This window comes from Typopeltis vanoorti, chromosome 10 (genome assembly GCF_054136105.1).
Source record: "Typopeltis vanoorti isolate ZY-2024b chromosome 10, IOZ_Tvanoo_1.0, whole genome shotgun sequence".
Taxonomy (NCBI): Eukaryota; Metazoa; Arthropoda; class Arachnida; order Uropygi; family Thelyphonidae; genus Typopeltis; species Typopeltis vanoorti.
The window spans coordinates 1,647,843-1,792,021 of NC_143558.1; the positions used below are offsets into that span (position 1 = coordinate 1,647,843).

Sequence of the window (144,179 nt, forward strand, 5' to 3'; positions counted from 1 at the left end):
GACTTCACCAGTCCAAATGTTTGACCTCCAAACTCCCCAGACCTTAACCCCATGGATTATTTTGTATGGGGCGCAGTTGAAAAAGACACCAATCGCACTTCCAGTAATACAAAAGCCCAGTTAATGGATAAAATTAAAACAGTTTTTGCGGCCCTTCCCAGGGAGACTGTAGCATCAGCTTGTTCGAGGTTCCGAAGCAGAATTGAAGCTGTGATCGATGCCAATGGTGGTTATTTTGAGTAAATCTTGTTGATAGTATTGTAATTAACTCTGGCTGTAATGTTTTTTTGTCAATTCATTAAATTTAATAGACACAAAGAAGATTTTCTTTTTCCTTACGAAACTGTCAAATTTATCCCGAACACCCTGTAGTTCGCTAGGTATTATCTGGAGTTTTCTTTGCAGATAGTCAGCATCATCAATATTCTTCCAGTTCAGATGAGCATTGAATTGAAGTCCGAAGACACAAAAGACTAGCCCTTTTTTGATAAGACGATCCTCGAAATTTCAAAATAGCGCAAAACGAACTTAAACATGGCACGAAGAGAAGCATTTGAGTTGCTCCCATATTGGTAGATAATAAAATCATTAGAGGTATTTCTAATAGTCCCCTAACGTATTTGTATTCCCTATAGGGAGTTCAGCCTAACACTGAGTGCAAAGTTCATTCGCCACTGGTAGCCAATCAGAGATAGCCCCACCCAAACTATCACTAATTATAAACTGCAACCGGTGAAGCCATGGCAGACATCTCGTGGTCCATAGCCCTAACACGAAATATTTATTCTATGAAATGGTTTGGGTGCAACGGTCGCTTTTTTCATAAGTTCAAAGAAAGAAAATCCCGAATTTCTGCGCGAAAGAAACTACTTTACAGTGTCGGAGATCAACTAACTCGGGAACCGATCGAACGGTTGAAGAAAGGGTTAGAAAAAAGTTCCTTTAGTCGACATTTGAACTGAGAAAGGCTTTCTTCAGACGGCCTGGCGCTATCGCTATGGGTGCAAACGTCATTTCCACAGGGCTTAGCAAAAACACATGCTCGTTTCCGGTCATCACTGCTATGAAAACAACTTTAATAGTCAATAATGAACACATGCTAGCATTAGATGAGAACTGTTCTATAGAGATTCCTTGTCCTACTATATTACTGAAGAAGACACAACTTGGACATGAAATTTTTCTAATGATAATATTAGAGTTTTCCATCTGTTGTATGTGGATGACTTGAAATTATTCAGCGCATCCAAATGGAATATGGTTGCGATAGATGTGCACTTCTATCTGTTAAACGAGGAAAAATTAGAAGTAGTGATATTCCTCACCTGAGAATGAAATAAAAAATAGCAGCTGAATACATCAAAGTATCAACAATATTTTGAATGGAAAACTTAATGGATTTAACAAGTGCAAGCAATGAACTGTTTGAGTGTACCAGCTATATGATACATAGTAGATTGGAGAAAAGAACTGGACGAACTGGACCATAAATTCCAATGTCGATGATCATATGGCATGCATGTTATCCACCAAGTGATATTGACTGACTGTAGAAGACTTGGTAGTCAGGGTCTGTTGAAAGAAAGACAAACTGTTGAAGGAAAATAAGAAATTGGTTGTAAAAATTGCATCAACAATAGACTGAGAAATTTCTCCAAGATATTTCACAAGAAGGCCTTTTAAAAGCAAGAAGAAATACATTCATTCAAGAAAGAGAAGCAAAGTAATCTATTTGAGCACTTGCATGGAATGTTTGCGAGACAGAAGAAGGAATTCACGAGCTGAAAACGTGTCGATGGTTACAGTATTGGATATATATCAAGAAAGAAACAGAAAGGATTCAATCTAGCGGTTCAAGAACAGGTTCTACATACTAATGCAATCAAAGGAAAAATTGAGAACATCACTCATTACAGCAAATGCAGATTATGCGATCAGATAGATGAATCCGAAGCACTGATCAGATGTTTTACAGTTTCATCCTTCATGATCAAGTGGCCACGGTAATTCATTGATGCAAGACATATTTATGCTTTTCTTACCTCTGATTCCTGGTGGCACAGCATAAAACCGAGATAGGACTGAAAAACAAAACCGTAAAATTTCTCTGGAACTTTAGAATATAAACTGATCTGCTTTTAGACCACAAGAGACCTCACATCTCAATCATTGAACATCCAGGAGATTGAATTGTCGTCATCGCAGTATGTTGTTGTCATCTCAGTAACAATAAGACCAACAGGTTTTCTTCTTCTTCTTCTTCTTCATGTAGCTTCCTCAGTGAGAGGGTGCCGCACCATGTCCTTCCAGTTCATTCTCTATTGGTGGCTTTCCTTTTTGTTTCTACATAGCCATGTGATCCTGTGCATGATCTTGTATCTTCAAACCATGTCCTTCGTTTTTTGCCTCTTGATCCTTTTCCCATAATTTTTCCTTCTAAAACTGTTAATATCCTCTGTCTTGCTGAACCTCTCTGTAGTACATGTCCTGCCAATCTCATCTTTCTCTGGATCATTTCCTGTAATAAAGATCTCTGTGTTCTCATTCTCTGTAGGACATCTGTATTTGTCACATGTTCTGTCCATGAGATTTTCAGAGTTCTCCTTTAGCACCACATTCCAAAGGCCATTATCTGTTGCCTTACTGACTTCTTGAATATCCAGGTCTCACTTCCATATGTGAAAATTGGCCACACTAATGCTCTTATCATTCTTTTCTTTGTCTCGATACTCACAGAACTTTTGAGCAGATCTTTATTTTTCCAGAATGCATCTTTAGCTATGGCTGTTCTTATTTTTATTTCTTTATCTTGCTTTCCATCTGCAGTAAAGTAGGTGCCTGAATATTTGAATTCTGTTGTATGTTCGATTTTCATATCGTTTATGAAGATATCTGGCTTGGATCTGTTTTCTTTTGAGATTTTCATAAATTTGGTCTTTTTGGCATTAATATCTAATCCAAATTCTTTACCTTCTTCGATTAGTAGCTGCAGTTATTTGATTGATTTGTTTCTGTTTTCTGCTATTAGAATGGTATCATCAGCATATCTAAGATTGTTGTATTTTATACCATTGATACCAATTCCTGTTTTTTGTTTTTCAATCTTTTTCACTGTCTCACTATAGATATTAAATAGATTTGGTGAAAGGAGGATACAACCTTCCTAACTCCTCTTTTTATTTTCACTGCAGAAGTCTCAGAGTTAAACAGCTGCATTTTCTGTTCTGATGTTAATCATTTTTATAATCTTAAGTACATGATCTTCTATGTCTAATTTATCTAATATATTGAACATTTTATTATGTTTTACCCGGTCAAAGGCCTTCTGAAAGTCTATGAAGCATATGTAAATGTTCCAATTTCTTTCAAGTGATCTTTCTATTAGTATTGTTAGTTCCAGGATAGCATTAATGGTTCCCATTCCTCTTCTGAAGACTTTCTGTTGTTCACTCAATTCACCAATTAAGGCTCTTTCAATTTCTTTGTTAATAATGATTAAAATAATTTTAGATGCATGAGATATTAGACTCACAGTTCTGTAATCCTCGCAATTTTTGTATTATTTTTCTTGGAATTGGTATGTATGCAGATAGATGTTGAAAAAACTTCAGGTAATTCTATTGTTTTATAGATGTCCTGAATGGATTCCATTAAATAGTTGTTATTACCCAGTCAAAGCTTTCAACAGCTCAGCCGGAATATTATCACACATTTATTATTAGGAAGATTCTTAATTATATATTCTACCTCCTTTCTTGTGGGTAGAGTGGTATCTGTTGTTACGTTTAACTTAAGGTGGCGTGAATCATCTAACATGTTACCATTATCATCATAGTAGAGATCTGATAAGTACTCCACACATCTTCCATTTATCTTTTCCTTATCAATGAGTATGTTTCCATCTTTGTCCTTGATGTTATTAGACTGTGTACGTTTTGTTTTTCCATTAAGTTCTTTCACTTTCAGGAATGCTTCTCTGGTTTTGTTCCAATTTTGTAATTCTTCTATCTCGTTGCACTGCCTATTTATCCAGTTTTCTTTCAATCTTATGCACAACTGTTTGATTCTTTTATCCAATGTTTTTTATCTTAATCTTTTTTCCTCATTTGCTCATCTTTTCCATGTTCTTCTTTCATCGATAAGATTGATTACTTCTTGTCCATGGTTTTGGCAATCGGAATTGACTGGTTTTGGCTCAAACAGATTAAGATCGCCGAAAATACTGTTGTTGGTGATGACAGGCGGTAGATGGTGTTGATATTATTAGTGGTTTCGTTATGTAGTAGGGGAGACGGTGAGATAGGTGTAGCGGAGTTGAGTAGAGTGCCCTCCCACGATGAGTCCTTGGACTCCCTGAAGGTGTTACGTAATAATAAAATAAAAGTTTTGGTGTAGCTTCAAAGAACTATGTATCTGTTTTTGAAAAACTACCGTATTTACAAGAATTCAACATGGGCGATTTAAACAGACATGAGTTGAAAAAAACAACATTACTTTGAATAGCCCATATTTTATGATTGTGCCCAAGAGACGATTCTTCGATTCTTGGGCATATTCTGAATTGAACTGTAAGAAGACCAGTCAATCTGCTTGGATTTATATCCGTTGTTTCGGCTGTTTCAAAAAATAATCATACAAGTTAGATGTGTAGAGAGATTTTTTTTAAAAGCAAATTATTCTGTTATATATATGTATGTGTGTGTGCGTGTGTGTTTATTTGACCAACATAATGTGGCAGAATCTTATCGCACTGTAAAAATCAGCAGTCCGTCCATTTGCGACAGCTTCGCAAGTTCATCTCCATTATGTGTGACTCCTCTTTGGGGTTTTTGGTTCCTTCGTAAAAACATTAAACAGCTAGAGAAGAGTAAAACTATGAGGGGTTAAATATTTGATTTTTGTACTGTTTTCGAATTAGTGTAAATATGTTGAAATGTTTTGATCAGTAATTAAATTTACGAGTAAATAATTATTGAAGGTGTAGCAGAGCTGGAAATTTGATGCTGGCGTAGCTCATTTAAACGAAGAAGCTTTACATGAATAACACTGATATGTTATTCCTGTAAAAAAAAAAAAAAAAAAAAATGATTATATCGCCGTTTCTCAATTTTGCATGTCACCCACGAAGACAGATGATGGTACTCGAGTCTCTTTCTCGAACAACTGAGAGAGATCTCACGTGCTGGATAAGTCCATCACACTCTTAAACACAGTCCTCGCTTTCACCGAACAGAAATATGATGCACGAGAGATAGAAAAACTTATTAACTGTTTAAATAATTATTCACATGTTCTACGGCATTCGTTCCATTTCCCCCACTTTCAGCTTGTATGCAGCATTCACGGCACTGGAAATGGGACCTCAGAGAACCCACAGTTGCTTTGACATTCCTCGCAATCTGTGCAAAAGTGTCACGTTTGCATTCCTTTTCTAAACCGGAACAGTTTAATTATGTCGCTGCTCACGTCCCTGGAGAATGGCTTCCTATTTCCATCTGAAAAACGACTTAAGATTAAAATGTTCCCTTCAGATCCACCTATTTCATGTTTCCGTACGCGTGATTCAGGGTTAATCATAGGGTTAATCACAGGCGAAGATTATTTACACAGGCACACGCACGCAAGAGTCCCTCCAAGTCAATCGTGAACGCACCAAAGGAATCCCTTACGAGTCCTTCTGACGATATCAGCGAGTATATTCTTGCTGCAAAAGCATGTTGGAGGTCTGGGTTGGCTGATGATTACTTTCAGATCTCATATGCGGAACTCCACGTCCTACACGAGTGATACCCTCTGAGGATGATGCTAAACATAGAGATTCAGAACTTTATCCAATCGAGGAAAAAAGAAGTTCCACAGATGGGTGCTAAATAACAGATTGCACACAAGAGGCACTCACTAATCAACTAGCAGAGATAATTCTTCTCATGTTTTCTGCGAACTGTGTGACATGCGTCTTAAATTGTCGAAGCAGCATTGCGGCAAAGAGACCTGGCGTTGTTTTATGGGCACCGTTTCTAAGCGTCTATTCTCCTCCCATTGCATGTCCTTAATCCAAGGTCACCATGGAAAAAGAAATAATAATTATTGTGTCATTATCATCAGTGGTTCCAACAAGCATTTCAGTGCCCACAATTTTCCAAGTATCCTTGGATCTCGTAACCCTAATTCGAGGATAAGGTGATGCCTATAAGTATTCTTTTATCTTAAACTGGTAAACCAGACAGTGGAACCACTCGTGAGTTTCGTGGAGGAAAATTCTGTCACAGCCATATGACACAGGCGAACTTACATTCAATTGAAAACCAGAGATTCTTCACTTCCTATTCTTCATTGTCACTCTACAAAAAATAAAAATTAGATCAAATATATACATTACAGAGGCATGGAAAGTTTTCCGTCTTTAGTAGGACGAAGCCAATTAAAGAAAAACAAAGAACGTGACTTATGAAACATCAGCAATCTAAGAAAATGTAAGGCCTTGTATTGACACCTGTAATTCCATACCTTCTTTAGAGCCATCAAAACATCCTGTGGAATCTACTCGTGGTTTCAGTTCCATATGGGGAAAGAATGGATGAACCCAATTTTAAATTGTTACTGATGAATTTCTCAATCAGCTTCCCCAATTAGAGGTGATCGAAGTTCTCCTCTTTTCGGCGAGCTCGAATATGAGACGAAGAACTTGAAACTCAAATGCGAGAACTCTGATGATATTCCCGCTGAGATTTTCAATGAAAGAGTTGCGGACTTCAAGCACCAGCTTCTCTCTCTCTCGTATTTGTAATACAGAAGATATTTGTATGACTAATTGAAATCATCTTCTAAAAAAAGTGTGCCTGTCAGAGATGCCCTGATAATGGCTAGTCTGACAGGCACACTTTTTTAGAAGATGATTTCAATCAGGTGAGTACACATAAATTAAGCAGGTCAAGATCTTTTCATCAGCAGGTTCCTCTAATCGAAAAGAACCACAGAGTCTCAGTGCGGTTTCAGCCATCCTGTAGGGTAGATTGTGGAATCTTCATTGCATTTCAAATCTAAGACAAATGTTGCAACCTTACATGATTCCGATTTACGAGTACATTTCTAGAAGCCCATTATGCTGAAGAAGAGGTCGTTTTTCTCAATCCGAAATCGAACTCGGATTCTTGTTTGGTATTTCAAAAAATAATTTGCTCTTAAACATGGAAAAGAGAGAAGTGCTTCTTCACCCGAGTAACATCGGAAAAGTGACCTCCCCCCTCTTTCCTTATGTTGGCAGTCATCTCTCGGCATTTTTTAAAAATGTGAAACCCACTCAAGGGGTGGGTTTCGCATTTTAAAAATTCCTGTAGTAGGCCAGTGTTAGTACCCAGGGGAGGCTAAGGGTTGAATATTTCGGAAACTCTGCACGAGAACACAAACATGGAAGTAAACAGAGTGGTTCTTTCACAGAACGGTGCTGATGAGGAAATTCGGTGTCGTTTGAAATACGGCAGTGTAGTACCTTTTGGAAGGATTAAAAAAGAAGAGTCTTTGACGAACGGGACAACCACCCTTCAACCGAGCTCTTCGTTTATAGGACTTGTCGTTCGAAATTACAGGCCCAAGCAGCTGACGCTATGAAAACAGGTCTCCGCTGATTCTTCTGGTGGATTTGTCGGTGTGAGGGGTGAAAAAACTCCGTTTTATTCTGCAGAAAACCCTCCACCTCCGTACGGATGAAAAGTTCTTCAGAAGGTTCTTAGCATCCTTGATGGGACTCAAACGCAGGGCTTCCCAATTAAACGGCGACTGAGCCACGAGGAATGGGAACTCTCAGGTGGGCTATGACGCACGTGAAAAACCTCGAAAATTTACTGCGAACGCTGACTTTGAAGAATCCCGAGGATTCGGTGGAAAGACAGACGACCGTCATTAGTGTTTTCACTGCACGAGCGTGGATATAACGATTATCCAGCATTGGCTGAGCTGGATTGGTGACGTCATTCGTGTCACTGATCCCGCCTTCGAGCAGACTCTCAAAACTGAAGAGGGAGGCCGGAAGAACAAAAGAAATGTTCGAAGATACCTCAACGGAGAATATAAATAAGCGGGCATTTTTGGCTGTCGAAACAAAGAAAGGCCGTGTTCACGAAGTCACCTAAAAGCGTGCGGAGTGTGTTACGGATAGCAAGAAGATAAGCTCACATGCGTGGATCGCACGTGAGCCATCTTATCAGCCATTTCGGAGAGCAGACCGGCAGTTCTCGGAAGGCAACAACCTTATTGAAGGGATTGAAATACGACGAAATTTCATTTCAACTGTTTCGAGTTGCTTTTCATAAATTTATTGAAAACAAATGATTTCGGACGAAAATTTTTTATTTTATTCTTCACTTTGCAGCCAATTCAAACACATCTTAGACCTTCCTGCCTGAGTTCAATCAAGAGGTTTAGTCGCACTTCGCTAAGAAGACGGGGATTCTGCAGCGAGAGCAGATGAAAGGGGAAAGTTCCAAAGCGTTGCTTCGGTTCCGTCTTTCATGTTCTTCTGAGCAGCGCTCACCTTCGTCCTCTTCTTCGGTGATTTCTTCTCTCCATCTTTTGCCAAAAGCCTCAACAAAATCGCGTTTCTTTCCTTTCGAGATGCCACGTGACTTGCTCACATTAGCGCCCCACTGGAGTCACAGCAACGCCCCCTGCAATCGAGCACCCCTCCGCTCTGCTTTCGGGTGCTCGATTTCAGCAGCTCTGCTGAGTTTCGCTGCTGCGCAACCTTCGTTTAATGGAGGCGACCAAAGAGACGAAGTCTCCCGGTGTCTCACTGCCGCATGGGGTAACGGCAGTGTGGACCGGGACAGCAGCGCTGCAGGTCAGAGCGGAATTATAGGACGGTCCACGAAACAGGCACGTCGCAAATTCAACGCTCGAGTCGACACGCGGAGATTTTGCCGTCGGCGGCAACTATTTTCCTCTCCCCCCACCACCTCCTTCCTCCGAGCAAAACAAGAGCGCCAGTCAGGGACGCAGCGAATGACCGGACCGAGAAAAGCCGGAGGCGAACACTAAAAGAGGCTACGACAGCCGAAGGAAACGTTTCGGAACATCCGAACACCAGACGGAGCCACCTGTTCCGTGGAAGGACGATTTCCTAAGGGCAACAAAGTATTTGCGAGAGACACGCGCGCTTCCAACGCACCTTAACTTCGGATGTCTCCAGGATAAGACGCTACATGCGAACACCTGCGAATGTGCTCGTCGCATTGAGGATACCTGTGCGTGAGTGTGTGTGTGTGTGCGCGCGCGTACGTACGTGTGCGTGTGGTGTTTCCGTCCGCAGAATGCTCCATCTGTAGGCCTCATCGAACTTCCATACGATGTTCGCCCACGTGTCCGTACGGCCTGCTCGCCTGTTCGGTGCAGCCGTGGCGGTCGCATTAGCTCAGGTATGCGCGGGACAGTCGTGCTACAGTTCGGGAGGAGTGGCGGGAATTGTTATTGGTACCATCTTGGCGACAGTGGTGCTGATCGGACTGGGTCTCGCCGCCGCGTGGTACCTGTGGAGGAAACGCAGAGGAGGTAAGCTTACAAAAAAGTTTAATATTTTGCGTGGCGTTTACGTGCACACGTAAGAAAAAAAAAAATCCTTCCTAGCAAAATATTAGCAGGCGATAAATGTTTTTAAGACGAATGCAGCATCTTGAAAATCATGCAAAGCCGAACTCAATCAAATCACCACCGAATCACAGGCGTTCGTCTCAACGTGTTGTCACCGAATGGTAAACAGGCTTCTACACCTACCGATGTTGCAGACGTTAGAAACTTCCTATTCATTACATTATACAAAGTGACGTAATAAACTCTGAACGCCTCTGCACGACGGCAGGTTTGTAATCAACGCAACATCGGTATTGCAAATACACGTTTAATTGTCATCACATGTTGTGCCGAATATTTTAAATATTTTCATCGCAAAATGCTGTTCGGATGCACGATTTAGATTTCTAATCTTCTATAAGGAATATTTCTATATTTATGCGAACTGCATTCATTTTGCAAAGTTGAATAATTATGTATGTAATAATAAAGTAGTATAGTTAATGATAAGATATTGTTAACATAAATAGTTACTGTTAATTTTAAGACGAAATCCACGCCCTCAAGATAAAAATGGATACTTTTAAAAATGCATGTTTTCGACTGCTGTTATGCAATCTACAACAACACGATTAATGACGGTTTGACTAAACATTCGCACATAATTCCGAATACAGTTTTCCTAAAAAAAAAAAAAAATCAAATTAACAAACTTATAGAAAAAGTCTTGCTGTAATTTTTTTTAAATATCCACTATAATCATTGGTAACTGATTATCAAACCTATAATGAAATGTCGATAGGAATACCAATTACTGAATTGGAAATTTTAACATTTAAGAAGCGGCGGGGAACAAGATTTCACCAAATCATGCATCACGTGTTTGATTCCAGATGATTCATATTATAATCAACTGGGACAAACATACTGTCACTGAATGTTGAACGATATCAAATTTCTGTCCATCATAAAAATAATGTTTACTATTAGCTAAAGATTAACATGGATTAATGCTTCCATAGCAACGTGTTTTCTTAAGGACGGTCTCAAGAACGAAGCACATCAGCTGTGGCAAAGATGGCTTCCATGTGTAAAACTGCAATCGTCTGCAACTGAAAATATTCCAAAAGTGGAAGTGATTTGAGTGGAGGAGAGCGGAGGAAAGAGCACCGTCGAATATACTCGACACTGTTTACTCCCCAAAGGGAGTGGGCGGAACTCTTTTAGCCGAAATCACTTTCCGAAATTGCTCGTCAGATCGTCACCGATAGCAGAGTTCGTAGCCCTCGATGATTTTGACGATTCAGTGAGCGAGAGTACGGCAGACATACTGCCACCTCGTGTTCCTAAACTGGTATCGCTGTCGGAAACAGTTCGAGTTCCACAGTAGATTTTGGTGATTTGCAAAGTTATAAACCGAAATTCTGAGCGAGCCCCCTGCTTATTTGGGCCATCGAACCAGAAACGGTAAAAAAAAAAAGTAGTCTGTAACTTCTTTCTTTTGACAGTCGAACATTATGGAACTCGGTGGAAACTTTAGGTGGAAGATGAATTTCGTCGTCCAGTGTGAGACCCTTCTTATTGGAGGATTGAATTGGCAGAAAGAGTTCCATGTTTGGTCTCTAGAATAGAGTTTCGGGACTACGTAAAAATCAGAACAAGGTATTAGCATAAAACTCCATCATTTTTGTGAATTTCGGTATGTTTATTTCAAGCTAATAACAACAACATAAGATCTTTGAGACATTCCACCGAATCCATCTCATGTACGCTTGTCCGACCATAGCTGAGTTTCCGAATTTGATGTGATTGATACTCCGATGTATTCTTCTTCTATATGTTCTTCAATGACATTTTCTATCTGTCCGTAATATGGGACACTGAAAGCTCACTAAAGTGGTAAACACTCTGCTGCCTCACGGGCCATCTTTTGGCTTCACAGATTGAAGCAAGGATCGCAGTTTTTGGCAAGAGGTGAGAATGGCTTCTGGTTCGGTCATTAAACACTGCAACAGTGACAGGCCGCTGAGAGTTACACGTTACGAAAAGATGAAGAAAAGGAAATGTTTTTACTTAGTGGTAACGAGGCTGGGGTTTCCCATTGTAATTGGTTTCAGAGTGTCCTTGTGGATTTCTGTTTGTGTTTTCTGGTTGCATCGAATAATTTTAGCTTCACCAGAGACGGAGAGAGATATCAAGAAAGGAACGAAAGCATTTCTTTTTTAATTTCACTGTTGAACTTGATTGGAGGATGTTCGGATGATTTAATTACATATTTGTCTCATTAATTAACTTATTCCTGAGTTCAGTTCTTTCTTCAAGGCATTAACTTCCCAAATGAAATGAGTTAGCCCGTTCTCATATCAGAGACTTTCTCCTTCAAACTCGGAGCTGGGGGGGTGGGGGGTGGATTCCTTTCATCGCCCGAAATAATCAGAAGGAAGAGGGTTCTCGTTGCCAGGAGGATCGAGTTTGTTTTTTGGATATGCTCCTATGCATATAAAGTACTAAACTGAATTTGCACGAAGGGTTTCAGGAGTGACACAATTTTCGTAGAGAATGTCTCTTTTATTGTGGTTATCGCTTCTGGGTGAATGTTCCTAAACAAGAGGGCGATATCATCAGAGACTCGCAGTGATCTCCTTTTTCCAGAAGAATGGAGCTCGTCAGGGATGAGCTCCTTTTATCTGGGAAATATTCAGTATTTTTGATACATAAAGAAGTCGATTCGGGTCTTTTACTTTGGCTGAATATTCAGAGAACCTGTAAATGGACGAGTCTATACTTTCGACAAGTGGCCTCACTTGTTTTCTTTCTGGATTTTTGGCATTCATCACATCACCAGGAGGGCATTGGTGGATGAAGAAACCTGATGGCTACTCTGTTCTTTCTCTCGTGAATTCCAATGCTATCTTGAGTGGACTGCTGATACCGTTTTGCAGTTCTGGCATAAGATCTCATTTCGCGTTTGGAATAAATATTGGTCGGAAATACCTGCTTCATTTTATAGTCATAATCTTCGCAGATAACAGCAATCCCACGTCCAGAATAGTTATGTTCGCATTTTCTTGACTTCTCGTTGCTTTCCTTTCAGGGATAATGGCGTGTCTTTCAGTGGTTTTGTTCAGAGTGTTTGTTATGAAGGCAGAGTTAACACGCGCTAGGCACTAGAGTAGCCTATTGAAGGTTAGGAAGTTGGCCGCTAATCTTACAACGCTCTTGTTTTGTGTATCGCACACCCTTAGACTGCGTATTTACGTCTTCATCGGCGTGTGCTAGTTTATGGAAGGAAATACATTCTACGAAACCTGCCTCTTTCATTCGAACGACATTTTCCAAACGAAGGATAAGCGACGAACCTCCCACTGTACCATAAACGCGTCGTTGTATTTCTCAAAAAATGTTTCATTTAAACTTAAAAGTATTTAAAAATGCATTAAGAAAGAGAGAAAATATTTATTCTTATTGATCCCAGTGTTAAAAGAAAGGCAAAAAAAAAAAACATTGCTTTGTTAATGAGGGCAGGAAAGGACTTCGATGCTCTTGATTTTGTAAACCTTGACCCCCGGATCTTTATTACATTTATTATATATTTATGTATACAGTAAATACGGCAGTAAATACGAAAGTTAATTTGGCAGTAAATACGAAACGTATTTACTGCCAAATTAACTCACGAGTTATATTTCCAAAGCTAGAGAATATCCAGTTGGGTGTTCACTTTCGGTAAACAACAAGCAGCTCAACTGCTGACGTGTTCCGACACCGCATTCGTATACCTCTTAACACATGCTTGACATCTGTCACGAGCAATATTTTTAAGCCGTTGCAGACTTTTGGTAACAGCGAAAGGGATTCGACAGCCGCCTTGCTTGTCAAACTCCGAGACATGCATTGCGACTAAAACACGGCCGTACTAAGTTAGATTACGCGAGGCACACGAAACACGTCTCAACCCCATCGTTACTTTGTCACGCCAGTGCGTCTTGTGTTAGACGCAGCGCACGAAGTTGCTATTTATTAAATGCGATACGAACGCTGGATTTCGCTACGGGTTACTTGCGTCGCATTATTTGCTGAAATGCAAACCATTACTAATTACCCAATAACGGCAATTGTTATTAATGCGGAGACCAAATATATTTACCTGCTCGCACTCATTAAGAAAACCTCTTAGAACGAGGCTTCCTAAAAGTCGTTAAATGGAACGTAGCAACTTTTATAATTCCAAGTATCGCCGCCAGGTACAGCGAACTGACTTTTGTCAATAAAAATCGGGCGTGATATTAATATTACAGTGGATTATTTTTATACTGGTATCGAAATGTGGTAATTGCTATTTATAAATAATAATAAATTCGTTATTGGTAAATTGTTATAATTTACATCATATAAGAAATTCTTTAATTATTACACGGACAGATACAATTACGAGTAATTGTATCTGTTATTATAATTTTACATATTTCATTCCTTTTTTTTCCCTGTGATTTACGGCATTTTTACTTCGATCTTCACTTGAATTCGGATGGCGGGGAAGCAGCAGAAGTTGTTGCTGTTTCCACGCTTAGTACGTGCAGCAAACAGGTAATATCTCAGTAACGTATTTTAGAGTTATTATATCCGCCAGGACAGTCTGGGAACTCTTTGCCAAGAATGCCGCTGTTGAGTTTTTTGATCCACGGACATACTCGCTAAAGCGTACAGTGCAAAGTACCTCGTGGAGGTCAACAAATCTCGCCGAAGGAAGGAAATACGTTACAGGAAAATAGGTCTGTGTCACGATTATAACTCTGCTGTGCGAAACATGTATCCTCGACCCAAGTACCCCTTATAGGGAGGTCTAATTGTATTTTGCTGTCCGATAACCCGATGCAACTTACGCTTCCACGAAAAGTTATCTGTTTTATTTCTTAAGGCGAAATTCGCAATATGGACGTTGCTGATTTCCGTGGTTTCGTAATATTGCGAAAGTTGACGACCTATAGAATTGGCTCTAATAAAACGGGAAAATGAAATAAAGAGAATGAACGCTATGTTTACGATTTCTACTTCTTTACAGCAACAAACTTTCGTTGAGCCCCTCCTTAGCTTGGATTTCCAGAAGGAACAAAATTGGCTCGCGAATATTTTAACGCATTATTTGTCTAAAGTAGAATATTTAAATACTTTCGTATATGATTATATAAGACAGTATTTAAATAATCATCGTGGAGACTTTGGCCTAACGAGGTCAACTATTTTCTCCCTCGTATTTCTACTTTTTGAGTGGGACATAACGTATAAAGAGATTTCCAAATTTTATTTTACTAAACAAACATTTACTGCTTATAACTTGGAAAGTTCGTTTGAGAAAAAACTAAGCCACAAAATCACCAGGCAGAGTTGGAATGGCGAGCAAATGATGAAGTCATGGACATGAAAATTTTGCTATTTGTTTTGTTAGTCTCGAATCAGGTCCAAGACGCACGAGTTCATTACAGATGATGCAAATGAGGGACGGGGAACATTTCGAGATGCGACGGGAGCAACAGCAGTAGGGATGTGTTTTCACACAACTTCTGAGAGGACTTTGGAAAGGCAGAAAAGGAAAAAAAAAAAACTCGCAGGATGAGAGAAAGAAAGAAGCAGTTAAGCTAAAAAATAAAGCTTCATAAAAACTGCACGTGATAATGGAATTACATAATCAGAGAAACAGCTATCAATGCTTGAATGTTTGCGATTGTCATTAGATGGGAGATGAATTTCATCGTCCGGTGTGAGACCACTTCCCAGCTTATTGGAGGCCTGAAGTGACTTGAAAAAGTTTCGTGTTTAGTCTCTAGAGCACAGTTTCTGGATTACGTAAATAAAAATGAAACATAATATATATATATATATATATAAACGCAATCAATAGAAATACTTAGTCCACCATGGTGCTATTGGTTCACAGCTTGTTGCAGGTGGATTCGTATTAAAGAAAAATGAATATAAAGATGAGGAAGATAAGAGAGTAATAGATCTGAGAGAAGTTGAAGCATTAAAGAATACGCAAAAAAGGAAAATGGCTTTGTTTAGAACTGGTTACAGCTTCTGGTAGTTTAGAACTAAAATTGTTTGACATCTTTAGACCGAGTTGGAAAAAATTCAATCATCTGGTGATCGTAACAGATGATTGAACCAAGGCGGAATATTCCTCCAATATATAAAGGAAGCGCAAGAAAGAATGGAGCAAGTGTAGAGGAAGAACATTATGAGCAAGATTTCTGAAAACATATTTGGTAACAAGAATAGAGGAAAAATAAGAGATGAGCAGTCTGGTTTTGGAAAAAAGGGCGATCAACTCTTGATTTTATTTGTGCAGACTTTAAGGGAAATGATGGGGGATTTGAAAAAGCTTATTTATTAAAAAAAAAAAAAAAGCTTTTCATTGAGGTCAGTGGGGAAATGTCTGAAAGGAAAAATGCTATCATTAAGAAAAAATCCACTAAACGACTTTTATTCCCAAAGGAAGTTGGTGAGGCTGTTTATCCCCACATTCGGAGGGAAAGGAACCATGTTTAGCCAATCACCGATAGATTGCCCAATGCCATCAATGATTTTCATAGGCATCGAGAGAGAGAGAGAGAGAGTGCATGGCAGACAACAGTGGCCATCTCGTGTCCCAACCATAAATCTGCATATCATTGTCTGGAATCGTGTCAGCTCTGTAGGACATTTTTTTTTTTCAGTTATACGATTAAACCACTCAGTTTCCAGTCGAAAACCCCATCTGCCCTTGCCAGAGATCGACTAACTCGACAACCAGTCGAAGAAAGGCTTTGAGAAGTTCCTCTAGTCGGCGACTAGAGTCCAACTCAGAACATCTTTCTTCAGAGAACCTTTAGATGCAAATACTATTTTGATCTGGATGAAGAATAAATTTGATAATTTAGAGTGGTTTACGCTCAATGTGATAAGGAAGTGTCTTTATCTCCATGGCTGTTCGCTGTGGTGACGAATAGCGTCCTAGACACGCTTAATAACTAGAAAGGAGAAACAGCTGTGTGTGCTCGTGTGTATTCAGATCATGTGCTGAATTAATAGCTAGATGAATGCGGGGATGTTTTAAGTCACCGAGAAACGTGCACGTTAATTGTGTTAGATAGAATGGGCAAGCAGTCGCAACTTCAAATATTTTGCAAATGGACTTTCTGGCGATGTCCAAAAAGTTTCAATTCAGTTTCAATCAGAAGATATCGAGGGGGATTTCAGCGGGCCAATATTTTGAAGTGTAAGCTTTAATAATGGACTTGAGACATGAAGACAGGAACGTATCTCTGTTTGTATCTTTGACCTAACGTGAATTCCACTCAATATCTTTAGGAAAGACAAGTCAGGTGCTCTTTGGCTATTCATTACTTCGGAGATGCTGCCTTGTCTTTACATGCGTTTGGAGACTCTTACGTGGACTCAATGCCACGGACAATTTCGGTCTTATTTAAAACCAGAAGTGTTACATTATGTGAACTTGTGGATGGCTTTGAGGTATCGTTTAGGAAATAAAAATCTGGATAAGGCTCGCCATTGGAATTAGAAGATTTGAATTAGAAAACGCTGGCTTTCAATATATTCCTGAAGATTTGTAAATAAACGTACTTATGATACGTAGCGCAAAAACTTGCTCAATTTCAAATTGCACCTTCCTTCCGTCACAAGTGGTTTGCATTCATTACCCGCTGAGGACCCTTCGTGCGAAGAGTTTCTTCGTCTATTGCCACCAGGGGAACCTGTTTGCGTAACATGGAGAATTTGAATAGAAAGAAGAAACACGCACACAATACCTGATCGCTGCTGCTAAAATATGTTCATAGGCGGCCTTCAAGGTATTTTCCTGGCCTAGAACCTGGCGGTGACCCGACAAGGAACGCCAACTTGCTTGCACCTGTTTAATTGGGACAGTGAGGTCGGAGCTGCTCGCGGTATTTACTTCTGTTTGAGCTCATTCAAGGAACAAAATGTCGGAAGCGTCACGCCTTCGATGCGTTGCCGTGGTAACTTGAGAAATATACGTCGAAATTTGGCCACGAACATCGACTGGGATTCTTTCGTTAGACTACTTTTCTCTCTCCCAGAGTGCACGTGAAAACTGAGCATGTTTGGCTTCTGTTGCTGGGTGAGACGCGATCTGTTTATTTATTTATTTTATTTTATTTTTATTTTTTGGTGCTCAGTAGTTTTAAATTAGAGATGGCAAAAGTTGAATGGGATCTGGCAACCAAAATTCGTCTTCCTTAAGAGTATAATAAAATTGGAAATAAACGGGCTTATTCACTTACAATTTCGCATTCATGCCTTTTGGAAAAAAAATTGAGAGAAAGTAAAGAAAAACAGTTTTCTAAATTAATTTTTTCCTGTTTATTCTGCTGCACAGTTCTTAAGATGGAGCTATTTATGTACTCATTAGCTCTTGACCTTCGCTCTTTCCGGGTTCTCAACATACCAATCTCCTGCCCCCCCCCCCTTCCTCCCCCCTCATCAAACCTTCTTTCCTCATCGTTCATACATCACATGAGATGTGTTTAAAATGTGTTCCCCGAACTGGTGAATAAGGGACTTTTTTTTTCCCTGTCCCCTTCAAAATGCGTGCTTTATACATCATTCAGAAATACGAAAAATCATTTTTGCTTTTGTGCTTAGCTTCTTCATGCTCATCTGAGTCTCCCTTTAGTTCTATCCTTAATGCCGGAAATAAAAAAAAAAGAATGGACACATTGTGGCAGCACCATACGTATAAGTGTGCGAGCATTTGCGATGTAGATGAAACCAGAGGCGTAGCTAGGGAAAGGCGGTGGGGGCGGTCCATCCCGGATGGCATTTTGAACTTTTGCAGTTAATTCTAAAATACAGTCCCGAGAAATCATTTCCAAATATTGTAATACAACTGCGAATTTTCCTCATAATTGCTGTAAGTGTTGCTAGTTGTGAGAGAAGTTTTTCTAAATAAAATTGATTAAGAATTACTTACAATACTATGAAATAGACTTCGCCACGACGATTTTGCTGACAGAAAAGCAAGAAAAATAATATTTTAGAATGTTGAAATTAAAGTTTTACTTCAAAAATAAACATAGCGTTTTAATTTATTTCCCTGCACGTCGTTTTGACTTTTTGTAGTATTTTTGGTGTGTATTGAGAGGGGCGGCAAACTCAGGGATCACTACGGGCGGCAAAAGCTCTAGCTACACCACTGGATGAAACCATTTCTGTGGTTTCAGATCGTATTGAAGACACACCAAGGCTTACCACCAGTAACAAGCTAACTTTAAAAATGAACCTAAAGGGATATATTTGAACACGTTGAACATATATTCAAAAGAACTTGCGAAAGAACCGGCATGGCGGAAGTTATTATGAAATAATTATCATCGCAGAAGTACGGAGCATGAATGCCCATATCAAGGAAATAATAACTTTTTCGAAGCAGAATCAGAAATGCGATTCCGATCATAATGAGCGATTGTCTTTCGCACTCCATAACGAGATGGGATGTTTTCACTAGGGTGGTGTAGGGCGAGTTTTTTGACATTACGGCGGTTATATACCCAGTGGAATTGCTTATGTTCTTCTGGCCGGTTCACTTTCAATTGAAAAGTCGTTAAAGTGTCGTGTCACACTCGAGACTGCGCTGCTGAGTTGGCTGCTGTCACTAATATGAATCGATATCATTCTGGGTCGAAAGTGGTGGTAGCGTGTCTGAAGTATTCAATTACACTGTGGAGAAAGTCACGACAGACAGATTAAAGGAAAATATGGATTAAAAAGAAACGGTTAAGAAGATCAAAGAAATAGAAGGCAGAATATTTCACCTCTCGAATTCTGAAGTAGACTCGCACGCGAGAAGAAACATTTTTGGAAAAAAGTTAAAATTTGTAAAAAGGAGGTGGAAGTTTGATAATTATATTCGCTGTGGTAAACTATGTTTACGTCGAGGGAAAAGACCCTTCCGGATTAATACTTAAAAAAAATTAGAACTCAAATTACCGGCAAAATAGGATCTTAGCATATGGGACTCGTTGAAAGTAAGAATGTCTCGACAGCACATTCGTAACAAGAAAAATCGGAGCGAATTAAAAGTGAGGCTCTCTTGAAGATTGCTTTATTTGGGTCGAATGCTATTACGTGGTTTGGCACAAATCTCTTTTTTTTTTTCTGGCAAAAGATTCTAATGTAATCATAATTATGAAATTAGTATCTGTTTTTATTTATTCCCTTGGGTGGAACACGTGCATCAAAAGCAGAGTTTCCAACACCCAACCATCCCTGGTGAATTCCCAACTCACACGGTAGGTCCATTTTCGCATTTCAGTTTCTGCTTATGCAAATGAATTGCGATCAAAAGAATGACTTAATACCGCGTTAAAATGACGAACAGTTTAGCGGGGAATTGTAGCGGCGCAATTTTCTGATTCAACCAGCTAAAAACAGCAGGAACTGTTGGATTACTTGTCGATAATTTCAAACCTCAATAAAATCGGTTCTGTTTCCACTTTCACGCGTCTTCAGGAATATCCCAATCGCCTTTTCATCCGCTGGGTATACGTCGCGTTTCAGTGGACGTTCCTTTATTTGGACAACTGGGTAGGATCCACGATCTCCTTCGGTTGGAAAGACTTGGGTTCGAATTCCTTCTAGGACGAGAAGAATCCTTTTTAGGATTCACCAGCTAATTCACCTGAAAGTGAATTAGAGACAGTCAAACTGGCTAGGGGAATACCCGCAACTTATACACAGGAATCCACCCAGTGGGCATAAGAAAGATCTTCTTCTCCTAATGGATTCAGAGCAAGAACATTTACCCTGTCCATGGGTCATCAAGTACCATGACTCAGTTACCAAAATGCTGTTTGAAATGAAGCTTATTTGCAGTCCCATTTGATCGAATTCCTTGATGTTTATACAAACTGGTCATCCGCAACGAATAACGAAGGGGTTGTGGAATTCCGAATGGGATGCATTTCCCAATTCGGTTTCATGATTATGGAAATGTTTTAAACAGTGTAGGTGAAATTCAACATCCCTGTTTTAAGCCATTTTGCAAATGTCGCCACTGATGTGGCAGCCGAATCACTTTTTCCTCGTTTGATCGAACAGGTTGACGTTTATAAGTACCTTCGATTCTAACATAAGCATTTTAATTCAAAACTGCGTGCCACTCAGTTGCAAATATTAAGTGAACGCTCCTCCCCCCCCGTCCCTTTTTTTTCCAGATATCGCGGTATTGTGTAGTAGGTGGCAAACTAGAACAACCAAGGATAAACCAAAGGGAGTTTCATAAATATTGGGAAATGGGATGCGATGTGCAGTTAACTTTTAGCTATCAGATTGCAACGCATTTGGAACATTTCAGATTTATTTATTCGTATGATGATATATCGGCCGTGAGGCCCCTTTTACAGGGAAGTACGGCACCATCTCATTCCCCGAAATTTTATCCGGACTCGGGACCGGCATAGCTGACGAATCAGGCCTATAGCTGGGTATTAAGTATTCCTGACTGTAATCCGTGTGTTCACGGGGGGGGGGTTGCTTCTTGCGGGAGGAAAACCCCACATGGTGAGAGAAAAATTGATGTCCACCCACAAGACCGGCTAACTTGCCTATGGCTGAGGAAGATCCTTAAGCTCCTCGCGTAATCGATGGGAATCGAACCCAGGACACTCATTTGCCAGGCATATGGTTGCGAAGCGCAAAGTCACTCGGCTAACCGCGCGGACACATTTGAGATTAACTGTTGCTAAAGACAAAAGATGGACACGGGATGGTTCAAGAGGAGGGGAAGGGGAAAAGAGTCATGTAAATGTCACATAACTGACGGGTGTCGATATGGTGGTTTATAATTTAAAATGGTGGTTTAAAATGAACTCCGGACGCTTTGTAAGAGGTTCCGTATAGTTCTGTGTTGCCAACGCTCCACCCATTCTCTAGAAGCAATCAAGTATAAACATGTTAATGCATCTCATCATGCTGGAGGTGCCGTGTCGACATGGTTTGAGAAGTGGAGGGACCTTTGGGAAGGAGTAAAAGAACGTCGGTTTCTCAACCGATCAACAAGTCCGTCATCGCTTTGGGAACTGATTGGAGTTTCGGCGATGGAATGGACCCAAATAAGCGTGGTTTCCTTATAATAAACACAGCGAAAAGCCCGTGCAGGAGAGGGACACACATGTGATCGCAATAAAGTGTAGGCAGAGCGTGTTGTCTTGTTTCGGGGTTCATGAAACAAACTCGACTTTCTGAATGATTTTTGCCAGCACAGCGTGCAGCTTCACTCAGTGAACAAAGTCTGAGACATTCCCGGGTGCCAAATAGAATCGATGGAGTAAGAAGCGACCGACACTTTCGCTTATAAACATGCTGTAAATTACTTCCAGAAGTAGGTTGCTCTTTCATGTGCGTGTGATAATGGACAAACGTCGTGATCTAAACTCCAACGGAGGATGATTAGGTGAAGCCAGATGAACCAGAAACGCTGTATGGGCAACGATTCCGTTTCTAGGCTGACCACACGAGAGCGGTTTGATAAATAAACATCTCGTGTCAAAGTCGAGTGTGTGGAATGTGAGAAATGAAGCATCGTAAAGTTCAGTAGACGGGTTATAATTAGTCATGTGACTCCGGTGCAATCAGGGTTGCAAGGCAGTCATTTTAATTCTCAGCGAGACGAATATTGAGGCTGTTCATAGAGCTCGTGGTGCACACTATCGCTAATGCACGGGTCACAGTGCATTTCTTGCTTTAGTGGATCGTACTGAAAATTGGTGACTGACAATCCCATTTTCGTGCAATGGTTGCTGTGGTTTCAGGAATCATCATTCTTAGATTCACGATCATTTCTAGTTTCTGCGAAGATAAACTGAACAGAAATATTTGCTGTGAAAGGATGAAACCGTGGCTGAATACCCCTCATCCACTAATACTACATTGCATGTTGGGGGGGATTTATTCAGAAATTCTGTCCTGAATATTCTTCTTGTTCTTATTGCAAAGAGTGTGTTTGACTTTGCTCCGGAAAGTTTCTGAGCTTCAACTGAGCGCATAAAAGCGTCGATAAGTAAAGGGAGAAGAACAGAAAGAAAGAATTCGCGAAACACCTTTCTCCGAATGTGTCAAATGTTGTCAGACGCCTCGCACAGCAATGCCGAGAATGGGAAATATTTTTCTCGTGCAGGTTAACGCCCCGCAGCTGGTTCACATGACCTGATAAGAAAAGTTCTGTCACCATTTTTCTCATCAGTCGGAAAGATAAGCACATCCTGGAGAATTGCTTTGTAGGAAGTGAAGGTCACTTCCCTAAAAACATTCTCGGCGAACTCATCTTCATTAGCGTTCTTTGAATCGAGGCTGTCTCGTAAAAGTGCTGCGGAATTTCGAAAAAGAAAAAAGAAAAGCTCTCAGTAATTTATTTCATCGAAGAATGGAAAAAAAAAAGTGGTTCTTACGAAGGTGAGATTATCGTAATTTGTGAGTTAGGCGTAATGAGATCTTTTCGCAACAATCAAAGTCAACCTTTTATCGCTTGTAATAAATGGTGAAGAGAATCACTTGGAATACTTTCGCAATAAAAAAGGAATTCAAATCGGTCGAGGTTTTGATCGCAAACGAAACGCATAAATAAATGGTGGGTTTCGCAAAATTCAAGTACCAATAACTGTCTGTCCACACGCAAGTGAATGGGTGTTCTCGCTGGACAGCTTTCTGCTCATAGTTGGCATCTTCGTTCCATCGCACCTTTTGCAAAGGCACAAAAAAAGTCGAAATTATGTATATTGGAACAAATTCTTTTTGACTCAACAGAATGCGTTAAACTTTAGGACTTGTGAAAATGGATACTTTTTCCTTTCAAGAAGATCAGTTTGGTTTAGTTTTCCTTTCAACTGTCTTTTTTTTTTTTTTTTTTGAGGGGCGGGGGATTCTAACTTGGGAAAAATGTTTCATTGCCCGGGTAGAATTTTTGAAGTTAGATCTCCAGAAGAAACACCTTTTCAGATTCAATCGCCGATTAGAGGAACTTCTTCCTCTAGCCCTTCCCTCTTTTTCAAACGTTTTGGTGTCAGGACCCTTTTATATTCTGAAAAATTATTGAGGGCCCAAAGGGCATTTTATAATGATGTCAACTTGATATAAGATGACATGATAAGACATGACATCAACGGTACGGATGAATTTCAAATACTTACGCTTATTCACCTCTATCGCAACCACAGTGGAGTGAGTTGAGGATTTAAATAGTGAATTTGTGTAAAATCCATCCAGCCAGAGCCAGGGAAATCTCGTCACGCATTCACTGAAATGCTCTTTAAAATGAGCGAGTTGTCTTCAGATATTCGACGGTACAAAACGTTTTCCTGACGAAACTCTTAAAACCGAAATGGTTCTTGTATTTATCGTACGCGAGAGAGAGAGAGAGAGAGAGAGAGAGAGAGAGAGAGAGAGAGAGAGAGAGAGAGAGACTGGGTATTAAACACCATTCATGCACCGAAGAAATCCTTCCTTTTCTTGTAATTCTTAAGTATCATTCCATTTTCTCCTTTGTCGTTAAATCAGCTCAGAAATTTCTTCACTTCCAGCAGTTTCAAACATGTGCAGCGGACACTTCACTTGACAACTTGTCTCTCTCTCTGTACGGAGAATTCTTTACTGTTCGGCACAACTTCCTGTTCCTTGGCAGAAGCAAAGAAAATTAACAGCCGTTTTGAATTCAGCCCACGATGCTAAATATTATACAAATTCATAAGAGGTTATACTTATCGATATGGAAACTACTACAGTGTCAAAGTCTCAACTATGAAGACAGTTTTAGTAATCTTCCTGATGCCCCCTACCGTAAAATAAGTGACGGTCTGATTGTATCACGAATGAGCGCATTTGAAGTACATGTTTTTCCCCCCATCTTCGCATTTTGAAATGGTTGTGTTGAAGGCACAACGTGTAGCCTTCGATTTCTGCTACGAAGTTTGCCACACGATCTTCGAATCCTCAAGCGAAACAAACGCAAGAAAGCGAGATGAGTCAGATCAAACATGAAGGCAATGCTGACAGAGAATGTCTGATGTCAGACCACGAACCCCGTCATGTCCACTGAATCATTCTCCACCTCCTTCCAATCTGTTGGGCACATACTCTTGGAAATCGGTAGGTACAACGTCCCCACCTTCACCATCGTGGAAGTCAAGTGCATTACCTTTTTTATTTTAGGTAAAAGGTGACTAATCATGACCAATAACTTGTCAGCAAGTCTTTTCTTCGCCACACACGTGATGATATGAGAATGATGGATCCTTAAGCACGAGTAAGTACGCCATATCAGTAACTGCCTCTTCAAAACAGTTCAGTTCCCACCACACAGGACTGTAACTCTTCGTTACTTCATTGCCTTTTAGAAATAATATTCTGATTTTTGTGCTTGCTGTTGATTGGAGTTATGGTGAAGGCTACTAGCTCCGTTGCAGCACACTCCTGTAAACTGAGTGGGTTCTTCTACCCCTCTTTCTCTGTTTTCTGGAATGACCATTTTGAGTTTCCGGGAGGAAAATAACTTCTACCTCCGTTTGAGACAGGCTAACTCTCCTTCAGATGAAATAATCCTTCTCCTTCAGATGGATCCTTAAGCACGAGTAAGTACGCCATATCAGTAACTGCCTCTTCAAAACAGTTCAGTTCCCACCACACAGGACTGTAACTCTTCGTTACTTCATTGCCTTTTAGAAATAATATTCTGATTTTTGTGCTTGCTGTTGATTGGAGTTATGGTGAAGGCTACTAGCTCCGTTGCAGCACACTCCTGTAAACTGAGTGGGTTCTTCTACCCCTCTTTCTCTGTTTTCTGGAATGACCATTTTGAGTTTCCGGGAGGAAAATAACTTCTACCTCCGTTTGAGACAGGCTAACTCTCCTTCAGATGAAATAATCCTTATGAAGCTTCTTCTAGATGGGACTCGAACTCAGGACTTTCCAACTAAAGACTGAGTTACGCAAGCATCACTTTGGGCCTCCAGTAAACAGAGCGAGGTCTCGCAGCGATGAAATTGAACTGTGTGCCACTTAAATTGAATTTACTATTGAGGTCGATCGTTGACTCATCAAGGCAGTCAGTCGTGTTGGCTGTTTGCCACCATCCACTAACAGTTCCATTTGCGTTTCAAGGGTGTACTTCTTGCTTTTCTGATTCCATTCTGACAAACGTCTGTTACGCCTTAAAGATTTTGCGAATTACTGCAACTGATACACAAACGGTTTCCTCGGCGTCAGTGAGTAGGGTGTTCTAGATCAGGGATCGGAAAACTACGAGAGGCCAGCAGGCCAGATCCGACCCACAGCCTATTATTATACGGCCCGCGAGCTAAAGATCGTTTGTTTTTTGGAAATGAATTTCGTACACGAACTTTGAGCCGTCCAATATGCGTAATCACGTCTCATAAAAACTTTCATACTTGTCACTAATTCCTCAAAATTCTGTATTTTGTTTTAGAATTAATTGTGCGAGTTTGCTTCTGTCCCTAAATGATATCTCTATTTTACCTCTCGGCCGGCGAAGCGTAAAATATTTCTCGTCCTGCCCTTCTCAGAAAAAGTTTGCCGTCGCCTGTCCTAATTCGTTTCATGCACACCTCTTGCAACACCCTTCGTCTCAGATTTATGAAGAATTGCTCTTCCTAATCGTGTTTCCTTTGAAGATTCACATCCCGCTGTTTTTACTGTTCACATACATTTTCAATTTTCCAATGCTGCTTCAAAACTGCTTTGCGGTGTTCGAACATCACGTATTTTACATGTTGTATTATAATTTTGCTTTTTGTCTTTGGGGCTGCTCGGTATCTGCCGCAGAAATTAGAAGTGCGTTAAAATTGTACCCAGAACTTCAAGGACGTGATAGAAATTCACAGTCATTTAAATGATCGTATTGAACTTTCCTAGTTTTCAGAGATATTCTTATTGTTGGGTAAGTGTTTTACTACGCACAATGTCGCAACTACCTTCATTTAAGTTATAATTTCATTAGGGGAACCTGTTCAGTTTTTTTCAATGTTTTATTTAATGGAGTCACTACTGACCTCTAGTGCAGACTAACTCCACTGAAAATACGGTCTGATTAACATGGTTGCTTTCATCGTAAAATTAACAACATTTTGCCTGCTTATCAAGCAGTCAAACTGCTATTATATCGCGCGGCATTCTGACAGCCTTGTGATCAACTTGTCCCTTTACCTGATAATCTCTCTGTCAGTACAATAAAGAATGCTTCTCTTCCTGAAGAAGAAGACAACACCATTAGCGACGATGTACGCTTTTATTGAGATCACGCTCCACTTGACTCGGGATGGTTTCCTAGCAGGCCCGATGCTGCTACGGCAGGTTTATGTATGTAAGTGTTTCACCTATCCTAGCACCCGCGGTTTGATGTCCTACATTGGTGCATTTCCCGCTGCGTCTCTTTGCTACGGAGGTATTTACACTTGGTTTGCTTCTTTGCTCTGGGAAACAAGAAGAAACTGCGAGAAGTGCAAATCATACGGTACCTCCCCGCCATTTGAATATAAGCTATTCACCTCCCTCTACACACACACTTCCTACACGATGACAGAGCAAAGCTGAAAACCCTGATCAAGTGGAAAATCTCAGTGCGATTGTTTCCTTTTTTTTTTTTTTGCTGCCAGCTTGTAATTCTTCATATTTCCTTTTCGTCTCGCACAATCAAAGCCATTTCCAGGTCTGCATTGGGTCTCGTCTATAGATGTTCCCCGAATGATGTTCTACGATGACATCTGCTAAACCCACTGTAAAATATCCGCCCATTTACACGCACATTAACATCCATTTACAGTTGAACTGCTGAACCCTCTCATTCACCTTTGGTTCTGCGAAGAGCCACGGAGCATTCTCCCGAGGCCGCTGCTTCTGTTTCTTCGGGAAGATATCGGAAGGCTACTTTTTGTGCAGCCTCATCTGTGTGAGGAATACAGGTCTTGAGAAATTATGCAGAATCCTACTCGCTAAGCCAAAAATTGACTCCTCCACGACGACCCCAATTTTTTGATGATGTGTTCCAATATATCAAATTAGGAGTTCCACAAAAAAAATTGTTTGTACTGAACTTGGTTGGAGAAATTTTTATTAAAAATTCTACTTTATCCAGCCTGTTGCTACTCGCCAGCTAGAAAAATCCAGTGGCCACGGGCGAGCGCATTTATTGAGCCTAGTGAACCTGCTCCCCCATCCTGGAATTTTGAGGATTCCATACGAGGCAAGAAGTACCTTTTACAAAGTTGATCATTTCGTTCAATTTCCGTCGAGGTCTGCATTTATTGTGGCGACATAAATGGCTTTGTTAATACTTTTCGGAAATGATGTTATGCATAACCTCAAATGGCCTTGAAGAAGCCACGCTTTCTACGTATCAGGCTCGTGTGTGTGTGTGTGTGTGTGTGTGTGTGTGTGTGTGTGTGTGTGTGTGTGTGTGTGGAAAACATTTTAAACATTATTGAAAAGGACTTGAAACTGAAACGAGCCCGGCCTACAAACGTCATTTGATAACGAATTTCTTCACCAGAATACCTTAAAAGTAGTCGAAAATTCCTCCAGCTTGTGATTGTGATGCAGCCCACAGTTTTGACGAAAGAGAGAAAGAGAGAGAGAGAGAGAGAGAGAGAGAGTCGAAATGCAAATGCTCGTGACTCATTTCGTTAGTCATTAGGTGGAGCCACCTCCCTCGTGCCAGTATGGGAGAGGCTGCTAATGTTATCTAACGAGCGTCTGTTACGAAACCGACGAGTTGATGCAATGGCAGCAGTTCGACGATTCTCTCATTGGCGTCGCTGATTGGTGGAATGAGCCGAGATGGGGGGGGGATATATTTAATTCCTGTACATGCAGTCTGCTGAGCATAAAGTCATTTGGAAAATTCCAAGCTCTACTTTCCTGAAGTAAGAAGTGCTTCCCTTTGATCTTTCGTTCGAGGCCCTTCTTTCAGCAATTACTCGCTCTGTTCAAACCCCGAATCAAAATGACGTCTCTAAGAGTGTGCGAGCATTAAGACGCACTTGACAAATTCTCAGCTCTTCAGACCGTTCAATCATCGTCCCACGACAATCATCCGCTACGAGTTTTGCAAGCATTCGTGTGTGGTCGATGTAATTAACGATAATAAACAAAGCCGTCGACCGATTTGGCTCTTCTATATCGATGTAAGAAATACAAACACACCCGGCGATGTCCACGCAATTTTGTATCGCAAACAATTACAAGCTTCAAGATCTAATTACTCGGCTTCTTTATTAACGAACTTCGTTCTCTCAACGCGCACAAACACGGTGAATAAATGGAAAGACATCCATCAAAACAAATTCTCATAAATATGTTCGCACATGTGTGCGCAGTTGGATTCCGAAACTTCGCTTTAATAGGAAGAGCTGTTAATCCGATTACCTTTCAGAATGTCTCCATAAGCAACTTGTGTTCTGGGTGGCTTAAAGAAAATGTGTACTTCCGAAACATAAGAGTGGCTAATTTACCTTGAAAAGCCCACGTAAACGTCTTCGTGTTTTGGATGAGATTCGAACTTCTGTCTTTTGTAACGAAAGAAATTCGATACTTTCTGAGCTACGGGAGGTGTCAAGTTCTTTAATTAATTTAAAAATTTGTGGATATATATGACAACGTTTAAAAATAAAACAACTTTAACCGCCCTGCTCACCGGAGATCTAAATTGGCACGCAGATGACCATGTTTGGTCTCGCCTGAGCTTCCAGCTTATTTGCATGCTTCGCAATATTTAATTCAAAAGACAAAATGAGTGAGCATTTTCCAACAAAGGGAAAAATTACAAAATAATAATGATGAAAAAATTATGGTAATAATACATGACGTTGCACACATGCAAGAAGAGTGATTAATCCGTCGTGGGTTCAAAGAAATTAAGCTAAAATAACTTGGGATCGAAATGAATGATAATAAAATAAAACATAATGAAGAGTATTAAGGAAAAGAAGTTCCCAAAACCGAAAAGGTTTACTTAAGGAGTCATTTCTGTTGAATTCAATTGATGATTAAGAGCTTCACAACTTCCTCGATGACGAATCTCCCTGCACGAGTTTTCTTTTTTGTGTACTGAAGATTTCAGACTCGCATCAAGCCTTCTTGGGACAAGAAAAGGTTATTTTTATCTCTGATTGTAGCTTGTTGGGTGAACCACTCGGCCAGCCAAATACGCTAACCACTCGGCCTGGCTGGCCGAGCGGTTAGCGTATCCGCTCTCCAGCCCAAAGGCTGCGGGTTCGCATCCCGCCGTGGGCATGGATGTTTTTGTTTGTCTGTGGAAATACTGTTAGCGGTAGATGGCGTTGCTATAGTTGCGGTCAGTTGGTAGATTGAATGGTTGAGACAGAGTTGTAGAGCAGGTGCCCTTCCTCGATGAGTCTTTGGACTCTCTGGAGGTGTCAAATAATAATAATAATAAAATGTAGCATCAGGAAGAATTCCAAACTGCAAAGATGTCATCAACATAAAGGAAGGCTTCGATGAGAAGGCGGCCGAAGAACGGGCCACTCGTGTGGTTGTTGTGTTGCGTGCAGCGATTTGCTAAGGTGGGAGGGAAGTGACATCAAAACCACACACTTTCTTCGCTTGGCTTGTGGAGTTTACTTCAGCAGAATGAAGAAGATGCGTTTACAGCAAAGTCAAAATTTGTGGGAAATTCTTTGGAACCGTTTTTCGTATCAGCCACTGGAATATTTGTAGAGAGAGAGAGAGAGAGAGAGAGATTACATTTCAGCTGACGGAATCAGTTGGCAATAAAATGATACCGGAAATGTTGTTAAGAAATATACGGAGTGTTTAATATAAGATGAAGAATTGCCAATAACTAAAGACAGAGAGAGAGAGAGAATTAACAGCTAGCTGGTGAGTTCGACCGCCAAGGAATCTCCCCACATGTCCTAAGGAAAGAAAGAGTTCCTGCGCAATGAAAACTAATCTTTATTATTGTTTGTCCGTCCCATCATTAAAAAAAAAAAAAAAAACTTAAAGCGTTTGTTCATTTGTGATTGGGTTGAGCATCTGCAGAAGCTGTTATGTGGAAGGATCACTTAATTAAATCGCCCACTTTCCTCAAATGCTCATTTTTATCCATGAATTACAACGATTCTTTTAACGAGGGCTGATAAATGTTTTATTTTATTTTAATTTTATTTTTTTAAACTCTAAATGACGTTGGACATCGAATTATTCTTTTATACGTAACACCACACATTCTTCCATGCGCTTATTACACTTTTTAATTCTTTTTTGTTTAACTGATTGAGTATTGAATCTTATAATTTTATTCAGCTTTGTTCATTCCGCAGTCCATCTGCACTAAAAATGTACCAAAATAGCCGAAATATTTTCCTCTCTGTGAGGATCTCCATTCAGAATGCAGTTGATGCGTTTAATGTTTCTGCCCATGGTCGCAGTTTTGGTCTTTTTATTGCTGATTTTCATGCCGAGGCTATTTCTTAAAATTAAAATCTTGGAGAAAGAACAAAACTCGCAGTGGGATCAAAATAAAATGAGGATGAATAAATAAAGACATTTAAAGAAAGCGTAAACCCGCAATCGCAAAAGAACTTCATAAATACAGTAGAGAGAGAGACACCAGCTTCTGCTGATGTGAAAACAACGAAATCATCCAAAGGTGTCGCGCAGAAGAGCATTCAAAGCAGGAAAAACAAGTGCCAAACGCAGACGGCTTTTAACTCCAAGATCCTTGGACTTAAAACCTCTGACACCTTTTCGGCGGTGTGCTTGAACGCAAATATAAACGTCCAGAAGTAATTCACCAAACAAATCCGACACTAAGGAAGACCGATCACCGCGGTATTTAATTAGCGAGGCAGAAATTGTTCGTCGCAAGCCGCAGTTAATGCAAAATCGTCAAGGAACTCGTAGCGCGGGTCCGCCCGTAAGCGCTTAAGTTTAATGACGCTCGTTGCATCACCTGACATTGCCCGGACAGTTAAATGTGAGCGAACATGACACCATGATCGATGGAGGAGACGCTGATAAGGCATTATTAGAGTGACGTCACTACTGGAGTGACATTAGACGAGCCAGTCACACGAGTCTGCTGAGAAGCACTTTCTGAGGTCCAGCGAAAGATCATTTGAGGTAATCTGCGAAGAATTCGCTTTCGTCATTCAAGTTTACCAACCCCACCTCTCTCTCTCTCTCTCTCTCTCTCTCTCTCTCTAACATGTGCCATAGAGATACGTGTCTGTCGACGGCCCTCAACAGACTACTTTGTTTCGTTTGATGTTCGCAAATCCCACTTAGATGCCGAAGGGGGATTTCTGCAGCAATCCATTTAGACATACACTGCTTGGAAAGACGTCAACGGACACCACAGTAGGAGGAACAAACAGCCACGGTTCCCGCCTTAATAAGATTTAGGAACTTTTCGCTGCAATCACTACAGCAATATTATGGGACATACTTCCCACAACAGTTCGGTCAATGGGATTTTAGGCCATTCTTCCTGCAGACATCTAATGAGATCCTAGACTGTTGTGGGGAGGACGCCCCTTGATCTCACCCAATGCTCCAGTTACCCCACAGATGTTCAGTAGAGAGCTGAGATCAGGGCTCTGTGGAGGAGAGTCAAGTCTGGTGGCATTCATGTCCACAAATCACGCAGTGACAACAGCCTTATGACAGGGCACATTGTCTTGCTCAAAGAGACAATGGTCAGTTCCGTAGAAACGCCACAAAGTAGGAAGCATTGCATTGTCCAGAATGTTCGAAGTTCGATGTTCGTGGCACCCCAAACAGAGATCCGGGGCAAAGTCAGGAAAAACAGGACCATATCATCACACCGCCACCTCCAAAATTTCATAGTTGGGAGTGACTTTTACCGGATATCCGCCGAACCCACACTCGTCAATCTACTCGATAGAGGTGTGGCGTGATTCGTCTCTCCATAACACAGCTCCTATGCGTTTCGCTGCACACCCTCTTTGCACCACTGAGGACGACGCCGTATGATGATTCAGGTAATGCGAGACTTGCATATTGGGGTCCTACCATGGAAATCCACGTGGCGAGCGTCGGTTCTGAATGTTTTGGTGCAGATTCGTGTTCCAATCGATGCCTGGAATTCCGCGTGTCAGCCGACGAATAGCTGTTTTTCAATATCATCCTTCGTAGCATCTTACGGCCACGGTGAGTGTGGTGGGTCGTCCACTGTGGGTAGCACTTGCAGTTGACTCCCTGCCCTTCCATCTCATGTATGGTATCACTGATGTTTGACCTGGGTTGGTCCCATTTGGCAACAATTTGCCGAACAAATAGGCTTGCAACATGCAATTCTATCACAACGCCTTTTTTCGAAATCAGTCAGTTTCCTTCTCGCAGCCATTTCACCCAGGCGCATTTGCACTGACTTGGGAGCACCACGTTCCTGCAATTTAAGCCAGCTACAAACACGTGACTCGTTACGTGGCTCGCTGCACCTCGCTCATGGGAGTGTCTGCTGCCTTCTTTCCAAGTAGTGTATACGGCGATTGCGTCAGGTTAGATCATCGCGCGTCTTTCTCAAAGAGGACCACAGAGCCAAAATAACAATTTTTACAAGCGCTTCTGTGCTAACGAGACCACCCAGAGATTGGGAATGGATGGATCGATGCAAAGGTCCAGCGACATTCAAAATGAATTTGGCCGATAGCAAGGCGCACTTTCATCGACTGCGTGCCCCTCAGCTACGCACACGGATTGCAAAGAATGAGAGCAACACCAGTGACGGAGAAGTCACCTAAATTACTCTAAGCACTCTGGGAATTTCTTCCCAGCAGTCTTTTTGGGACTTTTCAAAGTGCGTTAACACCTATTTAGATTCGCTTCGTTTGCTTAATTATAAACGCACAATAAGTCCGCTTTGCGACGGAGTGGATTCGAATTGGGATTTTGAGTTTTGCTGAAATTTGTCGGTTGTGTTTCAATTTTCCTTTAAATCAATTTAAGAGGTTCACAAAGTGAAGTGTGTTCACTTTGTGAGCCGTGCCTAAACGCTAGTTTAGGCAGCTGCTATAGTAAGATGACCGATCGCCGCTATGAAAGAAATGTACTACAGCTAGCATTTCAAAGCCCGTCAGAAGGATGACTTGGCTCTCTCGTCCTGTAAGGAATCAACACGTGCGGTTGGACTTGCTTTCAGGAGAACAAGGAAAGTTGGTAAAACGATCCAGAAACGAGCACCTGATGGAGGCTTCCGTAATATATTTCGGAAAATGTGAATTGCAAGCCCAGGAGGAGGAGATGGGATTATGATTGAGACGTACATATTGGCGAGAGGCGTACGCACGGTCCATCAAGATAGCGAGGTCATCGCTGGAAGGGGCGAGGAAGTAAGGAGGAGATATTTTACCCGAAGGATAAGTGGAGTGTGTTTCCCGAGGGTGTGGCGAATGCGAAGTCTGTGAATGAATCTGCGGGATGATATCATCTGTAAAGCGGAAGTGGGGACGACTAAATCGTATTTTGCTAAGAAGGTCGTCTGTCACAATATGTCACCTGCTATTCCGTTTTTAATAATAACGTTTGTTTGATCGCAAATCCAGGCTTTTGTTAAAAAGCATCTTTTTAATTAAAAAGAATAAAATTAAGGTTAAATTCTTATATAAGAATTTATTTTATATGTAATAACAAAAATAGTAATAAATAAAATATTATATTAATAATATTACAATATAATTTTATATCAAAATCAATTCTAATCTCAGAAGACTTTTTAAATCCTTTTCCCTTCTCTAGTATCATTTTATACTTAAGTCAGCACAGGTTTATTCTTATTTTATCGTAAATTGCCTTTTACAAATTACCCAAGATACGGAGTTGCTTCCAGGACACTACAGGTAACCACACTCCTCGCGAAAGATGCACAAAACAGCTCGCAGTTTAGTTCGTGCATCTGAAGTTCCTCCAAACAAGTCCGCTGTGCGTGCATTATTAGTCGATGAAAAATCATAAAATTAAATCCACCAAAGATTATGCAAGAATTGTGGGTTGGTTACCGAATCAGGCGTGTGCACTTAATAAACGCAGACAAGTGGGTGACCGTTTGCAGATCCCCTGGGGCCGTGTTACGTGTAACCAGTCCTTTACGACCGCGACACGCATGTAACGAGACGTCCCAATGTACCGATGTGTTCAGCTGGAATTTCTTTTTAATCTTTCGCAATGTCAGCAGCGCAGATAAATATTTTCTCAGCGGTGGAGATTATAATAAGAATTCCTGGCAGTCGATTAGTTTAACTCTCCATAAAGGAACCTTCAAAAATAGCGCAAACAATATTCGTCCCTTGGCTTTGGGATTTATTTGCTAGTTTTCAGGTTTCACGAGACTCCACTACATTTTCTAAATTTATTATTATTCCAGTATCGAAAAAATATATTTAATAACTTTTAAGGGGCGCTGGGTCACTTTTTATTCGGAAATCTGTGCCGCAGTCTCGGTGATAAAAGGCAGCACTGCACCAACTACCCAAAGCGTTCTTTGCTGTAAAACCAAGCAAGAAGATTATTGTTGTGTGTGGGAACTTCTATAATCCTCTGCCATTATTTTCAATTAAAGAACATGTTTATTTGCAATATTCCAATGAAGTTCCCTGTGAGCAAGTTGGACTCGAGTTCTGACCTTGATCAAGAGGCATTTTTTGAAGCCACTTCAGGCCTCCAGTAAGCTGATTGGTGGACCCGGCGATGAAATTCATCATCCATCTACAAATAATCACAAAAGTCCACGCCCATTTGGGGATCGAACCCGCAGCCTGTTCGTCAAAGAAAGGATACACTCGGCCGACCATCGTTAATCGATCAACGTTCAGAAGGAGACAACCGAAGGGCAGTCCGACTGACAGTTGATGGACTTCACGATCTCGTTCTTGTTATTAGCTCGCGATCTGATGGGACACATTTTCTGATTTTAGGTGAGTCTCCTTAAGATTAGTTGGATAGATTATGAGTGATTTTTGGATTATATTTGCAGGGAGATTGTCAAAAAAAAAAAAAAAAAGAGGGGATGTCACCTTGAAATATAGTTTGAAAAATTTAGAAACCGGTTGAGAATAAAGCGAGCTGCTCCGTAAGTGATTAGTTCATGTTTTACTTTCACGTGTTATCAGAAATTTGTGATAAGCGGATTATTATAATAGTATGACGTAGTAGCCTCCCGTTTTTCTCCCTGGTTAAGGTATAACGCAACGAAAGGGGCGCGTGGATATCCCAACAAACTACTAAGAGCCTCTGCTTTGGTTAGCAAAACGTACTTCTTGGCGACTTCATTGAGCTGCTGAAAGTGCTTGGGTTCGCCATTTGCTCGAAGCTTTCAAGAGGTGCGTAGCGTGACTTTTTAATTGAAGGCTTTTCTCCCATACACGACCTTGAAGTGACCGAAACTCTCTCTGCATCACGGAATGCAGAGAGTTTTTTTTTTTTTTTTTCTTCCTTCCAGTCACAGAATTCAACAAAAGAGCCAGTAATTAAGATACATGGGAATTTCTTATTTGGCCTGTGAAAGAATTTATCGTAGTGTTGTTCAACAAAAGGGCTTAGAGAAGCAAATTCCTTCAAGAATTTCAGTTCCTAGCGTTTAAATAACTTAAAAATAGCATTTCCACGCACGCGTTTCTGGCTTTGTCGAAAAGGAATCCGTGGGTGGATATTTTGTATTCATCCTGCAGGAAGACAACTAATGCAATTCGTGTCTTCATAGAATTGCTGCAGAACAACCCCAGGGGTCTTCCGTGTGATGGGATCATCTTCAACTAACCACCGCTCTTTCGTAAGTCAGCCACGCGCCTCTGAAATGCAAACAGTAGAAACTGGGCAGAACTACGCAGATCCTTCGATACACTTCATCCTCGGGTAAACGGAATGCTTAATTTAAAATTAACTCGCATTAAACACGAATATTGCAGTGGCGTAGCAAATCTTCATTTATTTGCCGGCATGGAGTCGCGTGATTCGAAACAGAAACAGATTTATTTAAAAAAAAAAAAATGAAATACTCTTTCATCCCTGATGATACAAGCCGACGACTTACGAAACTTGTCAAGTTATATTATTTCTTTTAATAAATCTGTTTCTGTTTAGAAATAAGAAATAAGTATTGAAAAGTGAACAGAGAGGACCGTGGTCAACAACGAGCGAAGAACAAAGGACGTCGCCATCTTTACAATCACGCCATAGCTGTCTGAGGGAAGAAAGGTGAGTCACGAAGTGTATCAAATGCCTGGAGGATTTATCGTCCGGCGGAAATAATATAACTTGTACGAAATGCAGTAGGATTCTACACTTAGAATGTGCCGGCTTTTCAGAAACAACCGGGCAACATAAATATAAATCCGTAAGACGCGAGGAATGGAAGTGCGTACTCTGTAGGAAGAACAAATAAACGCACCTAAAAGCTACCTACGACGCAGCCAATTATACCGAAGGCAAAATCAGACGACGAACTGAACAGATAAAAAAATGCAGGTGAGTCCTATAATTTCAACTCTTTAAATATACTAATAGGAAACAGTCTAGAGACCATAAAAGCCAGCTTAGTAGACCTTGTGCAAGAACTCTTTAAGAAACAGAACGAACAAATAACAAAAAAATCTAGTGAATATGAAGATTTGGTAAAACATAATAATTTAGCAGTAACAGAAGTGTCGCAAACGGTAAAAGACATTAAAATGAGCATTAACGCACTAAAAGACAGGCAACACAATTTGATGAAAGAGACATCCGAACTCAGTCAAGAACTTCATTCTCTAAAACTACAATACGGACGTTTAAATCAGCAACAACATAAAAAAGATCTTGTCATAAACGGTCTTCCTGAAACTGCACCTACAGAAAACCTCAGAGACGTGGTTTTAAAATTAGGCCATATAATTGACATCCCCCTACAGCTTAACGACATTCAGACCGTAAATCGGATTCCTAGGAAGAGCAAAAACCAAAGCTTGCCACGACCTGCACCAGTCATAATTCGTCTTAAGAGCAAGTCCACCAGAGACAATCTCATAAAAGCCAGCAGGCAGAAAAAAACAGTTGCCAAGGACTTGAACGCACAGCAAGACAATACACCAATCTTCCTATCCGAATATTTAACACCATTCAACCAGAATCTGTTGTACCAAACAAGAAAAGCAAAAATGGAAAAAAATTACCAATTTTTGTGGACCAGAGATGCCAAGATATTCATAACGAAGTCACAAACTACAAAGCCGATACAATTAAAAGCTCAGAAGACATAGAAAGGCTGCCACAGTGAAAAAAAAAACTCTCCTAATTAGCTCAAAAAGAAGCCCACAATAAAAAAGAATGCAAACCATCAAGACAGATGCAATAACTCAGGATATATCGGCAATTTCACTTTGATCAGACCTTTCAGATCATTCAATTGACCTCCCAAACACCTGCCTACTTCCAAAACAGCAACCAAATCCATAATATATATATATATATATATATATATATATATATATATATATATATATATATATATATATATATATAACCAGTGTCACCCTCAGATAAGCTAATTACAAAGCTTCGAGGATGCAGTTGAGACATTACATCCCAGTGGTAGTATTTATCTAACATTATTTACTTAACATTCTGTAATGAATACTTGTATTAAACTGAAAATGTGATAGTAATACTTCAGTTATATATTTGTAAATAATTTGTGATGAGAATAATAAACTTTGCGAAATTATTGTTACCTTGAAGCCTCTTTAAGCTATAAGAAGATGCTTTTGCGTCCGTGGAATGTGAAGTAATTTTGAAAGCATTCCTTCATATTGAAAGAAATTGAACAGATTGTCGCAGTCTTCGCTCTAAACACGGTTTGAATTCCTGATTGAAAAATACATTGGAATGGGAAATGAAGGGGAAAGTTTATCATTTGTCAAAACTCATTCTGTTCGTGCTAATGGTGAGAAAATACTGAAAACTATTTTTTTTGTAATTCGTCACGTTTGTTTATAAAAGAGCTCAGAGTTCCACAGTGACAACTAAGCGTGACTCTTTAGCGAAACCGAATTCAATCAATATACACAGGAAAGGATCATTTTTTCAGAAACAATAAACTACATTTCCAGCGAATATTTTTTTTTAAGAAATAAGTCCACATAGCGATATGAACTAAAATGCACTTATATGACATTCTAGCACTTTTATGTAAAATATTTTATGCCACTAGAGGTCTCTGAATTATAGCAGTGGCAATGGAATAATGCAAGCGACATCAGTTGGCTAATAAATGGAATAATGCTGGAAAAATCACCTCCTGATGCCACTACGTGAATTCAAAGAAGGAATTGAAAGAATCTCTTCTGACATGTCTGCTCCAACCCCGTAAGTGGTCTCTCACCAAAGAATGAACATCCGCACAATTTCATCAGCTGTTCTTTGATTGCACGGTATGATCCAGATTTGGCTTCATCTGATGACCATCTTTTCTCCGGTCTAAAAGGTCATTCGAGAAGTTCTTCACAGCGCTAAAGAAGTGGATCTACTTGGACCAATGAAAGGGTGTGGACGGCCCATCTGGTTATATTGAGAAATAATTACGCAACAAGGTAGACTCCAAAAAACTCCCACTGGCAAGAAAAAGTGGCGAAGTACAATTACTCTGACCACATTCAAGGCATGCTGCTGTATAGGAAAGAAAAACAGAACTTTATTATTAATTTTTAGAGGAATGACAACATAGATTTGAAGAAGCACAGAATTAGACAGAAATTGAAATTAAAATGATTCAGAGAGAGAAACTCTTTAAGACATTCTGAGAAGTGTGATTTGTTTCAGACAGAATTGTTTAGAAAGAAGGACAAATGATAAGACAGAAAACATCCCCGAAGAATCGCATAGCACGGTTCAACGAACATCAACATTCCATTATATTAAAGTATTTATTTAAAACACGCTGAAAACCCGGTTTTGTGTGAAACACAGCCAAAATTCCTGGATCGCAAACTGGTTGTCCTTGAAGTTATTCACACCTCTTTCTATCTGTCTGCGTATTTTCAAAGTTGTTTAAGAGAAAAGCCTGTTTATCCCTCTCATTGATACTGAGATTAAAGTGTTGATTGAGGTCGACAGAATTCTTCTAGAATTTTTTTTTTTTTTGAAATTCTTTGTACACATACACAACGTGCCTTAGCAAACATATGGTTCTTCACATTAACATTATTTCTCCCCTTATTTTGAGTGTAAGGGCTTGAATCCTAGAAGAAAATCGCACCTCTCTCACAAATCAGCCAACCAATTCATCTAATGTGCGCAATGGTGTATCCGTCTTCCATTGCCGCCAACTATCTCCACTTAAACATCCCTTGAAGGGCAAAACTGTGCTGCTCACTTCGTTCCAGGAAGGGCACAAAAGAAGATGTACCTTTATCGAGCAGCTCCAGTACATTTTCGAGTTGGATTATCTCTGGAGAGATTCCTCTCGACGTATTGTGTATTATCTGTGCGCGTGCTTTCATTACGCTCGCTGATCTCCAAATGCTTGCTCACCTGGGGACTGCCTCAATAATGGCATTCTTAGAACAGCCACGTCGCGGGCCAAGTTGTCTTTATTTTGCTCTATTCCCAGAGGTACATAATCGAGCTGTAAATCCCCTCGTTTTTCCCACCCCTTTCGCAAGGTCAGATTACCGCCCAAAGCTCTCCCTGTCAAACTGGAAAGGCAGGCCAAAGCGTCGTTAGAGAGCTGGGAGGGAAATGCGGTCGGTTCTTTAGGAGTGGGGATTTGTGGGATTCCACGTCTTTTGCGACATTAGTGTTTTGGAACGATTCCGCTAAGCAGAGGTCGGTTAATTAGAGCATAATACGCTTTAATTAGTCCGACCTCTGCATATATTACATGACCTTTACTTCCAACGCAAGAGCGTAATCGGAACGACAACACACACACACTCACGCACGCGCATTTAAAATAATATCCTTCCCTAAAGAATATTTAAAAAGTTAATTTCTAAAATTAATTGTTTAGAAATCAATTTCCGGTTTTCTTCGCACATTTCAAGAAAAATGTTTTCTACTTGCAGTGAATTAAATACTGATCTATAATTGAATCAATTGACCTACACTTGAATTAACGAGGCTCGTATCTCAGGTGACATCGCTTTCCTCCGGGATACTGAAAATTTTCATCTAATTAAAGAGGCAAACTCACGCAGTTTAGCCAACGTACTACACTCGCTTATGTGAGTCGCCCGTCTAAATACAGCACCTTGTAACGCATGCGCAGAAAATTAGTTTTCAAATGTTTTTGGATTATCTCTTAGGGGAGTTCAATACGCCGATATGGAAAATGCGGAGTTGTGTGTGTGTGTTGGTGGGGGGGGATACTGATTGGATTTATATTCAACTCGATAAAGTCGTTCATACACAGAATACGAGTACGCAACGAATGCTGGGATACCACTTTGTGGTATCCCAGCATTCGTTACGTTTTCATTGATTACAAAAAGTATGACAGTAAAGATCGATCCACCAACAGGTGAAACCAAAGACAAAACTCGTTTAGAAAGAGAGATAATAATTAGATTACTTGTAAATGGATAAACCTAATAATAACAGCCTACGCACTGAGCTGCTGCAATTACTCTCGTTCCAATGCTTCTTCAATATGTACAATATTTTGCCTCGACACAACTCCTGCTATCGCTAAGCACGTTTTATGAAATTCAAATACAAAACAAGATATTTGAAAGGGAGGGCCCCTAAGCTGCCTAACATGGATAAGACTTATTCTAACATTAAATATCAATCCTGTATTTTTTTTTAACAGAGTGCAGTTTTCTTTCTTATTTGGTATCGAATTTTACAGCTCCGCCCTTTACAATTCTCTGTACGTGCATTGAATTCATTTTAATAAAGAATTCGCGTCCCGAAGAGCAGTCAGGAACGTTCTCGCCCGACCACGTGTGGTCTTTGGGTGCTGCGGCGTAGAGACGAGTCAAGTGTTCCAGTTTTGAGCGATAGTGGGAGAACTGGATTATGTGAGCCTGCGTCAAAGTAACATAGTAACGAAGTGTCTGTTCTTTACTTGAAAATGAAAAAAAAAAAAAGAAACCATGCAGCACGAAACAGAAAATGAAATCGAAAATAGCGATTATTTGTAATATAAATTGCGGAGGCTGTGCTTGTTAACAGTTAAAAATTCCAAAATGTCATTTACCCAATCTACCTTGCGTTTGGACATCTCAGTCCAAATCCCTCCATACGCTTTTTTCCATTAGACTCATTTAACACAAGAAAAACAGCAGATTGACGAAGCCACACAATTTTCATATATATCTGGAGGGCGTCGGTTACTGCAATCTTGTGTTTACATCAATCCTACGGGATTTCACTACTAATGGTGCACTTCCCAAAGAGCATTATCACGACGCAGCCTGCAACTGCCTCTGGTGGAACTCGAGAAAGAAGATTTTTGGTCTTCCACCAAGTGTGTGTGTGTTGATCTCTTTTAAATTAATTGCAATTACATCCAGGGAAGTCCCCGCAGAGAAATCATTTAGGGAACTTATTTAGAGAAATCATAAGTAAATCGTCTCTCAGAATCTTCAAATAAGTCCAGCGATTTCCTAATCGCATTCTCCTTACACGTTCAGCTTTCTTTTAGCCGGAATCATTGAAGCGAGATAGTTCCAAGACCATTGATCCCCTTTGTTGTTGCAAATATGAATGCCACTACAGAATTCAGATAACCAGTTTGACAGGGCAGCATCCCCCCCCCCCCCCCCAGTGCTTTGTTGGCCACGTGCAGACCGAATGTCGCCATCACAACTGGTAGAATGACAGCGTGCTGTATTGGCCGTTGAAGTCTTCATTATGAGCCACACCAGAAACATCCATTGAGCCAAAAGAATCGCCGATTGTGGAAGTATTTTCGTTCTTTCAGTCTCCGCATAGTGATAGCATAACTATGGTTATAGACATGCGGGTGTAATAACTGTGTAATAGAAAAGTTCACCTCGTAGTGAAAGGGGTTAGCATACTTGGATTTGTCTACTGAACGAGAAATCGCACTGCTTTAACCACCCCCCCCCCCCTTGATACTTGGCTTCAAGCTATTGTCGGAATAAAAGAAATAAAAGTTCCTTTCCGCAGGATATTTTGAGTAAAATGTTGAGGAAGCTTGAAGCGGTTTGGATTTTGTCATAATAATTGACTTTTCATAAACCTGTAACAGATTACTACCTTGAATGGCCTCAGATTATACGAATCCCGGAGAATCTCTAGAGAAAACCTACTACACTTCTAGCCTGGAATAAGTTAGTGGTAGTGAAAGTTTCGTGTCAAAATCATAATAGAAGAGCTACTAAATTAAATAATTAATTACATTTATTTTTTTTTAAATGTCGGTGTTTTTTTTTAAAAAAAACGGGTAATATTTAGAAATAACCAACTCAGTGTAAAGTTTAAAAAAGCGACATCTATATGCTTTATTCTATTTCATTTTTATTTATTTATTTATTTTTTTGTTAATGCAGTTTTCAAGTAGAATTATTTAGCTCTCGGTCATATTATATTTAGTAATGCGGGCATTAATTTACCAGAAAATTTTCGATGACTGAGTGAGGAGTTCCAGTTGGCTTCGGCGTCCACTATGATTGAACGCAGGGTTTGCGTTTTTCATCGCCTTCACCCCAGTTCACTGCTTGTTCTGTTTAGCAATTGTGCTTCAGCTGTTTCTGTTTGCAAAAATGTAGACAGCAATATAATGTTTGTTGTTTGAAAACATTATACGAAGAAACAGTTATAAGGGACCCGAACGAGCAATTGAATCACGAGATTGGGGAAAGTGAAGGAAGATAGATTAAACGACTATGAGCTGCAGAATTTTTCAAGCAGGCGGAGAAGCATGGCCATTAAAGACACGTTGGTGTCGAGGTGGAGGACTCACGGAATTGACGACCAGAGGATTTGTCAATAGATGATGGGGGAGAGTGAACGGGAAGTTGATCGTACAAGTCGAAGAGCAGTTCGAGCAACAGGGGAGTGAGAGAGAAGCCGGAATTTCTTATTGAAGGATATTTTGCCTCAGGAGAGAGGTGAGTGCAGCATCAATGAATGAGTTTAAGGCATCTTAAATGCCGTTTAAGTGTACGACAGCCATTGAGTGAGCTAGCTAGATCAGACCTGAAAGTTGTCGCTGCCACTTGAAGCACGAAGTGCAAATAACTGATTCTGACATAAATGGATGATCATATGTTAAGGACCTCTCGCGACAGGCTTTGACTCCATCGAAGTACCAAAGAAACAACAACAAAAACAATAATAATCGTAATAGTTTGACATGTCATCATGAACTCATCTTTGAACGTGGCTTCTTAATAACTACTCCAAGTTCAAGGGTTTTACTATGACACGTAAAAGTTCATAAAAATCCTATAATACGAATTCCTAATGACCGAAAAACTATCACACAAACACACACATACAAAGACTGATACACAGAGTAATGCTCGGACGTGCTTGAGATCGCTTCTCTTTTTATATAGATAGATAGATAGATATAATTGTAAATATATGTAAATATGAATGGTAACGTGCACATAGAAATGTAAATATGAATATTGATACAAAATTGGATGTTAATCAGTACTTGGAAGCTGCATGTAATATAAGCATTGTATGCAATGGAGCATGGAGGAATAAATTACCTCCTGGTAGGGTTACACTGGGAGGGAAAAAAGAAAGATTTCCTTGACAGATGTTTGAATCTTAAATTCATATCTCGTGTGATATTTTCCGTTTTCACTTGACTTGTTTTATTCTGGTCCATGCTAAGTTAAATAATCAAAAAAGGACACGAATCAGTTTTTTAAATCGATTATACTTTTTAAACGATTATTTATTATTTTCCAGATCAAATCGTTAGACAAATTTTATTATAAAAAAAAACAAAAAAAACTTAATTTTCGATTGGCTTAAACCAGAAGTCTCTGACGAAATAACAAGATGAGATGCGATGCCGGCTGAGGCAGCTTGCGGTTAAGCGAGGCTGTCTTCGAGAATCAAGGTGAACAATAAAAAGTCAGTTACTGAAGCAAAGCGCAGATCACCACGAGCAGAATTCAATACGCCATCAGTGTAATATAAGCAGAAAAGAAGTGAAACTAGCAGAAGAATTGAGAAGTATTGGTGTAAACATCAGACACATCGAAACGTGTTGCGAACATCTGGAGAAAAGAGCCGAAGTGATAATAATAATATTAATTACGTACCTGATGAATTTTTCAGAACATGGACAAGTAGTACTAACATCGTGTTCCAACGTACAGATGTGCACAGACTCGCACGCTGGGAGAGCACGAAAGAAAGAAGGTGAGATCCGTTGAGAACGATATCTACAGGTTCAGGACACACGAGTATGGAGAGAATTTAAAATTGGAAGCGAGCATCGTTTTGCTTTGAGCAGGATATCGTATTGAAAAGAAAAGAAGGTAAGAAACTTTTTAAAAGAATTAAACTCGAGCTTTCCAACTTTTAAAGTTGAAAAATGCACTAAAATATTACATAAAATAAGTTTAAAAGAAAAAAAAAAAGAACCAATCCTCTGAGAGTCAGCGATAGACAGACGAAAACATTCCCTGATTCAGCTAGAGAGGAATCTGCAAGACATAAAAAAGGAAATGCGGAATAAAAGGGAGTGTAAAGTCCTGGAAGTCCACGTGTGCTCTGAGAGGGCAGAGAGAAAATTGCGAGGAGGCGAAGTGCTGTGTATAACTGGCTAAACTAAAGTCACGAGAAGCCTGGTAAGAATACAGAAAATAAATGTTAGGAATTTGGAAAAATGATCTGGCGAATATTGAAAAAAAAAAAAAACTTAGCGGTGGCGTTGCTAAGAATATTGTAAAAGAAATCTGGGATAATAAAGGTGACATTAAAATGGAAGATAAAAAGATGTCTGGAGCGAGATATCTTTGAAAAATCTGTTAAATGAAACAAGCAGCGACCCAGAAGAGGGCGAAACATTCAAATAATACAATCGGAAGTACAAATTAATAATTCAGGTATAAAATGCTACCAAACTCCTGAAATATGGAAAGGCACCTGGAGTACATGACATTCGACCAGAAATGCTGAAGTATGGGGGGGGGGATATTAAAGGGTTACGGTGGCTACGCTGCATACTTCAGACACATCAGTCAAAGGATCGAATCGAAGTAGGGCTCTCTCCTATTAAAAAAAGGGAAATAAAACTGAATGTGAGAATTACAGAGGGATTTTTCTGCTAAGTGACCCAGGTAAGATTTGTGCAAATTGTAATAAGAAAATCTTGGGGAGGAACAAGGTAGAGGTTGTTAGGATAAAATTTCCATTTGAAGACAAACAGTTAAGAAATCATGAGATTTTGTAAGTTTTGCAGATATGGAAAAGGTGTATCTTAGCAATGTGTCAAGTGAAGTGCTGTTTATATTTGAGTTGTAAGTCAGCAGTTACAATTGAAGGAGGTACAGGAAGATGGTTGGATGTTAGATCAGGTGTGAGAGAAGGATATGTAGATAATCATATAGATAAATAATATAATACAGATAGAGATAATTGGATACATAGATAATATGTTATAGAAATTAGTTATAATTAATTTATTTTAATTATAACTAATTAATTTATAATTAATTAGTTATAATCACACTCATTTCATACACCTGCCAGGAATGACTTCTCGTTCTCTACCTCCCTGCCCCCTCCCGTCTCCAGATATTCGATGAAAAATCTCATCAATACTAATCTGGTAATTACCCATCACCAACTTATACGTCTTGATCATGTCTCCCCTCTTCTTTCTATCCACTAGGTTCTGTAATTTGCATTCTCTCAATCTGTCCTCATATTCCTCATTCCGGAGACCAGAAACCAACTTAGTCGATCATCTCAGGCGCTGTCTGACATCCTTTTGAAAACCTGGCGACCAAATCAGTAATCCATATGCGGCCTCATCAGCCTTCTACAATGTAACCAAACCATCATCCTTACTTCTACACGTCGGTGTTCTCCACATCATTCCCATAATCCACTGTGTTGTCCTTACAATTTTAGCAAAATGCCCACGAAATTTCAAGTCCCTACCACCATCACCCCCCTAGATCTTTCATCTCCTCCACCTTCTCTAAACTATTCCCACCAATCCTATAGTCTGCATTCCAATTTTGCTTCCTAAATTTTAAAATCTTACATTTTGTTACATTAAACTGACTCAGACTTACCTATTCAGACAGTTTATTCACGTCCTCTTGCAAAGCTACAACATCTGATCCACTTCTCATAACTGTCCCTACCTTTGCATCATCTGCAAACAACTGTATACCACCATTCAAGCCCTTTCCAATGTCATTTACATACAAAGTAAACAACAGTGGTCCCAAAACAAACCCCTAATGCACTCCACTAGTGACTTTCCCCGCTGTCATATCACTCCCCCATACACAACTTGCTGATACCTATCAGATAACCAATCTCAATCCAAACGCACTAATCAACTATCCAACCCTATCTTTTCCAATTTAACTGCTAGTTTGTCATGTGGCAATCCATCGAAAGCCTTTGCAAAATCTAAATATACTACTGTATATGCATCTCCCTTGTCCGATGTATTTGTCACCTTGTTATAATAAGTAAGCAGATTGCTAAAACATGATCTTCCTTTAGCAAACCCATACTTTCCATTAAAGAGAATTCTACTGCTGTCCACCCAATTCTGAATCCCTGTCCCCACTGGCTTCTCCAGTATCTTGACCTCAACTCCAGACAAGCAGATCTTCCTTAGTGTTTATCATTCTCCCATTAATACTGATTCCTACTTCATCCTCCCATAAACACTCTTTCTTCTGGTAGTCATATATCGAAAAAAACTTCGTTGGATTTCTTTTAGCATCATTTTCTGACTGCTGCTCCTTTGCTAAGCGAGTCACCTTCTTTGTTTTCTCTTTGTACTCCTCATGTAATCGATTAACTCCACTCATCCTGTGCCACCTCTACAATGCCATTTTCAGCTTCACCTCTTCAGTCATCCATTTGACACCTACTTATTCAATTTTATAGTTCACATATATAACTCTTTCTCATAAAAAAATCCTGCTATGGCTGGTATACTGGTTAGATGGATTGGTGATTGGCTCTCTGAACAATGGCAGCAAGTGTGTGTGTGTGTGTGTGTGTGTGTGTGTGTGTGTGTGTGTGTGTGTGTGTGTGTGTGTGTGTGTGTGTGTGTGTGTGTGTGTGTGTGTGTGACGGAGCAGTGTTTCAAAACAGGAGGGTAACTTGTAGCGAACCTCAGGGTTCTGTTCTTGGAACCCTGCTGTTTAACCTGCCTGTAAATGATATATCATGTGAATTAATTACTGACTGAGGAGCTTCAGTTGTTTGTCGATGATGCAAAGTTTGGCAGAGTTATAAGTAGCACTGATGAAGTTAATTCCCTTCAGGAAGATTTGAATAGACTTTTCACAAGGACAAAAGAGTGGGTTGTAGTTTTAATATCAATAAGTGGAAGGTGTTGCATTTTGGAGAGTAGAAATATGAGGAAGTGGACGAGATTGGAGATTTGGGAGTGATGGTTGACAGTGGGCTGAAGAAGTTTAGAGGGCATATTGCTAGTGTTGCAAAGACCACATCATTGTACTCCAGCATGTAGGGATAAAGAGGTCTACTTTATAAAGCACCGGGCAGACCACACCTGGGCCACTGCACCCAGACCCGACCACCCGGTCCTCAATGCGATGCAGACACATTTTAGAGGGGTCCAAAGACGAGTGACCAATACAATATCGGGATCATGGAATGCTGGCTATGGAGAGAGAGAGAGAGAGAGAGAGAGAGAGAGAGGTGAAGAAATGTGGATCTCAGAGCCTGGTGGACAGGAAGAGAAGAGGTGATATGGTAGAAAGATTTAAGTTAGTGAGAGGATTATAAAAAGTGTAGGGGAAGAGCCAGGGGGCATCTCTGGAAGTAATGTAAGAATGCGGTTAAGAGGGGTGTGTGGAGAATTACTAAGAAATTCTAACTGCATTGCTCTTGATATGCTAAAAACGGAATTTGTTAAAATGAAATTAAAGCAGTTTATTAAACACATTTTTCAGATAATATAAGTGGAAACAATATTGCAATATTATATCAATTAATTAATCAATATTATAATGTTAATTAACTGGTCTAATTAATTCAATTACGATTTTTGCGATCTATTTTTATATCTTACAGTACTTATTTCATAATTATGCGAAGCCAACCGTGTACCATCGCACTCCATTCACATTTATATTCAAGTTCGCTTTCTCTCCACACTTTTTCCTTTCAAAATTGAACATTACATATCTGCACATTACAAATTTCGCTCAAATCTTAATTTAATATTTAAACAATGAGATCGAAGCGCCATCTAATTAAATTTCACGTGGCCTAAATGATATCAAATTATATATTTTATTATGGAATAAGTATTTCGTAAAATAATTATATCTAATGAAATATCACGAGAGATGATATGAATTGCAGAATAATTGATAAACTGAAAATATATTTTAATTATTGTAAAACGCATTTACTGATAATATTTCTTTTGTTATTCGTTTAAGACACGAGAGCCGTAGAAGAAGTGAAAGTATCGGAGCCAGAGAAAAAGCCTGCCGGAAACGAAGCGAAATATGCGTTTGACAATCCATATTTCCGGGATGATGAAGTTGACGGAGCAACGCCCGACGCTGCGGAGAAAGGTAATTGTGTTGTATTGACCAAGGAGGGTTTTTTATTTCCTTTCATGAACGCTAGCAAATCGGTTCACGGCTGCGAAAAGTTACTCCACGCGATTAACTTTTGTACTTTTCTACTCCGCCCATCGGGACGTCTGGTGGATTGATCGCCTCAGTCAAAGAACGGAGGAAATTTCTGGGAGGGACAGCGACCGAGGTACGAGACGAGTGCAAGGTTTTATGAAGTCGCTTTCATGAAACTTGTTTTTCATCGAAGCCGCTTCAGTATCTCCAGTCGGGCCGAATCGAAAATGGAAATAAAATTCTAAACAAGCAACGAAATAAAAATAATTTATTTTTAGCATTACGAAGAATAGTTTGATTTAACACTGGAAATGCAATTGACACTTTTCGGAAAGAAAAACGACATTAATATGGAGCTGTAGTTTAATGACGTGCTTGAAGGGAGGGGGGAGTTGTGTTGCACCTGTTAATAGAAAAGCAACAGCAGTCGAAAAACATGCTTTTCCTCTTTATTCCATCTACTTCCGTCCTCGGGTACCGCAAGAAGTACTTCCAAGCAACTCCACCCTGCCACCTACAAATATTGGCTGATAACTAACACTTTCTTCATGCGGTTATAGTTCTGCTACTGGGAAACGTATCAAGTTCCCATCTGTTCCTTTTGACTACGTTCTCCAGACTCTCTTCCGTTGAGCATTTGCAAGGAATTTTCATTTTGAATGCCATTTTTACTTCTGTTGGAGAGATCTTGGTTCGAGTTTCGTCTAAGACAGGAGGGATATTTTCAGGATGTTTATAAAGAAAAGGATTCCTGAGTTCATCAGGAACTGCCATACGCATAATCCTTAACTCTACTATTCCACTTTCTTTTAAAGCTTTTAGCATTTCTGAATAAATTCGTGTTGATTGATCCGTGCCTTTCCTGTCATTATTTTCTCCAGTCAGCCATTAATATCAAAATAGCGTTTAGTGTTTTAATATTGCAGTTCGAGATTGTTAAACTCTGGTCTAATTTTCCTCAACTTATCTCTGAAAATATTTGAATGTATTCAACGCATCTCTTCTTAATTTCTTCAGTTCTAAACATTTTGCCATCCTTCTCTCGATTGAAAAGTGCCTTGAAGAATTCATTTTCTTGTTCGTCATTTCTTTTATTTTTTGGTATGCCTGTCGAATTCGCTGAGCCATGTTTTTTTGGCCTCTTCACCATTTCCTCATTATTTTCTTTAAAGATTTATATTCTGGTTTAATTTTTATTTTTTGCTTTTTTATACTGAGCAGATTTAATATTCTTTCTTTCACCTTTTCCATTTCCGTCTTTTGGGTGTCTCCTTGAAACTTTTCCATTATTATTCTATCTTTACTTTATCATTACTTTCAATTTTACGCTGTAAACGAAGCTTTCTAAAGTGTTCGAAACAGCCTTTAATGTTTGAAACCGAGTCATTCTTCAAGTAACTGAATTTTGGACGAGGTTATCATGTACTCCTTCAGCACTTGAGCTCTGTGAGTAGTGGCATTGTCATGCATGAATAGAAAAGCTGGATCTACAAAGTCCATATAGAAAGTTCTGAACATATAAAGTTCGAGGATCTCTTCTTGCCGCTTTTATTTGAAGATCCCTATTCCTACGGTATTCTGTCCCAAACGAGAACACTGCCTGCACCAGAGGTATCCCTTTATCTAATATGGGAAGGATGGTATTGCATTCTTCTTTCTCTCCAGATCAAACAACGTCTAGAATCCGTTTGTTGAATAAAATGTGACTCATCAGAGAATAGAAATGTATCCTATTTGTCATTTTTCACGGCATCAATTTCGACGAGCTCTCCCGTGAGTTGTGGTTAATGGGATCCAAACGATTGGCTTCCTTGCGCAGAGTCCACTTGAATTGATTCTTCTTACTGTTCCGTCTTGCTGTTAAAGCCAGGCAGCGATCTGTTTTAGTTGATGTAGCCATCGGGCAACCTTGGTCATCTCTTGTGATAGTTAATATTCCCCGAAAGTGCACCCATAGTGGCCGTCGCTAGATTAGATCGCACCCTGAGGCTAACAATTAAATATCGCCCGTGATGGATTTTAAGAGAAAAATATAAGAAAATCTCCAATGCTATTTTGTTTTTATTACAAGAGAAACATTAATGCAAAACAATTGCATAATAATATTAATTAAATGCTTGCTCTACGGGATATCGCACATGAAACTGTTTATAAGCTATTCTAAATTTAAATTATAAGCGATGTCCGCCTCTATCGATGTAGTTGCTAGACCAACCAATCCCTCTTGGGTCATTGCTGTTCGCAAATAATTTTTAATCAGTTTAAGCTTGGAAAAATTTCTTTCCGCACTTGCTACGCTGTTAACACAAATTGTTCGCGTAGTGACGGCGCCTGCCGCAATATGGCTGAACGTGCGCCCTTATTAAGCTGCTCCGTGAGGCAGGCTGCCTATATGTTACACCCTGTCGACGGTACTGTGCCGAGACGACACTTCGTGACTCATTAAGACAAAATGCCATCTTCGTTTGCGCCCGTCCAGCTTCAAGCCGCCCAACAGCCCGCCAATTCCAGAAATCACCTAAACGATGATGACTTACGATGCTGAGCGTAGTGAATTTAGCTAACTCACCGAGCAATCCACAGGAAAGAAGTGACGTGATCGGAATTTTTTTATTGGCACGAGTAATTTGCGTTGTGTGCGGACCTGCTGAATGGTACATGAATTTCTGTTAGTAAAGGTTAGCAAAACAAATGTCATTTGACAGAAAAAGACCCGGAGGAAGTCCAAGGTCCAGATTGAATTGATACAGTAAAAAGTGCCTTTGAAGACAGAAATATAAGATAACATTGGATCTTGACAGGTAACAGACTGATTTGGAGGAAAACTGTTGATACGAAGTTAGTAATGATGTAACTTTTTCCTGCAGTACTATTATAATACCCTCTAAAGGTCCTGTGGGTGCATGTCAGGAATTTAATGACGATGATTAAAAAGATAGTTAAAAAGACATACGTGGTTGTGTATTTTTAATAGGTAGGGAAGACAAGAGGTTTGGAACCAAACTTGATGAGCCAAAATATACCATAAGAGAAATGTGCTGCGATCAGTTATGTCCACTTATATTTGTGTATCGGTTTCGGCTCATCATGTTTGGTTCGAAACCTCTTGTCTTCCCTACCTATTAAAAATACACAACCACGTTTGTCTTTTTAACTACTTCTATTTTTAATAAATTAAAATTTTGCATTAGTTAGATCTAATTTAGCCTTTAGTTGGGGATCGATGTCTCTCCGTCACCAAATAAGCTTCGCTATGTTTTTTTAATTTTTATTGTTATTATTATTATTTTTTTAAATTTAGGAGCGACAAAGTGTTTCAGGAAATTGAAATGTTTTTAATATTATATTATAATGCGATTGCAATTTTAATGCGATAGCCTGTTGTACCGGATGTTTAATGTATCCATTGTCCAGCCAATAGGCTGCACCGCGGGCATGGCCGTTTGTGATTGCCTCTGTAGGTAGGGGAGAATTTCATCACCCGGGGTGAGAACAGCGCCCCTCTTGAAGTGAGTGGAGAAAGGTCCATATTTGGTCTTTATCGCAGGCTTTCCTGATTATGTAAAATGAGTAAAACTATAAAAAATGACAAAGTTATTCAAATGATAAAAAAAATTCATAATCAAAAAAGAAATTCTTAACCGGTGCTAATGCGATGCACCTTTACACCCTTTGGTCAGGGGGAATCACAAAAAAAAATATCGTTCGAAATTTTATCAAATCATCCCACAGCGTGATTTTTAAATTAAACTGAAGCTTATGATGAGCGGGATGGGAGTTGAGAAAATATTGTTGATTGTTTTCGATGTATTTAATTACTTTCCAATTATTATTATAGGTGGCATTTTTATCGTTGCCCTTTTTTCTAAACACGTAACAATCTTCTCTCAGGTCGCCCACTTTCTCTCCAGAATGTTTTCTGCGCTGCTGTTTACGAGTACATGTTCGGAGTATGCGAAGTTATCTTTGGAATGTTTCCTCCTATCCTCGCAATCCTACCGATTAATCCGAACGCGAAACAGATTGCAGCGCCGCCTTTAATGGATTTCCTGCTTTGCTACTTTGATAGATATCTAATGATAGGGTGCGTGGCTTTTTTACCAGGAAGTGGGGAAGTTATGTAGGTAACATTGTGGGGGTCTTTTATCAAAACGGAGAAGAGATGACAGAGAAGTAAAAAACAAACACACGTCGCTCACGTGAGCTAATCTGACTCTTTAATTGGATGAGAAAAGCTGTAAAAAGTTTAAGTGCGTTTCAGAGCCGTATATCTTTTTTGAAGTTCCATCGTAAATAGCAGTTATCTTTTCAGTCGGAGCTCTGGAATGCGAGAATCTCGAATACATTTAGCGATAGATATAGCCAATGTAGGACGTCACACATGCCTAAAGTCGACAAGTGCGGCGATCGCAGTGGGCGGGAGGAGGAAGAGAGAGAGAATGATTTTCATTTCCTCCAATGAAGTCAAAATTTGTTTCTCATTTCGAAGCGGTTTTCTCTCATTTCATATTCCTGTTGAATTTATTTCAAGAAAGTTTGCAATGTTACTGCTGCTTACCCTAAAACTAGAAGATCTTTGGAAGGGAGTGGATTGGCTGAAACGCTTGCAAATAATAACTACAGCAATATTTTTACTGGCTTGTGAGATGAGGTTAGCTTTCGCAACCCGTCAAAGCAATACGTGATAAATACGGGGTGGCCCATATAAGTCTCGAACGGGTTTAAACATTTCATAACTTTTTTATTTATTAATTATTTTTATTTATTTATTTATTGTTATAATGAATTTAGATCTTTTTTATCACTTATGAAAAACCATATCATGTAAATTCCTTTCATTTTCGGCTTCACAAAGACGGGCCCTCCTGCGCATGCTCCATGACAGCTGTTAATGCTTCTGGTTGCAGCGCCCTCATTTCTGCACGAATGTTCTCCTTCGGCTGTTAGATCGTCTGAGTCTTTCTTCAGGTAACCCCATAGGAAGAAGTTGGGAGCCGTCATATTTGGCGAACATGACGGCCACTTAATTGCAGATCTTCACGAAATGATTCGCTCGCCGAAAATGTGCCTTACGAGTTGCGTTGGGGTTCTGGCGGTGAAAATAAAATAAAGAGAAATCGCTTCTTTCATTTTGAAAACAAAAATAGAATTAAAAAATTCTTAAATGTTTACACCCCTTCGTGACTTGTGGACCACCCTGTACATGATAAACATTGATCATCGTAAACCTCCTTCGAATAACCTTGGGCGGGGTGGTTTAGAAATGAGTGTGAAATTGCGTGTGTTCTTCTGACTCGGTTTTGCAGCATGAGAAACCTCGAAACACGCAAAATATTTTCGGGAGAGAAAAACGCGCCACTCTGATGCCCATCTCCAAATGACGTTCATTTGAAAAGCACTTATGAAATTCTTCGCGATCTAGAGACGGGATTTCAACCCAGTTGTGTTTAGACGTCGTTACCTACTGATTCAGCCTACAGAAAGACGGTTTACGAAAGGTGTACTTCGTTATGCGATTCACAAGTTTGTTCGCCAGTTTGTAGCCCGGAAATAGCCTTCACAGAATAATGGAACGAGGAATATGAATGGTGATTGAAGGTTCCAAAACACCACAGACTAAGATTACCCTTTTCCTCTTCATTCCATCCACCTCTGTCCTCCCGAACAGCCTAACGCAAGAAGTACTTCCAAACAACTCCACCCTGCCACCTACAAACATCGGCTGATAGCTAACAGTCTCTTTACGTGGTTTAGTTCTGCTACTGAGAAACGTATCACGTTCCCATCTCTTCTTTCTGAAAACGTTCTCCTTACTCTCCTCCGTTGTGCGTTTGCAAGGAATTTTCATTTTGAATGCCATTTTCGCTTCTGTTGGAGAGATCTTGGTTCGAGTTTCGTCTAAGACAGGAGGAATATTTTTAAATGCTTTTCAACTGAAGGGACTTTTCCCTTCTTGAAATTTGAGTTTCCCTGCGGTAGTTCTAATCATATTTTAAAAATCTTCGACTTGCATTATGAAGAAATGGATGCTGTAAGAAAAACGTTTTGTCCCTTGAAACAGGAGCTCAGAAAGCGCCGAAGTGGAGAAAATGGAGCACGACTGACTTAACCACAAATCTGAAAAATTCTTCCAGGGAGAAGTTTCAAATTAATGAAATCCTTAAGAAGCATATCTTAAGGATTTCATTCGAGATCAGTCCATGGGGATGCGTGTCGCAGTATTCATGGCGAGTCTGTTTCATGTGACTACTCAGTTGATTTTTTATTGAATTAACTTTGTATTCCCAAAATTTGAAGAAAAGACTCGATCAACTCCATTGAAATGCAGCGCCGTGTTACTTTTGGATTTTGGTAGCATTTCTCGAAATAGCTCGAAGGTTCTTTCCCTAAATTCCTGCACGATTCTTCTTCAGATTTTATCGGAACTGATTTTTTCTGTGGTGAAGAGTAAAGATATGAAATGAGGTGCTCGTTAAAGTGCGAATGTGAATGGAATAATGAAAGAGAAAGAGAAAACGGCTCAGAATGAGGCAGTGCTTAGTAAACTAATTTATAATACCCACATTGATATTCTTAAAGTAAATAAAGAACGATAATATAACCGTCTTGAACCCCGTATTTTCTGTTGGCGAAGAACAACCGAAGCTATTTTGCCATTTAATGTTTTAAGTCTTTGTCTCGCAGACCAACAACTCTTTATCCAGTGATCTGGACAGCATGGAGATTTTCGTGTAATCGGCCATCTTGAAGTTTCAATAATAAATGTTTGTAGGGTACGCCGTGGAATGTTTAGTTCGTATTATCTAAATAGAATACCAAAAATAATTTCCTTAATCTGTCTTTAGCAAGCGACACCATCACAACAGCTACATAGATTCCTCGCCTGTTTTATTTTTAAAAATTCATGCCGAGAGTCGTTTAGAAAGAAATTGTTTCAATCCCAATGTTTCCGGAGTTTGCTTCATCTCTTTTTGGGGAACTGGAATGGCATACTTGATATCTTCCTTTCTGCCAGTAAAATCTTTTTAGTCGGAATTAAAGATTATAAAAACGATTTCACTGCATTCTTCGAGAATGGACCCTCTGTGTGTGTGTGTGTGTGTGTGTGTGTGTGTGTGTGTGTGTGTGTGTGTGTGTGTGTGTGTGTGTGTGTGTGTGTGTGTGTGTGTGTGTGTGAGGATCTGTTCCAGAAGGCCATGTGGATATATTATTTCAGTTGGCAGCATAAATTTTCGGTGCCCCCCCCCCCCTGAAAGATTTTGTTAGGACTTTTTTTTTTCTTTACAGTTTCTTAGACCGGAAACGTGAAAGTTTCCTTTAGTTTGCCTTTTGAAAAGTGGCGCTACATTGAGGATAGAAATATCGCAGTTGTTAGACACAATGCCTTGGATTGGGTAGTTCCAGGCTCAGTACCCTTTCGTGGCACAAAAGGAACTTTTAAAAAGACATTTCAATTGAAAATTCAACTTCTGGTCGAAGCAACTACGAGGCATGTGAGATTATGATTTCACATTGTTATTATGTCTCACATAATGTTGCTGTTTACGCACCAGATACAGTCAAATTCTGATATAACTTTTTTCTTTTGTACTAAAACAACGAACTGGAAAGGTGTGGCGAAAGTAGATCCAAAGTAATATTGCCTCTGCTAAAAAGCATTACTGCAATGCGCCACAAACCAAAATGCATTGAATCTCCACATTATCCTCTCAATGAAAAGGTATTCTCCATTTAATTTCAATGCCAGTAAAACATACTTGTCAGTAATAGCTGTAAATTTATTCTCTTGTTGTCAGCATATCACGTTTATAAGTTCCTCAACATCTGTTAATTTAGAGTGACTTTGTTCCTCCTACAAACCCTTTCTAAAGCTATCTGCAATTCGAATTCATATTATATATTCAAGTGCTATTTGTGTCAATACCACGCAAGAAAGTTTGTTTGCCTGCAGTGCATCAGTATTAATACTTGGGTAGGCAAAGGATCGATCATCTGGAAACCCTGCTAAATTTAGAGACCAAACTTGGATTTTTTTTTCAAGTAGCTTCACTTTATTAAGCGGGGTGATCTCATACAAGACAAACATTCATGGTCAAAGTGGGAGGGGGGATTCAGACTTCCAAATCGTTGGTTGGATAAAAATATAATTTCAAATGTATTCAAATTATACTGAAATGTAATTTCTAATTCAAATTTATATAAAATGTCATTTATAATTCAGATTCGTATTATATTCAAATCTATTCGATTGTAAAACAGGCCTGATTTGATGGAAGTAATATGGTACGAGGACCATCGCTCGAATTCTTGGGAGAACTGAAGGAGCTGCATTATTGTTAGTACCTGAGAGGAGAAGGATTAAAAATATACTGGATATAAATTTTTGTTCTTATGGATAAGTAAAACAACCACAAATCAAGAAAACATGCGTTTGCCGGGGATAAAATTGCATCACGAAGAAATATATTTTTGCCACTGTTCTACTAAATTTGGTCTCGTAAGAACTCTGTTAAAGCATTGGACAACCATGGGCATCCCTTCTAATTTGGAAGCTGTCATCTTCGAAAATGTGATCTTGTATGAGATCACCCCGCTTAATAAAGTGAAGCTACTTGAAAAAAAAATCCAAGTTTGGTCTCTAAATTTAGCAGGGTTTCCAGATGTTCGATCCTTTGCCTACAGTTCAAGCGTTAGTGGTATCTTAGTGGAACATGGAGATGGTGGAAATAATAAAAAGATGAAGAATTCCAGAACTGGTCTCACGAAAATAGAAAAACCGAACATTTAGAATTATTGTTCAAGGATTTTTGAGCAAGTTGTAAATCTAAAATCTATAAAGTCGCGATTAATTAACTTATTTCAAATACCACAAAATTTGCATCCCAATGTTACTCCATTCTTATCTGAATTTGATGTTGGAGCAGTGAACGAGGATGAGGTTGAATGCTTTCGCCACAACATCAGAGCAGCGACTCTAGAAAAGAGAATGCTGGTGTAATTGAAGACTGTTTTCCAAGAGAAAACTGAAGGTATTTACGTGGCAAAATTGAACATTACGTGATCAAGGGGTTCGAAGCTACATTATGATTGGTCGCTGATTTAAGCGCTCGTGTAAAATTAATTATTTTTATCTGTTTTATAGAGTTTTTCCCTTGGAAAATTAGTGTTTTGTAGTATATTAATGTAGATTTTCGTGCTTTTAGTGCATTTAGTGTTTTGAAACATATTTTTATTAAGATATTCCAGTATTAGTTTAAAACAGCGCCAAAAACGCACAAGAAACGTAACTAAGAAGAGCAGCGAAGTCCAGAACAAGAAGGCTTTCCACGCTTAGGAGGTTATTGAAGCTATTGAGGAGGTTATTGAAGCTATTGAGGAGGTTATTGAAGCTATTGAGGAGGTTATTGAAGCTATTGAGGAGGTTATTGAAACTGAATTAACCTCAAAATAGCGATGTTAAAGAAGATCGTCAGAGAGAGACTACGTGGGAATTAAGAAAGTCGAGTGACGTTTGAATGAACAGAGGGAGGAAAAGAAAATTAAGCAGCAAAATAAGAAACAACGGAATCAGGTAAGTGACGTTGTTTTTTTAAAAAAAGGATGATATTAGTACGGTGACTGTATAATAAAACATGCTGTTGGAGGGAAGATTAGATTTGTATAGAGGGAGGAATGGTGAGAATGTAAGTGTAAGAGACGTTGGGTTTATAACTTCTAGAAACGCGTCATTTTAGTTGGCAACTGGAAAAAAGCCGATCATAGAACCGATTATTATTTCAGACAATTCAAGTTTAGGAACGAGAGATGGCAACATTTATCTTCTTCCTGAAGTCTGCAAAAGCATCGCTATCTGGAATTTTTTCCTCTCGAAAAGGTGGTTTCAACAATAAGAGATCGTCTTGCTTCCTTTAGGAAATAAAGAAGGAGTTAGATGATTGATTTACTTATTTCTTTTCAGCTTTGAACCGGTTATATATATATATATATATATATATATACTATCAACTCTGACATTCAGTTGAGAGAACAGGGGACAAAAATAAGGAAGCATTTAGGGAAAAAATAGGGATAATCCTGTAGAGCGAAAGCTCTCTGGAGGGCAATTGCAGTGAAATTTTGCAAATGATCGAAGCATTCCTTTCCACCCCCATCCACATTTTCCACTCGGGTGGTTTATAAGTCTACACAGAGATGAGAGTGTTTAAGGATTCGGGGGCCTTTTAATATTTTTTTAAAATTTTTTATTCTTTTTGTTTGGTAAACCGCAAAGACGGGTGCGTCTGTTCGCATGTGGAATTAAAGGAGAAGGCGGTGAAAGATTCTGAGTGTACACACAGTTCATCGAGTTATTAAAATCTGTCGTTGTCGCCGTGACAACGATAGGACCGAAGAGTCGCGTGACCAAGCGAATGCAATAAACAACTGTTTAGTCCAATCCAGCTCTCACTTACTGCGGTCCGGAGATAGGAACGCGAGGTCTCCGTTCACGACCACCTTCGACATTGCGTAAACACTGACCTACCTGTTCAGTATGCTTGCCGCCTCTCTCAAAGAAAAAAAGTATGCGCGTGCGCGTGCAGAATTCTTTCCTTCTTCCCCCCCCCCCCTTCCCCTCGCCTATCTCTCCCCAGATGACTGCCGTTGACTTTACCTTGACGCTCCTACAGCCAAGGGCGCATTCCTGGCTTGCGGCAGGAGGAGGCCGAAGCGGACTGGGTGGTTAAAACACTTGTGTAATATGTGTGTGCGTGCGTGCGTGTGTGTGTGTGTGTGTGTGTGTGTGTGTGTGTGTGTGTGTGTGTGTGTGTGTGTGTGTGTGTGTGTAATGCCCAGTCACGCTCTTGCCGGCTTACGCTTAATAAACAACTCCACGTTGATGTACGAATGCATCAGAGCCATCTGGAGAGTAATTAATGAAGTATCTAAGTGGTTATTAGCATCTGAAATCTATTCCGGCCCTCACAGGACATTTTTTTCATTCAACTGGAGGATCGTCGTTTGAGTTGCATTTCGCATCGTACTTTATACAGATTAAAGTTAATGTCCGCGACTAATTTCTTTTTAGGTCCTTCTCCAGGTCTTGAAAAGCAGTGTGTGTGTGTGTGTGTGTGTGTGTGTGTGTGTGTGTGTGTGTGTGTGTGTGTGTGTGTGTGTGTGTGTGTGTGTTACGTTAGAAAATCCATTTCAGATTTTGAGAATGGGAAACTTGAAAGTGAACGGTGAACAAATTAGGGTATTATTTAATGAAGTAATAAGAGACTGTTTGGGAACAGTGATATTGTCATTAAACAAGATCATTTAAGCTCATAGAGTAAATTTAAATAGAGAAAAAAGCAAGCTAGTTAAAAGATCAGATAAGAGGAACTGTTATTACGTGGACAGCATGGCAAAAGAAGGACGCAGGATTAGACTACACTGGAAAATTTTCGGAGAGGATAAGGAATGTGTGCTCTGAAAGAAGGAAGCAAGGATAAGGGAGAATTTCTCAAAGCATCGTCCGCGACCCACTAGTGGGCCCGAGAGGTTTTATTAGTAAATATGTGTTTTAAAAATCTTAGTCTGTAAATTTTCAGCAACAGTTAAGAATGCAAGATATTAAAATATTGTCTATCGTATATTATTTTATTGAAATTGTATGCTATACAATACATTAATTAAAAAGTTCTTTTACATAATTCGTTTAATTTCAATATAATATTTTTGCAGTATGCTAAATATTATGTTGATGCATAATATCAAAATATTATGTTGATACATAAAATCATCCGCCGTGTGTCGCCACGTATGCTGAGAAATGCGCCGAGAAATCCTATCCCTAAAAATAAACCAAGGTACGACACAGGAAAGCTCACTACTGGTGGTAAAATGTGACCTGTTGGTGAAGAGTATGGTATGGAGCTAGTGGGCCACAACCTGAAAAGTTTTAGAAACACTTCTATAAGGGACAAAAATTGGGTATTCAAGTTAAAACTTTTCACTCTGTTAGTACATGCATTATGAATATGTCTTTTTTTTATTTTTTTTTTTATTTTTAAATGTTGCTCCCACCTGCGAAAGGTCATTTTCAAACTTATAGTACATTTTGTTAAGAATTTATATATATATATATACATATATATATATATATATATATATATATATATATATATATATATATATATATATATATATATATATATATTGTATTTTCGAAATTTATTTTTATATAGTCCGTAAGCCCTCTTCTAGAGACCAAACGTGGAACTTTTATCAAGCCACCTTAGGCCTCCAATAAGCGGGACAGGGATCTCACACCGGACAATGATCATCTCCCACCTAAAAATTATGAGAAGGTATGGAATTCCTAACAAAAAATGTAAATGCGAGAATATTAAAAGAAATGTATAAAGAAATTAAAACATATTATTTCACGCCATACGAATTGTTTAGGATAAGAAGACAGACTAGTGTAATATCTGGACTACTTTTTAGCATAGTAATTGATTGAATGAAGAAAAAAGTTACATTCACAAGAGGATGTCATTGTATATCACAGCTGAAAGACGCAGATTATGTAGATGGCAGAGTTCTGATATCATTAAAAAAACTGCAAAAGAAAAACTGTATCGAACGACTGGAAATGTTGAACTTAAAATAAATATTTTCATCATCTTCATCATCAGTGGTTCTAACAGACACTTAAGCGTCCATGACCTTCCAACTATTCTTTCTTGGATTTCTTAACCGTAATTCAAGGATAAGGGGGTTAGCCCTATGTAAAATAAATATTTTAATGAAACAAAATTTCTTAAATTGGACAACGAATGCCAGAAAGAAATTAAAATTGAACAACACAGCAAGGAGTTAAGAATTTTACATTTTCGGGAGAACCTAATATTGATATTAAACGTGGAACCGACGAGGATATAACATAAAAATCGACAAAAGCGAAAAATCCTTTCAGAACGCTGAATAATAAATGAAAATCATCCAAATATTGTAGTAAAACCAAAATAGAGATTTTCAACAGTAACATTTAAGGTCATATTATTATGTGGATCAGAGACATCGAAATTGCTCAAGGAAACGGGAGGCTCAATTAAAAAGGTTTAACAAACTTTTGACATGGATCCCGGAAGGAAAATGCAAAGGGAAAGGCCTGAATAACTTGGCAAAAAATGAAAGATAAAGGATTGCTGGTTGGAAGAACTGAAGAGTATTGGAATCAGTCGGAAAAGTCCCTGTTCTTTCTGGAATACAGAGAAGTTTCAAAAGGAAATGGGGAGGATCGTAAAAGGTTTCCTTTGAAGTGCTGTGTGATTCTTGGTGGAATCAGAAATCGCAGATCTTAAAGATTATTTTTATTATTAACATAGTGTTCGATTTCTATCATTTAATAATTTATGATTAGATTGTATTCATTTTCCGATTGTCAGAGAAGTGGAACCGCTTTGTTAGAAAAATTGTGATTTTTTTAATTAAAAAGTCATTAAAAATTAATAATAAGTTTTAAAATTTTAACGATTATTGTAAAAAGAAAAGCCGAAAAATGTAATATGTACGCAGTCATATTTTTGGTATTGTAATAAATGAACAATAACGTATTGCTTTTAATGATTTATTTAAGTTTTAAAAAATAAAATAAAATGTTTCACTATGCCAATTTTTCTGCCTTAAAAATTTAAAATTTTTTCAAAAAATTCGATTGCTTTGGGACATCGCACTGTTCTGGTTATAATCTCCCATTCCACAAAATGTCTAATTTTTCAAGATCTCTTTTTGTCCTCCCCGAAATCGCATCATTTGTAAATGATGTGTGGTTTAGCAATTTAGTCTTCTGAAATTTCAGATTTTCACAAATCCTTCAAGAAAAAGTGTTTCTGATGTAGAATCAGCGATTTTTTCTGAGTATCAAAGTGAAAGTTTTAGAAGCTATTCTGTCAATCTTCAGTGACATTTGTTTTCGATTGTCAGAGCCCAGAGTGTGCTTAGTATACTCTGGACTTAGTATATCGTGATTATGATGGTTGTCTCAGTAATTCTTGAATTGGCTTCCACTCAGTTCTGCCAGTTGGTCCTCTCATTTGATACACTTCAAAGCATGTCATCTCCCTAATTCCCTTCCTGTCTTCCAATTTCCATTTCTTCAACAACATCACTCCGTAATCAGACGAGTTCATGGAAAATTATGCTGGGCTGAGTGCCCACTTCACTCTTCGACTTACAGCCACTTTAATAATTTCATTTTAAAATAAGTTTTAGAGTAATTTCTAATTTTCTCTTTTCAGCTGGAATAAAAATCGGTTAAATCCTCATTAATATTATTATTATTATTATTAAGTAACTGAAACAGCCTATACGGCCAATTTGTAGACTACCACTACCTAACAGAAAACATTATTATTAATTTTAAAATCTCCGTTTTAAACTTCATTCAATTTAATTAGGTAGTGAAGTACAGTATCCTGATGGTAAATTCCAGGAACATCCTTCAAGAACCATCAAACTATTCACTTCTCAGTCAAGTAATGAAAACGATAATTATTCAAATGACTGGAAAGGAATGTTTTATAAATTAATTATTGTTGTTTATTTAGTACTCAGTATAAATCTAAAGAGCGCCTCTAGTGGCGATAAATAAATGAGAAAAAAACATTCGACAAAATTATTAATATTCTTGGCTAAATGGTTTAGGTGGAATTTATAAGAAGTGCGTATTTAAAAACAATAATAAACAAAACATTAATTAAAAACACGAAAGTAGGGAATAGTTTCAGTTAATATCCATACCTCAACAATACGGTTAATTTATCGGTATGAAATGGTCTAAATTCTTAACGTTATTAATATGTTGGTATCTGGATCTCCATTAGTCTAAATTGTTAGGAATTTAGATCAATAGTGAAAGAAAGCATTTGTGCCTTAATTAAAGAACAATAGAATTATTATTTCATTAAAGAATGCGGAATTAAAGTAGATATCCTTTTTGTGCTTAGGCGTCATTAACTGATAGAATTCTGTTATCCGTTTCTATTTCTTTCAAGTTCAATTGCTCACCTTTATGCCATTAGACATAATTTTAAATGAAATCAGAACTTAAAGGCAATTGAAACGAGTAAACATGTACGTTTGACTTGATGCGTAATATCGTTTGGAATGGCTAACAGGCAAACAATGAATTGCAATGTCGCAGTTAGTATTTGGTGATGCCGCTGTGTACCGCCTATTTCAAAAAGCCCTTCGTGCCGAGGCACCCAACGGCTTAGGTACGCCCAAAAAAGCATTCTCAGGTGTGTCTAACGATGTTTTTAAAAGTTCTAAGGAACATAATGAAGCATTCTTGCCATTGAAGGCAGGACCAAAAATTGTAGTTAACCAGTTACCGTAATGTTATTAATACTGTGAAGGAAAGTGTAGCATGCTTAAATTACCATCAGGGTAGTTTCATATTTTAATATTGCTTATTGCGTTTTCTGAAACAATTTTGTATATATATATATATTTTTTTTTTTTATTATTATTATTATTATTTTATTTTATTTTATTTTATTTTATTTTATTTTTTTGCTGATGTTCCTCTTCACGTGCATGTGTGTGCAGAAAGCAGAAAATTCTAACAATAAGCTATCTGGTGCGTATCATCACTTTTACAAAGGAGCAGGTATACCCTTTATTTCTCCTCCCATCGTTATTCCCTCGGGGGCTTTCCTCCATTGATTCGCCACGTTTCAGTCTTTTTACATCTCATCAGGGAGTGTGTATGTCTTCGCTAAATGTTATACAACAACAGGAAGTTGAACGAAAAGTAGATGTTTTTTCTTTTTCTTTTGTGTTATTATTTTAACACACTCACAGCTCAGATACCCCTCAGTATAATCGTCTACCACCTAACAGCCTCTTCTCGCACGCAGGACAAATTCTGTCAGTAGAAATGGGTTTCTAAATATCCACAGTGAATCGATTTGTGGAGCATAAACATTTTCTATTGGGAACACATCCCCAGACATGTTCATTCATTTTAGCGAAATGGTCAAAGTCAAGGAGATTTATGTAAGGAGAAAAAGTGGAATGCATTCGGTTGTATTGATTCAGCAGATCCTTGAATGGCTGCGTTGTATGACTTCGTGCATTCAACACAAGGGGAAGGGTGTCCTCTAAATGTTTCCGTTTGCCATGCACTTTGGGTCATCAGTGAAGAAAGGAGAAATAACAGCGTGCCTTGATCGTTGTGCTATACTGACCAACAATCCGAAGAAGTTTTTGAAGTTATAGAATGAACAAAACAGTTACATAGTTTGTTTCACTAGCGTTAAATATCACCAAACACACATTCAATCTGTTTTCAGCGTTGGAAACATTGCCGCAATGTTTCCAACTGTTTCTCCAGCTTTTATATTTTAATGTTCTGCAAACACAATCTCAATTCGTAAAATTATCAAATTATCTTTGAGATGCACTTATTTAGAAAAACATTTTGGACTCGTCCAAAATGTTTCAGATTTTTAAAACTAGTTTTTTTTTTTTTTCAGATGCGTTGTGAAAAATGCTTTAGTACCAAATAGATTCGTTTTACCAAACGTCGACACGAATGTTTTTCTTCATTCTACCTGAATGAAATTTGCTTATATGTAGTCTTCGGGATCTTTATTAAAAGCTGTCTATAGCTATCCCAATTTCGATTTCATGACCGAATTATTTAGCACCAAAAGCTTTCGAAATATTGTAAAATTGCAACGAATAAACTGTTCTTATTTCTTGCAAAATGCAGAGTTCCTGATGTTCATATTTCAATTAATTTATAATATTTTTCGTGAGGAGGGGGGCGGGGTCTATTTTTGTAAATCATCTTGAGACTGATGCTGTCACCATCGAGAGTACAATCCATGACCTTGATATCTATTAAACAGCGCCTCTAGTGGCAAAACGGACTAATGAGCGATGCATTCCTCGAATGTATTGATAAATTAAAAGCTGTCTGTTTGCTAGTACAGTCTCCAGTTTGTATTTCCATTTAAAGCAGATGCTTTGCATCTTTATTCAAGTGCTTCTCTAAATAGAAAATTAATGATTATATATATATATATATACACCCCCGCCCCATCATTCTTCAAAAGTTGTTAGATGGGGCTAAAGCGGCTTCGCCTACTCCCTATAAGGGAATTAAAGCCGTTAGAGTTTTTTTTTTTTTTAATTTATTTATCGTTCGTATTAATATTATCGGATTTAAACGATACAAACGTATAGTAACTTCCGTGATGATCAAACACTTTACTTTACATTTTTGAAATTGAAATATGATACCAGGTATCGTTCATCAATTATGTCATGCAATTGATAAACGACATCTCGTGTCAATTATTTTTTCTATTTTTAATTTATTTTAAAATAAAAGTTTGTTAAGTTATTTTACCACAATATAAAACAAAGCGGAATGTGTAATATTCATTCATGTGTAATATACAATGTTTAAATGCGTCAATGCAAGCATTTTTATGTCTTTGAAATTATGTTTCTGTAAACATACGGTTCAGCATGATAAAATTAAAGATATATTAACAAGTCAAAAGAAAATAAAACAAATTAAAATTATTCATCAAAGAAAACACTGTGTATATATAAATAAACAGATGAAATATTTAATTTAATATTCATTAAATTAATTAAAGTAACCACATTTACTCGGTCGATAACCCGGCGCATTGGGCATTTGCCATCTATTATGGCCAACTAGGCTGGGATCTAAATTGCCTGAAGTCAAATGCTTCTACAAAATCCTAACGACTGTCCTCGTTACACACACAAATCTCGTCTTAGGGTCCATTTGTCCGGATTAACTCAAAAATTATTGGACACTATCACAGCATTTAGACATGGGGAACGCTTTAACAAATAATGTATACAGGAAGAGATTAGTTGCGATTTTATTTATGTTTATTTTATGTTGATTTCTGTTTATTTTTATTTATACATTTTATCATTTATTTCGGGGAAGAATTTATTAGGGATAACTAACAAAGCTGCAGCCTTTTGCATTTATAGTTAGACTGAAGTCCAGTATTTTCAGAACACAATCTTTCTCTCGCAGTTCTATTTGCAAGTTGCCGCTTGTTGTTCAGCTAGTTCTTGTTTTGCTTTTACAATTACGGAGAAGTGACGGATTGTTGGAATATTGAATATTTCCACAAAAATTTTAAAATGAGTGAAGATTAGATGTTTGATTCCAAGAAATTATTTTATTCCAAGAAATTTTTCACAAGATGCGAAAATGTTATATTTATGATTTTTTTAATATCTTATATTTCATTTTATCCTTGTTTAGATTCATATTTTTTTTTACATTTTTATGTTCGCTCAGCTATTTATTTAAATTCCAGACCTGGTAAACTATTTAAAAATCCATACAGCATGTTTAACTATGTGCATAGTATTTAACCGTTCTGCTTGGTTATGTGGTTGGGGATAGCATTTACCCTACCCTTTTCAACCAATAGGTCGTGGGTTGGAATCCCATCCTCTGCAAAGATGTTTGTTTTAGTGACGGATGATCTTCATCGCTCATTGTGAGACCACACCCTTTATTAGCGCTCTAAAGTGGTTTGAGGAAAAAGGTTCCATGCTAGATCTGTAGAGAATGATTTCTGGATTATCCAAAAATCACGCTAATATATAATCCGCTAACTAACGCCTTTTATTCGTCAAAGGGGGTAGGAGAGACCGTCTAGCCCTATAGGTTAATATATTATTTATAATCGGTTTGCAATCCTTCGTGTTTCGGATTCACATAAAAAAACAAGCGACAAATGAATAACGAGTTCGTGTAGTAATGCATACCTTGACTTTCCCTAATGAGGGCACAGACTGGTTGCTTCCCCTCTTCCTGAAAACTAAACCTTCTTCACGCTTCCTGACAGAACGGCATCCATCATTTCTTTTTACGATGCATTCAGTTCATTACGTGACGAGACCATCTAAAACTTGAGTACACCAAACTACCGATAGTCATCCCAGAATAAAGGACACTGTCCTTTTCGCAAGAGATGAGTAACCAATCCATAATTATGGTGGTCTCGAACAAAGGGATGCAATTCATCTTCCACCTAAAGACAATTACAACATTCATAGCCTCGGCGGGATCTGAACCAACTGTTTATTTTAGAGCGAATACGCTAACGACTTGGCCAACCAGGCTGCTTTCATCCTGTGGTTGAAACAGCGAAACGAAACCTAGTCTCGATTTATTTTATTTTGTTTTATTTCTATGGGGAACCCATTCACGAGGGGTTGGTCAATTGTAGTTCTCTAGTACCATGGATGGGCAAGAAGGAATTTGTTCCCATTTATCTTGAAAAGCTGTGGATTCCTTGGGAAACACATGTGGTGGAAGACCGTTCCAGAGGACAGCACAGCGGAAGGGATGAACGAAAAGGAGGAGGAGAAGAAATTTGTTCTCCTAGTTTGGAGATGCACTGGGAGGGAGTGTTGAATAGTTACTGAACGCATTTGAACTTATTTGACAGAATGGGGGGTATATTAACGTTAATTCTGAAATATCGGCTGTAGAAATATTTGTGGAAGATGCAAGCAGCAGAAACTGAGCGTCTGTGGAAAAGTGAGTGAAGTGCATCAGTGAGTGACGGGTTTTTGATCAGTCTCACTGCCCTTTTGTGTACAGAGTCGGGTAACTTTAGGGAGCAATATACAATGGTCGGACAGATTTGTAATTTTCATAAACTTAGAAATTGTTTAGAGTTATAGTAACGCTTCGAGCGAAAAAGATAACATAATTTTTTGTAGATAGAGAAGACGATATTTGTAATATGCGAGTATTTGTTCCAAGAGAGATTAGAGGTTAGAATATCCAAAGAGAAGATAAATCTCGTCATGCGTGAGGATTTGGGTGGTGTCAAAAATAAAGCTGGAAGAGAAAAGTCTTTTTGTGTGGTATAAGTTGTGTTTTGTTTGCATTGAAATTGAACAGATCGTCCAAACCTCACTGATGAATGTTTTGGCGATCGGTATTTAAGGTGGCAGTGGATTTGCTTTTGAATACACGTTATATCTAGAGTTTCTCTACTTTTTAATTTTTCAACTTAATGTAGCAAATTCTACCGTGCGTGACTTATTCTGAAACCACAAAGTATGATGACAACGGGTTGGACTTTTTTCTTTCAAGTCGTAGCCGAAAGAAGAAAAGTTTCATCTTGTTCGTTACTTGCAGTTAGAAAATGTAGAAGTACCGAATGGAACAGGTCACAAAGAAAGCACGTTTCCTCTGGATAAGAATCAGTTTTTAAAAACAAAATTAAAAAAAAAAATCTAGTCGATTTTTTTCTAAAAAGGAAATAAGGTAATGAAAGAAAGAAAAAATGGGAGAGAATAATTACTTCCTTTTTAAGTATAGTCATCTTCAGTCGGTCAAGAAATCGAAGGCTATCTGCCGTTGCATATCTTTTATATCTTTCGCTAACAAAGCATTAGTCCCACTATGAAAAGAAAGGAGGAAACAAAGAATAATTCTTAACGGATCTCAAAACTAAGAGATTAGTAATCAGGAGATTGTAAGGGATCGTTAAAAGCACCAGGAGAGTTTCAAACAGAAGCACGTTAATAGATGTGTTGAACGCGGTTCAAAAACTTCTTATAAACAGAAGTTGCAACCACGAAATCAACGAAATGATCAGAAATGATGAGTTTGAACAGACCGACCCTAAAAGTTAACTGGTTTAAACGAAGTATTTTGAACCTTCAATATTGTTATGCAATGAGAACATTTTGAAACTCCAACATTAAGCAATCTTCGTTAGAGGTGATAATAATTAATAGATTTCGTATGACCTCGTTGTCTAGCAGAGACACTTGCGTAGTGAGTCAGCGTGATTCAGTAAAAATTCTAAGATTAAGAAATCCCGCAGGTAGAAATCACGACAGTCTTCTAGCAAAACAAATAATACACCTCGCGACATTCCTTCGGGCATCTGAAGGTGTTGGGATTGGGAAATTTCGGTGAATCACGGGCGGTTCTGTTTACTGTCTTGTTCCACACGCCAACAAGACCTGACTCGACTACTACACTCCAGAAAAGAAGGAAAAAAAAAAAGCCACGTGACCTTGTTGTCGCAACCTCAAATTTGTGTGCGTAAAATCACTTCAGAAAGACAGGAATGAAGGGCATTTTATCGAAGTATGAGCTGCATTCCAGCGTGGGGAAAGCACACTTCCTTACCCCCCATCTTCTCTGAAGCATTAAGGAAAGGAAAATCATTCAATAATTAACTTCCGGGAAATTTATTTATTTTTTTCTTTCCCTTTCAAGTTAAATTGGCGTTGGCAATGCCAAACATCTTAGGCACACTTGGAAACCTACCAGATACACACCTGTATGCTTTTCGTTTGTTCTTTGGATTCTAAATTAGAAGAAAACCAAGCAAACAAATTGCGAAACGTTTAAATCTTTCCGATAGACATTTGAGTAACTCCATCATTTGATGCCACGAAAAAGAAGCAATGGGTGTCTGTACAATGGCTTATCTTGTCTATTCAAGGAAATGGAACGAATAAGTTATTTTATTAGAGATCTGTGAAGATTAGGATTAACAGTTCTCATATATTCTTTAGCCGTTTGGGGAATTGAATTCTTTCCGGATGCCTCTTTTGGTCGACGAAGCAGTGAAAACCAAAAAGTAGCGCTCACATAACCGGGAGGTAAACTTTTTAAATTCCCATTTATGCATTTGTTTTAGCATTCTTGTTACCGCCAGGATGATCTTCGTAATGAATTATCACTGAAAACATGTCAGTTTTCAGTGGATGAAATTAGATGGGATTAGAGTAATCAGCAATTGATAATCCCCATCTCCTAAATTTAATAAAAATGTTATTAAACTCATTGGACGTTTTAACTATCACAACTACGACTGGAGCATAAACATAAAAAAATACCCAAAGAATACTAAAAAACTGATCCTTCATTGATGCATTTGAAACAAATACAACGAACGTATTTGGAAAGCAATTCATCCTGCTTGAAAATATGAGAAACGTTTGTTTTGGCAAGTTCATTAAGATGTCGCGGTAGGCACACGAGTGGTGTGAATGGCTTTAGGTGTTCACTGCCTGGTAGAAGATGCCCTTCTGCTTAGTGGAGGCGTAGTGCCTTGAAAAAATTCGTTTGGCCTTCAGGATTAGTCCCGAAACCCTGCTCTGGATAGAGCTTCAGGATCATCTAATCCTTAGCTCACCCGAGATATACTACACACTTAAAACGCTCCTCAGCAAACGTTTATGTTTTCTTGGACAAACATCCATAAAGATGATTTTTGATATTATATTAACTTTTGCCAGATAAGTTTTTTTTTTTTTTTTCCACAGGGAATGGCAACAATTTTACTGTAAACAGTTGCTTCTTGTACGAGTGTCGTTGTTCAAAAACTTTGGTCGATTAATTTGTTATATTTTATAAGAATGTTCATTATTAGATCTCGTTCAGCCCTGACAGCCTGATAATCGCGACAGATTTTCAGTGGTTTTTTTTATTTATTACTGATTACACATAATTTCTTTGAATGTTTCTGATATACATAGATTCGGATCGTTTGTCTATCAGGTCAGTGATTACCAAATATTTACGCACACCGCGTTTTAAAAAGATATTTAACATAGAAACCAGAATATGAAACACTTGACAGATACTCTGATATATGAACAAATATCTTAATAGGAAATGTAAAGATAATCTTCAGTATAAGTGACATTCCTAAAAGGTAGAAGAACAACACACAATGAATTTCGGAAGCAAGAATGAGTATAGGCCACGTGTTAGCCTATAAAGTTAACACACAAATATTCGTTACACTTGTTATGGTTACGATTTTCCGAATTTTTGGTAAGGAAATCCACTTATTCCGAATCAAGTTCGAGAGATGCAAGTAGTCATTCGGCACTCTGTTTGAATAAGAGCGCAAATTTAAAACAGCATCTATTCGAAAGACGGCTTTTGGACTAGAAGATTCAGTTATAAGAACCTCAACTTGTGGGGTGCTTACCTGAGTAGGATCGATGTTCTTGAAGTCTCTTCTCAATTAAATGTCCTTCTTGTCCACAAGGAACCAGGTAAACACATCAGAGGGAAAGTGGAGACGATTTATACATCTTGGATGAGAGTTTATTGCTGGGAAGGAAAGTAGAAAGAAGGTTATATTTTTTCTAGGATTCTTGAAGTTGTCCCTGAAGTTCCTGATAGTGTAAGAAATTAGGACTCTACATCGGAACAAAATGTAGCCGACCATTTTACAGCATGATTCATTTAGCACTGAACTCTTCGAAGAGACTGCAAATGTATAACTGTAAATAGACTGAGTGATAATAATAATAATCTCTCTGTCAGAATTTTACATTTAATCTCCCTAGTGGCGAAAAAAACGTGAGTGACGACTACACCATAGTTGTGTATAAGGCATACGATGTATGCAAGATGATCATAGAGTTGATGGTTTTCATATAGCAAAAAAATAAATAAAGATAAAATAAAATAAAATAAAAAATCAGTGATATGACTACGGTATCTCAGCTGACCGTACTGCGTTTCTCAAATCATTGCCTAAGTAGTTAAGTTTTTAAAAAAAATCTAACTATTGCTCAATGCTGTGCCATGTAATATAATACTTCTGAAGTAAAAATATATCCTTGATTACCAACCCTCGGTTTAGATCAGGTTTCCAAGAAAATTATGGGTCCTCTTTTCCTACAAGGAGATTTTTGTCTTCGGACAGTTCTCGTGATATTTCTTTTCTCCACTTCATTAAGATATTCAATATGCATCATAAAATGTAAATAATTGAAAGGTCGCCTACCCTCGTTGCTAATTATTCAAGAAAGATTATCTGGCTCCGCCTCTCTCTCTGTGTGTCAAGTAATTCCGAATACACCCTCTGCCTTCGCAAGTGGGTCTTCATTAACGTAATTCGGCGTAGCCCGGAGGGTGTTACCGACTCCCAACACACAGTTCCAAGTGTGCCATCAAACAGGTGCACCGTGGGATCAAGGGGCGACTTCTTTTGCATGAGCGCAGCTCACGATGCACTCAAATGCGGTAATCCAACAGCAGGGACATTCCTTCTGTGAAATTTGACCTGCAAGTAACAAAGAATATTTTTGTTCTCGACTAATGTCGTGCTGAAGCAAACTTAACTTTTTATTTAACCACTTGGAATGGTTGAGGGGGGAAAATGAAATCAATCCCAGAGATTAAATACAGCAATGAGATTCCACTTTGTCCAGATAGAATTGCAAGTGGTGAGTGGCTTGGAAATTTAACTAGCAAATTAGCAATTGCTGTTTTTTTTTTTTTTTTTTTTGAGCTCAAGCGTCAGTTAATGTTTAACATTCGGGCCGCAATGTTTTATTTTAATGTTTCCAGATGAGTACATTTCCCCATCTAGAAACTGCACAAAAATGTATAAAATTACACGGATTCAAAAGCCAATTGAAATGCACAAACGCATTTCCATCTAATGATGGGTAACGCAGATCTTCGCACAATGATAATATTATTACTGATAACCATATGCGTCTTGAACATAAATTTTAGATTTTGTATAAGTGTTTGTGAATATTAAAATCTAAAAAGTACAACATGAAATTTGTACATTTTTTGTTTTTAGTAAGTAAACATAAAAATTAAGATATTTTTCACCTTTGTTTTCAGGACAAGCCGGCTTGCCTGTTGATAACGGTTCCGCCACTGCAAACGCGAAAGTAAGTTTCTTGTTTGGTTTTGTTTTTCTGAACCCTAGGAATTATTGTATTGAATGAAAGAGGTCTTTTCGAGTAATTCGCAAATTCAGTTGGTTGCAAAGGTCCATTTTAGTATTCATTATAATACTTTACTTAAAATAATGTCAGTCAATTAAACATAACTTAAAAGACAAAAAAAAATTGAATCATTTTTGAGCCTTGATCTCAATCAACAAACTTTTTTCTTTCACTCAGAGACACAGAAGACAGGAACTGGTGGGTAGGCCACTCTTTTTTCAAGTGATGACGGGCTTGACTGTGCTATCGTACAAATCTGTATCAGGTTTGTCGTGGCAAATTACTTGTCCATCAGAGACGTTGCAAATTATCACGTTAAGAAAAAGGCGAGATACTAATACTGCTTTCATTCTGCTAGAAGAGAGTTCCTGTATTTATTTCTTTTAAACAAAACAAAACTCAATGCAAGATCCTCTAAGTAGAGATATTAAGTATTCGTGATGATATCAAAGTAGGTTTTCACCTGCCTAAGAGAATAATTGAAACGCCCTCCGAAGTAGTTCAGATCACATGGCTTTTCTATCAAGGATTTTAAGATCTCCAAATAAGTGTTGAATTTGTTTTACTTACCTTCCGTCTATCAAAAGTGAGTCTAGTTAAGATGAAATATTTCTACTAAGGTGATTCATTAAATCTAGGAAACTGGTCAACCCTGTAATCCACTTTATGATCTGGTTTGGCTCAAGATTTCCTTGCCTCATTTTGTTGCTTTTACCTTACCGCTTTCCTAATTCTGATGATTATGCTGACCTCTCTCTCTCTCTCTGTCTCTTTTTGAAAGTTGATCACGCATTCTAACAAAAAACAACGAAATAAAATTCCTTGGATATTTCACCATTCACGGTTTCGACTGGTCACGCTTTCCTTCTCCAAGAAAAAGCTGAAAGAGAAGCTGAATTGTTTGCTGTTATTAATGATGCAATCTACCAAACAGAATTCCAAATAGCTTTCATTACTCGCCCAACACCATGGACCTTTTCTTAACCAGCTGTCTTTCTCTTTCTAGAAACACCGACGAATGATAGCTCTTCTTTGACAATTGAACATAACCTTGTCTATATTTTCCCACTACCGATCGTCCTTCTCCCAGTGTGGCATTAGAGTGAGGCCAGTTGAGATGACCTTCGGGATTTCCAGGGCCAGATTTACGTATAAGTAATCACCGTACAGTTTATGGCTTCACATTGAAAGGTCCTCTTCATTATGGATAACCTAAAATTACTTAGTAGAGGCAGCCTCTTAAAAGTTATAAGTGAGGATCAGAACACCCTTAAATCTAGCCCTGGGAATTTCTGTCTTTTTTCCTCGGTCTGATTATTGCTTCCGCTCTTTTGACCCAAGAATTTGCTATGATCTAATAGGCGAAACAGTTCTTGTTCGAATGAATGCCCTTCTTCACCACTTCATCCAAAACACCTGACGTTATCCAAACCGTGATTTTCAGTAAATGTGCCAAAGCAGTCTAAGGTAAAAATGCTTCACAAACTCAATTTATTCGAGGCAAACATCCACCTTCTCGCTCACCTTATACCATTATTATTATTATTATTATTATTATTATTATTATTATTATTATTATTATTATTATTATTATTATTATTATTATATACAGGTACTCCATGGAGTCAAAAGACTCATATCTCCTTAAACGTATTCGATTTTGGGACCTCAACACCACCTCTGGCAATCCATTCCATCTCATTAACTACTCTCCAAGTAAAAAATCTAGTCGCACAAACCTTACTAACCACACTCTTAGACACCTTTCAAGTGTGACCTCTTGTTTTTCACCTTCCCATGTACTGAAAAATTTCTTTTGTGCCACTCTTATAAAAGAAATTTTTCAGTAAATTTCAGAAATTTTTCAATAAAAACTTAAGTTACTATCACATTCCCTGTCCTCTACATATCAGCTAAACTCTGCAACTCCTCACACCAATCAGGCTATCCTCACAGGGAGTATTCCTATGAGGATAGACTTTGTCACCATCTTGGTCACTCGTCTCTGAATCCTCTCCACCGCCTCCTGGTCCCCAAGCAATGCAGGTGATCAGATCTGTGCACATTAGACAACATGTGCTGATGTAAACTAGTACCATCAATAGGATAAAAAGTATACAACCCTTTCATCTCAAAGCGCATGATTTACATTTTACAACATTAAATTGACAACCATTGTCCTTTGCCCATACTACCAATTTATTTAAGTAATTCTGCAAGATATCTACATCACCTTTATCAACTATTGCCAATCCCGTTTTTGAATCATCAGCAAACAACTGAATTCCCCATCCCTCAAATCATCCGCTATATCATTAATATACAAACCACAGAGTAGTGATCCTAGTACAGATGTCTGTCTATAGCTACCCCTTATCCATGCCACCAGCCTCATATCCATTCCCATTTGCTTCAACTTATGTAATATTTTTCCATGCGGTATTCTGTGAAATGCCTTCGCAAAATCTTGCATTTTTATGGTGTAGCCATTTCCTTTATCCAATTCTGCTGTCATCTTATTATTATAAAATGTGAATAAATTACTGAGGCAGGACTCACCTTTCACAAAGCCATACTGCCCCCTATAGAGTATCCTATTTCTATCAATTCATTCCTGAAATTTGCTTTTAACCAACTTTTCAAATACTATCCACTCTAGATATAATAATTATTCTGTAATTTGCTACTTCTGCCTTGGAGCCACCTTTATGTAATGGAACTATCTCAGCCCCTTTCCACTCCCTTGCCAGAGCTGAGACTTAGATTAGACAACTTTATCAGAAGCACTGCCAGTTCACTTGGACATTCCCGTAGCATATGAGCACACATACCATGCAAGCCCATCGCTGTATTCATATCGATATTTTTCCAATATACTGAGTACCTCCAGTTCATCTACTTCAATTCTCACATCAATCACTAACTGCAAAGTCACCACCTGTGGATGATATACCCATACAAAGTGATCACTTAGCAACTCCACTATTTCTTCTGCTTCTGTCACTTTCTTACCATCAGCATTGAGCAAAGTTATCTTTCCATAATCTTTTTTTTTTCTTATTTTCTACATAGCCAAAACACTCTTTTGGATTTACTTTGGTCTGTTTATTCATTCCCAAAATCCGATTTAGCCTTCCTTACCATACTAAATATTACCCTTCTTGCTTGTGATTTATATTTCTCACGAGCATGCTGATCATCTTTTTTTTTCAGCTCCTGTTTTACATTGCTAGTCATCCACTGAATTCATACTCGGTTTATCCTCCTGACTCGGGGTATGCACTCTGATACTGCCTCGCTCAAACAATCCTTCATCACTCCCCATGCACTAATGACATTCATTCCATGTCGCTTGTTATATCATGGCACTGCTCCAATTTGCCTCCTCGGTTTGTCATAATTGCCAGCTTTGTTGTTTCACATAAACCCCTTCTCGACTGAAATTTCCACATGTTGAGCAACCTCCCAGAACAAGATTGCAGTCACTTTCCCCCGATCGGAGGTAGAGTTGCCAGTGCAGTTACAGATAGATCTTCTGATGCTATTACCAGATTTAGCAATCTCAGTCCCCTCCATTACGTAGTGTTTTAGGTAATTATCCTTTAGTAACTGTATAAATCCCACTTCTATCTTGCTGGACCCTTTCCTCCTTCCAATCTGCATCACCATAATTGAAGTCTGCCATGATAATCGCTCGGTCTGCATACATTGTGCTAATCTACTGATGCATGTCGTCCACATCTTCCAGGTCTATAGCAACAAACAACAATATAGATTATATAGATTGTCCTATTGGCCTCTATTATTGGTATATTTGAGACGCTGTCTCACACCTGCGCCTCAAATATGTTTCAGCGCCTCAAATGAACTATTTTACTCAGATCTACAATCTTCCTTAACTTATATTCTTCTTGGCTGCAGTTTTTCAGCTATCATTAATAATATCCCTCTTCCTGCTCTATTCCAGAATAGAGCAGGAAGAGGGATATTTTTCTCTCAAAATACGATATCCTTACATTGTTTCCCTGTAACTACATCATTCTCTGACACCAGATCTCGCCGATGACAATAATTGGGCATTGCTGACCAATGCTCAAAACTCTTTCCCTTTATTTCTGATACTTTGGGCATTCGGGCACATGCATTTCAACATTCCCTTGGGTCACAGTTACTTTTACATAATGCTATTAGCTGCCCATTCAAATTCGAAACTTGGAAACTGTACCCAGCTCTTCACAGTCATTCCTGGGACAAACGAGTAGTCACACTCGTTTGTCCCAGGGGTGGCTAGACACATGCTAAGATTGCTTCCTCATAATATCTCTAGTTTCCCTGCTTTTGCACTTGCTAACTCTCAGTGAAAAATAGTTTTCTCCAAGAATTTAACTCCAAAACCACTGGATTCAGGCCATCAGACATATACAAGCCATTTATTACTCCATAAATGTGATAGTTCATAAAAACAGCAAAAAAAAAAAATCAACAAATCGAAAGCAGATTTTGCATAAGACAAATGCATTCAGCTTTCCTTCAGCTCAGATGAGGGTCGAGCCTTTTGGTCCCTTGCTAAGTGCGTGAGGTAAAAATTCTGTCCTACTATGTTTCTAGTTTTTCTCTCTCTCTCTCTCTCTCTCTCTCTCTCTCTCACACACACACACACACACACACACACACACACACACACACACACACACACACACACACACACACACACACACACACACACACACACACAACCCTGATGGAGCAATGGCAACATACAATAAGGAAGACCACTTGGCATCAATATTCTACTCCCACTTTTGTTTAGACGATGAAGTCAAATCTTCCCACCATTCCAGAACCCCTCCTCCTTAGTATGCTCTCTGATCTTTCCTGACAAAAAATACTCAATGGCCTTGATACTAATGAGTTCTCTGTCTCAGATGGTATCTTTGCCTCCTTATAGTTGCACTAAGAATTTCGGTTGCAGAATGAACACCAATTATAAGTACCGGCTTAATAAGCAGTCTTACTTCTGTCATCTACCCGCAGCGTGGAATCGAGTTTGTATCCATCCTGTTCCAAAAAAATAGAGGAAAGTCGGCCATCATATCATCACTCCAATACTTTCATCCCAATGCTGTCGAAAATGATGGAGAAGGTCATTAACAACCAGATACTTCGAGAGTCATCGGTTAATGATCGTCGATACAGATTCCACCATTCCTGTTCAGTAGCAGACCTCTTCGCTAACCTAACCTAACTCGTCGCTAGACACAGAGCATTGAAAACATTTGGAGCATCGCATGTTGATATTTCCAAGGTATCTGATTAAGTCGTGTATCACTGCCTTCTTTTCAAGCTGCCGCTTCCAGAGAATAGGAGAGAGGCCTACAGCTTCTTGGTTATTCATTGCATGCTGCGGTGGATGGTTTTATTCTCATCTGGCTCCTCTCAATTCCGGAAAGTTGAGATCAACTTTCTGTACTTTCCCCGACACTTTTATACATCAACAGTCTTTTCTCCTTAATACCCAATTCCATTCACAACTTTACTGAAGACAGCACCCTCCATTCCTCGTCATCATTCACAAAACTGCAGTATTCTGATGATTCAAATTTCTATATCTATGACCTTAAACACCGACCTTCCAGCCATTCTCATGCGGGATGAAAAAAATTAATGAAATTTAACACTACTAAAGCACAATCCTGCCTTTCCTCCCCAATGTCTCACTTTCCTTCATATTTGCTGACCAGCTCGTCTACAAAATCAATTTTCTCTTCTTGAGTTGACTTTCACGTCTAACCTATCTTGGCATAAACATATGCATATGTGAATATATGTAAAATTGGCATATGCATTCACAGCGTTTTACCCTCCAAAGCGCTTGGTATTCTTTTTTCATTCTGAACATCATTTTCTTCTACTCATCTCCTAACCACTTTATAAATCCCAAATCTGCCCACCTCTGAGTACCGTTCTCACATCCGCGTTGGCGCACTGAAACCTCCCTCAGAATGCTGCTGAATCCAGGAGCTACTCGCTTGATGGACGATCCTCTGACTTCCTACAGTTGCTTTCGCTGTCTGTACCTTTCTGTACAATTTCTATGGACGCTGCTTCACTGAACTGGCAACCACCCTACCTTCACTTTCTCTCATTTTTTCCGGGCGCGAGCAGCCAGTGGTCAACATACGTGCACGTTCAACTCCAAACCTATCGAACCAACTTCTATTCTTCTTCGTACATACCCCTGCTCTTTGGAATCACCAAAAGTTCCACCCAGGATTGCTCGTAATGTTTAAGGCATTTGCATGTTATGGTTTAAGAAAATGTCGTATGGTTTCCTAAGGTTCAAAGGGGTTAGGAAAATATTAACTTTGAGCACTCTTGGTATGCTGTTAGAGGTGACTCACCTTCTTTCCCGTAGGCATTTAGTAATCTGCTGCTTGCATTTTCTTCAAATATTTCCAAGGTTCATCAGAAATGGCATTGCTCTGATTTCGGTTTGTTATAACTTGCAGCGGGTAGTTAACATCCCTTCAGAGTTGAACTTTAAACTCAGAGAACTTTTTTTTTCTCTTCATTCCTTCTGCTACCGTGGAACAGCGTTCCCTCTGATGCATTTTCTAAAGAATACGATCTACAGATTCGAATGTAAGTTTCTTCTTTCTCACCATCAACGTCACTAATGTGTAAGTTTCTTCTTTTTTCTGCCCATCCACGTCACTATTATTCCATAGGGTCAATGACTTCCTGCATTTGGATTTGCAGTGAAAAATGCCGTAGATTGTCAATCATGAACTTGTGGCTCGGTGAATACTATGAAAATCTTTCAAAAATCACGAAGTGATTTTTTTCAGTAATTTGAAATCTGCTGATTTCGGTTGAACCCAAATATTGTCTCTGTAATATCTCTGCATGCCGAGGTTATTTACTGTAACATCGTAATATACTAATCATACGTAAAATACCAATTATCACAAAGATGATTTCTTTGATTGTACTGCTGCTTTGTAATATTTGCACAATGATTATACTAGTCATGATTAACTGAATGAGAATTTTAAGTTTATCATTTCTTTGTATGTTTCAGCTCAACGCGGCCTCAAAAATAAAGAAATTAAAGCCAGTGAAAAATCTTCCATTTTCGTCAGTGTTCAATACAGGGAGGAAGCATCGGGCGATGGACGACTCCTTTCTGGCCGCTATGGTAAGTCTCACTGCAGATTGTATCACCTTTTCAGGATTTCTTTTCATTTTTTTTTCGTTTTTTTATCATAAAAGCTAACGTGGGTGTGAAAATAAATGGGATAGCGAAGCTTAATTAGGTTGCAGGGCTCAGCTCAAACAGGATAACCAATTTGGTCTTTCAAACGAGGCATTAAAAACAATTGCGTGTTTCAATCTTTCTGTTTCTGATATGCCAAGAGTGAAATACACGTGGCAGGGAGCACGTGCCAAATATTCCAGCGGCAATTCTGGGGGAGGGGAGGAAATTTGGTCTGCTCAGAAATCGTGAAATCAGTAATCAGCTTTCACTTAGGGGATTGGATTGAGATCCCACATCTTGAGAAGGAGGATCCATCCGTTTGTTTTATTGCCAGAGACTCCTTCAGCTCTTCCATTTCTGAGAATTTCCGTAAGCATGCTCTGCATCTACCACTGCAACTGTTCTTTGTTGATAATCAGAATGTGTTGAAGTCTTTTCTAGTCGCCCCTGTTGGTTTTTATTTCTATCCAAATGGTATTCTTTATTCTTCTCACAAACACTTACTTGCAAAGCTTCTTCATTTTTGTTCTTCTTTTTGCAAGTCTATGCACCGTAATGATCTGTTGGGAGTATCGCTGAATTCTCTATTTTGGTTTCTAGGAAAAGGCGTATTTTTTCAAACATTTTGAAGTTTGGTCAAGAAGGACCACCCTAGATTTATTCTGTATTTAATAGTTTTTCCATTAAGATCTTCTTTTATTCTACCTCCTAATATTTTTTTTTTGTTTTACTAAAACTATTCTGTACTATATATTTTATGCTGTTTTTATATATATTTTCTATCGTATAATTTAAGATTTTTAATTGCCCTCGTTGGCTATCATTTCGGCCCATAGTGTTTGATTTACTTATTTACTTTTTTTTTTTTTTGGACAACCTAAGTCACTTCATCTTATGGAACTGTATATTTTTTCTCATTAATACCAAGTCATCCCGTTATCTCATAATGTTTTTTTTTTTTTAGTCCATTTACAGATATTTCCACTTTTTCTGGGCTGCACTCTTTTACCAGTTCCTGCAGGCATAATTTAAATAGAAATGGTGAAGGATTCATCCTTACACGAGTCCTCTTCCAACTGCTATTTCATAAGTTTCAGCTAATAAATGTTCCGAATGTGGCATTTTTATAGCATCATACTGAGTATTTTTTTCATCTTTGATTTTTGTTTAAATTTTGCAAATACTTTATTTTTTCTAACTTCTACAGCTTGGACAAAAAGTTTTTATTTATTTATTTATTTTTTTTTTTTAATCAATTCTTAAAATAAGTTGAAAGTTGCGACTTATTTTAACATCACCAAATTACCGGACTGGTTATTTCACACGAATTTTAGCACCACCTAGCGGTTAGACTTCTTTTGGCATTATCATAAATGTGGAGAGAGAAAAAATCAATATTTAAGTAAATTCTGTACGCATTATTTGTCATTTATATGATTTTTATTTTTTTATTTTTTTATTTTTTATTTTTAGGAACCAGAAAGAATTCTGGTACCTCTTCGAGGTCACGACTTTACAGGGCTCGGTTTTAACATATGCGGTAATATGAGAGATGGAATTTTTGTGAAGGATGTTTTACACCGCGGACCAGCCAGTGAGTCCGGCAAAATACGAGCAGGTAATCAATTTCATTTTTATTTCTGTTAAAACGCTTACAGTACCGCCATCTACGTTTAGTTTGAATACACAACGTCGCCATGATACTTGTTTATTGCTGTTCCGTTGGCAGTTTTGAAACAAAAAAGTACCATTCAAAAACATCTGTCTCAATTGTGTTTTTTCTAAGCTATAAATTTAGTTTTAATAGAAAAATAAGAAGCATAATTACTCTAGCATGATAATAATAATATATATATATATATATATATATTTTTTTTTTTTTAATCTTGTTTATTTTTACATAAATCATTACATTTTTATTTTGCAGATAAACACTTTGGACAAAAAATAACTCCAAGTTAAAAGAGCGATATTATTACTATCATTATTACGAACACCCCTAAATTCAGATTTTATTGAATTTCATTTGGAAATAACTGCTGATGTGCATAAAGTTGTGCAAACTGCAAATATAGAAAGAATAATCTTCGTTGTTATTTTATTTGCGTCTTTGCATTGCAGTGGAACCGCATCGTTCGATTCAAACCAAGGAGTAATTATTATTTTTTCTTTTATGTGCCTCCGCGACACGGGACAAAAGTACCATGTGGTGAGGAAGGCACATAAAATAAGGATTTTACCTTTATTTTCATGCATTTTGTGTGTTTTATTTATTTATTTTTTTATAATCTCAAAACTCAGCATTTTTTGCAATTATGAAAGACAGTCACAAACATTCACCCCGGTAGAGCGGCGAGATTCGAACCAGCAGCCTGTTGGTAGGAGTGCGCACAAGCTAATCACTCGGCCAACCAGGCGGTATAAAAATAAATAAATAAAATAATTAAAAGATATTAATCATCAGGAGGATTAATTGTTTAAATTTATTTAGCACTGAATAAAGCCGCCAAGGAACCGCATCATCATTAGCGGAATCTCGATACAAAATTAATAACGGAAAAAACTCGCGTACAAAGATTATTTAGTAGTATAATTTTCGCCTGTGTGTCACAGGCATCTTCAGTACATTAAGCTCAAATTAAACAATAAATGGCAATTCCAAAAAGCGCCACCTAAGTAGCTGGTGTAAGATAACTAAAAAGGTCAATAAATTAAAAAAAAAATCAATACAATAAAAAGTTAGGAAAGATTAGCTGATTTGTAAAGTACTGTCTCCCATAAAGGGGACAGACGTAAGCCGTCGGATCTGTTTAAGTTAGGGGAATGAAGTAGAGTTTCACATGTTTCTTTATAAAGGCGTTCCATGAGGAACTGACTTTTGTGAAGAACTCTTGTCTTTCTCCAATGAACTCTGTGTCTAGTGAAGATGGCATGTTCAGAAAGTCCAGACTTTTCAGGTTTAAAGTATTCAATATAAGATTGGTGTTCTTCTAGCCGAATAGAGGCAGATCTTCCCGTTTGTCCGAAATAAGATAATCCACAAGAGCACGGAATCTGGTAGACACCTGGATGATTAAGATGTGGAAGCTTATCCTTAGGAGAAGTGAGAAAGGTGGAGATTTTTCTGAATGGTCGAAAGGCAACAAAAATATTCAGTGGTTTTAATTATTTAATTAAAACCACTGAATATTAAATTTTATTTAATTTTGTATCGATATGTCTACTCACGGTATACCTCTTTTAAAACTTATTAGCAGAATCTGCGCATCCTTCCCTTGCCTGTTCGCATTCGCCATGATCGGAATAAGATTTCCCTGTAAGCGCATATTGAAGTACTTGTTACGTTAAATGACTTCGGAGATTCGTCGTATCGAGCTAAATTTGACATTTCCTGTACAGATGACCGCTTCTAATGATGGTGTTTGTTTTTTCTTCTGCAGACACTTCAAGTGGAATCTCTTTGCAGGAGACGAGTGGTCACCCCACCAGGAACTAATTTCAAACACTGTGATTACGATGTCAGAAATATAGTTTACATGTGGTGGTGATGGGAAAAAGGAAAGAAAGAAAGAAAGAAATATTGTTTAAGTTCAAATGATGCAAAGAAACGAGCAAAGTTAGGGTGGCTCAAAACAGCAGTTGCTCGAAGCATTGCAGGAATGAGGCAACACTGAGGCGAGCAAAACGTGCAGATAAACAGTGCCAGAAGTCCTCCTGCATTATCTGCTTGCATCACTCGAAGACTTGCATTAGACAAACACTGACCTTGTCGTTCTCTTTTCTTGTGCCGTCTGTACCCAATATCCTGTTGCTAGTAAGTTAACGACCAACTTAATGACTGTCATTAAAATTGTTGAGTAAAATGTTGAGCAAGAAACTGCGACATATCAGAAGGGTTGCGGAGTGTGACAGTCATCTTAGCTGCACACGCCACAAGGAAACACTCACAGTTAACTTAGCCTAGTAGCGTCATGGTAAGCGCGTTTTTGTAATCTTCCCTGAGCCGATGTTCTACACAAGGACATCGATGTGGCATCAGTAAATTATAAGCCAGAAATAACATCCTCAGCTTGGAATGTCTTCGTACGTAATAAATTTTTAGCCCTCAAGCTGTGATGTTTTCTAGTTATGCAAACTGAACATCGACAGGTCCTGTTGTTGCTCCGCACTCGGTCACTGTTGCGAGTTTGACTACTTCAAGACAGATGCATAATCCCTGATTTAAATCACACTTATTTAAATTGAATATTAATGCGAATGAGGGATAAAATAAGATATAATTGTACAGATACAAATTATTTCAAGAGTGGTCGGAACTATTTTCCCGATAACATACTCACGATGCAAAAAGTGTTAATCGAATAGCTGAGGGTGGCACAGATCCTGTGGAGATTTTTCACTCGACTGCGATCAAAGCAACCGCATTTTGCAGGTTCCTTGTCTGGGATGATTTTTAAAAAAATTACCACTCTTAAAAAAGTGGAAGAAAAGGCTAAATCGCCTACCACAATCTGACTATTTGTTTGTTTTATGATTTCAAAAGAATAGGGAAGGATCATCTGAATGTAATTACTGAATAAAGATTTTAGACTAAGCAGCTGTGGACTGACGAAAAAAAAAAGTAAATGAATAATAAAATTATTTGCTCGTTTAATAGGTCAAACGGTTGGTTCCAGTTGAGGATTCCGATGCTTCCGGCACATTTGTATTCGAAACGAATTCGTTCTTTCGTGCCCCTTCCCCCGTAAGAAAGTGTGGACTCAGAGAATGAAACCCGTCACTTCTGCTTAGGTAGACACTCCCAAAACTGCGTCCACGTAGCGACAGGCCGTTAGACCTCCTAACCTCGGAATCCTTAAACTCGCCTCCCACCTGCGAGGCTGTACGCAACAAGAAGCGGAAAAAGGCGTTGGTAGAAATTACGGTGGGTGGATGCTGCGATGCGTGAAAGGAGGAGATACTGGTTTATGTAACCTAGTGGATCGCCTGTTTCCACTTCGCAGGTGTACCACGTTCGGCCTTCCAGTAACGTATTTCGTGTCTGGCACTTTACCAATTGCGTTGGCAAACGCATTCTTCGCGTTTCAAAGTGAAAAACCACGCCAGTGATTTCGGCAATTTTTCACACGTGCAAGTTAAACAGGGCCGAGGAAAGGTCCAGTGGGAACAAGGCTAACATTAATGTCAGCAAACTTGCGTTAAAGGAAAAAAAAATTCTCGGAATTCATTTCTAAATTTCTCTGGGGTTTATTAACTCACTTCGTGGCGGGAGGGAGGTGCTGATTCATCTGATATCGCAATGCATAGTGCAAGCCAATTATACCAACAGAATATCAATTAATCGGCTAGCTCGAGCTAAAAAATACATTTTAATGCTGTAATAAAGCATCGTGGAGAAACATAACGAGCTAATCAAAATACCAGTTTTTCAGTTTAAATGTCGGGTTATTAACCTGGGTCACCCATTCTTTGGACAAAGAGCATCGAAAGGTTCGGCGAATCTCAACTGGTTGCTCTTCGTATCTCCCAGACGTTTGAAGGCTTTCGACCCAGTTTGGCGCAAAGGTCTGTTACGAAACTCCTATCATTCCGTCTTCCCTCTGACTTCTGCAACTGAGTAGCCAGCTTTCTGTCTACTCAGTTGCAGAACTAATGCTGGGGGTCTCACAAGGCTCTGTTCTTTTGCCCGTCCCCTCTTCCTTCTGTGTAATCCAGTGGTTCTTAGCCTTTTTTTTTTGCTTGGCGCCCCTTTCAACTATTTGTATGGCCTGGCACCCCTGTTCAATTATACACCACGTTAATGACTCAATAAAATAATTATGATATGTTATTAGACAAACCTAAATTACCATCAACATATTTGAACTGATAGTTAATTAAAAATTAATGACTTTGATGCAAATTAATTTTTACTCAAAAAGATAACTTATTGTATTTAATAAGCCAATTATTAATGGCTACCCTGAGCCTGATGAGATCCCGCTGCTAATCTTTCAATATCAGGTTCAATGTTCGATAGACGGTCTCCTCTTTCACTTATTTGCAATCCATTTCGCTGCTTAGCTAACAATTGCAACACGACGCTGAATCCTCTCTCTACCAAGTATGAAGAAGGGAAAGCAATGAGCAGTAATTGTATTTTCTGCCGAAGCTGAGGATATTTGCGTTGCATGTTTGGCCAGAATCGTTCATACCCACGCTGTTGAAATCGTACTCGAGCTTCAAAATAATTTTGGAAATCAATAAATTCTTCACACAGATTTGGATGAACAGAAGTGGCATCAGAAAGAAATGGATTTATGACCCAATCGGGTATTTTAAGCTCATCAAACTCTTTGAATCTGATCATGAAGTCTTCTTTTAGTGTAAGATGGGTACAATAACAATCCAAATCTATATCTAATATTAAATCATCATTTATTATTTGTAAACTTGGGAACTGCAGAAAATCTCTTCTTGCAATGCTCTGCTTGTAGAATGTTAATTTGTTGATAAAAGCATTTATAATTCCCTTTGCTTTAATAAGATTCATGTTGCTTCCCTGCAGTTTGATGTTAACCTCATTTAATTTGCGGAAAACGTCGGAAAGATATGCGATGTTAACCTTTTCCTTTTTTAGAACATTACACATTTTCTCATCACGCGAATTAAGAAATTCCAAAACAGTATATCGTAGACATAATTAATGCGTCGCAAACAGCTTCCATTTGGGAGCCATCTAACTTCAGTGTGAAGCAAAAGACGCTCAAATTCTTCAACATTTTCTTGGAAAATTTCCTGAAAAATACGGGTATTCAATGACTGGGCTTTTATTTTATTCACATCATCCAACGTATTAGGTAGTCTACGGCTAAGATGTTTTGCAAGTGAGCGCTGTCTATGAAAAATGCAGTGAACTGTAAAGATATTTGGAACTGCTTCTTTTAAATGTGCTACAAATCCATGGTGACGACCAATCATAGCTGGTGCTCCATCAGTTGCACAAGCAATGATATTTGTGAGAGGAATGTTTTAGCATTAATAAAGTCTTTAACTTTAAATATTGTAGAACCGTTTGTGTCAAATTTCAGTTGTTCAGCAAACAGAAACTCTTCAATAATTTCTTCATTAGTATTTATGTAAGGCACGTAGGCCATTCACAAAGCTTCGTTGTCACGTAAAGTTGCCTCATCTAGTGGCTAAGAAACTTCTATGGATTTTAAATCATCACAAAGTATTTTTCAATATCCTTTGCCATTTCGTCAATTCTTATTGATACTGAACTGGAAGGAATTGACGACGTCATATTACTTTTAACTGAGCCAATCATCGTATCTAAAACTTCACTTATTACCGGTAAGATGAGGTTTCGCCAATAGTATGCGACTTTGCACATTTGGCAATTAATTTTTAAAGATTGTAAGACACAAGTCCCTTCGCTTGTTGGTTACTATGTTTTGCAACCAACTTTTTAAGCCAGGGCGATTTTTAAATTTAGTCTTTAATTCGCGAAAGTACTCCACATCCTTTTTTTGCTTTATTTGGATACTTGTTCTTAAATGCTCAATCATTCTTGAAGGCTTCTTTCCTTCATTTGAGAAAGTTTTTTCCCATATTAAGCACGTTGGTAACTGCTCATTATTTGTAGGCGGAATAACTTTACTTTAAATATTCACTTGAATATTGACGACACTTTCTTTTTTCACTCATTGTAATGTGCTATAATTCTACACAATATCAAGGAAGTGCGCCAATCAATACCAAGGGCTAGATGTAAACTGCAAACCAGGTTCGTCAGATATCGTTAGGAAAAGTAGCAGATAAAGCTTATAAAAGTAGTGGATCCTACTAAAAATAGCCCAAATTAATTATTTTTAATGTAGAAAATTCAGACCAAAGAGTATCCCAATTACTTAACTTTCAATGTAAATTCTAAGAAATAAGTAGTGAATAAATTTGAACAATGTTGCCAAGCATACAATATAAATAGATATGCCTATTAAATACGTCATTTTTCTTGCTTTTGTTATAATAGCAGTATTATAATGCATACCGTTCCCCCTCAACATTCACAGCGCTTCTAGTGGGGACGCTACCAGCCAGGTTAAGAACCACTGGTATAAACGGTCTACTCCAGCTGAATGCCAATTCGGTGCAAGTTTTGCTGATGAGGTTTGAAATGTGCTATCATCACATTGCGCCCTCCTTTTCGTTTGACAAACCCTGCAAAACACCAATCAACAACCTTCAGAACTCTACTTCGTTAAATCCGATCTTCAAAACATTCATCAATGGAATTTGGATAACATTATCGACTTCAACGCCAGAAAAACACAACTCTGCATTATTTCACATCAAAAGAACCCTTTCTCCCAACCTTACCCTTCACAATACTCAAATCCCCTATTCAAGAAGGGATTTATCTTCTCGGAATAAATAAACTCTAATCTCTCTCTCTCTCTCTCTCTCTCAGTCTTGGCACAAACATATCACAAGATTTCCTCCTCTGCAACCAGGCAACCGAAGTTGTTTGATTCTTCGACTACGTCATGAAAGCCACTTCATTAAAAGCATCGCCCGGAGAGAGAAGAAAACATCGTTTCTAGAAACGTCATAATAATAATAATAATCGTATGATGATACACGGTCGTGAGTCCCCTTTACGGGGAGGAACGGCACCATCTCAGTTTATCCTGGCTCCGGAACCTGCATGGCTGACGAATCAGGCCTATGGCTGGGTCAGTATTCCCGACTGTAATCCGCGTGTGTTCAGAAGACCGGTTTGCCTTCTTGCGGGATGAAAAACCCCAGGACAAACTGACGGGAAAAACCCTGCTGTCCACGCCCGGCTAACTTAGCTATGGCTGAGGAAGATCCTTAAGCTCCTCACGTCGGCGTCGGGATTAGAACCTAGGACACTCCTTCCTCAGGCATATGGTTGCGAAACGCAAAGTCACTCGGTTAACCGCGGGGATAAAATCATAGAACAAGGCGCTTAGAGAAAAGCTTCCGAATCACTACAGTTATATGGGGTGAGTGGAGCATTACACAGAGAAATGCATAGTCTATATTTAAGCGGTCGGTCAGCAGAGAGAATCGAAGAAAATACAGGAAGATGGTTTCATATAAAATCAGGAGTAAGACAAGGACGCACACTATCTCCGCTCTTATTCGTCATCTGTATGGATCACTTTGCTTTTTGTTTTATTGCAGACGATGTTGTACTCATAAATACATCGAGGGCAAGTGTTTTTACACTGGCTGCATTGCAATAGACTAATTTGCATAACAGCTCCAACAAAATTCGCATGACGACGAAGACAATGAAAATAGGCAGAAGTATAGAAAACTTCAGCTGCATTCTGAACGGGGATCCAATAAAGAGGTAAAATATTTCGTGTATTTAGACACTGTTTTAGTGAAGATGGCAAATTAAATTAAATTTGCAAATGGACAACAGAAGAAGCAAAATCTTAGGGATTCAGTTGAATAATTTTTTATGAAATAAGAGAGACATCATCCAAAACACCAAACTAGCAGTACACAAGACAGTGTTCAAACCAGTTTTAACTTATGAACTAAAAGTAAAACACTTGACCAAAGACTAGAGACCGCAGATATGAGAGTCCTGAGAAAGATTAGGGGATCAACAGATGGCATCAATGGCATCATCATATTAAAAATTAGGATATTACGAAAGAACTTGACATTGTCAGCATCCAGGAATGTGTTAGCAGAGCTAATCTCAGGTGGTATGGTCACTTAAACAGAATGGGCAAAGAAAGATTAGCAAAACAAGTGTTCTCTGCCAGGTTGGCAGGAAAAATACCCAGAGGAAAAGATATGCAGTACACCAAGATTTAGGTGGATTGATACGGTACAAAGTGCCTTAGAAGGACGAAATGTTAGACTCAACAATATTGAAGTGCTTACAAGTAACAGCTCGTTTGAAGGAAAATTGTTGACATTAATAATGATGCAGACTTAATCATCTAGTGTTGTCATGTCTACACTCTTTGCGGGTACATCTCGAAACCGATGATAATGATAAATACTCATATTATCAATTAAAACAATAGTATAAATACTTCCTATTAATTCGTATCATCATCCATTTTTCTTTATTATTATTATCACTTTATTCGCATAATTGATACACAATCAAAACAAGATATCGTTCAAACATCAGTTTCACTGGTGGTACAGAGCAATTCAAATTCCACTGAAGAATCTAAGAATAGTCCGTCAGGTAGAGTCGTAAAATATGGACTGTTCCAAGTAATGCTGTTTTTTTGTTTTTTGTTTTTTTTGTAGGTCATACGGGGGTTACTTCGTTGATGTTTAATTGCTGTCAATAGTTGGAGAACACTCTTTGAAGTTGCACCAAGTGCACCAATAACTATTGGGATGACTTTGGTGTGTTTAAGCCACAGCCGGCCAACTTCGATTGCTAGATTCGAATTTGGTAATTTTTTCCTGTTATTTGTTGTTGATGTTGTTATCACTGGGTACTGCAATATCGATAATCCAAACCTGTCGATGTTCGATAATTGTGATATCAGGTCTATTGTGTTCCAAATGCCAGTCAGTTTGTATTCGGAAGTCCCAGAGAATTTTTGCTGTTTCGTTTTCCAATACAGTCTCTAGTTTATGCTGCCACCAGTTATCAGAAGTAGGAAAGCCATATGTTTTGCATACATGCCAATGCATTATTTTGGCCACTTGATCATGGAGATATTTATAGTCAGTTTAAGCTATTTTGCTGCAGGCACTGATTAGATGTCCTACAGTCCCATCTTTCTGATCGCATAATCTGCGTTTGCTGTTATTATCGATGTTCACAATTTTTGCTTTGATTGCATTAGTTTGTAATGCCTGTTCTTCAGCTGCCAGAATAAATCCTTCTGTTTCTTTCTTAATATATCTATATTGTAGCCATTTCAACGTCTTGGCCTGGTCATTGTTTTCTCACAGTCTAGAAGAAAAAATTAGCCGTGCAAGGGTTTATTTTTCCAGTGCAATATCGATTATTTTGCTTCTTTTTTTTTGTAATCGAATGTATTTCCTAATGCTTTTAGAAGCATTCTTGTGAAATGGCTTGAAGCATTTGCTCAGTGCTATTGTCAATGAATTTTTTTAAAACTAATTTCTTCTTCTTCAACAGTTTTCTCACTTACAGCACACCCCGTCCACCAATTCTTCTTCTTGGTAGATAAAGCCAGTTAACGTCACTACGTGGAAATGCATGATGGGTAGTAATTAATTTTCGAGTTTTGCGGTCGAAATTGTCCAGGTCTTCTTTTTTTCAATCTATACTGCTTGGAAAGAAGTCAACGGACACCCCATGAGCAAGGTGCATCGTGGCATGTAACGAGTCACGTGTTTGTAGCCGGTATGAATTGGTGGAATATGATGCTGTCAACTCAGTGCAACTGTGTCCGGGTGAAACGACCGGTTTTGCCACGGACCTTTCTTTGAGGTATCACGAACATTGAACTTCGATAGGTATCTGAACATTCCGGACAATGCATTGCTTCTTACTCGGTGGAATTTTCACGGCACTGAGACCCTTGTCTCTTTCAGCGAGACTATGCCCCGTGTCATCATAAAGCTGCTGCTGCTGCTGTAACTGCGTGGTTTGTGGACATGAACGTCATCACACTTGACTGGCCTCCACAGATCCCTGATCTCAACCCTATTGTGCGATGAACTGGAGCATTGGGTGAGGCCAAGGGTTGTTTGTCCCACAGCAGTTTAGGACATCGTTACATGCCTACAGGATGAATGGTCCAAAATTCCGATTGATCGCATGGTACGCTTGTGGAAATTATGTGGTCCTTTATTTAGACTCTCATGTCAAAGTTTTGTTTTCTTCAAAATCATAGACAAAGGTATCAAAGAAATGTTGAAGGTCAGAGGTGACAAGGAATCGCCTTGGAAAATTCCACGTTTAATGCTGATATCTCCGAATCGTTCATTATTCACTATTAAAGTTGTTTTCCATGATTTCATAGCAGCAGCCAGAAAGGAACATTATGTTTTTACTAATTCCAAATATTTGTGGTGATTTTAGGATCCAGGAGTGTGGGAGGGAATCGAATGCTTTCTTATAGTCTATCCATGCCATGTTTAAGTTAGTTTTTCACCTGTTTGGAATTCTGAGGATCATTTTATCAATAAGAATTTGGCTTTTTGGTCTTTTGTTCCTCTAGATTTTTCAAAATTGCCTTTTTTGCCCAATCGGAAAAATCTGATTATCTGATAAGTAATTATATGTGGGATTTGCAATGATTACAGTGAACAGCTTAAGCATAGTTGGTAGGCATATTATTGGATGATAGGTACTTGGATCCGTACCCTTCTCCTTATCTTTCATGAAGAGAAAAGTACGCTCAGAAATCATCCAGTCTTCAACTGAGCTTGACTGAAAGGAGAGCGGATACGAATCCGGCCGTGGGCACGAACGTTTTTGATTGACTGTGGAAATACTAGTGGTGATGGTGGGCGGTAGATGGCGTTGGTGTAGTTGGGATTAGTTGTAATTGGTGGAGACAGTTGTAGAGTAGGTGGCCTCCCTCGATGACTCCTTGGACTCCATGGAGGTGTCACGTAATAATAATAATAATAATAATAATAATAATTATTATTATTATTATTATTACTGAGAAAAAATCAAGCTTGATTTCTAAAAAAAAAGATATACAATAGAACAGATAAACTGCATCAGAAGAATCATAGAGGGTTCACGTGATAAAAATCTACCATACATTTTAACTTTTATAGACTTTAAAAATGCCTTGGACTCCATTAATAGAAAGGAAATATTTAAAATACTCGGCTCCTACGGTCTACCCTCGAAATTCATGCAAGCAATCTCAGAGCCTTATAAAGATTACAATGCTACATTAATCTTTAAAACAGAAACATCTGAATCCTTTCCGGTGACAATAGAAATCCTGCACGGCGATGTACTGGCACCTTATTTGTTCTTGGTATGCTTGGACTACATCTTCCGGACCATCAACACAGAAGATCTTGGTTTTACCATTAGAGCATCCACCCACACCATGAAGACAACTGATCTCAGCTTTGCTGATGATGTTGTACCTATTGACAGAGAACCAACAAATGCACAAAAACATCTCAATCTACTAGAGTGACAGGCTAAACTTATTGGTCTGCAGATCAACATCCCAAAGTCCAAAGTATTCTCAATAGGTGAAAACTTTTCAATATCTGGTTCTGGTCTTCCATAACAAACTTTGTCCCATCCGGAAATCATCATTACTCTCATTAAAGACAAAATTAAGACTATATCATGGTACCAGTAGATCCATCTTCTTGTATTATTCTCAAACCTGGACAATAAGCACTTAAAAAAACTACAGATCTAATTAACTCGTTTGGAACTACATGTCTCAGACTGATCCTTGGATGCAACTGGATGGACCACGTCACTAACTGTGCTGTGTTAAATCTGGCTAAGCAAGAACCACTTGTCAATATAGTAAAAAAAAAACTACAACTCAGATGGCTTGGACATCAACTCAGACATCCTGAATTCTTGCCCTTTTTTGGAATCCCTCATCCTGTACAAACCAGAAGATGGCAATTGCATTAGAGGAAGACCATGCAAACAATTTTGGCAATACATATATGAATCCATCAACAGACCGAACTGTAGAACTCCATGCGACATCTACCAGTTAGCTCAAAACTTGGAAGACCATAATTTGCAATATTTAATTATTACTTTTGATGTAAATCTCTTTTCCCTTTTCATATTCTATCAAATATTGTGAATAAAGTGTGAATTATTATTATTATTATTATTATTATTATTATTATTATTATTATTATTATTATTATTATTATGAGTAGTGGAAGCAGTAATATTGTCATGCTTCAGTTATTTTTATTCATGCTTTCAAGTTTTTCCCGTTATTTTGTATTTTTGCAACTCAAGTATTTTCAGGTGTTACTGTGAACTTGGGAAAACAAACCTTTCTGGTTTCATAATGTTCGACGACTAGATTCGAACTTCGACGAGGTTTATTCTTGTGGTCTAGCGTTTTTTTTTTTAATTTCCAAAACTCAGGTTTCAACCTCTTAATTAAGAAAAATTAATAGTAGAACCCGCATTATTTCAAACAACAATGCGAGTTTTAGGATTTATGTCCACCGCTAGATGGCGACAATTGCGTGATGTACTCTCTCCTCCCAGTACCTTGGATAATCGATAGACATGAACTCAACTATTGGTGACGGTTAATGGTGGGGTTAGCTGCCTACCGATTCGATTTCAGCAAGTAAGAGAGAAAATGTGCATCTACTTTGGAGAATGGAAACGTTTATATTTTAAGTGTTTTCTTTCTTCTAATTCTTCCTGTAGCTTCCTCAGTGAGAGGGTGCGGCACCATGTCTTTCCCGTTCTCTCTGTTGGTAGCTTTCCTTTTTGTTTCTGCATAGCCATGTGATCCTGTCCATGATCTAATATCTTCAAGCCATGTCCTTCGTTTTTATCTCCTTTATCCTTTTCCCCATAATTTTTCCTTCACCAACGTTCAGTTCTAGTAGCCGGTTAGAGAAACTTTTTCTAATCCTTTCTTCTACCGGTTCTCGAGTTAGTCGATCTCCGGGTAGTGGGTTTTTTCACCTGCAAACTCGGGTTTTTCGTCCTGTAAACTCAAAACAATGACACAGAACTCACACTATTATTTCAGGCAAAACATATAGTCTTACTTTTATAAATAACGAAACCTGTGGTGAGATCATAATTAAGAGAAACACACGTATTAACCACAATGAAAATTATTTACTTGTAAATATTTCATCCTAAGATACTTAGGATGAAATATTTACAAGTAAATAATTTTACTTGTAAATATTTCATCGGTACAGCAGTTTAAACATCATCGGTACAGCAGTTTAAACAAAAATAGGAATAACATACAGTTAGGGCGCATAATTACAACAGAATCTCATTAAACGTGCGTAACGTATTATAGAAGTAAAAAAAAAAAAAAAAAAACTAATAACAATTTCCCATACTTCAGGAATAGTAAGAACGTCGTTGCGGTTTAAATTTGGTCTGTGTAGTAGGGCTTCAGAACTTTCTTTATATAAGCGTTCATGTTTATATAACGATCTATGTAAAAGTTGAGACTTTTCCCAATGGATCCTATGGCATGGATTTTCAATTCCGTGTTGAGAGAGGCCAGATTTCTGCGGTTTAAAAAGACGAATGTGGTCTTGATGTTCCGAGATGCGTTTCTGAACAGACCTACCTGTCTGACCAAAGTAAGACAATTTGCATGAGCATGGAATCTCATAAACGCCAGGCAACATCAAAGGTGAGAGTTTGTCCTTAGGAGAAGGTAACAAGTGATAAATTTGGTTGATAGGTTTGTAAGTAGTGGCAAAATTGTATTTCTTTATAATTTTAGAAAGACGTTCGGAGATGCCTTTGACGTAATGTATGGAAATCCTATGGACTTCTTGTCTGGGTTGATGTGCTGGAAGGTGACATGATTTTTTGAGTGTTTTAAGATTATATCCATTTAGTATAGCTGTATTTTTGATTATTTCTAGTTCTTGGTTTAGAAAATCTTCAGAGGAGCAGAATTTGTGTGCTCTGGAAAGTAGTGATTTAATGATGCCAAATTTCTGAGATGGATGATGAGCGGAAGAATTGTGAATGTAGCGACCTGAGAATGTAGGCGTGCGAAAGACAGACGTAGCGATGGAACCATCTTATTTTCTTTGAATGTGTAAATCCAAAAAGGAGATACCCTTTGTGGATTCTTTTTCCAGCGTAAAGTTGATGCGATGATGAAGAAGGTTAATTTTATCTAGAAACAGTTGTAATTCATGTTCGGGATGATCCCAGACTGCAAATACGTCGTCGACATATCTTAACCAAATTTTTGGTTTGGGTTCAAAAGTGAATATTTTTTCTTCAAGGTGTTCTAGAAACAAGTTTGCTAGGTTTGGTGATAAAGGAGATCCCATTGCTGTTCCTTCTTCTTGCTTGTAAATTTGACCTTTCCAGGTGAAGTAACCTAGTGCAATAGCAGACTTGAACAATTCAGCTATATCAGGCGGAAATGTTTGAGTTAGTAATTCTATTGTCTCTTTATGGGGAATGTTTGTGAAGAGGGAGACAATGACGAAGCTGATTAACAAGTCAGTTTTTGAAAGTTGAATGTCTTTCATTTTTGTGTGAAACTCTGTAGAATTTTTGATTGAAGAGGCTGAGTGGCCTATGTGAGGACGGAGAAGGTTAGATAAGACTCTTGATAACTTGTAAGTTGGACTGCTAATAGAATCTACGACGGGTCTGAGTGGAACATTAGTTTTGTGTAGCTTAGGTAAGCCATAAATTCTAGGAGGTCTGGCATGGTATGTCTTATGTTTTTTGATTGTTTCTTCATCTAAGGAGGAAGTTTCATTAAGTAGCTTATTTAATTTTCTGAGTTGACATTTTGTAGGATCCTAATCCAGTTTGGCGTAAGTATTACGATCTCGGAGTAATAAATTCATTTTTCGGTCATATGAATTGGTATCAAGAACCACAGTGGTATTCGCTTTGTCAGCTCTGGTAATGATTATGTTTTCATTACGTTTTAAGGATATAATAGATTTCAGTTCTGATGGTGGGTTATTTAAGTCCGAAGGTTTGGTATTGTAGATCACTTTAGCTACCTCAAAACGAAGTTTGTTGGCTTCAGTACTGGAGAGAGAGATGGATGACGTTTCTTTCTATATTATGTATTAAGTCTAAATATGGGAAACATTTTGGTGAAATCGCAAATTTATGGCCTCTTGCTAGGACATTTAATTCGTTTGTTGGTTAGTGGACGGTTAGATAAATTGACTGCCCATTTTTCCGTTGGTAATTTGTTAGTGATCTTTTTTGATCGATTCAGCAGATTAAGGTATTTATTATGCAGAGTGTCTTTGAGTGTCTGAATTCTTTGAGACAGTTATAATTAATTATAGCAATTCTTGATTTAACGTATTTGACAAGTCTGTTTCTAGTTCCGTAATTTTTAAATTGTTTGTTGCTAATTCATACTTAGAAACTCGTAACTGATTGAGTAGTAAGGAATGGCTCGCTTTTTGATAGCTTTTATGGGCACCTTGAGATTTGATGACTTTCTTCAGTTTTTCAAAGGTTGTAATGAGATTATCGCGTCTGCACTTTTTTAAAAAAGAGATTCGAGCTCGTAGCTTACCCTGTTTTTATTGCAGTTTTCCTAGTAAGTTTGTCTTCTGCGCTGTCAGTTCCCCGTGAAGGAATAAAACTTTTTTAAATAACGAAACCTGTGGTGCGTTCATAATTAGAAGGAACACACGTATTAACCACAGTGAAAATTATTTACTTGTAAATATTTCATTCTAAGCATCTTAGAACATCATCAGTACAGTAGTTTAAACAATAATACGAATAACATACAGTTAGGGCGCATGATTACAATGGAATCTCATTAAATGTGCGTAACGTGTTACAGAAGTAAAACAAAACAAAACAAAAAAAAGTTCCTCTGAAAAATCTCTAAACCAAAAATTAGAAATAATCAAAAATACAGCCATTCTAAATGGATATAATCCTAAAACAACCCAAAAAATTATCAATCACTTTCCCACACATCAAGCCAGACAAGAAAAAATCCATAGGATTTCCATACATTACGTCAAAGGCATCTCCGAACGTCTTTCAAAAATTATGAAGAAATACAAATTTGCCACTACTTACAAACCTATCAACCAGATCTATAATAACTTGTTACCTTCTCCTAAGGACAAACTCTCACCTCTGATGTTACCTGGCGTTTATGAGATTCCATGCTCATGCAAATTGTCTTACTTTGGCCAGACAGGTAGGTTTGTTCAGAAACGCATCTCGGAACATCAAGACCACATTCGTCTTTTTAAACCGCAGAAATCTGGTCTCTCCTAACACGGAGTTAAAAATCCAAACCATAGGATCCATTGGGAGAAGTCGAAACTTTTATATAAACTTTTTTTTTATATAGATCTATAATATATCTAGATCTTTATATAAACATGAACGTCCATATAAAGAAAGTGCTGAAGCCCTGCTACACAGACCAAATTTAAACCGCAATGCTATTCCTCAAGTATGGGAAATTGTCATACTAAATTGTGTAAAATGATCATTATTAACTTTCTTTTTCTTTTTTTTTCTTTTTTCTTTTACTTCTGTAACACGTTACGCACGTTTAATGAGATTCTGTTGTAATCATGCGCCCTAACTATATGTTATTCGTATTATTCTTTAAACTACTGTACTGATGATGTCCTAAGACACTTAGGATGAAATATTTACGAGTAAATAATTTTCACTGCGGTTAATACGTGTGTTTCTTTTAATTATATAGTGTTACGATTAGCGACCACTAGGTGGCAGCATTTGTCAGCCGCATTTCTTCACCAGATGCCGCTTATAATTAATGATAATGATAAATTATTATAATTAATGATAGCCTTGGCCAGCTGGTTAGCCGTGGAGATTGAACTGCCTCTCCTCAGTCTCCAAAAGTTAGGACTAAAAAGGCCTCTCGCGAACTCCCTATACGAAATAAATGGCGTTGGGGAATTTCTTTTTATTTAAAACTCCAAATGGCTTTTCTTTTCCATTGCATCGGATTCAAGGCGGATACTTGCTATCTCCAATGATACGCCGGTCTCGTTGTCAAGTGGAAACCTGTCTATTCTTGAACCAATAGGCTGGGTTCAAATTCCCCAAGCACAGCACAACATGTTTACGAATGTCTTTGGTTAGAAAAGAAAGAGGCCGGAAATAGCTATGAAGAGCTCCATGTTTGATCTGTGGAGTGAAGTTTCCGGGTTATTTCCCCCCCCCCCCCCCCAGATATCGACACTACCATACAACAGGCTATCAGCTTTTTTCTGGATGAAATCTACATAAAAAGTAAAAAAAAATCCAACTATACGGGGGATGTGTTTATCTTCGACAGTTCATCTCACAAACTGCCATCGATTTCTTCGGCCATGGAGCAATATTCCATCCCCTCTCTCGTCCGCACTTCGTCTAATATTATAAAGAAAGGAAGTAATCTTCTTGGGGGCCATTTTCAAGATTTCCGTTATTTAAGCCTTTTTGTCTTCAAAGTTGTGTCTTCATCTCTCTCTTTTCCGCTTATGGACACCAAATTGTCTCCTACTTTCGATGGCATTTCTCGAATTCTTTTGAAGGTGCTCCAGAGTTGACTCGTCATTTTTCTCCGATTCCACTGGTATCTGTTATGCCTCGAATTAGTCCAATCCATACTTCTGCCCATTCGAACAACATCGAATCTGCTTACGTTTGTCACGCAACTTTCTTTGAATAGATGAAAAGTTTGGCAGAATCGAACTGGTTGTTCTTGGTATATTTAAGGCGCTTTCATCTGTCTGCTTATTTGTGCAACATTTTGTACAAATCAGCAGACAAATAAAAGAAGACATTGGCAGCAGATCCCGATGACGGAACACTGCACCGTAAGTATCGATTTTTTTATGAATGACTTTACGCGAGAGACGCCCCGTGTGAGACTCCATCACACTGCCAAAATGACTTGAATGCAAGCAAATATCTTTGATCTCCAGAGCAGAAATTTGGCTAATGTAACTCTTGGCCCACATGGTACTAATGTACGATAGGTCCACGACCTACATGGATAGGATTCACATTTTAAAAAAATCTGAAAGAGGAACAAGCTGATTAAGTACCAACCAACGAATTTGTTGGGTGCGTAAGGACTTCAAATATTGAACGCAGGTAAAAAAAAAATTCTTCCTTTACTCTCGCGTTGTCCACCGAGTGAAAAGCTCACACTCACCATTTCCGAAATCCAGTCTGCACTCGTTCTTTCCTAATCACGGCGTTACTTAAGTTCGTAGAAGTGCTCGGGTGTGAACTTTACGTGTGTCGGTCTGCTGACCTTTCCGAAAAGTAAGACACGAACTCCGATGTGGAGGAATTTGTGGTCTTAAGTAAGTGGACGATAACCTTTCTGTCTTTTCTCTCCGCCACACACCCTTCAGCTGCAAACCGTTACAACGCAAAATAAGCGTCTCGCTAACAGCGTGTCACGCACGCCTCAATTTTACGGATGGCCTATTTGTCGCCTTCCCGCTTCGTTTGCAAAGAAAAGGCTTACGACTTGTGCACATATTGGTTACGACAACTTAATAACAAACACCGTAGTTCGCTAATTCCTAACAGAACAGAATGGGGGACTTTTCTGACTACTTTGTAACCAGTCGGCATTCAGGGACGCTAAGTTTGATGAAGCAAGAACGATCCACACTACAGCCGTTTATTAAAACCGTAGAGGGGAAACTGCGACCTTTTCCTTAACCTCGGAAAATATTACAATGACTCCAAATCCGGGAAAAGGTCATGGTAGTGCTAACGTTCCGTTAAGGGGAACTGAGGAAGGAGAATTCATTCTTCCGTTTGTGTTCTGTTCCATATTTTTAATCACTACGCCGAAGCTGATGAGATTCCTCGGAGTAGAATATACGATGCTGCGCAAATTGTTGATTTTTTATTTAAATTAAGGGGATATTAAATCCCACGTTGTTTTAAAACCGAATAAAAAACTCAAAGATCGGAATCAAAGAGTTTCATGCCGAATATAGTAAACTATAAAAATATCGGCGACTACTAGCGTAAGCTAAAACACGTAGTCCAAGTACGTAGTAGAAACTCGGGCAACTCGTTGCAAAGGTGGAGAAAGTTCAGATCGCTATTATTAGTATTTTCCATAACATAAAACACATCTCCGAGGAGATGTATGATGTAATACATTATGGTGGGAGGGCACTACCCAGACTGGTTTCGATCTTTATTGAGATCTCATCAATGAGTAGCTAGACCAAAATAATACTAAGAGTATAGCGAAAAGAACTTATATACTCTGCTATACGAGTTATCAAAAAGGTGCACCCATAAATTATTTAAAATAAAGAGCCAATAGGCTTCATTTCGGTGATGTAAATATTACTTAAATTAAGGGGATATTAAATCCCCTTAATTTAAATGCGACGAGTTGCCCTAGTTTGTACTACGTACTTGGACTACGTGCTTTAGCTTACGCTAGTAGCAGCGGATATTTTTATAGTTTACTATATTCGGCATGAAACTCTGATTCCGATCTTTGAGTTTCTTATTTGGATTTGAAACAATGTGGGATTTAATATCCCCTTAATTTAAATGATGTTTACATCGCCGAAATGAAGCCTATTGGCTCTTTATTTTAAATAGTTAATTTTTTATTCATGTATGAACAGGGAAATCCATACAGAAATATTCATGAACTCGTGGAGATACTCTTTTAAATCAAAATGAGCCAAGTTACTCTGTTTTGTGCCAAATGGTAAATGTCAGATGGTTCACGAACTTGGCCATTAAATATTGTTCTCGTGTATGTTTGTGTTGGCCATTTGGCCTCATCTTCAAAAAGAAGTTTATGAACTGCCAAAACTGATTTCTTAGCCTTTCTCTTCCTCCACGTTCATTAGTTGGTCTGTACAGAGGAAAGCATTGCATGCAAGTAAAGGCAGATGTCTAAGATGGTGTCCCAACCACCTCAGCTGACTTTTCTGGACTGTTTCTGTGCGGGATCCTCTCTGGCTTTCCTCAGAGAATCACAGTACTGTGAATGTGATCACGCCATGTATTAACCTGGTAATGTGCGAAGGCATGTTGTCCCGAGGCTATTGATGATATTAGCAGCTCGTTAAATAGTGATGTTCCACGTCTGAACATTATATTCAAATATGGTTCGACTGCTGGTTTTGTGAGACGAATTTTGATATTTGTGGCGATGAGATTGGATTTGCAGATATTAGACCTTTATGGAATTGAAGAGGTTTGTGCTTTCTTTTCATCATATCAGTTAAAGTATTGATGCGGGAACCAAAATTCTGAAAATCACTTACTGGTAGGAGGCCTCCTCCACATCGCTTTTCAGGAATGTGGAGAACTGACTGTGGATTATGACCTAATGTCCACCCTCACCGTCACGTGGTGCACCCCATTACTAAGTATGTACTAGGTACTTAATAAAGGAGAATGGGCTGGCAATTTGGGACTTAGCCAAATTGTACTCTGTATTGGCCAAGATACAACAAAATTACTCTTGTATGATAATTCTGGAATGGGTTCTGTTATTGCTTTGATTATTTTCAAGGACTTGCCATAATATCTGAGAATTTCATCGATGGAATTGCATTACCAGATGATATATAGATGAAAGTCCATTTCTTCCAGTTTGATGTGACTTCGTTTCATCCAAAATCTGTTCTCCACCTGCATCAAGGTTTGATGACTCTGCTCCTGTGCAAAGTTCATGAAAGTTTCCAGATTTCAAGAGGGTTAATAGATTGGGGACTTTCTTGAAGGCTTTCACCGACAGTTGCCATAACTTCTCTTTGAGAAAAAGGACTGGAGGGTGCAACAAATGAGTTTTCTGTAAATCTTATATTTTTTGCTAATCAGCAAAAAATCCACATAACAAGTGATTGGCCTCGAAATGCTTCACCAGTTACATTAACCTACTAGAAGTTATCCAGCATTTTCGTAGGGATGGGGAGCACCGACCACTTATATTTCCACTTAACATGTTAATTAATAATAAAAAAAATATGCGATACAGTTGAGTAAGAATTCTAGTTTTTAAAGAATAATATAGTCGTATGCTTTTATTTTTATTTTATTTATTACGCTTGCACACCAGATAACGCTATAGACTTGTTTAGCAGTTCTGAGAATGATGGAGACGTGTCAGTGGAAACGTGGAATTAATTTAAATTAAGTTAATTTTTATCTCCACGCTTTGCTTATCCGGCAAGTCATTCCTTTAGGCTCTGTGACTGCAACTTCAACTGACATATTTGTTGGACACTGGTCCCATTGTGATCACGTGACGCTACGTGAAGATCTTGTCTAGCTTGGAAAACGTTGCCACATCATTCCATCCCACTGATCGGAGTCTTTTTGACTTTACTTTTTTTTTTGTGTTTACTGTTATGAAGCACATCTGGAACAAAAGGTTATTTGAGGGATTGACTTGTGCGGTTGACCAAGTCGGTGCTTTGCAGTTACTCAGCAATACTGCCCCTCCCTCTCTCTCTCTCTTTCTGCAGATGAAATTTTCAATCACCAGACTCGGTGAAAAACCACCAAAATGGCTCGCATATACCAAATGAGCGTTGCAGTTCTTAATCCTCAACTTCTTCCCAGCAAAAACAGCATTTCCACCTGGCTGTGTATAAAAGAACAACAATCTGCTCCTCTTCATAAAAATCGAAACAAGATAATTAGATTTGCAATTATTTCTGACTCGTTTACTGTGCGCCATCTTTAATATATTGCTAATACCGTGTAAAAGAATTAGTGGTTCTCAAATTTTCCGATTACGCAAAGAAAGAAAGCAATACTTCACAAATGATTTGAATACGGAGGTAGTGTGGTTTTCTCCAGGAAAATCGGATTTTTCGTCCCTCATACTGGCAAATTGACTATGAGAACATACGCAATTTACAGACATGAATACTATAGTTGTTGTTGTTGGTGGTGGTGGTGGCGGTAAATGGCATTGTGGGCTTATTACTCTCGTTGTGTAGTTGGCAAATTAAGTAAGAGAAACAGTAAGAGATATGTGTAGTGCAGTAGAGAGCCTTCCCACGATGAGTCCTTGCACATCCCAGCAGGTGTCCTGTAGCAAAAGTAATAATAATATTTTGCCAGAAGTAGTTACAATAAATGGTTCAATGAAATCAAATTTGGACTACGGACGATGCCTTTTTAAAAAAGAGTAAGTGGCTACCTCAAAAGTATAAATAATGCTGATTTGTTTTAAAGGTAAGGCAGCTTCTAGTGACCAATGGTGTATGTAACACGTTATCCGTGTTCAGCATCCCAAAAATGCTCATGCGTTATAGTTGTTATATGACTCGGTTGCCTTCGATTGCATTTTTTCTTTCTTTAGTAACCATTTCAGCACTAAAATTCCCCTGTGACAAGGATATGTCTGCATTTTGAGATAAATGAGTCACATTCTGCAAATTTTTAATTTTTAATTCTTTATTTTTTGCTTTGTTTTTATTCGCAATCGGCAGAAAAAGGGAGCAGTTAGAATGCCATTCTGGGGGTTACTGAAATGAAGAAATTTGAATAAAAATATAAAGCATTCTCAAAAGAAACGTTAATATGTCATTCTAGTTGATGCAGTTTGGAAGAGAACAATTCATTTTATTCAACTCGACATCTCTCTCTCTCTCTCTCTCTCTCTCTCTCTTATTTGCTTTTGTGTATCTGTCTGTCTATTTCTGAGAGAGGAGAGTGAGACAGATAACGCTCACTCGGGATATTGCATCAGCCATTATTATTATTACGTGACACCTCCAAGGAGTCCAAGAGCCCATCGGGGGAGGGCACCTACTCCACAACTCTCTGTCTTACCACTCAATCCACCAACTACATCGAGCCGCACCATCTCCTGCCCACCACTAGTACTTTCACAGACAATCACTAACATCGATGTCCACGGCGAGATTCGAGCCCACAGCCTTTTGACTGGAGAGCGGATACGCTAACCACTCGGCCAACCAGGCCGGCTATTTAGAGACTTCTAAAAGATGATATTTATCATTTAAACAAAATTAAATTATTTGCTGAAACAAATTTTCTTTTTCCGAATATTATATAATTTGTCTTAATTTCTTATTCCAGGCGACCGCATCCTCAGTGTTACGGTGTCCTTCTCCAGCATGGTGTACGAAGATGCTTTGACTATTCTCAGCTATGCTTCTCCTTACGATGTCCAATTGGAGGTGGAAAAGGCATCTGAAAATACACCTGGTCTTCCGACGGCATCGCCAGGTAAACGTCTCGCCTCGGCGAGTTTCCGTAATGGCGGCCAGCGGTTATTCCATCCCCTCTATCGCAGCCAGTCCATTGATGATCTTACTCAGATCGGAAAGGAGACGTTTCCTTGCAACAGTCTGGCGCCCAAAAGATCGCAAAGTATTGGCATCAATGTTCCCAAGCCAAAGCCTCAGCAAAAGATTCCAGAATACGATGCGTTGCCAGCAGCAGCATCTCTAAATGAAGCGAAAGATCCAGTAGAAATGAGTTCGGTAACTCACGAAGAAGAAGTGAAGGTAACGACGAGTGCTCCAAGTGGTCCTCAGTTAGAAACCGAAGTACCACAACTGAAAGCTGCACTTGGTGCCAGTAGTCCAATGCAGCAGGAGCATCTGGAGGAAAGATTTTCGGATAAAGCTAACTGCTCCCAAAACGTATCATTTGAAGAAACGTCCAGCAATGATTGTGTGGGGAATGGCTGTGCATCAGACTGTTCTGACAAAAGACAGAATGAAAATTCGAATGGCGAGCATCAGGAAGAGAAGCCTTCGGCTCCACCTAGAAAGGGCAACATTCCTGGAAAAAGGAGAGCTCCTGCACCTCCCAAACCTCGTCATGGAACATCGCTTGAGACCACCGCTCAGATTCACCATTCCGAAGACGAAGGACCTGAGATCAGAAGTGTAGCCGATGATGATGGAAACAGTTCTAGCGGAGGTTTGGTGAATTATTGCATCGAAGATCGACCTTTGCAATTAGATTGCAACAAAAAGCCTTTAGATAATTCACAGATAAACAAAGAGTCGGGTTCTGATGGCTTAACTGTAGGTGTGCACAAGAATGATACGATTGAACAAACGGAAGGAACATCTATGGTTCGGTTAGATGACTCCGCAGAAATAGGGAATAACGAAGACGATTCCACCTGTCCAAAGAGAAAAGCCTCCTCTCTTGGGGATCTAACCAAGCTAGATGATGGCAGCAGCAATAAATCACCAACACTTCTGGAGCGAGCCGTTTCGATGGACTTCCACCAACAGAGCGACGTCCCAGGAGATAGCTTGTCTAAGCAGAAAAACATTCTGAACCCTCCGTCCTTAAATTCTGACGATACAGAAGAAGAATTTCTACGCTGTGACCGTCCCCTTCACACTGGCCTCAAAAAGTGGGAGAGCAGCTGGGAGAAGCCAAGCGCCTCGCCTTCTGTTCCAGTGAGCAAACCGCCAGATAGTCCCGACACAGACTTGAAAATTCTTCTGTCCAAATCTCGCACCAATTGGATAACATGTAAAGACGCTGGCGACAGTGAAGAGACACTCGTTGGGCTGGAAGGAAACGATAAGATGAGGAAGGGAATGTTGAGGCTGAAACCAGACATTGACCTTAACCTCGATGCTTGTTCTGATGTTTCTGAGCCCTCCCCATGCAAGTCTCCTTCCACTTCCAGTATGTCCAGCATCGAGGACGACAAAGACTGCAAGATGGTCACATCAACTCCAGCTAGAAAAATCATCGAAGTCGATAGCTTTTTAAAAGATAGCTTGACCACTTCGGACATCAAGGAAAGCGAGAACACTGATTCGACAAACGCTGGACTTCAAGAAACAAGATATTCGCCAACTGCTACGTCGAGAGTTGGCATCACTCATCCCCATTCCACGACAGTTACCATTGACATCCCCGTAATTCCTCCGGTCATCCGACATTTCGATAAGCAACCTCTGCACAGCTCACATTCTCCACCCTTTGCATCTCCAATCAGGACTGCAGCTCCCAAGGAAGTGACAGAGGTAGGTGAGACCGACAAGCCAGGTGGAAAACCTCCTCCAAAGCCATTTCTCATAAAGCAAACGGGTGTGACTGGTGTCTACATAAACACGATTTCCGATTCCAGTCCCAGACAATCGCCAGTTAACGAGTACGGGACTTGGAATTTCCAAGATGACTCGCCCAAAGAAATGACCCAGTGTTCCGACACTGTGAATGGCAACGGCAGGGAATCCTCTTCCAGTCACTACAAAACAGCCCTCGACATTTCGGATCTGTCTTCGGTAAGCAAGGAATCGTCTCGGAGGAGTACGGATCAACCCACCTTCAGAGTCCAAACAGCCGAAGGGGGATTTGCTAAAACCTTAATAATTTCCACTTCCGATACGTTGACTGAAAGTCCTATTCAGGTCAGTCCTGGGTCCAGTTCACCCCCACCAAATTTGGAACCACCGTACAACTAGGATTGAAGATCCTGCGTTCCTCACCGCATTCTCGAAGAACTGTAAAAGGAGAAAAAAGCCCGTGGACAGGAAAAGACCGAACAGCTTGGTCTCTTCACAACGGAGAGGTTTCCTTGGCCTCGTTCCTTCGATTATGGCAGGCCACATGGCTGGCATCAGGGAGTCAACTGCTGTTCTCCTGGGGTACTCTTTCAGCTCTCTTGAGATAGTCCCGAATGCAAATGCGGTGATAGCCAGTACTAGTTCGACTACTGTTAGCTCAATTTGAACATCTTAAATCTGTACATCCGATGGCGGAAGCACACGGCTGCCGCCTGGGTGATAAACCACTAACAACTTTATATATACATACATATAACGTTTTGTGCCTTGTTCAGTCACTCTTGTTCAGCACATTCACTTCCTCGGTATACGGTTAACCTTTTTTATAATATACCAGTGAGAAATTGATCAGGAAGAAAGAGAGAGAACAAAAAGCAGTGACGAATCAAGTTGAAGAATCTGACTTCATCCCAATGAGTCACTCTTTCATCTAACTGTTAAATATTTCTGTTCTCGTTTAGAATCAAATAATATTTCCGTATGTTATTAACCGCTATACGCCCTGTGTGAAAAGATGACGCACTCTTCAATTGTAAATTTTATTTCCTATCTTGCACGCAAGGTGGCTAACAGTACATATAAATCTTTTGTTAATACGCTGTGATAAGACGAATGCTGTCAAGCGATTAATTTGGCAGCCATCCTTCTAAGTGACGTGTCGGGCTTCTGCACGAATGTATTCTGGAGTTCAAGTTGATCGTATTATGATTTTATTTTTATTAACGACAGTTAATGTTCTCATGCTTTTTTTAAACTTCTGTGTAGCAATCCACTTTTTTTAAATGAAATATTTTGATATATTTTCTAAAAGAAGGCATGTACATAAATTCTAAGACTGCAAATGAAATATAATTGATGCGCGGTTTTTATATATTTGTTGACAATGATTCTAGTAAAAGATGTACAAAACCAATAAAAAAGAAAACTTTAACACTCTTTTGTGATAACAGACACATAAGTGCTCAACATATAAAGATGTTATTTTATCTGATGTGTGATTAGGTATATATATATATATATACTTCTAGCGAAAAATAAAAAAAAAATGGCATATTCTTAAATTTGAGCTTAGAAGTAGATGCCGTCTGTTAGGTTTTAGAGTTTGGAAAATTTAAAATGAAAGGAAAATGTAAACTTGCAATAAACATATTAATTCCTTGCTGTGTAAGGTACAGCTTGTACAGTTCTTGTTATTCCTTTATAAGTAATCTAGATTTGTTTCCTTCCATGGAATGTGAAGATGAGAAACATTTTTATTTAAGTCGGTCTTACAGACAAAATGTTAGAAACATATCACGTAAGAACAGTACATGTTACATAGTCCAGTTGCATGATAACCCGGCTCTGGTGTGAGACGAAGGCAAATAGGACAAAATATGTTGTTGGGTGCTGCTACATACCAAGGACCACAGGAAGACGTAGATGCAATGTGTCGACAGATTAGCACGAGTATAGGCCGAACAATTATTAATGGGAGACTAACAATGGGGATATCGATGGGAGGGGGAGAGAGAGAGGAGTTTCGCAAGATGGAAGTGGGATTTATACAGTTAAGGGATAATTACATTACAAAACCATGCTATAGAGGAGACAAGGGGTTCGAGAGTGCTAGATTTGATAACAGCATCAGGAGATGTATCAATAACCAAGGTAGACACTGCCTCCAATTGGGAAGAGTGACCAGGCAGTCTTGTTCTGTCAAATGTGGAATTCTCTGTCAAGAATCGGTTTATGTTGAACTATAAAACTTAAGAGTCATTTTGGAGCAGTGCTATGGCTTGAGAAGCAACAAGGAAAGAATGGCAGCAGTGCATAGCAAGTGGTCAGAGATTGCTTAAGGATAGCAATATCAGACTACATACCCAAGGTCAGGAAGATAAATCAAGTTGGAATTAAGTCAACAAGTAGGGATACTAAGAAAGAAAACATTGTGGAGGAAATATAAAGAAAAAAGTGATCAGCATACTCATGAGCAGTACAAAGTGCAAACGAGAACGAAGGCCAGATTAGACTGAGAGAGAGAGAGAGAGAGAGAGAGAGAGAATTAGCCAAACAGGCCAAAGTAAACCCAAAGAGTATTTTCGTTAGGTAGGAAGTTAAGAGGAAAAGACTGTGGTAGAATGACTTTAAATAATGCTCACGGTGACTGAACTAGAAGAAATAGTTGAGTTGCTGAGTGATCATTTTCCACAGGTGTATCATCTAGGTGGTGATTTTACAGTTGCTGATGTTACAGAGATGCATATGAATATTGAGGTAGATGAACAGGAGGTGTTCAGCTATTGAAAAATATGAACGCGAAGAGAGCAATGTGACTGGCTGGCATACCAGCCCATGTGCAAGAGAATTGGCATTTCCTGTGACAAAGTTCAATCTAAGTCTCAGCTCTGTCATGGTTCTAAGGGAGTGGAAAGAGGGTAAGATAGTACCATTGCATAAAGGTAGCTCCAATACAGACCAATCAGTATATCGGGAGTGGTTGTTAAAGGATTGGAAAAGTTTGTGAAAAGTAAACTGTGGGTGGATTGAGTTGCAATACTATATAGTGGGTAGCATGGCTTTGTAAAGGGTAGTCCCTGTCAGTAACTTATTCACATTTTATAATAGACAGAATCTGATAGCAGATTGGATAAAGGTAATGGCTACGCCAAGATACTGCTCGACTTTGCCAAGGCATTTCGCAGAATACCATATGCAAACTATTACAAAAACTGGACAGGATGATGATGGTATTTGCAGATCATGTGGTCTTGAAGTTATCAAGTGCTGGATAAAATAATAATAATAATAATAATAATAATAATAATAATAATAATAATAATAATCTTAAGGATCTTTCTCAGCCATTGCCAAGTTAGCCGGTCTTGGGCGTTGGCGGAGGTTTTTCCCACCAGTTTATCTGCCGTTTGTGTATCATCCCTCAAGCAGGCACCGTGAACACACAGGCTACAGTCAACGGATACAGTACTTAATCCCTCATTAAGGAGGGCTTCAACCAGTCATAAGGGGCAGTCGAGGAACGGGGAGAACCCCACAAGAATAAAATAAATAAATATAGTAATGGTACAAAAAAATTATTACAGTGTGATTGTGCAATTCTTTTTGAACAGCATAGTGGCCAAATGTTAGGGTCCTTTCTGTAGGAAATGCTCGTGCATTGCAGATCGCCTCCTTCTTCCATTGCGTGAAATGGAAGGAGGAAGCGATCATGTCTTTCTTTCTCAGTGGTGACAGGATCGTTGAGAGGAAAGCATGCAGGATGAGCCTGCTCTTTTTAAAGAAGATGAATTCCCGGATTTCTGCATGGTTTTGGATTAAGCTTCATGTCGTGAATTATTTTGAGGTTTGAACTGAATCTTCATAGACTGCAATGGACCCACTCTAACAGTCCCCTATTTTGGTAACCTGGCTAAGTTCCAAATTAAAATGTAATAATGATGAGTGTCAATTTTTTTTTTCAAAAAAAAAAAAAAAAAAACTAACTAAACTAAATGCGAAAAATCTTAAAAATATAATTTGAGATTTGTTTTTTTTTTTTCAAATTAAAAAAAAAATAGAAATTTTTCTAATTTGCAAACTTACGAGCCTAACTTAACCAAAGTAAGGGTGTAAAACGTTTTGTGTTGGTGGCCGTTTAATTGACTTGTAATAATTGAATATTTAAAACTTCATCACATTTAATTACTTCCTTGCAGTTGTGAGTGTCTGAAACGAGTCACCAAATCTTTATTCCCAGACGATGAGTTTCTCTGCTAATTTTAAACGCCCCACAGCATATTTTCATCACAATCATTGTTTATGACGTGTTTATCAAGCTGTAAATTGCACGTAGTAATTTTCAGCAGATATGGCGCTGCAGTCGGTTCATTAGAGAAAAGTGGGTTAGCTGTTTCCCCCCACAATTATTATTATTTTTAAAAGCCTTGAATAAAACCACGCCATGAGTAGCAATCATTTTGGATCCATGCCATAGTTACAAAAGTGGAAAATCAGGTTGGGTAGGATTTGCAAAATATCGCGATAACATTCTCACAGGGGGAGTTTTGTCCGTTGAGTAATCTGGGAAATACTTCTCGTGCAATTTCACGAATTTAAATGATTTGAATAATAATACGTTTTGACAGCTTTCAAAATGTATTATTATCATCACACAACACCATGGAGTGTCAGGACTGATCGCGTGAGGCCATTCTCCTACTGGGTAGTGGGCAGTAGATGACATAGTATGGCAAGGCCTTCCAGGATGAGTCCTTGGCATCCAGGAGGAATCATCTAGCAATGAGATGCTGCATTTAGTGCCGCTATTTTTTTTTCGATTAGTGGCATCGAAGCAAAATAAAAGTGCAGAGCGCGGTCGAATAGTACTGAAGTATTTTTGAAAACCAGACGGTGTACTTGAAGAAATACATTTCAGAGTACTTTGTTCAACTGCTGGAAAATGCGTTTTTTAAGTAGTTTTCAACTATGATTTTTAAATATGTAGCAGGTATGTTAATTTTTAAATGCTAATTCCAAATATGATTGCAAAGAATAGTGCATTTTACACACACTCACTCTTTCCTCGTACTTTCAGAAAGATTCTGGACTCCCGCTTTTACAGAGATTCTTTCCCTTCACTCAGACATTGTCTAAGATGTTAATTATCACTTTAATGGATCGTAACGGTCCTTCGCCTCTATCAAGCTTTGCAGCGGATATTCTGGCAGTTGCTCTTGATGGTCAAATTCCATAATTTTGATAAGATTTTAGTTGCTGGTCTTGGGCTTTCCACTGAAATTCTTCTTAACGCCGAATCTACATAACCAAACAAATGCAAACACACACACAAAAGTTAAAATGTGGCTAATTAACGTCTCATACAACACGGCGACCGCTTTCTTCTCTCTGCTTTAAGAACCTTCACCTCCAAGTAGAATAACCATTTCTGCATCCAAACGAAGAGGAATCCCTGCAATACTCATATTGTCTCTCCATAATATTGCGCACCTCAATACCATAACTCAATACCATTCCTTGAAGTATTTTCAGTATCGTTAATTTTCCAAACGTAACTTATTTAACTCTATCTGTTTCAAGCAATTTAAAAGTTTTTCATAATAGTGTGTCATATGTTAGGATTTTTGCAAAAGCCAACAGTATCGTACGCCCCTGTCTAAAGTAATTAAATTTTTCATTAATACAAAAGTACAGTATTTAATACTTCTATTAAAGTACGCCTTAAAATAGTTTTCATTACATTTCTGCAGTTTTAATGTCAAGACCAAACTGAGACATAAAATGTGCCCATTTTGCACTTCATCCTTTTAATATTTCACCTACCTAAGTTTTTCTTGATATCGAAATACAAAAGAACTTGAATTATGCTAATTGTAATCGTACGAATAATGCTTTAGTGTTGTTAAATTAACGAATTTCGTTACTCTACCAAGTGACATCGGCAAATGCAGTATTGTATATAATCTTATTGCTTTAGCATTCCGAGGAAAATAGTTCAATACGAATCACATTCTCGACAAGTGAGCTGTAAGGTCACTTCTCGAGAATGTGATTCGTATAATAATAATTATTTTTATTTTTATTTTATTGATTTCTGAAATATTTACGCAATTACAATAATCATCTTTAGTGACATTCCAACTTGTATATTTTTTTTTTTTTTACAAAAATAAGCACACTAAGTGCTGCATATGTGATTCATTTTTTACATTGCATTTCAATTAAAATTTTGATAATAATACTTTTTTGCATTCATATTTACAACACGCGTGTTCATCTAATGTTAACAATGAAGATTACACGGAATTTTTGAATAATGGATAATAATAATAATAATAATAATATGGTAATGTCTCAAATAAATTACATACATATGATTATTACAGACATTTTTGCATGTTTACACATTATGTATAAAAGAACAATTTTTCTATTTTCATCGTACAGAGTATTTACATATTTACAATTAATGCATATCACTTAATGCTCTGTACATTATACTGTACGCAGTTTAAGCCACATTATTATTTCTTTTCAATATTTTTTCCTTTGGATACAAATTCATATACTTTTTTTTATATCTGTATCTTCATTATTATTATACACATATTGACTGTTACGTTACATAATTTGTAGTCTTTGATTATGAGGATTACGTGTGGATGAGTGAGGCGTGTTAATCCCACCTACTCCGAAGATTGGGTTAGCTTTTACGAAGAGAGTGGGATTTAGCTTTCACTATTTGTGTTGTTGCTACTGTTTATGGATGGGATGTAGGCATTGGATGCTGGTTATTTGTGACGTGTATATTAGTGTTAATGGTTTCTTAACTTTGTTAGTATATTTTCCAGAGTTCGTTTTTTAATGTTCTGTAGTTATCTACGTGTTTTAACTTTCTTGGTAGGTTGTTGAGTTGTGTGGGTATCTGATGTGATCTCGCAAAAGAACCGTATGAGTTGTTGAAGGGTGTGGGATGTAGAGAGTTGTTGTTGGTCGTGTTATACGATATGTGTCTCTGTTGTTTCGATAGGTGATATTGAAGTAATTCCTTAGTAGTATTATGTAGTGTTTCAGATTTTTAATGCTCAGGAGTCTGTGTATCGCCATGTGCTTGTCGGACATTGGTTGTTGCGTGTAAGGTGCCCAAATCACTGTTGACACGATTTTCCTGTGTAATATTTCTAATTTTGTTAGGTGGCTGTTTGATGTGTTTGCATAGATGCAAACACATCAAACGATGTGTTTGTGTTTGCGTTCAATATCCGCGAATCCCTACTCATAGACGGTTATACCGTATCTGAGTAGGGATTCTCGGATACCGTGATATAGGAATTTTTTTTATGTTAGATGGAATAATGTCTTTTACTTGGAAGAGTTTCGCTGCGATGATGCGGAGTTTGATATGTAGGTAATCTATATTTTGTATGTAATACAGGTTTGATTTCGGGACATTGGCAAGTTTTTTGTTGTTAATGCAGCGGTATGTGTGACAGTGTATCGATAGTGGTGCGGGGTGCATGATTCTTGGGTTGTCTATTATCAGCATCTGTGTTTTGGTGTCGTTGATTACAATTGCGTTTTGGTAGAAGTATGTTGTGATTTCATTTAGGTCATGTTGTGCTTTGCAGAGAGCCGTGTTGATGTCTGTGTGGATTGCTAGTAGTGCGGTGTCATCTGCGTACTGAAATATTTGAACTTCTTATGGCCAGGTTATGAACATCGTTAATGTATATGTTGAACAGAGTGGGTGATAATATGGCGCCTTGATGGATTGTTTTATTTGTATACCCCCAGCTGCGACATGTACCTATTTTTGGTTTTAGCTGTAAGAGTGCTTCTTTCAGTTCCTGTTTCGTTACAGGTGGAAAATACACAGTTTGTTGTTGACTTTATGTTGGTAATTTTTTGTCGATCGTTGGCAGATTGTATTTTTTGAGTTGTGTGATATTGTTTGTGAATTCATGGTTGAATGAGTCTGCTAGTTCCTCTTGGTTTGTAACAACATTAACAACAAAGAACTGGAAAAAATTACTAAATATCGAGATCTGACAATGGAAGTTGGCCTACTTCCATTGTCACCTACTTAAACACACCAAAGTCATCCTAATAGTTATTGGTGCACGTGAAAATTAATGCTATCCTGGAACTAAGAATACTAATAGAAAGATCACTTGAAAGGAACAGGAATATTTACATATGCTTCATAGACTTTCAGAAAGGCTTCGATCAAGTAAAACACAATAAACTGTTTAATAGTCTAGAAAAATTGGACTCTGAAGATCATGTACACAAAATTATAAAAACGATTTACTCCAAGCAGAAAATGCAGCTGTTTAACTCTGAGACTTCTGAAGTGAAAATAAAAAGGGAAGTTAGACAGGGCTGCACCCTTTCACCAAAACTATTTAATATTTACAGTAACGATAAAGATTGAAAAGCAAAATATAAGAATCAGAGTAACAATGGTATAAAATACAACAATCTTGGATATGCTGATGATAGCAGAAAATTGCAGAAAACAGAAACAAATTAATCAAATTACTGCGCCTTGTAATTGAAGAAGATAAAAATTTTGCCCTACATTTAAATGCAAAAAAGACCAAATTAATGAAAATCTCAAAAGAAAGCAGATCCGAGCCAGAAATACTCATAAACAATATAAAAATTGAGCATACAACAGAATACAAATATTTAGGCACCTACTTTACTGCAGATGGAAAGCAAGATAAAGAAATAAAAATAAGAACAGCCATAGCTAAAGATGCATTCTGGAAAAATCAAGATCTTCTCAGAAGTTCTGTGAGTATCGAGACAAAGAAAAGAATGATAAGAACATTAGTGTGGCCAATTTTCACATATGGAAGTGAGAGCTGGATATTCAAGAAGAGAGAGTAAGGCAACAGATAATGGCCTTTGAAATGTGGTACTATAGGAGAGCTCTGAAAATCCCATGGACAGAACATGTGACAAATACAGATGTCCTACAGAGAATGAGAACACAGAGATCTTTATTACAGGAAATGATCCAGAGAAGGAGATTGGCAGGACATGTATTGAGGGGGTCACCAGGACAGAGGGCGCTAACAGCTTTAGAAGGAAAGATTATGGGAAGAGGACCAAGACGTAAAAAAAGAACAGAGAGGACTGGAAGGACATGGTGCTGCATCCTCGCATTCTACATGAAGAAGACTGCCGTGCCATTCTCTAAATCAGTTATCGAGTTCAGGAAATAAATGGATATTTAAAACTCTATTAATTACCTGGCTAGAAAACCACTAGCTTGTTTAAAATTTTGCATTGAAATAGCATAAGATTATTTATGTCTTTTCTTAAAACACTCCGGTCACCACAGCGAAACGTGTGCAATTTTTATCGGAATCTCTTCGCACGTTCAAACCCAACACGATACGTCTATAATTTCTGGTGATCTAATCTACCATAAATGCCATAATTTTTCCCCTTTATAAATCTCGCACCAAATCCCCATTATTTTATGAATCTGGAACTTCTTCGCTCTTCAATAAACGGGGGGTGGGATGCAAATATTTTTAAACACGAAAGCAAATGAAAACGCCAAAGTGAATCTTTTACGCTCAAACTAAAATGAAATAAAGTGAATACATTTCCGATTCTGATTTTGGTACAACAGAAAAGCGGTTTCGACACCAAAAAAGATTTGCTTTAAGATTTTATTTGATTTAACATTTACGGGACCTTCCCCATTTTTTTTTTTTTTTGTTTCTGAATATCTGTAAGATTTCTTTTTCGTTCCTTTTTATTATTATTATATCGAAAATACTAAATTATATTAAACATACCCATATTCTATTTATTGAGATAACTGGATTCTGGAAAAACAATCAAACTAATAAGGCGGTGGTCAAGTTTGATGGAGAACACTGGACTATAAAATTTACGTCAACTCTTATGCATAAAGGGTATTGCTCGAGTCACAAATCAGAAGTAAAGCAAATCCCACGAAAATAAACTTGGAAATGAATGACAACCCAATACAACAAATAACTTCCCTGAAATACCTTGGGAATATAAATAAAGGCATTTGAACTTTGGTGCTGAAGAGGGACAATGAGAATTTGTTGATAGAAAGAAAGACTAACGGAAAGTCCTCAACATGGTTCAAGAAGAGCGGTTACTACTGAAGCACAGCAAGAGAAGAAAAACCTAATTAGACACTACCTGAGGCTTGGAGGACTAAACAACTAAACAGTAATAACTGGAGCTGAACACTGTGAAGAAATAAAGAGTGCACAGGAATAAGACGTCAGGAAGTACTGCTTCCACCAACAAAATCTTCGGATTGGCGCACCCGAGAAGAAGACATCTCGAGTGGTGTTCAAACCTTAAAACAGGTTCGCGGGTGGTGCTCTCCCGGGTGCACCTTTCACTAAAGGGTAATAAACACCAGCACAACAAAAATGGTGTTAAGTAAACGTTAGACGGGCTAGCACGGAGGCCTTTGCTGATGAGAAAATCAAGATCGTCTTTGGAAAGAGTTTAGACGTGAATTGTGCACAAGACCTACACGTCCAACTGGACGAGAGGACAGGACTCCCAGACCAAGTCGCCAAAGCTCTTGCAGTGAGATATGTTATTTTGCCACATTGTAGGCTACGTGGGAACATCTGAACATGAACACAACACTCACACTAATCCAAACCAAATCTTCCCTGCACCATCACTTTACTGCCACCAAACTTAAGAGATGGTACGATGTCTCTCGAAATAATGTCTCCTGGATGAGTCATAACTAAATCCAGATGTCTGATTTCAAAGTTGATTCCCCGAATGTTTATTGCAGCTTTCCAATGGTGTGCTGTCTAAACGTAGTCCAACCAACCTGACTTTGTTTTTTATGTCGCTCTCACCCACGAAAGGTTTTGAACCTATTCGTACATGAGTGGGCCGAGTAATTTGGTTTTTCTATTTTTATTAATTTTAGAATTTTTTTGCATTTTCATTTATTTTTTTACATAGTTCGGAAATCCTTCTATACACCAAACATGGAAGTTTTTCAAGGCACTTCAAGCCTTCAGTAAACGAAGGGGTGGTCGCACACTAGATGATGAAAGTCATCTCCCGTATAAAAAGTAATGTACGATGTTATTGCTACGATGAAAGAGCCTAGTTAAGGTTCTTTAACAAAGTGACGATTTCAGCATCAGATAATTGTTGGTTTGTCAAAAGAATTCCTCCAGATTTTTAATTAGTCTGTGAAAACAAGTTCAAAACATTTGTGTCCAGATTAGTATTAACTGGCAGGACGCTAATTCTCCTCCCTTCCCCAGGAAGAGCATTAATAAAAGCAAACACGGTCATGTCATTCAACAGATCGAATCCACTCGTCGTTCAGAATAATTCACTGCACGTACCTGGTGACCAAAGTGGGTCGTAACGCTCTCCTCTAAAGATCGCGAAAGGATAGAACAGCCACAAAACTTTCAGGGGAGTTTTGTATTTTCGGACACCGTATGGTGAGAAGTGCCACAAAATCGCGGAGTTCGTCGTTTGCTTAGATTTGGCCATCCTCTCTTATTCGCATTGCTTAAATCGATATTCTACGCATGTTTTATGTTTGAAGTGCAGTCTTCTTTATACACCCTAATTGTATCAATATATTGATGAAATATATCACGTCAAATACAGAGCTGCTTTACAAAAGAATACATTCCAAAGCTGTGGATATGCTCGTAGAATAAAAGGGATGGACGAACCTAATTTCATTTTACTGAATAAATTTGAAAGCCTGTTCGAGGAAAGTGAAAATAGCATTTCAGTAAATATAGATTTCGTCACATCTCTCCCTCCCTTTACGATACAAAACGTCCATCCTTCCGTCAAAATTCCTTCAGAAAATGTCGTCTGTTCGTCAGCGACAAAAGCATATGTATTACCTGCATCAGGGCAGCGAATGGTCGTTATCGAGCCACTCAGTTGGAGAACTTGGACATCTCTGTGAGTGGTCACGTTGAAGAATTAACATCTACTAGCTTATTAGTGGGACCCCAAATGACGAAATGGAATGGGGTTTTGTCATCGACAAAACTATGAACAAAATTTGAAGTCATTTATGTACAGGCCGAAGTGAGGGAGGAAAACTACGGTCCTGAATCACTTCAGCATTTGCCCAAAAGAAACGAGCAAGCCCTTGTGTTATTGGTTTGCCTTCTGTCATTCGATAATGACGTGCTAGTTTCTTTTGGCAAAATGCTGGAGGGACTCAGGACTCTATAGGTTTCCGACCCTACTTTTGGTAAGCGGGTCTCTTTGCTAGACCAAACAAACACCCTGGAAACATCAAGAGAAGATTTCTCGAAACTCTTCCAGAGCTTATATTCGAGGAGTTGTTGGAGTTCCAGAGGGGCAGAATCCATATTCGTGGTGATTATTTAACTGGCGAAGGGCTCCGGGTAATGAAACAGTAAGTTATTCGTGACCTTCTCCACTGTCTTCAAGAGAGCCATGGTGAAGGCACCCGGTCGATAATTCGATGGTTGACAGACCAATGCAATATCACAGGCAGCCAAACCGGGACGCTTTTCTTTCTTCAGAAACCACAAATCATGTTTTGCAATATTACGTTGCTTAAAAGGAATTTTTTTCTGGAGACCTTCTTGGGCAGAAGTAATCTCTCTCTCTTTCTCTCTCTCTTTCTCTCTCTCTCTCTCTCTCTTTCTCTCTCTTTCTCCCTATTTGTCAAGTATCGCAGGAAACTTATGGAAAGAAAATTTCTGAGAAACATCACAATGAAAACAACCTTATTCTAAAATAAAACTTCAGGAAAAATTACACTGTAACTTACGACTACTTTACGGAGAACACGCGACTTCACAATAATTAGCGTCATCAATTTCCTGATTGTACCTTCAAGGGAAGTTCAAGCTACTATGACAGGACGACGAGATTAAGTTTGCATTATTACAAATCACCATTTTCTCCAAATTATTCAGTCACTTTGCAGCACGGTCAGATCTTATACTTCTGTCTTGTGGGGCAAGTCTGACTTCATCCTTTCACTTAGATCTTGATCTTCCTCTGGGTGCTTCTCCAGCAGCCTCTCGTATGCACAAGCACCGGTTTTCCTAACCTTTCCCCTCCCATTCTGTTGACGTAACCAGAGCGCCTTAGATTAGCTCGGTGTAGCTATTCGAAAGAGGTAACTCTCTAATACCGAATAATATTATGTTAAATGGCTTCCTAATAGCTTTATTTTTAATATACTTAATGTTATCTGTTTATTCCTATAATTTTACTCAGAGATCTCCACTCTTTGGTCAACTGTTCCATTCTTCATCTCTCAGATTCATTAGTTCAATTGATGTGAACTCCTTCCGGTATGAGGCTAGTTAAATGCTTTGATTAAACATTAAACGAGCTCTTTTGTTCTATTAATTTGTAAGATTCATTCAAAAGTGCTTTAATTTTTAAACGGGTACATTAAATAGCTGAAATATTTTGCTTTTTAAGTAGCTTTTCCATTGAGGAAACACTTGCAGTTTTCCATTTTCATAGTTCTGGTCTTTTTATTACTAATTGTTATGAGCGAAATTTGATACAGCTGGTATTCAATTTAGATTAGAATAATCAAGACGCATTGGATTTGTTTAGAGTACATCTTCTGATAAAGGAAAGAGCTAAATTTAATAACTCCAATCGAAATCACGTTTAAGGGCACTTTCTTTCACAATGCGATCCACACAAACGAGTCGAAATAAGGCCTTCTCTTACACTTCATTTTACAGTGAGCCACCTTCCCGGTACTAACTGCTGAGTTACAACATAAAATATGAACCATGTATTATCCATATGTTCCATTTACACCATATACACTATTTAGAAAGAAGTCAGCGGACACTCAACGGTCAAGATGCATCTAGTCATGTAACGAGTCACGTGTATGTAGACGGTATAAACTGCATGAATATCACTCTCCCAAGTCAGGGCAACTGTGTTCAGGTAGAATCTGTTCGACAAATTGTTGACCAATCGGGCTATCCCAGGTCAACAATCAATGACACCATACTGAGATGGAAGCGCAGGAAATCAACTACATTTGATTAAACATTTACGGGAGTGGACGTATTCTTTCCATCTACCCGCAGTGGACGACCCACCACTCACCGAACGTGACTATCGGGTACTACGAAGGATAAAAAAAATCATCTAAGGCCTTTTATGCCCCTATAAACAGTAGGCGGGGCCACTGTAGCTGTTTTGAACACTGAAGGGGCAGTTCAATCTCCATCAGTAGCCAATCAGAGACAGTTGGACAAAGACTATCACTAATTATACATAGCAGCGGTGAAGAGATGCGGATAACGAGTTATCCTAATCCTAACACTATTTTATTATCAGAAAACAGCGAAGGTTATATACAGTAGATTTTCCTGAGTTTACAGGAGAAAAAACCCGCTTGCCGTATTACAGATCAACTATCGGGAACCGGTCGAAACAAGGCTTGGTAAAAGTTGCAGTCGTTGACGACTAGAACAGAACTTGCATTGTGCTTACTTCGGGTGGTTCAGCTCCATGATGGCACACGTCACTTACCCTGAGCAAGACAGGCCACTACGAACGATAATATGTAAAAACTGCCATTCGGTGGCCGAAACGTTGAATGCGGAGTTCTGGACATCGACTTTAACACGAATGTGCACAACCGCGGCTAAGCCATGGTAAGACCGCAATGTGCAAGCCCTGCATTACCCGAAGCAACATGCAGCGTCGTCTTCAGAGGTACAACGAGCGTATACAGTGGGACACAGAAGCTTGAATTGCTGTGTTATTTAGATAGAAATCAGCCTTTTGTTAGTGGACGAGTGTGACGGATGCCCGATGAACGTCTTTTACCAGAGTGCGTTATCCCGACCATGGAATTCTGAGGTGGCGGTGTGATTGCATAGTCCTTTTTTTTCCTGGTGTGACCTCGGACCTCTAGAGGTATCTGAACATTCTGGACAATGCAATGCTAACTACTTTGTGGCGTTTCTGCGGAACTGACTATTGTCTCTTTCAGCAAGACAGAATCGTATCATAAGGCTGCTACTGTAACACCATGGTTTGCGGAGATGAACGAATCACACTTGACTGACCTCTACAGAATCCTAATCTCATCCATACTGAACATCTGTGGGATGAACTAGAACGTCGCGTGTGGTGTCAAGAGATGTTCGTCTCACAACAGTAATGGATCTCATTATATGCCTACAGGAAGAATGGTCCAAAATTCCCAGTGATGACTATCGTAACCGTAAATTTCTTGGTAGGTTGTTAGATTATTCATTTGGCACTGAATAACGTAACGTGGATATCGTAACGCCTCGTAACACTGAGTAACGTGGATATCCGATGCGATCTCACAAAAGAATAGTATTTGGCTATTACAGCGAAAGGAGGTCCTACATCTTAAGGCGGGAGCCCTGGCTGTTAGTCCCTCACACTATGGTGTTCATTGACTACTTTCCAAGCAGTGTAGCTGTAGGAGTTTGAACGACTTTTCTATTGGCACTCTGCCATGCGCGGTTTCCACACCTACAAAACTGAAGAAGTACAATTCCCTGTTATATTGCCACAGTTTCTCAACTATTTGGAATATACTGAACATCAGCTTCCATACCCTTCAGTTCAGGCATGCTTACATAAATCTTACCTGGATTCAAGTCCATCGTAACCCATTGCGGGAATGACTTCATGCAGGAATAAAAGAAACTCTCTAACATTAGTAATTGGATAAAAACGAATAACTGCATTATCTATTTATTTATTTTTTAACTTTATTATTCACACCTACTCATTTACAATATATGTGTACGTATCAGCAAACAATCCCATAAGTTACAGGCGTCTAATTGTAATCTTGTGAACAATAAGTATATATATATAATAAGGAACAGTACTATATTTTCTTACATTATACATTTCATTCTTAATATCTTTATAATTTTCACAATGTATACTTCATATATAACAGAATAATAATAATAATATTTATTTATTTATTTAAAAAAAGTGTCATCATTATCATACAAGCTATTTACATTTAGACTATTCCCATATTATACTTTCGGTTTACGTAGTGCAGAATGTTAATAATAATAATAAGTTTACACACAAGCACGCATTGTTTTTTTATATACCACTAAGATAAGGTAACATTATTTCGTCTCTACAGGAATTAAGTTTACAATTTTGAATGTTTTTTTGTAAATACACACAGAGAGATTATCATCATCATTCAGGCCATTTAGTTATACGGTTAACACATTTGCAGTGTGTTTGAAGAGTTCAGTGTTCAGTGCCAAATGAATAATAGCAATATTAGTAACAACTATCGTAATAGTGATTTGAGGATTAGTTGATTGAGGCGACATAATCCCACCTACTTCCAAGCTAGGGTCAGCGTTTATGAAGAGAGCGGGATCGACATACACTATTTATGTTGTTTGGCATTTTTATGGATGGAATGTAGGCGATGGATGCCGGATTTGTGAAGCGTGTATAGGTGTTAATGCTATACTAACTGTGCTGGTATAGTTTCCAGAGTTAGTGTTTTAAGGTTCTGCAGTTGTCTGTGTGTTTTAAATTTCTTGGTTGGTTGTTGAGTAGCGTGTGTATCAGATGCGATCTCACAAAAGAACCGTATGAGTTGTTGAAGGATCTTGGGGTGTAAAGGTTGTGGTGGGTAATGTTATGCGATATGTGTCCTGTTTTTCCGATAGGTGTTGTTGAAGTAATTCCTTAGTAACCTTATGGGGGGTTTCAGATTTTTAATGCTGAGGATTCTGTGTATCGCCATAAGCGGTTCGGTTATTGGTTGTTGTATATAAAGCCTCCAAATCTATGTTGACACAATTTTCCTATGTAATGTTTCTAATTTCGTTAGATGTGTATGCGTAGACAGTTATACCACACCTGGATATGGTATCGCAAATCCCGTGATATAGTTTCTTTTTGTACGTTATATATGGAATCACTCTTTCACTTGGAAGAGTTTTGCTGCGACGATGCGGAGTTTAGTATAAGTATTTTGCATGTGTTACGGGCGGGTTTGATTTCGGGACATTGGCAGCTGTTTTTGTTGTCAATGTAGCGGTATGTGCGACAGGATAGCGATAGTGGTGTGGGGCGAATGATTCTTGGATTCTGTATAATTAACTTCTGCGTTTTTTGCGCTGTTCGTTATGATTGAGTTTTGGGAGAAGTAAGTTGTGATTTCGTTTAGGTCTTATTGTGCTTTGGAAAGAGCGGTGTTGATATCTGCGTGGACTGCTAGTAGCGCAGTGTCGTCTGCACATTGATCTGTTTGACTTCGTGTGGCCAAGTTGTGAACGTTTAATATTGAACAGGGCAGGTGATGAGGGACACCGTGTTTTATCTGTATATCCCGGCTGCAATACGTGAGTAGTTTTGTTGCTTGTGTTCTGTTTGAGAGGTAATTCTTGAACCATGTATACAGTGTTCCTCTTATACCTATTGAGTATAGTTTGGTGAGTAGTATGTCATGTTTAAGTGTATCAGAAGCTTTGGTTAAATCAAGCAGTATAAGGACAGCGTACTTGTTTTCGAGGACTTTGTTTAGGGTTCGTATACGTCCCGTATTTTACGGGATTGTCCCTTATTACGAGTTTGTGTCCTGGGTCTCGATAAAACTCTTCGGGATGCAGAATTGTCCCGTAATTTGTGGATTTGTGTTTAACATTCCCATTCTTAAACATAAAACATGTAATTGCCAAGAAATCGATATTGGTTATCGATCATAAAATTGTCTTATCAATTGACAATACTGACATGTTGCGAGAATAGTGCAACTAGCGGACGTTGTAATAACTAAGCACGGCTTATTTGATATGACACAGATCTGTTATGAAACATACTTAGTTTTATTATTTTATATGACTTTAAAATGCCGAAGAGAAAGTGTGTTCTCACAGAAAAGCTAAGGACCGAATACCCTTTTCTTATACCATGTAATTGTGATGGCAAAGTCGACGAGAAAGTGAAATGTACACAATGTAATGCAATATTCAGCATACAACACGGCGGTCGGTCAGACAACACGCGGCACATCGCTACGAAGAGACACAAATTAGCAGAAAATGTAAGTTTAAGTAGTAAAGTGTCAGATTATTTTTCTAAAAAACGATGGGTGAAATGGAAAGAAATTTGCAGCTGATGAAGTTACATTTGCATATCATGTATGCATGCCCAACCAGAGTTTCAGTTCGATGGACTGCACGTCGAAAATAATCCGGCAACTATATGACAAAGAGTTCACTTGCGGTCAAAAGAAGACTCAAAGCTATAATTGTGAGTGTATTAGCACTTATGCAATGGCTGTTTTCAGAAACGAACTTGAGAAAGCTAATTATGTGTGAACACAATGATAGACAGTTCTAACCACGGTGCTTTGAAAATAGTTCCAGTTCTAGTTCGATACTTCATACCAGAAGAGGCCATCAAAACTATGGTTCTAGTTTTTAGATTTACCGTGTGAAACTGCAGCCCAACTTACAGAATATGTATAGCAACCAGTGACAAAGTGGAATATTGAAAAGAAAGTTGTTGCCTTGTCAGCAGATAATACTAATACAAATTTTGTGGAAGTTCCAGAAGAGGAAAGAACAATGTTTTCATAAATTGAAATCAAAATTGAATCGTTCGTTGATAGGAGTTGGTTGTTCATCCCATATCATAAATAATGCTATACAATGTGCAGCTAATATATTGCCCATGGACGTTCAAGCTGCCGTTGAAAAATTATATCAGCATTTTTATATCTATACTGTTAGAGTGCATACACTCAAAGGTTTTTGTGACTTTTTAAATACTGAGTACAAGACAGTGTTAGGGCACTCAAAAACGCGATGGTTGTACCCTGCTCTCGAAAGGATGAATGAGATGTACGAAGTTCTCAAATCATATGTTCTTTCACTTGATAAACCACCATTGCTTCTAAAAAATTTCTTTAGTAATCCAGTTTCAGAGCTAATAGCGACATTTCTAGAGTGCCGATCAAATGTTGTGCGATTGAAGATGAGAAAGTCACTCTTGCTGAAGCAAAATCCATTATTGAAAGCCTCTTAGAGAAACTTCAGCAGAGACGAGATAATGATTTTGCAACAAGGAAAGAACAGTCCCTACTGAAGGCATTAATTGAATGGACTCATCACTGAGAAGAATTATGGTGATTATAAAAATGAATTTTATAACACCTGTATAGAATACATCCAAGAATGGTCTTCTGACACGCTTACTTTTGAAAGTTTGTCTTGAATTTATTGAAGAATCCAGAAGCCAGTCTCAGTTGGAAAAGTGTGCAGAAAAGTGTAACAACTGTCGAAGAGGTCTGCCCAAACACAAAAATCAATGAAATTGAACTGTTCGATGAGTTGATGATCTTGAAAAAGGCAATTACAGAGAAGAAAGAAGAAATTAAAGCAAAATCTACAGGAGAAATTTGGAATGAATTATTCAACAGTGCTGAAGTAAATGAATTAATAAACTTGAAGAAGATTGTTGAGTTCTTCTGCTGCATTCCTGGCACAAATGCTAGTATTGAAAGACTGTTTTTCCCAGATGAACTCCTTATGGACAAACGAAAAGAACAGGTGATCTGTAGAAACTGCGAAAGCTATGCTCATTGTTAAAGTGTTTTTCAATAAGGACTGTGTGGAATTTCATAACTTGGTAAAACATAATCGTTCTTTACAGTCATCTGATAAGTATATCAATGATTTAGTATTGTTTAAAGTTCAATTTCAAGATTGCTATAATTAATTAAATTCTTTTCCTTTTGCTGATGTTCGTAAGTTAGAAAAGCAAAAAAAAATTGTTGGTTTATTCAAACCGAAAGTGTCCCGTATTTTTTTTCAAAAATATATGAACCCTAGCGTTCTTTATGGTATCGGCTATGTCTTCTAATGATGGTGCTTTTTCTTTTCTGAAAGCTGTATTGGTTTTATGAGATGATATTGTACTTCTTTAAGTAATTCTCTAGTATAACGTGTGTTTTTTTTTTTTCTAGAATTTTTGAGATGACTGGTAGTGTAGCTATTGGTCTGTAGTTCTGAGTATCGTTTCTTTTGCCGTGTTTGTATATTGGCGTAATTACTGCAGTTTTTAGTTGTTGTGGAATAATGCCTGTGTCGAATATTATGTTCACGAGTCGTAAAAGCATTAGATTTAATTGTTCAAAGTGTGTTAAAAGGACTGTGAGTCTTATTTTGTCTATTCCTGGAGTGGTCTCTGGTTTTACTTGTAAGAGTGCTTCCTTAAGTTCCTGTTTTGTTACGGGTGGAAAATACATCGTTTGTTGTTCACTTTGCGTCGGTAATTTTTTGTTGATCGTTGGTAGATTATCTTTTTTGAGTTGTGTGATAGTTTATGAGAGCATGGTCGAATGAGTCTGCTAGTTCCTCTTGGTTTATATTCTGACTGACGTTTTTGCGATGAAATCTTGTGCCGAAGTTTTATTTTTTCGAGTTAGTAATTCGTTGAGTGTAGCCCATGTTTGATTCATGTTGTTCAGTATATTCCGTAAATTTTTGAAAGTAGTAATCTTTTTGCCCAACGAATTTTTGTTTGATTTCTTGTGCTTTTGTATGTTTATTTATAAATGAGTGTTACTGAATGACTTTTTTGTCTTTTCCAGATTTTCTTTTACAGTAATACTAACTAGAATGTTATTTATGTATGGGTTATTGCACGGCCGTTCCGTAGGTTAACGTCTCCTGGGTGCAAAATTTTTGTACCCCCTTCCATTAAAAATTAAAAGATCCCGAAGTACAATGAACGTGTTCGATTATACCGCCCCTAAATTGTGCCGCCCGGGTTCATTGTTCCCAGGCACGAAACAGGCCTTGGTTATTGTCTGTTTGTAGCCTCGTTTGTGTAGGCTTTGTTGATTTTCTTTTCTTTCTTTCTTTCTTTCTTTTTTTTTTTTTTTTTTGTATATTTCTGTGAATGAACATTAATTGGAATTTGTCATATAAAGTTACAGGTTCATTTATATTGAATAGACAATTCTAGTCTGTATTTTTTTATAAGGCTGCCGACAACGTTCTTTAATATGATGGAGTTTTGCGGTGTTGTGGGAGGAAGTGGAATAACGAAACGAAGCTGAGACAAAGTAGTGATCGGCGATTTTGGTGTTAATTACTGATGAGGTATATGCATGGTGGGAGCTTATATGTCGATATGTTCAATCAGGGCCGACGTTACCATTTAGGCAAACTAGGCAACCGCCTAGGGCACAAGCCATGAAAGGGTGCAAAACTTTCAAAATTTTGCAAAATTGAAGGCAATAAAAATTAAAATTCGATTTTCATATATTATACATATTATATATTACTTGTGCATTATTAATAAAGCATGCCAAAATAATTTTTATTTTTTATATTTAAAATTTCATTTTAAAAAATATCCAACTTGTGAAATAAGGGACTTGTAAACTTTGCCTAGGGCGCAAAATAACCTGGCATCGACAGTGTGTTCAATGCATGACTGCATTAGTGGATTGTTGAGTATTTCTTCTCTTGTTAGCAGCGGCGGCTCGTGGCTTGAATTCGTGGGGGGTGCTGCAACTTTCGAAATATACATACACATTGTAAGTATAAATTATAGTGAATACGTGTTTGGATAAAATATAAAAATCATGGTAAAAATTAAAAAAAATATCAAACATGAAAAAATATTGTTTATTATCCATAAAATTATAGTTTGGTGTAATTCAAAATTACTTAAAAAATAAAATCCATTATCGTAACCCCAATAATGTTCTAAAATAAAAACTATAACAAATGTTATGTCTTTAACTGTAATGTCCAAATATTTAAAGAGACGGAGTAAACGCGATAAGCACTACGAACACTGGCGCAAACTGCATATAAAGAACAGTGGAACTGCGCGACGGACAGTGCCGCATTACGCTAATAGCTCGCATCTCACTATGACGTGCATATGCTTGCGCGCGTAGCAATATGGCACTGTGGTAAACACAGTGCTGCTAGCGCCCTCCTAAGTGCTACAAGATAGATTTTTATTTTTTTTATACAAAATAAGAGAATTGTATAGGATTGTTGATGATAAAATTAAATATTATAAGCAAATATAAATAAATTAATAAATATATTTATATATCGAGAAAACTTGGGGGTACTGCAGTTCTGCAGTGCCTATGCACGAGCCGCCTCTACTTGTTAGTCAGTTTATGATAGGGTTTATGTTGTGTTGACTTAGTATATCAAGGTATGTGTTAAAAGCATGGTCAAGAATATTTATGTTAGTCTCCTATATTAGAATGAGCTGATGTGTTGTATGCGGTTTAATGTCGCTTAGCCATGATTCTAATCCATGCAGAAAGCTGAGTGGATTTTTATCTGGCGGATTGTATATTTTATGTTTATTGTGTATTTGACACCATATTTGTCATTATTTGTGATTTCCAATATAGTGTTTCCGCATGTTCGAAACAAGTTTGTTTTTCCATCACGTTGTATTTTTCTTTGATAAATGCCACCTCCTCTTTTGTTCAGTCTACATAACGTATAGGACTGGTAGTTATTGATGTTGTATGCATAAGCTTCTGTGTCATTGCAATTTCGGTCAGGATTAGTACGTCTATATTTGTCAAGGTGAAGTTGAGCAGTGTCACAATGGGGGATTACTGAAATTCAACATCTATTTGTTCGAAACAAGAAATTGTGGAAGTGGCATCTATTGTGAGGAAAAAAAAAAAAAACTGAATTCTGATATGAAAATATATGTCATTATGTTTACAGATCTACTTAGCATCAAAACAGAATAAAAAATTGTTACAGTTTCTCTTCTTCTTCTTCGTCTATGATCCCTTATGCTTTTAAGTGTCGAGATTTAGCCAAAGAGATTTCCATGCCGTCCTGTCCAAGGTTTGTTGTTTTGCTTCTTTCCAGTTAATTCCCTTCTTTTCCAATTTTTCTTTAATTTCCTTTTGCCAACCTTTCCTGGGTCTGCCTATGTTTCTTTTTCCTATTTTCTGGCTTTCTTATACAGTGTTTGCTATTCTTCCTTCTTCCATTCGATTGAGATGTCCAAACCATCTTTTGGGCTTGTGTTATGAATTGATTCAGAGGTGCAACTTGAAGGCTGTCTCTTATGGTTTGATTTCTTATTCGGTCTAGTGTTGTTTTTTGTGCCACTTTCCTGAGATAATTCATTTCAATTGTTTGTAGTTTATTTGTGTTTACTGTTGTTAAACACCAAGACTCACAACTGTATGTTAATGTTGGTAGAAACACTGAACGGTACACTGTCATTTTGGTATTTTGGGTGACTTCTTTCTTATCTAGGAGTGGGCCTTTCATTGCATAGAATAGCTTTGTTCCCCCTCTTATCCTGTTGTTAATTTCTGTGTCTAGTCTATCATCTTCTTGTATATATGATCCCAAGTATTTAAAGGAGTGGACTTGTTCCAGTTGGTGATTCTCTATTTTTATTATGTGTTTTCGTTGGTTTCTAGATATGATCATTGTTTTAGTTTTATTTATATTTATGGTCATATTCCTTTTCTTTGTTTCTTCATACCAAATGTTGATATTGTACTGCAGATCTTCAGCTGTATTTGCTAGATTCACTACATCATCTGCAAAAGCCATGTGTGAAATCCTGGTTTCTTTCAGTTTCCTGTATCCTAAGTGGAACTTTTTGCTTTTGTTTGGCATGCCTTTAAAATTTCATCCATTACTACGATTAAGAGAAGAGGGCTGAGGATACAGCCTTGCCTCACTCCTACATTTGTTTCAAATTCTTTTGATCTATTATTACAGGTTCTTACATAATTTCTATTACTTTTGTAGAGGCTTTGTATGGCTGCTATTAAGTTATCTTGTATCTTGTTTTTCTTTAATGTTTGCCATATTAAGTGTCTGGGAACTTTCTCTATCACCCCAAAACATAATGAAATGAAAAGAAGAAAATCTAGACAGACAGCTTAGCTGCCAACACTGTAACTTCTCCGAAGATACCATGATATGCGTATTGAGTTCGAAGGAAAGCGATTATTTTTCAAAACTAGCAGCCAAAATTACTGAAAGTGCTCAGAATAATATGAACAATTATTAAGATTAAAAAAGGGACAGGAAATGAGTCACATATAAATGTTATCAATGAGATAAACCTGGCATTCAATCTAGTCGAGGACGAGATGAATATTTTCTAGGCTTTCTTTCAGCCGGTTGCCGTTCTTTAGGTTGCGCGGACTCCCCCACAACTCGCAGAAAATTGACCCTATCAGTCAATTATTTCAGGCATATATATTATTGTCTAACGAGGTGGCAATTGTGTAGGCACGCTCCTCTCCAGATGCTAATAAAATCAGATAGTCTTGGGCTAGCTGTCAGTGGGAGCTAAGATTGGATGTTGGATACTCACCAGTGTTCAAAACGTTAGAGCTAAACAGACTCGTCTACTCAATCTGGGGAATAAGTGCCTTTAGCGGATTTATTTTATAAATCCGTTGTAGGTTGCAAAAACCTATCTCGTTCCTACACATACATTGGTCTGTACAGATGAAACTAAATAACTTTATGCAGAATGCAAAACATTTCTGTAAGAAATTTACCTACACAGACCTGTTTCAATATATACGAAAATATATATTACAAAACACTTGTACAATTATAAAGAAAGTATGACATAAGTCCTCGAATGTTTTTATACATATTTCCTAAAAGCAGACCAAACTCTTTCGGCTATCTTTTTGGAAATCGATAGGCAGCTATCTCTATTCCCATTGTGCAGAGCTGAATTCTATTACTGATATCTAAACTTTCCTCTGGTGAAGAAAATACAGTAGCAAACTTCGGCTATCTTCATTTAGGTACACAAAGATTATTATAGTCACGTCCTAGCTATTACTGTCCTCTATAATAGCGTATTGCGATCGATATTTTGAGTTATAGAATTAAAAACTAGGAAAGGACCAGAAAAGGACTAACTTGTTACCAGCTGAGGAAGGCAAAAACTAGCACTTTAACGAAAATATCTATTTTTTGTATTAAAACATATCAAAACTTTTTGAGAAACTTGTGGTTTTCATGTTGGGATATCTGCCATTTAACAAATAAAAAAAAAATGGAACGATTTGAATGGACTGACAGCAATGCATCTTTTTTCTGGTAACAGCTGAAAACTAACATTACAATTCCACACAAACCAAAAGAATCCTTTGTATGTGTATACATACATTTCCAATAACAATCTTTTATATATATTGAAACCAAACAGATAACGTGGCACCAGGGGATGTACACTGAATGGCCACTTTATTAGGAATAGTATTTAATATAGAGTAAGACCTCCTTTTGCTTTAAGAACGCCTGTATTCTCTGTGGCATTGATTCAACTCATTCTCTAAAACGTTCCTCTGGGATGTTTGTCCATGCTTTCACGATGGAATTGTCCAATTGTTGCAGATTAGATGGTGGCACGTTGCTGCTGCAAACTACTCATTCCCACATCATCCCAGAGATGCTCTATCGGGTTAAGGTCTGAGCTGGCTAACGAAATAAAGGAAACTCGCTGTCATGTTCCAAACCACTTCAACAAGCTATGCGTTTTGTGGCATGGCATGTCTTGTTGAAGTATCCATTTGACAATGGGAGAGCACGATCAGCGACGATGTTAAGAGGGCAGTGTTCAACTGGTATCAGGGGATCTGACATGTACCAATAAAACATTCCCACCATTACACTCGTACCACCAACTTGAAGCTGATGCTACTTGGTAGGTGTCCATGGCCTCATATTGTTACTGTCATCGGCATGATACCAAACGGGACAAGTCAGACCGGGAGACATTTATCCAGTCGTCAGCTGTCCAAGTGTTAGAGATCATGTTCCTACTGAAGCCGCATCTTCCTGTTCTTGGCTGACAACATTGGGACCCCAAATTGTCTGCTTCTTAAACCATTCCGTGACAGCGAGCGAAGAGCTGTGCACTCCTAGATGTTCTGACCACCACCACCGTTGTACTAAACTGTGATCTGACGGGTTGTGGCCCTCCTGTCAAGTTTCATGATCTTTGCCATTCTTCTCTGACACTGCACATCAATGAGCTGTTTCTGTCCACAGGACTGCTGTTAGTTTGAAGATGTCTGGTTATTACACCACTCCTGGTACACCCTAAACACTGTTGTGCATAAAAAGCCAGAATAGGACGTGAGATACTGGCACCAACAATTATACCACACTCATTCATGCATTGTACCCCCTTCTGATGCAAACCAGAACCGTTGGATTCCTGTTTGCCTGATTTATTTACCAAACTACAGCCACATGACTGAACGTCTTCAGGAACAGAACGGTGCATATGTTAAAGTCCTTCACTTCTTCCTCTTGGAAAATGAAATGCGAATTCCGCATATTCGTGTCATTAAAACCATTCCAGCTAATTTACTGAAAAAAATGTCAGGGCGTAGTTATACTCGTATATTTTAAGTTCAGCACACCTGAAATTGTCACTTTAATATCTAGAAAGGATATTAAAGATGCAGAGAATGCACATATTGCTTCTTGCATTTTAGTAATGAAGAAGCGAGTTTCTGTTTTCTTTCTTACTTTATTCAGTGTGTGTGTGTAACAGAATTTTAGATGTTCTTGTATCACGAAAAATGGAAAAGCAAAGACTTAAACGGCAATATACCCTGAACCCGCTTTAAGTTTATTCGCATTTAGTCTATAAGACAAAGTCCAGAAAATATTTCATTTTATTATTATTTTTAATATAATTAATTAATTTCAGTGGCGATTACTACTAAGTGCCATGCACAAAATTCACTTTGTATTACACTTTCTTTTCATTTTAAATATGAATCCTAAACCTATCCCATCTTTCCCTGGGTGGACTAAGACATTCCCCTCCTCTAGATAGAAAGCATGGTACATCACGCCAGGCGATGAAATTCGTCTACTACCTAAACACATTTCCTTCTGGAATTCCAATACACAGCCCAACAGGCGATGAAGAATATAACCGCTTTCTAATCTCGTACCCTCTGCAACCAAAAGGTTGGAGAGGGTACGCTATCTACTGGCGCAACAAGTAGAAAGCAAATAGTTTACTATTAAAAAAAAAAAAAAAAAAAAAACTGTAGGTTTTTTCCCTATGAACTTAACTGTACGGAGATACCCGGTTAATAATAATAATAATAATACACTTCGTAACCGTGCCACTATTCAACTTAAAAATTGCCTGATGTCCAATGATATGAAAGAATAAAATTCCCGAATAATTATTCGTGCCAGTGTTGAGGAGATTCCATTAAATTGTCAATAACCTTTCAAATTTTATGTGAATCTTTTGCCCAAGTGATTTGATCGTTGTGGTACGAGTATGTATTGACTATTAAATAACAGAGTACAAGCTAATAGTAGCACGTCCATTAGTTTTCTCTGCGTGTGCGCACGCAATTTTGTGCTGCTAGTTAGAAACCAGAATTGGAGGGGAGGGGAAGTGCTTCTTATAAAAATGTCGCAAATCTCCCAGTTACCATACGAGAACTACGGGGAGCAAACGTTAGAATATTCCGCATGCCGTTATCGAAGGGTATACGACTTCACATTCTTCAAAACCAGTTCTTCGACTACCGCCAGGAATGCAAGCTGGGTTAGTTGCTCTCCGCGTCGATGTCGAATGCAAAAAAAAAAAAAAAAACATTGCATGTATAACATCAAATAAAACTCAATCCAACATCTGCATAACTTAACAAAAATAAATAAATAAAATACTTCGCAACTATAGCAATCAGCAACATAAAGCTAATAATTATCAAGCAAGACTTCAACAGCGATCTGAAACCAAACTTTCCATTACGTAACCATGGAAGCTTGTAAATTACCAACGAGTTCTACTCGTACAACATTATCAAAAGATTATACATTTTGCTACAGTGATTTTATTTATTTACATTTTTCTAATTCTGCGCAATGAAACTGGAACCACACGGCACGTTTTAGCATCAGAAAAACATTTGTTACTGATACAAAATAAATAACGGAAAAAACTCACGTAGAAAGATTATTTATTAGTATAATTTTCGCCTGTGTGTCACAGGCATCTTCAGTACCTTAAGCTCAAAATTAAACACTAACTGACAATTCCAAAAAAGCGCCACCTAAGTAGCTGGTGCAAGATAACTAAAAAGGTCAATAACTTTCCTAAAAAAAAAAAATGAAGATGCCTGTGACACACAGGCGAAAATTATACTAATAAATAATCTTTCTACGTGAGTTTTTTCCGTTATTTATTTTGTATCGATATGTCTACTCACGGTATACCTCTTTTAAAACATTTATTACTATCTTTAATGTTAATATAGTTATGGCAAATCCAGACCAAACATAATACAGATTGGAGCTTTGTTAAAATTTAAAAATATCAGAGCGAAAGTTACTAGTATTGGTACTCAAGAAAAATAAAATGAGCGTTTTGGATTGTTTTACTGCCGAATCGTTTCACACATTCCCTCTCTCTCTCTCGTAATATACCTAAGCACCACTTCTTGTGATTCCTTTCCAACGCAATGCAGGCCCGTTCCAAGTTTTTCCTTCCTATCGGGTGCTTGGGAAAACACACTGGCTTTCACTCTCACACACAAAATAAACAAGAAATCTAAATGCAAAAATCGAATTTAAAAAACACACCGATTTAGAAAAAAAAAAATGTAAAAGCAATTATTTTTTCGTCAGGTACCAGCAAGTTTCAAGGTAGCCTTATGGGAAAGATCTTTAAACCTTTGTTTGCTAAACTGTAGGAAGGGCCCAGGAGGGACTGTATTCAGCATCATAGATGATAAAAATAAATAAATATAATATAATAAAAATACGGCAAACCTTTTATTCCTTAAAGACGCAAATCTTTTAGATCTCTTGAAAATCAGTAAGCTGTTCAATCTCTGCTGTTCACCATCAGCAGCATCAAGTTTTTTTGTTTTTTTAATGTAAATCCCACTTGCGAAAGGATGGAAACCATCATACATTTAGTATGTAGATATAAGGGTTGGATTGATTCCCCTGGGGTTCAGACAAGGTACTTTTTTTCAGCCACTTCTGATGGGTATTACACTGAGCGATGAAATTTGTATGACATCAAGACATTCACACGACAAAGAGATTTAAACCTCCTTGTTAGCTGAAAAAGCAGAGGCGCTATTCGTTCAGACAACCAGGTTGGCAACTCCAGCAGATAGTGTGGCACCAAATAAAGTAGTGCGTCTGATCAATAGGCCACCAAAGTACGCCACACACACACACAGTTTTTTGGGATGGTATGCAAAAGGTACGCCACTGACAACTTTATTCCGCAACGTGACATATGGATGTGCTACATTTAGAAGTTTGTAATATTCAGCAATTTATCCGGGTTTTTACCTAGTTAAATAAGAATAAGATACATATTTGCTATATTAACTACTTTGTTAAAATTATCAAATATATTTTTATATACTTATACAATAAATTTATGCTAAAATAAACTGTGTTATATCCATAATTTGCTGTTCTTATTCCAAAAATCTTATCCTATTATTAAGTAAAAATATCAGTAAATAATTTTAAAAAAAAATTTCTTTTCACATGCCCTTTCAATTTTTAATGCAAAGCAAAGCATTTCTGCTAGAAAAGAATATGTATATATTACACATTCCGTATGTGGCAAAACATATTTTAGGTGACTTCCACTCGCAAAAAGTTGTAAAACTGTAAAATCATACTATAGGTTGGGAGGGCTCGGGGCTGGTATTTTTTACATAATCCAGAAATCCTGCTCTAGATACCAAACATGGAACATTTTCAAGCCTCTTCCTACCTCTAATAAGTGAGGATGTTTTCATACTGGACAATAAAATTCACAGACATCCATGCCTATGGTGAGATATGAACCTGCAGCCTGTTGGCATCCTGCGGGTTGGTATCATATATCAGCTTGCTAACTGAAGTCTTGGATTTGATCATCTCATCAGAGGATGTTATTATAAATAAGGTGTCAAATCTCCCTCTCATTGGTGAGAGTGACCATGAAGTGATTACCTGGGTGGTTGCCAACCATGTGGGGAATGGGTATATGTGAAACTACAAGGTTGGTGATTATGAGAAGCCCAGGAGACAGTTTGCAGGTGTAACATGGAATGAGGAGTTGGGTGAAAAGGAGATCAATGCTACTTAGGTGATAATCAAGGACTATCTAGTAGAGGCTATGTCTAAATATATTCCAAGGTCAGAAGATTAAATAAAGTAGGTGTGAATGATAAATGAAGAGATTAAGCATGTGATATAGAGGAAAAAAGGTATGGAGGCAGTATAAGAGGAGTGGTAATAATCAATTCCATGAGGAATACAAAGAACAGGCAAGGAGGGTGAGGTTGGTAAAGGTAGCAAAAGTTCAGTATGAGCAGCAGTTAACTCATTTAAAAAAAAAATCCGACGGAGTTCTTTCAATATGCAGCCAGCAGCAACAATAAGAATGATTATGGTAGGTAAGCACTGAATGGAGAAAATGGTATAGGGACAACTGCTGCAGACGATATAGTTGAGATATTTAATGAACAGTTCATAAAGATCTTTCATTCTTGAATTTCATCAAGTCCCTTATATTAATAAGGGACTTGATGATATATCACTATATTTTGAAGGAAGTGCCAGGCAGTTGACATCTGCCTTAACATATTTTTTTTAATATGAGTCTTACAAATGTTCAAGTGCCAAAGGAGTGGGAGGAAAGTAAGACTGTACCACTTCATAAAGGAGATGAAACAATTTAAGCATCAAATTATAGGCCAATCAGTGTGTCAGGTGTTGTTGTTAGTGTTGGAAAGTCTGGTGAGAAGCAGGATCCAGAATTGAGTTGACAATAGTTGTATTATCTTTAATGGACAGCACGGATTTGCTAAAGGGGAGGCCACGTTTTAGTAATCTACTTACTAAAGATAAACTGCAGCACTGAAGTGGGAGATGGATACACACACACATAGTAGTATACTTAGACTTTGCAAAGGCTTCTGATAGACTACTGCATGATAAGCTAATAGTCAAACTAGAGTGGATGGGTTTGGATATTAGACTAGTGCATTGAACTGGAGATTGGCTGCCTGATAGGTATCAATGAGTTGTTTATGGAAGAGCAATATCCCAGAAGAGGAAAGTCACAAGTGGTGTACATCAGGACCCGTTTTATGGCCATTGGTGTTTAACCTGTATGTTAATTATATTCGGGAAGATTTGAATAGGGATATACAACTGTTTGCAGATGATGCAAAGTTGGGATGAACTATGAGGAGTAGGGTAGTTTTGGCTTTACAATACCTGAACAGACTGAGTAGATAGAGGGAAGTGGGGATGCCACTTCAATCAATGTTGCAAAATGTAAGGTTTTAAAATATGGAAAACAAAGATGGGATGTAGAATTTACTCTTGGTGAGGATATATATTGTTGCAGGTGGAAGAAATAAGAGATCATTGGGGGTGATGGTGGATATGGAACTGAAATTAAGAGGACAAACTCTCAAAATAGTGAAGAAAACAACAAATTTTGGCAATAATGCAGAGGACACTGACTTGTAGAAGTAAGGTAATTCTGGTTCCATTGTATAAGACTCTGATTAGACCACATATGGTCTACTGTACACAGATTTGGCCACCTCGTTTGCAAAAAAGATGAGGAGATATTGGATAGGATCCAGAGGCAATTGACAAGAATAGTTTCTGATCTCTGGAATGTTGATTATAAAGATTGAAACGATGCAATCTGTAGTCTAGTGAATAGGAGGAAGAGGGGTGATGTGATAGACGTACAAGGGATTGTTATTGGGCCTTTCTTTTAAGCTTACACGGTGATCTGAATGCATTTTTGAAAATTATGGAGACAACTACCATGTTTGAATAAATTTAAGTCGAATGTAGAATTTAGTTTAATATAACTAAATTCTACATTCAACCTTTATGTCAAGGTCATCTTCTGAAGCATACAACTAAACACAGAAAAAAGCTACACTACAATCAAACTGGTTTGTTAAAGATACTGACCAACCGCTACAATTGTTGGCCTGACCTCTGGTGGAGAAAAAATATATTATATGTTATACATCAACGCTGGAGTCCTATTATTAGTGTTATCTGTTGGTTGTAAAAATACATTGGGCATAACAACAAGTAACTATGTATATGCATATATTAACATCATGATTATACTTGTACATTCCAGCCAGTTGGTATGGAATGGTTTCTAATACTAGCTGAAGATTGGTTAGAGTCCTGACATGTTGGATCTTATATATTAGGTAGGCTGCATGTGTGCCATCCATATCCTTGGAATTTTCATGTCATCTTTGTTGTTGATATTTGGGTGGTTCATCAGGATTTCGCAGGCTTCCTTAAATTTCCTTTCATACCAGGTTTTTGTGAGGTGTAAAGAGCGGGTGCTTTTCCAGTTGATTTGGTGTAAGGTGTTGAGCACGTGGTCTGAGAGGCCTGCTTCACCATAATGGTTATATTTAATGTATTTAATGTGTTCTTCTTTCTTGCATATAGGGATTGTCGGTCCTGTTTCACCAATGTATGGTAAGTTACAGGTGCAGCAGATGCAATAGACTCCAGGATGTGCTAATGGGAGGAGAGGATCCTTAGAGGAGCTGAATATGGGTTTAAGTTCAGTGGGTGGTTTAAAGGTGGCATTGAGGTTATGTTGTAGGATTCTGTTGATTTTTTCTGATAACCCTTTAATGTATGGGATGGCTATGGTTTTACTGTAATCTAGATTCGTTTTTGTTGTTGTTTTATGGAGTATTTAATTAATAGTATTTTTGTTATAGCCATTATTTATGAATGTGTCGCTGATGATTTTTAGCTCTTGTTTCAGGGCTTGTTGGTTAGAGAAAATTGTTGTAGCTCTGTTTTTAAGGATGTTAATGACTCCATATTTTTGTGATGGGTGGTGGTATGAATTAGCATGTATGTATTGGCCAGTGTGTGTCGGTTTTTGATAGACCGTGAAGGATAGACTGCCTGAAGGAAAACGTGTGACTAGTGTACCTAAGAACGGGAGCGAATTTTGATTTTCGATTTCGATGGTAAATTGTATGCGTTCGTGCTATTTGTTCAGGTGGCTAAGGAATGTGTTTAGCGTTTGTCGCCCGTGCGGCCAGATCGCGAACACGTCGTCAACGTGTTCGCGATCTGGCGAAATATATGGAGTCATTCAAATTCAAATCCTTCCCAAGAAGGAGTACCACTGTTCTAATGCAAAACCAATTCTTTTGTATCAGAAATTTAAACAAATAAGAAATCAATAAATACAGAAAAATAATACAATTCATTTTTATATATGGCTCCCATCCATGCAAAGTTTATTTGTAAACCTATAGTACATTCATACTGTGGGTGTGCTAAGGATTTATTTTTTGTTGATTTCTATTATTTTATATCATGTATTTAATAATGAAGAACTACATATGAGAAAAGCATAAAATCAAAAAATTAAGAACTAATGTTCATAATTTATTTATGTACCTTCATAGTAATGATGTAAATTAAAATAAAAATTAATTAGCTATTGAACAAAACATTAGAGATAATAGTCAATTACATGTTGAAAGTTATTTCACTTGGTTCTCCTATAAATTAAAGATGCCAAGAAATTATATTCTTGGTTTCATCCTTAATCCAGGTGTGAGTAAACAAAGTTTGCACGTGAAGTCACTTCACGACTGGACTACTTGAATATACAGGCTGATGACTTCACATCAAGTCATCAGTATGGGATACTAAGTGTTAGCATCCTATAAATCATATATTAGCCTTAGTATCCTATAAATCCACAGTAGCCAAACTGTGGCTCTTCTTAAGTTTTATTGCGGCTCAACTAACAAATAAAAAATATAATTTTTCTTAATTTTCTAGCAGACATGGGACAATCACCTAATAAAGTTTTTCTGAATGATGATAATAATTTAAAAAACTCGAGGCAAAGCCAAAAAATGGGGAAAAAAAAACGATGTTTTTCTCTAAAAATCATCGATGTTTGTTTGCCATCCCTAATAAGCTGTATTTTGCTGCGCGATTGGTCAATGTTTTTGAATGGCTTGATGAAATTTGCTGTTCATATGCTGTTCGGCAATGTAGTTATATTTATATTACCTTGTCAGAAAATTTAAAAAGATACATTACTGAATTTCGTACTTCTTATATTAATAAAAAGGTAATAATTTAAATTCTAAATGATTTAAATATTAATATTTTATTTTTAAAATTTTATTATAGAATATTTTGCAGCATAACTCTTGAAAATAAACAGAAGTGGAAGTATATCGACGAACATAGAAATTTTAAGGAAGAATGGGAAGAAGACTATGCTTTTATTGAGAAAAATGGTAAAGCTTTTTGCCTCACCTGTAGTTCAACAGTGAGCAATTTCAAAGTAGGGAATTTAAAACGTCATTATGAAAAATTGCATCATGAGTTTTGGTCTCAATATCCAGAAAAATCTGCAATACGAATTAAAACGCTTAAATCATTGAATCTTCAATTAATAACCAAATTAACTTCATGACAAAATTTACTAAAGAATCTAAAACTGTAATAGAAACTAGTTTTAAAATATCATGGAACATCGCACGTGCAAAACGGCCTTATACTGAAGGGGAATTTATTAAGCAAAACATTCTTCATACGATTGAGTCACTGGACCCTAATAATTCAAAACTTTTAAAGTTAACCGACATTCCTACCTCACGATTGAACGTCGAATTCCAAAAATAAACGTGGATTTATTATCAAAATTAGAAAACGATATAAAAGATTGTGTAGCATTTAGTTTGGCGCTTGACGAATCAACTGACATTACAGACAACCACAATTAGCAATTTTTATTCGTTTCGTTCTTGAGGACGGAGTGACACGAGAAGAATTATTAGATTTAATAGCATTAAAAGATAGTACTCGTGGCGTTGATATTGCCCTTAAAATTTTTCCAAAAAAGTAAATTAGTAAGTGTGGCTACTGATGGAGCAGCAGCAATGGTGGGTAAGAATGTAGGATTAATTTGACTTTTAAAAAAAGATGAAAGCATTCCCGATTTCATTTCAAATCATTGTATTTTGCATCGAGAACATCTTGTTGCAAAGCACTTTAATTTTGAACATGTGTTTACACCATTTATAAAATTCGTAAATTTCATTCGGACTAATGCAAAAAACAACCATCAGTTTCGAAATTTTATTGACGAACTTGATTTGAATGAACAAATAAATGATTTATAGTTGTACAGCATAGTGAGATGGTTATCTACGTACGATGTATTGAACAAATCTGTAGCTTTATTGGAACCTATTATCGAATTCCTAGATATAAAAAAGCAATCATATCCACAATTAAAAAACAATTAATGGATCCAGGCCTTGTTTTTGCCAATATAATGGAACATTTGCAAAATTTCAATGTGTCGCTGCAAGGCAAGGACAAGAATATTTCAGAATTGAGTCAGAGCATTTTTAGTTTTTAAAAAAAATTACAACTTTTTCAAAAAAATATAAGTGAAAAGACATGCAACCACTTTCCACGTTTGAAAAAAGCGACTTCAGGATGTGATATTCTTCCTACAGCCATCAGTAACTATCGAGCAAAATTAAACAACCTGTTAGACGATTTTGAAGAACGATTTGTAGACTTACAAGAATTAAAACCATCTATCGCATTTCTATTAAATCCATTTGAAATTGATGTAATTAACAACGGTTTCCCGCTTTTAAAAAGTTTACTTCCTGGAACGGCATCAGGAGAAATGGAGTTGATAGAAATGCAAGAAGACGAAGGTCTTAAAATGTTACATAAATCAGTAAATGCAATCAATGAATTTTGGAAATGTGTGCCTACCATAAAGTACAGCCATTTAAAAAATGCAGCATATCGTTTATTATCAATTTTTGGATCGACGTACGATGTTGAATCACTGTACTCAACGATGAAATTTGTAAAATCCAA

At 38.1% G+C, this 144,179-nt stretch overlaps 1 protein-coding gene across 1 annotated transcript; it reads left to right on the top strand.

Moving 5' to 3' along the window:
- The first annotated feature begins 9,214 nt into the window (after positions 1 to 9,214).
- Positions 9,215 to 109,699, top strand: LOC150102127 (uncharacterized). Its single transcript, XM_090399163.1, has 6 exons — positions 9,215 to 9,543; positions 49,203 to 49,340; positions 74,083 to 74,132; positions 81,271 to 81,387; positions 82,921 to 83,065; positions 106,196 to 109,699. The coding sequence occupies exons 1-6, from the start codon at positions 9,342 to 9,344 to the stop codon at positions 108,559 to 108,561; spliced, it is 3,018 nt and encodes a 1,005-aa protein (XP_090255289.1). The 5' UTR covers positions 9,215 to 9,341; the 3' UTR covers positions 108,562 to 109,699.
- The last annotated feature ends 34,480 nt before the right edge of the window (positions 109,700 to 144,179 follow it).

What these genes read in the sequence shown, in the direction of transcription:
- LOC150102127 (XM_090399163.1), top strand. Translation starts at nt 9,342, where the DNA reads ATGTTCGCCCACGTGTCCGTACGGCCTGCTCGCCTGTTCGGTGCAGCC. An exon ending in ACTCCTTTCTGGCCGCTATG is followed by an intron (nt 81,388 to 82,920) that starts GTAAGTCTCACT and finishes TTTTATTTTTAG; the next exon opens with GAACCAGAAAGAATTCTGGT. An exon ending in GTCCGGCAAAATACGAGCAG is followed by an intron (nt 83,066 to 106,195) that starts GTAATCAATTTC and finishes TTCTTATTCCAG; the next exon opens with GCGACCGCATCCTCAGTGTT.